The sequence below is a fragment of the Poecilia reticulata genome, chromosome 3 (assembly GCF_904066995.2).
Source record: "Poecilia reticulata chromosome 3, P_reticulata-male-v2, whole genome shotgun sequence".
NCBI lineage: Eukaryota > Metazoa > Chordata > Actinopteri > Cyprinodontiformes > Poeciliidae > Poecilia > Poecilia reticulata.
The window spans coordinates 21,267,528-21,411,706 of NC_088832.1; the positions used below are offsets into that span (position 1 = coordinate 21,267,528).

At 38.8% G+C, this 144,179-nt stretch overlaps 1 protein-coding gene across 1 annotated transcript; it reads right to left on the bottom strand.

Moving 5' to 3' along the window:
* Nucleotides 1-15,262: 15,262 nt before the first annotated feature.
* On the bottom strand, nucleotides 15,263-103,553 carry mafa (MAF bZIP transcription factor a). Its single transcript, XM_008405899.2, has 3 exons — nucleotides 102,059-103,553; nucleotides 94,375-94,439; nucleotides 15,263-23,533 (listed from the first exon to the last, which is right to left on the bottom strand). The coding sequence occupies exons 1-2, from the start codon at nucleotides 103,024-103,026 to the stop codon at nucleotides 94,412-94,414; spliced, it is 996 nt and encodes a 331-aa protein (XP_008404121.1). The 5' UTR covers nucleotides 103,027-103,553; the 3' UTR covers nucleotides 15,263-23,533; nucleotides 94,375-94,411.
* Between the last annotated feature and the right edge of the window lie 40,626 nt (nucleotides 103,554-144,179).

Consider the following 144,179-nt stretch of genomic DNA (forward strand, 5'->3'; position numbering starts at 1 on the left):
TACATCGCCTGTCCAGTATGTCTATGATAAACTCTTGCACATTGCCTACTGCAGATGGGCACTGGTCCACCTGTAACTCCTTCAGAATAACCTGGATGTAGAAAAGATAGTCGCTTTGTTTCAGGGGGTGACCATGACTTGTCTGAGCCAAACTATATGGGACAAAACCAAGGATTAGGAAAACAAATAATATGAAATGACAGAAGGACAGAGATTCCTTCTTTTAAATGTCTACAATCTGTTCCATGTTCATATAGATGTGTTTGATTCCCATGAACAGACGCCCTCTGCTCAGTTTATGTTTGTTGGCATGCGTTGAGCTATTTGCATTTGTCAGTGTTCACATTGTATTTTCTGCTGCTCCTTCTTTAAAATTTTATTTAGATTAAAATGTAGCTGTTTTACTCTTTATCTCGAAACTTGCAATTCTCAGCAAAAATAACCACTAACTATAAAGAGGTTTTTAGGGATTTTCTTTTTATAGGTGAACATCCATTTGTTGTTTATTACCAGAATAAAAGCATTGCATTTAGCTCTCTGGCATTATCTCTAAATGTGGTGGTCATAAACAGAAGAGGAAGGTCTGATATAATACCTAGTCACTGTTAATGATGAATTAGAAAACAGCATAGATTATCATGACATTATTAGAAAGGAGGTAAAGAAAAATATGGCAAAACTGATGGAGGACGGTGGTGAAAGCGACAACAAATGAGACAGAGTTGCACAGAAAGATCAAGTTAGAGACAGCGAAGGGTTAGAGGGATACAGGCAGTGTTCTAATGACTTCACACCCCATTAGCCACTTAGTCTGATGCGTCACACCTCATTATGCTGCCGGGGCAGCAGTGCATGAACGCGTGAAACCGTCCACTCAGCCAGACCTGTCCACCCGCTTCAAACGTTCACTCATTTACAGCAATTAGGGTGTGTGCATTTGTGTTCACTGGGTTGCTTACATGTGTGTGGGTGTGTGTATGCAGAGAAAGAAAGAAAAAAACTGCTCTGTTTTTGAAAAACAAATGGTTGAAATTAGTTGTTTCAAAGCCAATAAAGCCCCCTTCAACAGAGATTTCTCCTCAAGTTTGCCGTGGCTGACGCTGCAGCCCGAGTTTGAATTGCTGCAAGCAAGCTTCAGTCGAGCTTTCTTTGTCAATGCTCATGAGGGAGGAGGACTGAGTAACGTGCTCCAGTGGACTCTCCTTAATCACTTTCAGCAAGGGCACGGGCGCACACCCCTCGCATGGCAAAGAACGCGCACGCATTCACACACAAGGAAAGACGGTGGAGAAAAGAGAGGTCTCTACATGTCATTCCCCGCATGGGCAGCCCCAGTTGGCAGAGTGTGAAGTGTTTCTCTCCAGGACAAGGCCTGCTAACTCAAATCCCTGGCTGGCGGCCATGCTCCTCTCCATTACAAACACTGGGCCCATTTATCCCCATGCCCCCCACTTTCTCCCTCTCCAATCATACTGCCACCCCGGAGGAAATGCCACATAATGGCTGTGCACTGCTGTAATTGACATCTCTGTTCAAATAATGTTTGTTGTTTTGCGCTGCCTGATTTGTATCTCGAATAAAATTGTCGTGTCCTTAGAATGTATTAGCCAATTGATCATGACCACCATCATGAAGATGGAGTTTCTTTTGGAAGCTCAATCCCACATTATCAAAAATATATCTGTAACTCTTCCTCTGAGTATTTTTTTCATTGCTAATCATTGACTTCATGTTGCATTAAAAAGATGTGATACAGAGACCCATATCTCTGAGTCACTCTTCAAAGTTGGAATGAAAACAAAGAGAAAATGTTATTTAAGTAAAGCAAACATGTTTTGGTCTTCATAAGTCCCATTCATACTGAGTCAAACCTGTAAGATGGGGTTTCTTAGACAGCTTTTTTATCAGTTGGTATTAAATGTCCAGATGATTTTTTTAAACTCTAACCACTGTGTATTCAAACACACTAAACCTTTTGTTATGCTGCAAGCACATATGTCTATTTATTTTACTGATATTCTATGTGACATGCAAATACAGAAAAGAGTGTTTTGCATGTTTATGAAGTGGAAGTTACATGATTCATGGTGGTAAATCCATAGAAAGAATATGGCATCACAGCAATCTTACCAAGACAACAACTAAGCCAAGGAAAGCACCGATTGGAGAAGCAGGCGAGGGGCCCCTGGTAACTAAGGAGGAGCTGCAAAGATCCATAACCCAAATGCAAGAATCTGCTGAGAAAAATGTGTTCACTCCGCAAATCAAAGAACAATTTTATTGAACAACCACCAAACAAAATCCAGTTTCTCGATGCCAAGTAGGAAGCACAGCAAACGTGGAAGAGCATGATGTGGTCAAAAGACCCAAAGTAAACATTTTGGCCTACATCTAAAACTGAACACGGACCGTCACCCAGAACACATCACTGCTTCAGTGAAATACTGAAATTATTCAATAGGAAGAAAAGAAAATGAGTTGATGTGAAGGTGGGGGAAGCTGAATATTGGACATTCTAACAGGAATATCAGTAAAAGTCTGCAAAAGAATGACAGTTCTGGCTAAAGAAGAAGTTGTTTATTATTACAGCTCCCACTGCCGTCTCCGCCTTGATCCACTGATCACCTCAACAAATGATGAGATAAATAAATGAATTGAACTGAATAAGTCTGGGAACAGCTTCTCTCCTACACTTGTGTCTACAACAAGTTAAAAACTATTGGAGATTTCAGTAACGAGGTTCGACGAGAAGAAAAAGTTGATCTTTTCACCATGCCCAGTCAGTGTGATCAGGAAGGTTGAATCTACCGTCGGATCTTCTTGGGGTTTACAGGGTTTCCACAGCAACAATTGTACACATCTTTGCTACGGGTGTCAATAATGAATTTGCGTTATTTTAGTTTATTAAAGTTACCAGCACCCCCAAAGGCAAAATGATTGATAAATACGGTTAAAGTATTTGATTCAGCAAAAACAAAATCCTTTTCTGTGTTAAATAGTCTAAAAACAAATCAAACAAAAAAAAGTTTATTAAATATTTGCCCTTTAGGATGGCTTTCATTCGTCTGTCCTCTACAGTCACATCATGTGTTTGCTTTTCCTCAATATTGCAGGACTCTCTCCTGACCTTCAGCAACACACCAAGAGATAATGTAGTCATGGTCAGGGAGTCGCTGCTGTCAAACACGTCTTGTCTCTGTGATGAACGCATGCTGTGTGAGCATGTCAAACATCTCACGCCTCACACCTGTCTGTTCCTATCTGTGAGCCTGCATCCCCCTCACCATCCAAAAAGTGGGGTAAATAACAAAAAGAGCAAGAGGGAGGCCAAAACTGGCTTAGATGCTTTTGAAAATCTAATAAAAAAAAACCTCATGCGTATTGAGGAGTTAATTTATGTTGGTTGCAGGGTCATTTGCAATTTCCAGTTTCCAAATTTCTACATCAAAGGTATAAGTGCAAACGTTATTGTGTTGCTCAAGTAGTAGACTAAGGTGACATAATGTTAAAGTGATCAAACCTAGCTGACTGGCAGCTATGACAGTTGGCACAGCTTGCAGCGTGTTGGCTCCTGCAGAGTCTTGTTGGTGGGGTCACGGAAGCCTCGTTGGGACACTGCACACTGCAGACAGGAGGTCATCTTTAGTGCCAATCTTCTGTGACCTCTTTCTTCCATTTACCCTCTTTACCCCTCTGTGTGCTTTGCCGTGGGAGAGATTACTTGAAATCAAAAATTGTCTCCCATGCTGTGATAAAAGTTTAAAAAGGGTGATTTCTTTCTTCTTTTTTTTTTCTGAAGCTCCTGGGTCACTTTATTAGGTACAGTTTGCAATTACCAGACTGGAGCCTTGTCTTCAGAACTGGCCCCAACACTTTGCAGCACAAATCTTAGAAATATTCCATATTGACATTATAGCATTGTACAGTTGCTGCAGATCGGTCAGCTGGACAACCACGATGATGTGAAGCATGTTGGTCAGTTCAGACATGCACCACACCTCTAATCTGCTCTAATGAATGAATCATTGGAAACTGTGAAGTCACCTCATTTCCAGAGGTAAACCTGTCCAGCAAAAATAGACAGGCTGTGGCGTATAAACAATCTAATATACTAAGATGGCCAAAGTGTGCCATGCAAGTATTCCTCATACCATTACACTACCACCAACTGCCTAAATCATTGAAGGGTTTCACCTTTTGTTATCCAGCTCAATTTCTGACTCTACTATCTGAATGTTTCTGCTGAAACTGAGACTGACTCATGTAGCCAGGCAACATTTTCCAGTCAACATTATGTGTGTTTGAGATGGTATTCTGCATGGCATTAACAAGTGGTTGTCTGAGCTGCATTTGCTTTTCTATCATGTTGAATCAGTATGCCAGTCCTCCTCTGACCTCTGACACCAAAGAATTTTTGCCAACACAATTGCTGTTCCATAGTTATTTTGTAATTTTTGAGCCATTCTCTAAACGGTTGTGCTTAAAGGGGCAGCATTATGTAAAATCAACTTTTTTGAGCTTTGCATCTTGTAATAATGTTCTTCCCTCGTCAAAAACATACATTCATTCTGTTTGCAGAAATGTTTGATCTCACCAGGCGGTGCCTTTTCCACAAAGCTCCTCAGAGCTGCAGGTTACAAGTCGGGTTTTCACCTCACCCCTATCCTGCGACTCCCCCACTTAGCTCCTTCAGAATAGCGCCAGCTGTAAAGAAACAAAGGGCCTAATTTCAAGGTGCTACATTGCAAAGTCAAATTTCTTTTAAATCGTGTTTGATATATGCAGTATTTTAACATCAAAAGGTAATATACCTGCTTGCTTGTGATATGAAATGGCACTATGTCGCTGGAGAATGCACAATATCGCTTTTTTTAGTTGTTGGCATTGCTCAGATGTGCATTTCTGGGATCAACCGCTACACGCCATTCAAAGTCACTAATATCTCCTTTTTTGACCATTCTGATGTTGAGTTTGGATCAGCAAGTTGCCTTCATCATGCTTAACTGGACAAGTTTGCCTATAACGATGTAGCTGCACATCCATTGCAGTGCACATTTCTGCTTGTGTGGGCCTGTGTGTGTTGGAAATTTAAAAGAATAAGGGAGCAAAAAAGGTGTATCATCTTGTGTCATTTCTAGACATGTGTAACACCAGCAGGCTCTGCACATTTCGACTGCTGAACTTCACTCTCGCTGCTCGGTGGGAAGAGCGTCGGCAGACAGGTGATGAACATGCCCTTGCCCAGCGTAGATGTATACAGAATAAATATCACCCTTTATTTTTAAGGCACAGTCATGTGAGGGAGAAGAATAACATTATGTGGTCAAATAGTCTCATTATTCAGCTCAGTTCATTATTCCTTCCACAGCCTCCAATCTCTGACCCCAAGCCTGCTGTCTCCCTCTCCACCTCCAATTCACTGTTTTACCTTTACTTCTTGCACACTCACTCCTCTCTTTTGGACAGAGGTACGGGTGAGATCATAATTATGTTTTGACACATGGCGTTAGCCCCTAGAGCTCCAGGATTTTAACTCAAAGTGGGAGTTGTCAGCGCGACGTCCCGTACTACTCTTAATTGGAGGGGAGGGCCACGAGGCCCGCCCACAGACTCGGGTGGCAGTTTTAATGAGGTTATGCTTATACAGGAAGTCAGAGTTGTGACAGGAGGAAACTGTCATTGGCCCGTTAGAAAGACATCTCAAAGCTTGCCGGTGTTTGTCAGTGAGAGGGGAAAACCTCTCCTCTTCTCTCTCCACAGGTGGAAACAAGCAATTAAAATAGTGGCGAAGATGTGAAAAAAACAACCCGAGCATCTACCCGATGATTTGGGTGAATCACCAATAAAAACTAAACATAAGAGGAAAATTGGCTTAAGGGGAGAAAAAAAATACTTACAAAATAAAATCCTTATTAGACTTTCTGGAATCATACAAAACTTAAAGCATTACCTCAAATCTTTCAACGACATGGAAATCTACAGGACAGGAGTGTGTGTTTTTTCTTTGCCTTTATATGCGCCTCTTTGTTGTGTATCTTCTCACGTATCCGCTGATGTACAAGACTTTCCACTTGTCCGACTTCAGCTTTTCTTTGGGCTCATAAAAGTTGGGAGAAGGCGCGGAAAGCAACCCTCTGACATCTCTCACCAAAACACTGGCCTTAGTGTTCTCCAGGTGCAACCTCTTGCAAAAAAAACCCCACTGGTGCCAGAGCAATGTGGCTGTTGGTAGACCGCCCTAACAAACAGGCAGTGCACAACCTTTGATCTACGCCACCCTCAAAGCGAATTCCCAGTTCTATGAAAAGGCCATTTGCAAAACGTATTCATTTCTTTCTAACCAAATCCAAAATATTGGTCCAGCGTTTTATTTCAAACAGACATTTATTTGGAGTGGGTGCTGTGTTTGTTTTCCTGGATAGATTTTGAACAGGTTTGAGTTTCACCAGCGCTTTTAAGTGCACACATGATGTGTGGCAATGTCCAACGAAAATCATCACAGAGATCCTAGCCATTTCCTGTCTCCGAAGACCTGCGTGTTTCAGGGAAGCCGGTTTATTTTGAAGACCATGCTACTATTGCAGGTCAGGTTCTCTGTGAGACATGGAAAAAAAATACAAGAAAAAAGAAAGAGAGAAAAACATAGCAAAGCATTTTTGAGTTTGCAAAACGTTTTCTCTTCTAGGCACTCAGGCTCATGTTAATGTTATTATCAACATAGTTATGAGAAAGTGGCAATGTCTCAGAGCTTTGTTTATGTGAGGATAAGCCTCACAGTTTTTTGTAAAAAAAAATATGTTTGCGAAGTTGAACAGCATGTGTGTTCATAAAGCTAATAGCGAACAGCCTGGTTTTCAGATGTCAACGTCTTTAGTTTGCCTCTCCTGGACATTGTAGCATGCACTTAATAGACTCTCTTTGTCCACCGTGACAATATGTGGCTCAGACAATTAGAAAGGTCTCCTTCCTGCCATACTGTAGATAAGGATCAACTGTGGCAGTATAGATTGGAGCGGGCTCTTCAAGGTTGTCTGGAGGTCCTTCTATGTTCAGCTCCGCATTCACGCACACATACCTCAGAGCTGACTTCTCAGAGGACGTGCAAAGAAACGAGTGAAGATCCGACATGACCTTGTGTGCCATAAGCCACAAGGAGTCGGATGGAGATGAGGGAACGCATTTGGTTCAAAGCAGCAGAGGACAAGGTCATGGTGTTTCTCTGGTCTGGTCAGCCCTATTTGGTTACTTGAAAAAAACCTCTGCAAATGAGTTGTGGAGATTTGGACACAGAGGTAAGAAAGAGAAGAGGGGCATTTAAATTTGGGCTTAAGATAAGGGTGTGATAGATGTTTTTTTTTTTTTTTTTTTTTTCAAAATTGCATATCAACCAAGCCTTTTTGTGGTTACTTCATCTGAATGCAGGAAGTTTATCACCTTACAAGGCCAACAAGTGGATATGTGAGGATGTTAAAGTTGTGACTTCTGAAACAAAGTTCAGAGAGCAACAATTGATAGCTTGTGTGCGTGCGTGTGTGTGTGTGTGTGTGTGTTTGTATGTGGCTCACAGCTTAACTCACCCCACCTACAACATCTGCTGTGTCCTATGATCAGCTCTGACTGTATTCTCACTACAACTCAGGCTGCCTTCTCTTTGATTTCACCCCCGCAAGAAATTGTCATGAGTTTCAGTGGAGAATACTGTTGCCTAACCAGTTCTCGTTCTGAAAGCTACGAGATCGTGAGAACTCGCATGCTAATGTAGCTACACAGCACTTCCTCAGCGTGTTGAAGGTGGAAACAGAAAAACGTGCTTGAAAGAAGGCACCAATGATGTGGAAACTTCTGAGTACTAAATTATATTTCACAACAGGCGAAAATGAACATTCTCATCTTTTCCAGTGCATTTTGACGCTATTCAAATAAAAAAAGTGATCAAAAAGGTCATTGCGATCATCGAATTGGTATGAATGTCGCAACAATACGAAGGTGAATCATTGTGCATTCGCTTAGCAGGAAGGTTTCAGGAAACACTTCATTTACACGTTTATAGGAGCCTGTTGTGAGTCTCTGCAGTGATCACATCTGGTTAAACCAAGAATCTATAATGCTCCGAGGTCCACTTAGCTGGGCTTCTCTGACATTAATAATGCAGAACATTTTCCTAATGAAGGAACATATTTTTCCTTTTCCATTTTTCTTTCAACATGTTGAATAACTGTGTTAATCAAGGCTTTACTTTCAGATTTCCTCTCTAATGGCATATCCAGTGAAGAGAAAAGGTCACGGTGGTAATAGACTGATCTCTAGTCCTCGGGGAGATTCTACGTCTTTCTGCTCAGCTCCAGACAGACAGTCTTAGTCCCAGACATCCTCATCTGCCTCCTGCCGTGCTCAGCCCAGGATTTCAATCACGGGGCCAAATGAAATTATTAAGAGGTGTTAAACTTATTAATCATTAAATTAGCTAAATGATCCTCCGAGTACAGCCCAGATGAATGACATGTCATTTTCTAATGCAATTTGCCTCTCTACCAGGTGAAGGTCAAGAAGGGGCCTGCAGCACAAAATGTGATGGCTTCCCTTTTTATTCCTCTGTTGAATTCACACTCGATCTCTTTTTTTTTTTCTTTGTGTCCACGTTCAAGCATTGCTCTAAGCGGGAGGAAAAAAAATTGTATAACAACAAAATAAACATTCTTTAAGGTCAAAAAATAAATTATTAAAATGACTTGCTGTCATCACACCTCTTTTGGTTAGAAACACGTACAAGAGCTGCTTTCTGGTTTCAGTTTCCTTCTTATCTTGATTTGATTGGTGGGAAAGTAGGCAAGCTTTTATGTGAAACACACCTCCTACTTAACACTTTTGTTCCCTGTGTTAACATGCAGTGACATTCTATCAATATCATGTGAGAATGAGAACGCAGACACCTTGGCGTAGATGTCAGCGTTCTGTTCCTTTAAGAAATTGCAGTGATGTCGTTTTTAAGTGGGTTACATATTCAGCGAACAGGACCTGTATGAAATCCTTCTCGATCATCATGACGTGAAACCTTCTTTGATGTAGCCGACATCGAGATTCTCAAAATGTTCACAAAGACACGTTGTGCACTTTCTCTTCTTACCTCTGGCTTTCCTTCCCCAAACCATTCAGTCTGCTGGAACATTCTGGCACCATGTAGGCTGCCGTAGGATTTTCGTTTTTACAAAGCATGCCTGAGGTTCACGATTAATGTTCTAGTTAAGGTCAGAGATGTGAATAAACAGCCTGACTGATTACAGGCTTTGAGAAGGAATAGACAAGGTCAATCTTGACCGAATTTTACTTTATGCACTGAGGTGAAAATAATTTAAAAATACCGAAGAATTGTCAGGAAATGTTATGTTCTTTTTACGTTTTGAAATTCCTCCTTTGTGATTTTATTCTTGGTTTTATGTTCCATAAATAATTTGTCTCATAATTACTCTCTTTTCATATGCATTGTTGGCATCCGTAAATTGATGTATTCGTTTGTGTGTGTGTGTTTGTGCATGACACACACACCTGAGTTGACTAGATTACAGTCTAGAGGGATTTAAATATCGTTTTAATTAATCTGCTCACCTGAATTTAATGAGACATGTCCAAGGAACTGTATGCTTGCATGAATTTGTGCATATATGTGTCCATATATAAACATAGGGGAAACCGTGTGTGTGCATCTGTATGTTCAAGTGTGCATGCCTGTGACTAATGAAGTTCTTTGTGGGTCTTCAAATAGCCTCCTTCATTTGGCTTTTGAAACAAAAAATACATACATACGTTAGAGAGGAGTTTCTGTATTTACCTCGGAATGTGAGCTACTTTTACAAAAGGAAAGGTTATCTGGAAATCAATTCAGTCTCTTATTAATTCAGGTGTGATTATATAATTAGTCCATGATCAATTGGATATTGATTCCAAGGGATTGGACCCCCTTGTGTTCTCTATTCTGTTTGGCAGACATGATGTGGCCATGTTCGACAGACTGACCAGTTGGCCTACAGAACCTTGACCAGGCTTGGATCAATCCCTGATTGAACAGAACACAAAGGTTATGGGAAAATGTGGAGTTGGGATTTTACAAAAGCAAATGTATTTTTAACATTCTGTCAGTGCAAATTAAAATATTGGAATACGCATTTTTAATTTTTTTTGTATGAATGGTTGTTTTACTTTACCTTCTCTGAAAGCAAAACTCTGGCTGTGGCAAATTTTGAAAAATTACAGCAAAGTAGCCAAGAGACAGCCAAGTGTGGGGATGAGAGGAGGGAGTGATCAGAGCTGTGATCAGGATGAAAGAAGCCCTGTTGTCAACTTATCCACTTTGTCGCTATATTTATCGATGTTTCAGACTTTTCTAGAGATAAATCTAACGACCCATCTGTCCTGAGCGAGCAGCGAGTCCCGCCAACCATTAGCTTTTCCCACTTCCTCAGCACTGCAGGCGGTTTCACACAGTCATCCGTTCAACACCATGCCTTTGCTAATAGTCGGAACAGAAGAGACCTATTCTGCTCCTTGTTCACATTGCAAATAAATCACGTATTTGTAAAGCTGAGTAATGCTATCGATCAATGGTTGCCAGTCACCACGGCAATACTTGCTACTCCAACCCTTACAGGAAAGAGGTGGGGAGAGAGGGAGTGCTGTGCTTTTATGCTCAAAGTGACAAAGTTGTACCAGACTGTATCACCAATAGGAAAATTCAGCTGCCAAAGGACTGTTTGACCATGAGGCCAGTAGTCAAAATTTGCACAGAAACATAAAGAGAAAACCCTACAAATGACCTATTTAGACACTTTGTCAAGAAAGAAAAAGAGTTGATTTATGATTGAGTTTCACTTTAAGCAGTAAAACCTGTCTGCTTATGCAGTTACAACAGCTAATGTCAGAGCTGCAATGCAAAACAGTGCTTGTATCTGAAAGTGATTTTAGACTCTTTAGAGGTATTCTTGTTTGGAATCATTGGAAATTAGGTTTTCTAAAGTGACAATCATGAAAAACCTTCATGCCATTGTAAGTTAGTATAAAATCAAGACATGATGAAAAGCTAACACCTAATCAGATTTTTAAAACAGCTAAACAACACCAGTGGATTTCAAAGGGGACATCTGAATTTCTTGTAGTAAAGTTTTTGTTGAAATGACCAGCTATGTGCCTGCCTTAAATTAGATCTTTGTGTTTGTACAAAAGTGAAGAAATTCTATAGGTGGTGGAAAGCTCAGTATATAGTCAGTGTTCTCCATTTTACTGGATTTTAGCAATTCTAAACAACTCAAACTGAATACCCTTATGACACAAAGCTATACCAGCAAGCATTAAATGCTTATTATTTTCCCCAATAAGTGTTGTTAGGGTTATTGATTGCTGATCATAAATCTGATGGAATTTCCAAACAACTACAAGACCTTAAAAAAGCACTGATATCTACCATCTTTGAAAACATTTAACAAAAAACAGCCTTGTAGAAAATCAAAAATACTACTGGATTATTGGAAGGCTGAGGCCCATTAATACAACTGGAATCTTGAGCAGCATAACATTGTGTATAATGATGGATGCTCTGTTGTGAAAATAATATGCATAAAAATGGTATTTTGTGAAAGCTCCTGTGTTCCAAGGATAAAAAATCTTTTCAATTGTGGTTGTTTCGAATTGCCAAAATCAGCTAAAAGAGGGTGTTTCTGTATACTTGTTGGCCTTCCACCACTGAGGAATTATTTACTTTTCTACAAACTCGCTGCAATATGACATCTGTTTACAACAATTAGAGGAGCCCATCTTGCCTTTGTGCAGTTTTTTTTTCAGAACATGATTGTCACCATAAAGTTGACAACAAACACAAAGGTGTGTGCCAGACTTTGTACAATGGGGCTTTACAAAACCTTCCCTCTCTCTAACTCAATTGCCATTTTCTCTCTCTTCTGCTTTTGTTTTCTCCAGCCTCATTTGCGTTGGTATTTATCTCAGAAACAGATACACAAAATCCTTCGCTCTGTCTGAATGAAGAGTCATTTACAACAACAAAACCTGTATTTTACCATCACAATGCCCTCAGACAATGGAATATATCCGCCCGGCTCATTTGCACTCATTTCCGTTGTTCTGGTTAAAGATGTGCCATAGTAGAATAATTTTCTCCTCCACTTGGTGTATTAGATAATAAGATGATGCAGATAAGTTCCTCAATACATCCTTCTCCCCTACTGGCTAATCCACATCATTTGGCATTGTGAGGATCACAATGATAATTTATTATTGCTCATTCAGACCTCAACAATGACTTAAACATTTTCAGCAGACGAAGAAGGATGCGTTTCAGATCACTCATCCATTTATGCCTTTTTCTGTTTGGTGGCGGCTGTTTGCTGCTTTGGACCGTTTTAGTTATTGTTGGCGTCAAAGCTAAAACCATTAATACAGCTGAAAAGCTGCATGCACATTTAACCAAAAATACCAAAAGGAAATACACCAAAGCCACCTGGTGTGCAGTGGGTGTGCACTCATAGGCCACATGTAATTGGGCCACTTATACTCATGCCTATCTGTCTATATAAAATATAATCTAGATCAATTAGTTACATCAATTTAGAAATATTATGGAACCTCTAAAGGGACATTGAAGGAAAGTAAAAACAAATATATAACTTTTTCGTGCGCACTAGATAGTATCTGGTGTGCACCAGATAGCTTCTGGTAAGCACAAGATACTATCTGGTACACACAAGAAAGTATCTGTGGCGCACAATGTAGCATCTGGTGCACACCAGAAAATTCTGTTTTCATTTTCTGGTACGTTTGTAAATCAATGGCCACTTATCTTGGCACGCTGGTTTTCTTTTCTGATTAAATAATAATAAAAAAAAAAAACGATATATCTGATGGACACTGGAAGAGACTATTATTGTGTACACATTATGCAAAAAGGAGTTGGCCTATCACCAAATCTAATCAGACCTAAAATACCATCTGAATGCCAAACCTATTGCAGCAAACACGTATGTCCTCAACTCTAATATCAGCAAACGTGTTCCAAATTTTAATGATTTTTTTCAAAGAAGTTACATGAATGATTAGGACTTCCTGCCCCAATCTGAATGTTTGAGTAACCAGATTAAAGGAATAAATATTTGTTGTTAAGCTCATATGTCTATTTACTACATTATTTAGCAGGAAAAATGATTTTCAAATTGAAGATATTGCTGATATTGTCGTTATACGTTTTTTGCAATCAATTACAAACACTGCAAATAACTTGATTAAATTTTGTTATTGAATCCCACAACTAAAATATGGAGGGTGAAAAGTGACACAATTAAAAATTATTAAATCATTAATTAAATGTATCATGAAATAAATAAATGTTTAATTAAAGAGTCAGATGATGTATTTAATGACGTGAATTAGAGAAACACAGGGAATGTATTGAGAATGAAATTTACATTTTATGTATAACACAATGAACGTTCCCATTTCCCTGGGCTCTTGTGAAGAAAGGATATCTTTCTATTCCTCTAATCTCTCCCTCAGATGTCAGACACCTACACTATTGAATTTCACTGACGCCCAGGTCATTAATGAGAAGCAGAACGACACCTTCATATTATAGCTTGTGTCTTTGCACTCTCCATTTCTATTACTTGCTTTAATAAATTACTGTCCAATAAGAAGTTTTATGATCTTGGCATATGTTGCCTTTTATAGGTGAAAATAATTGCATTCCCACATCACCCTGCCCCTTCCGAACATGAGAATGAGACCAGTAGAGCCTACAAAATGAGATAGTTTCACAGTGTCTGCACAAGTCCTTCCCATTTGGGTCGTTACGCCACCCCCCCTATTTCTTTTTCTGTTTCGTGGCTTACCTTCACAAGCACCACCGCCCTCCCAGCCCCTCAACTCTCTCAACTCCACTCATGCCTAAAGACGCCTGCACTTGCATGCCAACAGGCACTCTTAAACCCACAGCGCTATACCACCCCATCCCCCCATTGGACTTCACACACTCAGTCCGTTTCCAAGGCACACACATGCACAGGGACTCTTGTTTTTGAGTTCCCACTGAAGTGTGACAGAAGCCACTTGACAGGTGACACACACACTTGATGTTATCGGGTCAGGGCCAGATATTCAGCCTCTTGAGTGATGAGAGACTGTCACTCGTATTGTTTATCTATGCTACAGAAGGGGAGAGGTAAGGGTGACAGAAAAATGCCAAATATCACTAAGGGACTTAGACGGACTTTACATGTGGAATTTGTGGTCACAACAGTAAAAAAAAAAACCCCAAAAACTGGAGACTCTGAGAGTTTGTGATGAAACAGATCATCGTGAGAGTGCGTGCTAAACTGTCAGACAAAGACTTGTGGGTGCCTGAACAGAAGTGGTCCTCAGTCATTTTGAAAAATGCGCTGGAGTCCGCTCACAAATTGATGTGGCTTTGTTATCGGCATTGTCGATTGATTTCACCCGAGGCAATAATGAAATAACTAATTGAATGTGTCCTCTTGTGAACAATTTGTGGGAATGAGCAAAACACAAACATACCACGCCGCGAATGGTTTAACTGATTAAAGTCTGTGTCTGATAACCTTCACTTAACCATAAAGGAAGCATAAAGCATGAAGGAAAAAAAAAATGCTGTTTAGATATCACACTGAAATATCAGCATCTGATCACGAGTAGAATGTCATTAAACACCTTTGTTCAATGATTTCTTCTATCTCATAATATTTTATATAAAATGACTTGAGTAAAAATTAAGCATGGTTTTCACACACAAAAAAAAAGACATCTAGAAGGGAATAACCAATCTGACTTGTATAAAAAAAGTCACTGAATTTGTCAAAAAAATAAAATCACTTCTCCTGAATAAGTGTATCGTGACTGTGGTGATTATATTTTGTTTAGATGAAATGTTTAAGCATGAGAGTGTTATGGTATACTTAATTCAGTACTGTCCAATCTAATATGCAACAATATGTTGAGATGATGTGAAATGCAATATTCCTCAATTTTTACATTTCATTATAGATATAATTAAAATCATGATTAAACTCAGGCAAAATTTGATTAAAAAAGAAAGAAATATATTAAAAAAATATATAAAATCAACTTTTTAAAAACTTGGGTTGATTATAGTTTCTACATTCATGTTCAATAACTTCTTTTTTCTTCTTTTCTGTTTACATGGAGATATTTAAAGGGTAAAGTGAGAGAAAACATCACACAGATCGACATGTTTTCTTGTTACAATACTTATTTATTAAATTTAAAATATCTTTAGCACAGGTTAGAAATTAGATACTTCCATCTACCATGGGTGCCTTGGGATTTAACATGGTTCTAAAATGGCTTACAATAAAGACTCTTAAAAACCACCCCACCACCCACCCCTTGGAAAAAAAAAATCCAGTTTTCTCCATTGCTCCTTACATGCAATGTCACAATAGAGCTTCTAGGGCAAAGAGAAATTTTGGATATACATCTTTTTTTCTTTTCTTTTTTTTAACTAAACATTGTTTTACAAAAGCAGAAACAAATTCCAAAATGAAAAAAAAAAATAATTTACTTGAGTACTCTTTCCATTTTAGTAATTATTGGAAAAATCGGAATCAGCAAAAATAATTGTTCTATTCATGTAAGTTGCATTTATTTCCAGAAGCATATCCTTTCAAAACTACACTTGATATAGCTGGTGATGTGCCTTCTTTTCTGCTGACACAACTCTAATGGCAGCTCAGTTTTGAAAAATTTTATTTGTTGTGTTTCATACTCAGCTATTAATAGGAGTATGCATGTCAGCATGCAGTGGCAATCAAGAATTAAACACCAAAAAGCCAGAACACCAGCCTCGTCCTCATTTTGATTGCTACTTACACTATTCCACAGACTGGTAATTTATTATCATATTTTGCCCTTACCTCACCTCTTGGAAAATAAAAAAACATATCAAGTAACATGAGCACAGCACTGGAGTAAATGGCAGGCCAATGCAATACTTATCAGTAAGAAAACATTACCAGCTAAGACATATTTTTCCCTTTTTGACATCATTACAAACCATATTGTTGTTCACAATTTATTATGCTGTTTCCACTTTTGCTTTTTGTCATTATTACATGCCATATGAGCAGTCTGGATTACAAAAGTACCTGAACAAATTGCGTGTATATTAGCATGCATAGCTGTTTGTTATTTACATTTTATTTACAAGATTGACCTAAGAAAAGAAGGACCTAGAGTACATTTTGTTTCATGTGTTTCATTTACATTTCCAAGATGGAGAACAGAAACCAGCCTCGTATGGATTTGCAGAGTACACAGGACATGCACATAAAGTATGCTTGACTGAACAACGTATATTGTTTTATCCCCTATCACTGAAAAAAAGGAAGAACTGAACACTGTAACAGGCTATGTCTCTGACCAGCACCGTCCGCATTGCATAACAAAGATCTATTTTTTCCTTTGTATTGTGCACCAGCCTGTAAGCACAGGGGGCTTGGAAAGGTTAATTTACGATGTTAACCGTGCCGTGAAGGGAAAAGCAAATAGGAAAGAGCATGCACAGCACCAGAGAAGGACATTAAGCTGTGGTTACATCTTTCTCTTTGCAACTCCCTGTATCTGTCCGGTGACAACAGTAGGTCCCCCCTGTTGTGTACAAAGACACAGGGCTATCACCATCCATCATTGTAGACATGCTGTGAGGATTTTACACAAGTGATCAGGCTGTAAGCAGGCACTCACAGCAGTTAACAATGTTTTTTTTTTCTTTCTTAAAATGCTATGCTTTTTAGTAGCCACAGTAAAATGCCTGTATTAAAATAAAGAGGAAAAATGGAAATAACAACAACAACAAAAAAAAAAACACCTAAAGGACATTTTGGCGTCAACATATCTTAATATAAAAAAGACAATGGTAAAATAAAATAATTTCTTTCAAACTTACAACAAAATACATTGGCTCCAAAGTGTCAGCATCAGGTTGTTTAAGCCTGTTTCATATTAGCTAATGAAAAAGTTTTGTTTTTTATCTAAAAGAATGAATGAAATAATTTTTTTGAACATACAAGTGTTTGTAAAAAAAAAAAAAAAACATTTTCCCATTTAGTGATTCTAATGACAGTATTTTTAGGGAAGACTAACCTGCTCATGGGACACTGAGGTCATTAAAATTATTGCTCATTTAGCAAGAACATCAGTGTCCCATCCTCAGTTTTCCCCACTGCTACGAGTCCTTTGTCCATCTCCAGCTCATTTACAGTCAACCTCTAATATGGGCAATCAGCAGCACTGTCCTCTCACTAGGGGTCCATAAACACTTGATTTCACAGGACTGCCTTTGATCAAGGAGTGAGGTGACTGCCAGAGTATGTTAATGTGCTTTCCCATAAAGCTTATCTCTGACTGGGGTCAGGAAAGGCCAAGTGGCAAGGGGCTGATTGCCATAGCAATAAGACCCCAGAATCTGTTACTGCAGCTTACAACCCCTTTGATAATATAACAGCTACCCATAAGGTCTACCTTTTGATAATCAAACCCCTCATTCAGGCACATGTGGGAAATAATGTGGACATTTACCACGGAACAATTGAAATGAGGGGTGAGCACAAATTAACCCCGAGCAACAGCAAAGGGGCTCGTAGTGGTGGGATATCATAAACTTTTAATTGTTCGCCAGCAGCAGTATTTTAAAAGCATGTAAAAACAAAGTGATGAGCTGACCCTTACAACTGATCAACATAAAGTAAAGTTACGTCCCTTTGCTATTTAAAGAAACCTCAATTTTTGAAAACATTGCGTTTTACTTTGCACACTGAGATGCGTGACGGTGGCTCTCTGTTTTTTTTTTTTTTGCCAGGTGTATGTGATGATATCATACAATTTAGCTAGCAAAAGATGGGAGCTTTGAAACACAGTTGGAAGACATATGGTTATCCCCTGCTGTCTACCACTCTCAACTCTGTAGGGGGGCCAGAAGGGACATATTTGTAACTTTCTGGACACCACAAACTTTTCACTTCTTTAAAAACTGAAGGATTACACCCTGATCACAGCAGGGAGAACAGCACGCCTCCATTAAAGAAGCAGTTGAGCCCCTTTAATCTGTATTTTACACCCTGAAGACAAGCTGAAACATCATTTCAATAGTCATGCCATCTGATCGGGTTCAGATAGCAGGAAAAGATTAAAATTAGATCTAGACTGTTACCTTTCTTGCAGGCCTTTTGTGTTTGATCCTCAAGAAAAGTAAACACAGACCAGAAACCTGTTCCTTGTTTTTCATGTGCATTAGCTACATCAATTGTTTCTCAAAGAAGGCAGATTGGAATCTAGTTGAGCTACTTTTTGTGCCAACAATTTGCTCTCTGCTTTCTGGCTCAGGTGCTAAAGACTAAATAAAGCTGTCAGAAGCCAGACTGCGAGTTAAACTGTGCTGACTGAAATGGTACCTTTTGACGGCTTCTGGCAATTTATTGCTCTCCTGTTCATTTGTTTCTCCAGTGGCGATAAGGGTATTTAGCCTGAGTCCCAAGTATTTCATAAACAGTTGCATATAAAACATACATACAGATTTGAGCAATTTCACCACAGTTAATTCTGGTTTCCATGATTGCCTAATCAGAAACTAAGGATTTAGTTTACAGCATTTGTCAGTGGCATTACACTAAGGTCAGCCCCAAGCATTTCCTACAATCGAGGCATTTTGGTTAATCCGATTCTCTCCACCCCCACCTTCACCCCCAGTCTTCTTGGGAGCCCATCTCATTTTTGCGAAGGGCTTGGTGGCTCACTGCCCACATAGGCTTATGTACGCGGCAGAATAAGGAGGGAGTAAAGGCTTTACAACGTCTATTATTCATTGCTGTTATTAGCTCTGCGATGTAAGGAGGCCTTCTCTGTCTTTGCTGTGGCTTGTCTAATAAAGCAGCTCTAACCCATAGTATCTCTGCATCACAATCTACCACTCATCAAGCTCTTTCTTTTTTTTTATTACCATAAACACCTAAATGAGTTATAGCTCACATAGTTGGGGGTGCCTGGGTTGTTTAGAGATTGTTTATGTGAATCATTTATCAGAAGTTTTACTTCAGCCTGTTGGTCAGGATTAAACAGAAGCAGTTGACATGGGTTGCTCCTCTGTGTAATCCTTTCACCTTTGACTCCACTCCCTCTACCTCGCTCAAACCAGTGGCCAAGCAGTATTAAGTGGTGGATGTTGTTCAAAATTATGTTATAAACGGATTATCCAAGATTAGTATTACACTGCTGTCACGTAAACGACTGCCACTGAACTGGTTAGGCCTGTGCATTGTTTTTCTACGGGACATAAGCTGTCCTAAGTTTGTCTTGGAAGTAGGAGTTACATTACACCTGAGTTGAACACATTCTATTTGCAAGTCAGAAAGCATTAGAATTTTTTTTGTTTTGTTTTGTTTTGGCGCTAACTCAAATTAGCATATGTGACAGATATTTTTTTTTATATATTTTTTTTCCTTTTGCATTTTTTATACACTACACCAACAGCCGTATGTTGTAATAGGCGTGCCACTGGTTTATTGAGATACAAAAATTCATTACTTACAAATTTTACTAAATCATATATTCTCCCCAACCACAACAGATTATATTCTGGGAGTTTATGTGCAAACTTTGACTTCACAGTTCAAGCTGCAACTTCAAGGAACATTTTTGTTTTATATCTGACCTGGACCTTGGACGTTCTGATTCCTCACTGACCAGGAAACATAAATAGCCTTGACTATATTTTTGATGTTCCTCTCTAGTATTCATGCCTACAGGTGTTCTCTATATGTTGGCCCAATGTGTCTGCCTCAAGGTGCACAGAAACATAAAGTGCACATGGGTTAGCCAGTGATGACACTCACAAACTGTTCAGAGATAATCACACAGTATGGCCTTATTTATCCAAATATATGAGGAAAATGGCAGTCAAGTAACGTGGAGATAAGTTAATCAGCACAGAGCTTAAAGAGTAGCTTACTGTAAAAGTAATTCCTAATCATCCAGCATGGAACAACAAAACATCTTTCTGCTTCTTGCTCTTGGTTATCTTTCAGACATGGGAGTAGCAAGTTAAAAAGGTCAATATCACTCAGGCTTCTGGTAGCTTAATCCGAAAAAAAACAAGATTGTAGGGGCTTCCTTATCCTGGTACCCCACTGACTAAAGAGAGGGATTGATGACTTTGCTGAAGCCGATTATATCTGTCCAGGAAAAGAGGGCGATGGAAATGAGATGAAGGGATAAAGGGTAGAGTTGATAAGTTCAGAAATGAGGTACTATAAAAAAAAAAATCAGTGGCTGAGAAAAAGGGGAGCCAAGTTTCTAAGAAACAGGGTGAAAGAATACAAAGAAAAAATGGGAGGCTGATTAAGTGAGGCTTTGAATAAGGCAGCAGACGAGAGAAGGCAGCGGATGGGGCTCAATAGGGGGTAAATCGGAATCAGTAAGGCTCAATATCGTAGTACCCTTGCACCCCTCCTCCCTCCTACAATATCCATCATGATAATATACATACAGCATGGCTCTCTGGGTAATATATGTTTGACCTGTGATTACGCTAACAGCCTATTGTTTGCACACTGAACAATCCCATTATGTAGGCGATCTGTTTACATATAGTCTTGCTGTTTTGATTAACATGGTTCGAACGTGTGTATATGGGATTGTGTAACCTAAAAACCAGGGAAATACTTACTGTGTCTTCATCCAAATCTATTAGAAAAAAAACCCATCTTATCCTGTCACATACTGACATATTTTAAAAGAAATGGGACTTTGTTTAATGTCTAAAAAAAGTAGAAGGCTTGAGTCTGAGAGACTCACTCAGTGTCTTGTTTCTTCTCACCTGTTTCCAGTTTGACTGGCATATTCATCCTTTTTGTGTTTTAAATCTTCTTTAACTAATCACTGCTAAGACATGAGCCCAAATTTGTTTACGAGTTGACTGTAAATACTTTGTGTAATTCAATGTGCAAAATTTGACTCAAACTGTGTACCTTCACGGTCTCAACAGCAGGACATAACGACACGTCTAACCACATTTTCTGCTCGAAAAACATGTGTTTGTTAGAGTGTGTTCTGAATTAATGCGCAGGAATTAAAGTCATACCTGTATCATTTTCTGTCTGAAAAGAAACACTTTTGATCTCAAGAGTCTTAAGAGTTTATATTCCCTTTAGTCATTTTTATTTTTACTTGGGGAAGTTCTGTCACTATTTCTAGATGTTTAAGCAAATGCAGCTGTCAGGTTTTTTTTTTTCTTTTTTAAATCACAGAGGGTAACAGGTATTTGACCACAAGGCTGAACATCTGGTTGAGCTAAGGGGTCTGCTCATTAACAGAAAGTTAACCTCAGACAGGACGTGAGGTCATAGCAGCCCAGAGAGCTACATTATGGTGTAACAGTTTGAGGTCAAGGGGTTGTTGAGCTCTCCAAGGAGGTCAGAAAAAAAAAGATCATGTAGTTGTTTGGACCGCTAAAATACTTCCAACGTTGTCTAAGTAAATTTAGTTCTGTTCCTCCCTATCCTTTCTCTAAAGTCCTGCCTTTCCTCTTACTCTCTGCTCTTGGACCTCTCTGTCAGTGTGTAGACTCATTGAAATGTGCAAATCCTTTTGACACAAGATGAATAGACAGTTGTTGGCAGGACGCCGCATGCCACTTTGTTTGCTGCCACTTAACTGGAGCACCCCAGTCTGCCTCCCCTTTCTATTCTCCTCCTCATGCTTGCCATGGCCAAGTTTCAGGCTGACATTAGAAGGGAGGGTGTGCTTCGCTTTAATGTGTTCAGATTTATCAGCTCTGCAGGTTAGTGGGGGGAGGGGGGAGAACGAAACATTTGTTTTTCGTACACTACTGTACATTTTCAGCAACAGAAAGAAAGGGGATAGAAAATTAAGAAAGAATGCAAATTGGTTCAGTCAGTCAACTGATTGACTATGTGCATGTACTCAACTATGAGTAGTTGTTATGTTCCATCTACAAGTTAACATGCAGATTACAGCATCTGAGACTACACAGACTCATCCTAGTGTACATATATACAGCGACAAGCAATGAGTGTATTAGGTTTTAAGTGAATATTTGATGTTTTCTCCATTGCTATACAGGAATCAGTGCTGAACTTCCTTCACGAGGCTCTCGTTTTTTTTTCATGCAGCAAAAAATGTGGACTGTGGGGATAACAGAGGGAGTCACTGGTAGGACATGAATTTCTTAAGAGGTAGAGAGGATGCGCAGTGGCGGAGAATTGCTGTCCAACATGTTACAATAGCTTTCCTCTGTTGTCCATGCAAATGTTATCTGCCTTCACCAGTGAGGGACTAATCATTTGAGGTCGTCTGTTCGTTGGCTAGGTGTTTCGTCTTTCAGTGCATTTGGTTATCATCAGAGTTCATGGAAGACGGAGGATAACTCCTCATGTCCACATTGCAGGAATTCCGTTTTGCTTCCCCATGTGTAGGCTCAGGTGTAGAGCACAGTTTGGAACCGTGCAAAGAAAAATGTGTCCCGATAAGACAGCAGCTTTGCTTACAGCAGTTATGGGCATTTAGAAGGAGGGCACAGTTATTGCATTGGAAATACACAAATTACATACAAGGAGAAAATGTCCAGTACTAACATTAAATCATATGTGAAATGCTGAACATTGTGGTTTTGTCAGGCCAGCAGATTGATGGCATTTCCCATTCACCTTGTCTTTCCCCATTACAAGACAGACAAACGTATTTCTGGTGTTAGAGACCTATAATTAATACTTTTATGCATCTACTCAAATACAATGAAAAGAAATTTCCATCATAAAATACTGACATACTGAGTGGTTTACCAGTTTGGGGAATGCACACTATAGTCTTGTCCATGCTGCTGCTTTCACTCATTTCTATTTACATATACTAATGTGGATATTAGATAGGAAGACTAGGCTGTTGCTCAAAAATAAAAACAAGAGCGATACTTTTACATATCAAATAATGATACCAAAGACAATAAAACTATACTTAAAATGAACATTTCATGGGCTTTTGGCTCATAAAATGTATTCAGGTTTTGTGAGGTAAATCAATTCATGAGCACTCACTCCACAGTAATAAGGTTTATGAATTTGGTGACAGCAACTGGGTATGCTGCCTGTTTCAGGAAAAAGGTTGTTTTCATGATTTATTTACAGTAGCATGCATCATTGATCTTCGCACTCAAAAGAAAATAGTCTTTCGAAAGTATTTATCTGGTGTTTTCAATCATCTCATGATTATGAGTCTCTTTTTTTTTTCTTTTGTCTTGTTTTGTACAAAAAGCTGCAGGTAAAATATCAAGGAGCGAATTCAGAGAAAATGCCACTTTCGAGATCTTCAATGTGGGGGTTTTGAGAGAATCTAGTCGGTCTTCTTTGTAGTTCTTCATTATTAACTTTGTGCTTTGTAGGTTTCTTGGTGCAACTGGTCAGCCACTTGGATGCCATCATAATCCTTGTGTTATCTATAACAGAAAGAGGAAAACACATTAAATTGAGATTCACACTGTAGAGTTGTGCTTTAATGCACGCACATAGAAACATTCACACTCAGAAGATCTACTGTGGCACAGCGAGTGAACGCCAAAATGTGAGGTTTTCAGGACAATTGCCTTGATTCGGTCTTGTCTTCAAGGGTTCATGCTCACACACATACAGTGAGTCACAAGCACTGTATTTTCAGAAAGACGTGGGCTCTGCTGTCACCAGTGCCAGTTTAAAAACAAAGACAGAGTGACCACCCTGTGAGTGTACACTGCGAGCCAGCTTGGCTGAGATTCAGGGTGACAGTGGTATCAGCATGGGGGGTGACTCCTTAATCAGCTTTAATTAAGGCCAAAGAAAGACGAGCAAATTCCTCAACAGCGTGTCTACTTTAGATCTACTGTATATCGTTCAATCCATTTGTGGTTTATCCAAATACAAAGCCAACGTACAGTTTTTTTAAAAATTTTTTTACTAGATTTGTGTTTGGAACCATACAAAGTTCAGTGTGATTGTTCAACAACACACAGTGTGTGAGGATGATTCATGTTGCCAGGAGTAGTGCCTGTGGGTGGGCTATTAGACACAGAGACTGCAGTGGAACTCAGCTACTGCCTACTGGAGATCCAATTACATGACCCTACTGTAAAGGTGCATCCTGCACCTATTATAAATCACCACAAACAAAGAAACTATTGACACTGCATTGCATACTGTTACACTTCCCCTCCTTCCTGTAAATCATGAATATATAAACATGTACAATGCTCTGATTAAGTATTTCTCCCCCGATACATATTTCTTCTTTTATTGCCTGTTTTGTCATGTGTTTTGGATCATCAAATAAATTTTAACATAAGTGGTAATACCGTTCATTAAAGGGAAAAGAACAATCCAAATCAACTTGGCCCCATGTGGAAATATATATTATCCCCCTTGTGAAATTAGGACTCAACTGAATCCAATTATTTGGTGAAATTTTATGAGCTGCATCCAGGCCTGATTGTTTCCAGGCCAGTAAAATGAAGAAATTAAACAATGTCTTTGACTACACATGGCAAACTAAAAGATGGTAAAGGCATTCTCTCTCCTCTATGAACTTTTTTCAATATTTTGAATAATGATGTACTTGTCTTGTCTTTAAGACTCCAGCAGACCACAGTGATAATAATCATTCTCAAATGGAGCAGCAGGAAACCATCACAAGAAATGTTGATCAACCACAATTACTTCAAGATCACATCAGTAACTCATTAAGGATTACACAAAATAATCCAGAACACCTTATGTTGCACTGCAAGTCTCACCTGGTTAAGGCGAGTTTAGTGTTCAGCATTCACCATTAAGAAAGAGACTAGATATGGTGGTGTAGAGGCGGAGTGTGGGGCTCATATATGACGGCTGATCATCTTTGAGCAGCAGTCTGGGATTTGATCCCAGACCTCGAGATCTTTGCTGTATGTCCCCCTGCTCACCTTCTCTCTCAGTCTGAGGGCTGATAAAAAAGGACAAGTACTGAGAATCCCCCAGTGTAAGTGTTTAATTTTATCCACATACACACTGTGGTAATAGTCAGTGCAGCTTTTGACACTGTCAACCACAACAGATTCTCTGGTACAGTCCATAACTGGTTTGAATCTTATCTAAACAGCAGTACCTTCTTTGGTTCAAGAGGTAACTTCTCATCAGAGTGGAGACATGTGGGGTACCTCAAGATTCAATCCTAGAACCCCACCTATTAATATCTACATGCACAAGTTGTAGCTCAGGTTATAACAAGTAATAAAATTTGGTGCCATAACTATATAGATGATCTTTAATTTTCACCAAACCATAATTACCATGTTTTGCTCTTCTTTATCTAAATCCGTTTATATCCTTTTCCTTGGTGTCATGGTTTGGTCAAGTAACACTGAGTGAAAAGAGTTCTCTTCACTAGATTGTTAAGATGTCATCTAAACCATCCGTTAAATCCCTGTACATCAGCCAGGTACAGCAGATGGCCTTTTCTCTTTTAAAAGATTTTCACCTCCTTTACAAGGAGTTTCAGCTTCTTCTCTGTGGTCGGAGGTTTTTAGTCCCTAAATGCAGGACAAGATGCTTTAAAAGCAGCTTTGTTCCTACTGCTGTTATTGAAATGAACAAACTGAAGTGACATTGATGCTCTCAGTGGCTCAACAGATTTAACCTGATAATATAATTCTTATGTCGACACGTTATTTATGTTAAAATTTTCAGGTTTTACTCTCCTCTCATTTGTCCTGCTTCGTTTTGGTTATGACATGTGGAGCCTCTATCACATGTCATAAAATGTGATGCGTTTTCACATTTTACAGTGTTTGTGCATAGACATGCATGCTTTGCACCACTGCAAAACAAATCTGCCTTTCGGTACGAATAAAGCAGCCTAACCTATAAGTTATCCAAATAGATTTTGTTGTTGTGTCAACACAGCCTTTGGGTTTTTATGGTTCCAACCAACAATTACTGTGTTTTTTCCAGCTTGGTTCTGTCATCTAACATCTTCTCAATTGACAAGACATTAGCTGTTCACATGGGGCATTCTCCAACCACTGACTGAGAACAACAACCGGCAAGTCCCGAGCCCTTCAAGACAGAATGCGCTCCCAGACTGTGTGATAGCAGTGTGATAGAAATGCAGGGCCATTTGGACCTCCAAAGCCAGGTGTTAGCACTTCAGCTCTCTGCTTCATCAATAATTGACAGAGGCAAACCAATCAGAACAATTTGCTCCCCACAGCGAAGTGCTAGAGCAGCCTAACACCAGTGAATCATTAATGAGGCAATTAGAGGAAATGGTTAGACGCTTAGCCCTCAGTAGCAAAACTCCCATGACTTCAGTGCGATTGTTCTGCTTAAACAGAAGCTGCATATGATGAAGTAATGTACAGGCCAAAACACACCAGGAGAGAGACATAATACAACCACACAGCTATGCCTAGATACAGAGCTCTGTTTTCTAAAGGCTGGTAAGCAACTTGGTGCAGTGATGCCAGCCCTCCATCTGTTGACCACAACTCAGAGGACCAATAATGGGAACAAACCCAATTGGCCATTACCATGGGAGATTGACCTTTATTGGTTGTTGTTACCACTGCACGGACTGACAGAAGCTGTCTCCCGGGTGACTCAAGTGTGGGAGAGCCTTTATGGACATGGATGAAATCGACCAGGGTGACATCACTCAAACATGGGGAAAGGAACAACAATAATGGAGAAAACGGGGTTTGCCTTTGAAGAGCAGAAATCCTGGATTGTTGTTTGAGAAGGAAATCAAAGCCCTGTGGGAGCTGCTCACAAAGCCTCATTGATTGGTTATATTGGAACCATTTCATAGTTTATCAATGCTCATCTGCCTGTTCTCCTAGGCCCAGGTCCAGTACGGGCTCAATTAAACCAGCCACCTTGATCTTAGGAACAAACCAAGCGGATACACGATACAGCATAGATTATTCCCAAACACACACTCCAGTATGTTGCAGGACTACAAAATTAAATAAAATAATTTGCAATGGGAAAGTCTTCAGTATTTAGTGTACACCAAAAGACAAAGTAATAACATCACTGTCAAACAAAAGATAAATAAATAGGATAGATTGACTGGACCGTGTCTTATTTTTGCTTTTTGAATTTTATAATTATCCAGTTTTAGCCTTTTTGTCAGCATTTAAAAACAACACAACAAACTGGTAAATTTTTCATAGAGAGTTTGAACATGGTAAAAGATCCCATCAAAGTTTAGAGGAACAGTTTCTGTGGAAGATGGATCTGGGTGCCCTTTTCCTGACCTCATGTCTGTACAAGCCCTGGATGTAGGAAAGATCAGGCCTCTCTGGCTTTCAGTCTGGATCTGTCCTGTTTTGTGGCCGAGCCACAGTGATGGGCAGACACATCAGAGTATGGAAGAGTATGGAAGTGTAGAAGATTAGTAGCAGTCTCTCTACTGTGGTTGTGTATGTGTGAGGACCATTTGAGCTTCCAAGGAAGACTGGATCCTAGGAACCGAAAATGATCCACAGTAGACACTGTGTTGTTGAGGCGGTGGCATGGAGGATGTTCACAGGATGTTGACCTTCCTGACCACACCAGTGGACAAGTCAATTCACTTCCTGTCTGTATGCAGATTATTATTGTCCTGGATCAGATCAGATCAGTGTCGGCTACAAACTGTGGGAGTTTCACAAACTGGTCTGGTGAGATCATTTGTATAAAGAGAGAAGAGGAGTGGGGAGAGAACACCCCCCCAGGGGTGCTGTTGGTTCTTGTGCAGGAGAAGATGGTGCGTCTCACTTGCTACCTTTAAATGCTTCAACAACAGGTGTTTAAATAATTTTCAATAAAGGTATTATCATCTCTAGTGGCCTTTATTTGAGAGTGGTCAGACAGGAAAGCGGATTGTGAAAGAGAGGGAACACGTTGAGCATAGGTCATTGAGCTGGGATTTGAACCTGAGACGGCCGTGTGGAGGACGAAGGCCTCCATACATGTGTCATGTTTTACCCTCCTCAAAGATCTGACAGCAGATATCAAGGTGGCTCAGCATTCAATCCTGAAGCTGAATATTTCTTGTGAACCAGGATGGTGGTAGAGCACTTGAAGCAGGATGTAATCTCACACAGTTCCAGAGACTTGTTGAAGATCTCAGTGGTGCCAATGCAGGGTTTCAGGTAAACTAAGTTTAAGTGTCCCTAAGCATGTGGATGAATTATCTCCTCTGTCAGGACCTTTAAAGGTCTAGTGATGAACCATTTACTTAGATAAGGGCTGGTGAACAGGGGAACACCTAAAACATGCCAGTCATAATTTTTTGAGAAATAGTTTTTGAAAAAAAAAAAAAAACTCCATTTAAGAAAATGTGTGTGTATTTTAAAGCCGTAGGGTATATTCTTATCCTTTTTTTAAAGTTTTAAAATCCACAATTAATTGAAAAACATGCATCCCAGTTCTTGTATCTCTTATCATTTCACATGAAAAAAACAACAGTAAAATTATCAATAAAACACCAAAATTGATAAAGCCATTAATTTGGTGATTTGATGAGTCCCTACAGATGACTACATGAACATTTATAAACAGGATGATACAGTACTGTAAGAAACAAAAGAAAGTAAATTCTACTTAGTCAGTATATTCTTAGAGTGCACTGATAAGTAACTGGTGATAATGCAACAAAGAGACATAAATAGCGCTGCAGTCTATCATATCTTTTAATCCTTATTTTAAGCTCTTGAACTCAATTTTCTGCAAAGTTTGATGAATTCCCTTTGGTATATTAGTTAGTCACACTTCACATAACATCAGTTTATGAATATTTTAGTACACTTAAGAAGGGTGTTGAGTAGAGTTAAAGAGAAACACTTCTTAGGTCCTTTTTTAAGGGGAAATCATTGTTGTTACTACTTTCTAAATTTTATTATAAGATGTCAAATATTATGTAAAAAAATGTTTACAGAAAAACATGTAATTTCAGTCTAGAACTATTTGTAAACTTCGGGAATTTTGACCAGCTTTTCTGTGTGATTGAAGAAGCCACTGTTTTTTCTTCCTGTTTAATATTTAATACAATTTTCCTTGTGGAAAAAGAAAGTAGAACATGAAGGAAAAACTATAAGCCCACCAGATATTTGATTAGGTTTACCTGTTCAGTTCCTCATTTAACACTATTAATGAATCAACCAACCACACGACCACAACTCCATGCATTTAGGTATCATGGTGGGGAAGATCACTTACTGAAGTCTAAGCCAAGTATCACAATAGGAAAAACGGGCGTTTGAGTGATTTTCGATCTAACGTAGTCGTTTCTTCCAGACGACCTGGCGTGAATATTTTAGAAACAGCTGAGCTCCTCGGATTTTCAGGCTGAACCGTCTCTTGAGTTTACAGTTCACAAGAGGAAAAAAGGAAATTATCCAGTAATATAAGGAAGGAAATGCTTTGCTGAAGACATAGGTAAGAGGAAAACAGATGATCTGGTGTGAGATATTAGAAAGATGCAATAGTTTAAATAGCCACTTGCTACAATGAAAGACATTCAGAATACATACAGTCTCTGAATGCATAACACATTGGACTTTTATCTAGAAAGACAGCTTAACAGCTTAAGAAGTCCAATCCAGACAACACTACTAACAGAAAACTGGAACTACAACTAGTCAAATCATATAGCATGAGGTGACGGGGTAAATGAGTGTCAGTTGTAACAGTGACATTATGATAGGAGTGTCAGAGTTTTACATAAAAACATGAAACCTTGTTTTGACAGTAGGGCTGTTGTAAACAAGTAATCAAGTGATTTATCGATTATTCTGACCATTAATGGAGTAATACAATAAAACATTGATAAAATAAAAATGTTGGTGATTACTGCAGTAACAGCAAAATTAATATTGTATACGAATATCGGCTCAGTTTTTTCATTATTGTGCATTAACAATGTACTTTTTTCTGTAGTTTTGAAAATTTGTAACAATAATCGCTCACTTTTTAAGTTAACCTGGACAAAAATATACAAAAATCAGAAATTATATTGAATTTCATAATAAAGCAGCAAGTTCAGAAATGCACTTATAAAAAATGTCTATACTTCAGTTTTTAGTTTGTGTATTCATAAACACATAAGCTTCGTATTCATAAATACATTCATCTTCAGTTACTTTATTAAATGAACTCTCACTTTTTCCAGCCGTTTATTGCCCTTGTGTACATGTGTGTTATTATGTGGCAGAGAAAAAAAAAAGTTGTCTTGAGCGAAGCTCAGAGAACTAAAGATTTACACTCACAGACGGTGTATTTCAATCCACCAAACTTTAAAAATAAAAAACAAATAATAACCACCTAGGTAAACCGAAAAGCTCTGCCATGCCTCAGATGTATTCAGGAATCCATGGACTAAAATTACACCTCAGATGAGACCCTCTTCCTTTTCAAACCACATTTTTTTTTATTTTTTATGTGGAGTCTACACTTCTTCCTTTGCTTACCGCAGCTTCCCCACAAATATCATTTTAACATTTCCATGTTTACAATAGCAACAACTACAAAGACTTTTTCACCCCAAAGCAGCCCACTGCTCACATCATCATACAGGAGGCACAGAACTGACCCAGTTCACAGTCCACCTAGACTTCCCACTCGTCCATCTTCTAGAGTGGGAAAAACAGTTGATGTTAAAAGCTTAATGGCTTTCCTGCTTATTGTTTAAAAATCACTCACAGTATAGATGGCTGAAGAATAGTCATCGTTGGCGGCCTCAATTATACATTAAAAATAAAGTTATGAGCTAGTAGCTGAATTATTAATACCGACAACAGGAGCAAGAGCACGTTGGCAACGTGTCGTGTATTTTATTTTATTTTTGCTGATGCTTCATCTTGTGCAGATAATTTTTCATCTAAAAAGCTTGTGGACTCTTGATCTGTGAAAGATGGAAAAACAGATCACAACAGTTGGAAATTTAACGCAATAAAACTGGAAAAAGGAAACAGATAATATAACATTGAGCAACGTGATGGAAAATAGCAAGAATAAAAAAAAAACAACAAAAAACAAAACTGCTGAGGCTTAAAGTTTCAAACTTAAAATAAAAAAAGTCACATTTTTCTTCTTCAACGGTTATTCAATTGTTATTGTACAGCATCAGTAAAGAAATAAGGTTAAAATGTTCCAAAGCTTGGGGTCTGGGGACTGTCCCTTTTTACTGACACATTTCCTGAGATGCAAATGCATGTTCATCCGTCGGTAGCCTTTAGCATGTTTTTTTTCTTTCTTTTTTTTTGTCACTGATACAGTTAAATTTTCTAATACTCACACAAAGGAGTGGATAAGAGAAAGATAACATATTGTTTTTAACTGATAAAGAGTTTTAAGAGTTGCTTTGCCTTGGGTGTTTATGTTTCAAAATGGATAAAATAAGCAACACATTTTTGGCCAAAAAGGTGTCTACCTAAACAAAACATGTTTTCATTTCTATCAACACATATGCAGCTGTTCCTGTTATAAAAGGAATACACCATGCACCACCTGTTCACATTTTGGTGTCAAATAGTACATTTCTTAACAGAGATGTAAATTCTAACTATACAATCTAATCAAACATAAATAATGAACCAGAAGAGATTATAAGTGCTTGTCATAATGAACTGTTCATGGAAATTCCCCATTTAATATTAGACATAACTTAAGCGACAATCAGGTCTGATCTTGGAGGATGTTTTGAGCATTATTCTAGCGAGTGATCCGTAGGTCATCAGGGTAAGTCGGTGCTAAAGATAGACAAGTGGAAAGAAAGAATTAACCAATCACATCCTGTGTTTTTAGAATAGGGTAAAATGTGACCGACACCAGTGTTTCACAATCTGGGGCTGCACTGCAACTACTGAAGAGTTAAGTTGAAAAATTACTATCGTTCATGTTCTTCTTTTTAGTTGATGTGTTTTATACATATTTGTGTCTACACACATGCATGTAAACTATTCGTATGCATTGAACCCCTTCAAGTCTTGTCAGATTGCAACCAAAAAAGTAAATGTGAAATTTTAATTAGCTTGTGTAGTGGAAGTGAAATGACACACGGTGCTCATGATTTTCTAATAGTTTGTATGTTCATGCAGTTGAAACCAGAGGTTTTTAAAACCACATATTTTACCTCTTGGCCGTTTTCTGCTACCTCGTGTTGGCCAAAAATAATAAGTATAAACACAACAATAACATTCTTTTTTTGATCAAGAGTGTAGACTATGACATATATGCCAAATGTTAGACTTTTTAAAAAAAAACAAAAAAAAACCTAATGTCGTAGGAAAGCATGAATGTGATTTTCTTTGAAGTAACATTAACTTTCTGGTTAGAAACCAAATCCTTTTCTTGGCAGCTTTTGAACTACAGGCATCTGAAAAGGCTGAATGAATCACCAGTCTCTATTCTAACAAAGTGTGGGAGGTAAGTTGATGCGGAGTTCAAAAGATTCGAGAATTTTGGAGTGAAACTTGGCTATAAAGCAGGCATCTGTCATTTCTGTCACAAAGTAGCATGACCAGACTGAACCTCTAGCCCAGTTTGGGGCATTCAAATTCAAACATAGCTTCTCATGATTCACCAAGCAGCGACAGGAAAGAGATGTAGTGGAAATTTGCGTCAAAGCACCGCGGGTCACATCCGGACATCAGTTATACATGCCTGTCTCTTTCCGCCCGACTCACGAGCACCTTTGGATGTGCAGCATAGATGTTAAAACGCCTGCTGGTGGATATTTTTTTTTCAACTTTGTCGGTTTCAGCTGATGTGACTCAGCTTCTTTTAAGCCACTGTCTTTCATCTCCTTGGCTGCTGAGAATATTTTATTTTTTATTTCCGATAAATGACAGATTTTTCGTTGAACTGGCTGTAAGAGGCCACCGTTAAGCTTTCCACACCTACGCAGTGAAGAGATTTTTCACCTGTTTCGTGAGGGGTCAGGCTCCTTCTTTGCAATGTACAGTAAGGTTCATTTGCAAAGGGACCAAGAGGAAATCAATATCCATCACACTGCTAAAATAAATTCATGTATCACCTATCAATAATTTGTATGCCATGTTATTATTGAAGGTAAAGAGTTTTTTTTTACAGTACTTATATTGCACAATCGACCTTAAAATCGTCATGAGAAAGAGCCTGCTAACCCTTACTTTATTCTTGCAAAGTCCCGAGTGAGAAAGTGACAGGCTTACGGATTTCTGCCACCTCAAAGAGAACAATACTTGTCACCGTTTCTGATTTTTTTCCCCTGAGGATCACACAGACTTTTAAGGTTTTAAAATCCCCACGTGAGGAAAGCGTTCCCCACGCCCTTCCTGTGCCGCAGATAAAGAACAGGCGTTTGAGTAATTACGGTGCATTATCACCAAGGAACGTTCATTGCTACATTTTAAGCTGCGTAGTGAGCTGTGACAAACGAACGACCAGTTTAATTTCTGTCAGGAGGAAAAACACATGGCTGGAGCCAATGAAGTCAGCTTTCTCATTCTGCGACTGACTGAGACCATCTGGACCAAATAAAGTTTTTCCCTTTGAATCAACAGCTGCTGGAAATTACACAGGGAATGCTCCCTGTCTTTATATCAATATTCTTTTTATCTCTTTCATTGCGCTCTCTTTAAAAAACCAACAATGTTTGTTTTATGGTTTAAGTTTAGTGCCAGATTTGATCTGTGATCACAGAAGGAAGCAAAAAAACATAAAACGTCACCATCTCAACGCACTTGTGTTTCCTTTTCTTACTCGGTTCATCTCTTTCACTGCACCAAGTTTTTCCTCCGACCCAGCCTGCTTTGTGCTGGTAATCGACGGTTTGACAGTGTCAGTCAATCTGTCAGCAGCTGACAGTTTTACAGCACATGCACTACACTGATGGGTACCATCACTCATGTAACGATCGGCCTCCACGCTAAAATCAAAAGAAGAGAGAGCGAGTGGGTAGTAGAGGATTGCATACGCGAAAGTAAAGGCAGTTGAGTGAAAATAACAGCGCGCATGCCGAAGACAAATATTGTGAGAGGAAACTGGTATTTAATTTCAGTATCATCTATGAAACTTTGTAGTGTATATTTGAAAAAAAACCAATTAAAAAAATCTCACGTTGAAACATCGGTTTGAGATCAGAGGTAGATTTTCCTCTCTCTGCCACACAGAGGAAAATCTACTTTCCACTTACAGAAGAAAAAAATGTTCCACCCTATAGGCAGATATTACTACTTAAAACACTTCATTGTGTCCTGGAACATGATTATAAGGCCAAGATTTGTGTATGTTTAATTTCATCCTCTCTGTCCCTTAGGCCATGTGATATGCAACCTAAACCAATAGCGAGACAAACCCTATTTTTTCTTAAAGTGTAACATTAAATAAAGGTAAACTTTTCCTGTATTTTGCCTCTGAGGATCACCAAAATTGTTTAGTTTGTTAAATATCAAGACATTGATTGACTTTTAGACACTTATTTTATTTCTTTTCTTTTTTATTTTATTTTCTTTGTATTTGGGAGAAGTGCATTTGACTAGAATAACTTGTGTTAAATCTTATGGATATTTCTTTTTGCAAGCTTCTCACAACAAATTGTGCAAAACACAGTTCATGCAGATATATCTGAATACAGTCCTAAATGTCACAAACAGTGTTCTGTGATCAAATAAGTGTTTAAAGGGAGGTATTATGTCTTTTCATTTTATATCTCAATGAAGTAACTGTTACCTTCTGCTGTTATAAAAATGCTGCACATATCAACCATAACTTAAAAGAATTTTGACTTCTCGATTTGCATCTTGACATCCGTCTCTTTAAGAAGCTCTGCTCTTTCCGACGCTGCCTTCAACACAACAACGCCTTTCCATTTTGCCGTTTACAACCGTTTGAACTGAGAGGTGCTTGCACACCTGCAGAACAAGCAGATAGGTGTGCATGATAGGTGTTTGCTAATTGTCGCCGGTGCTAGTCTAGAAGAGCTGTGTGGGCGAGGGGCAGAGCAGGGCAGAAGCTTGGCTGGAAATTGCAGCTCCAAGGAGAAGCTTTGTGGAAAATGGCGGTGCTTTGTCAGAGCAAATGTTTGAGCGAACCTGAATGGCTGCATAGGCGATTCAGTGATTCTTCAAGCATGCATGAAAGAATCAAAGCAGCAACCCACGTGTCTTTGATGAGAAAATAACATTCCAGCTGACTTAAAATGAAAGATTTAGTTTCCCCACTTCTCCCCACTTTTGAGAATGGGTTGAAGATTATGTCTTTTCTTATAGTCTAAGTAAATCCATCTATCCATTTTCTTGCACCCTTGTCCTTTAGTGGGGTCGGGAGGGGTGCTGGTGCCCATCTCCAGCTAACGTTTCGGGCGAGAGGCGGGGTACACCCTGGACAGGTCGCCAGTCTGTCGCAGGGCAACACAGAGACACACAACCATGCACACACACACTCACACCTAGGGGCAATTTGGAGAGGCCAATTAACCTGACAGTCATGTTTTTGGACTGTGGGAGGAAACTGGAGTACCCGGAGAAAACCCACGCATGCACAGGGAGAACATGCAAACTCCATGCAGAAAGACTGGGGCCGGAAATCGAACCAAGAACCTTTTTGCTGCAAGGCAACAGCTCTATCAACTGCGCCACTGTGCAGCCGTATATGTAAACCATCCAGTTTAAAGAGTTGCAAATTGAACTCTCCTCCAAAAGTGGACACCAAATGGTTCGCCAAATAGGTTTTCTATAATTCAAACATTACAGTTTGAACATTTCGAACAGTAAAAATATATAAATGGAAACATTTTAGTACAGCGTTTCCTGTCTAAACATGTTGGGATTAGCTTTCATTTGAGACTTGTTTTTTTGGCAGAGGTCTTGATTCATTAAGGTTGTGCTGTAATTTGAAACAAAGCACAAGCAGTTGTCTATGCAGAGGCCTGAGGGAGAAGAAAATCCTAAGTGTCCCTTAGAAAGCAGAATGTAAGAGTTGCCCAGAGGAGAAAAGGCAATTGAGCCAATCTGTTTGTCTGCTGATGGTAAAAAGGCAGAAGCTTCTTGCCACCCCTCGCTGTCATATGGGAGCCAGGTCCCACAAATACATGCTTAATGACTCGATTTATTCACTTTGTCACCATCTCTTTCTCGCTGTCTGTCTTTATAAATGATTTTGTCCATATGTTCTTCCAGTTTTCATTCTGCACTGATAGTATAGGGGAAAGGGTTAACATTTTATGTGCAATCTGTAGTGTGCAAAAGAGTAAACACTGCTAGAAATGGGAAAAGTGCAATTTTGGATTTGTAGCTGATAAATATTGTATTTATAGTGAAAATCTTCTTAGAGCATCGTTGGATATGTTTCTTGGTCTGATGCCTGTCATCTCTCTTGTCAAAAAGTAACATTTTTAGTGGAATACTCAAGTTTTAGAATCATATCATTGTATGTAATAAAAATGCATTTGCCACCACAGTACACAACAATAATTATACAACATAAGATTCCAATCAGAATTGAGTTGCATTCCCAGTTTTGATCTTGTTGAGCTTTCCTGGCATTGGGTCGTCCTCAGTGATTCAGTCACAAAAGTGTCAGTTGTGTTTTTTAGGAATGGTGTGATGCATGTCAGTGACATCTGGGCCAACACTGGCAGGACAGTGATCAGACTACAGCTCTGGAAGGTCTCTCAAAAGCTTTATTCTTAAATCTATGCTGACAGGCAATGACATGATGGAGATTGGGTTGGTGAATTGATTGTGTTCTCTCTAGCTCTTTCTTTCCACTCCCTCAACTCCCCTCTTTGTCCCATCGCTCTGTCTTCTACATCCTCCCCTTTTCCTCCGTTCTTCCCTGTGCCTCACTTGGATATGTCAAACGCAAGATGTCAGATTATTTCCCAACAGACACTGTGCTGTGTGACAGAGGACTCGAGCTGTATATCACGAGATGACACCTCCTTTGCCTCCCACCATCTCTTCACAAACAACATCAAATATCACCATCCCTTTTTGATCACTTTAAAGGCTGTATTAGTAAAGGAGCTAGAGCTTAAACAAAGACAAACAAACTGTTTCTTCTGTCATGTTCGTCAGTGGGGCCATCGGTGTGTTTTGAAAGTTTGCCTACTCAAAACAGGAAGTAATCCCATATTGCATAGTATAATTAGAAACTGGAAATATTGAAAAAGATAATTATTCTTTACTGAATTCTAGTGTACATTTGAGTTAAATTATCTCCTGGGGTACATATAATTAAATTATAACATTTCAATTATTTAGGGACTATTCTTTATTATTTTAAACTGTCATATGAAGCTATTCTTACATAATGTTAGGAGGGTGTGTAACTTTTAGAATAACGCTTTACATCCATTTGGCTGAAGAAAGAAAAGAGAAAAAAAAATCACAGTTTTGCAATGTTCAGTTCAAATAACCAAGACTTAAATCACGCTTCACATTAGATTAAAACATTTTACAAAAAAAAAAAATAAGAATAATAATTTTAGTTATAAACCTGCGGAGACTTGCTGCCTCTGAGCGCCCTCAGTCAATTCATAAATCTAAAGTGGAGACAGTGTTATCCTGCAGAGCTGTGACTTCACAAAAAATATAACCGACCAACAGGGACAGCAGGATGTGTAGAGCAACATCGACATCAGCATTGCCTTCCTATATAATTATTTTCAAAAGAGCAATGGTGGATGCACTCAGTGCGGCAATCTCGTTGTTGCCTGAGTGAATGTTTCATATAAAAATATCTCACCTTCTGTGTGCTGCTCCACAGACTTTAGTCCTTTTCCACATGCCACTAATGCCACTGTACTTGTTGGGGTGAAGACTGTGGATTGTTCATTTCAGCTGCATGGTGACAAAGCTTTGGAATTATTTCTAAAAATGGCCTTTGTAGCTCTAAAGTCTTTGATGGCCTTCCACAGGCCCACATATCATACCACTGCTGCAAAAGGCTGCTGTACAATACAGCAAGAATCCTAATTTACCTTGGTAATAAAGTGCTACAATCTCAAAATGCAGTTCTTAGGTAGAAACACATCCTCCATGAGGTGTAGAAGAGAGTATACAAAGTTCTTGATCCGTGTCAGAAAAGTATTTTAAGAACCCATAAAGACAAATATGTTGTTGTGCTGACAATGTAAAATCAGAACAAACTACAAATATCCACTTTGTTTCTTTGTCTTTCTTGACCCAGTTTCACTTTTCTTTTTTTTGAACCATAACACTGTCACATTGAAAATAAAAGAGAAAAAGAAACAATTCTCAGTTTCATTGTGGGATATTTATCTCCCCTTCTTTGTATATTAAATATAGAAACAAAACTTGTTTGAAACATACCGGTCTGAAATGTATCGATTGTCAAGTGAATAAATAGTGTATATAGCCACATTTTACCCAGTTCTCCCAACTCTCCTGGAACTTTGCTGTAAACTTATGTAATAAAAATACAATTTTTAGTTGTTTTTTTTTTTTTTTACTAAAACTTGGCTTTAATCCATACTTTGTAATCTGGAAAGCACTGAACGCTTTGGCACAGAGTGGGGTTAACCCAGTATCGAACTATTCAGCATATTGTTTCTGTGACACCTGTCACCCTCAGATTAATAACTTCAAGGTCTGTGTTAGTGAAGCATGCGAGGATACCAGAAATTACAATACTAATTCAGCTCTGGGGATTTACACAGCAGCCTCTCGCAGGATTTATGATGAAATTGAGCTGGCCGGAGACGGTAAGGAAGAGAGCTTAATAAGGGTGTGTGGGGGGGAAGGAACTGATTAGTTCAATAGGAGAAGCTGTGTGTTTGTAGTCCTGTGATTATTATTGTGTTTCTCATCGCATAATGAGTCTGAACAATGCAGTTAATGGTATTATTGGCGGGCCACCAGAAACAGGTTGTATATAAGCTTGATGGCACTTTTTCACCGGTAAATCACTCCAGTGCACATGGCAATATTTAAATCTATGTTATTAAAATTGTTGGAACAACACTATCAGATTTATGTTGTGTTATTTTATTATGAATTGATTATCATCATCACGGGCATGTCTGATTTGCGTGGAGGCAGCTGGAGCGTGGTCGGTTTAATCCATTTTGATTGCTCTGCAGAGGAATTCAGTTGCCTTGCTTGAATGGACAGCAGCTTGCTGTGTACCTCCGATGATTAGCTGAGAGAGGGAGAAAAAAAAAAGGCTGCACTGTTTTTCCTTTTCTCCTTTGTTTTCTTGTATTAGGGGTATCAACCAGCTCAGTTACGGGTAGTCTGTAAGAAAAACATCTTTAATATTCCTGCCCTTATGTCTGGGAATCAAGTCAAAGAAAATTCACGGAGAATAGAAAAAAAAAACATGGTCGTTTTTTATTAATATTTCCCCTTTTACTGTACTCAGGTCATTTATCTTTGTAAGACTGGAGATGAGGCGACAGTTTAAGATCATTACCAGTTTGTTGAAAGTATTATGAATCACTTCAAATCAAAAGCCAATTGTATTGAGAGGATGAAGACAAATGAAAATGGGCCGCAGAGAAACTAGCTTGTAAAATAACTCTACATTTATCGAAAAAGAAAGGAGATATTCTGAAGAAAATCAGGGCAACCAAACACAAGGTACTAAGGAACAAATTAGTTTAAAAGTCAAAAAGTTAAGTGCATACAATATATAATCTTTGTGAGGAAAGAAGGCCATGCTGTGAATTACTAATTCTGACTTTACAAAAGTGATTCACTCTTCTCTTTCTTGCCACATTCTCTGTCTTCTTTCTCCCTCCCTTGTTCTCCTTTCCTCCTCGATTCTCTTTTTCCTCATTCACTCCTTCTCTGATAGCTCAATAACAGGTGCCACGCTAAGAGAGCTGTTACAGCCGTCCCTGAGTGGTTGTGTCAGCAGCAATGTTGGGGCTGTGCTTTCCAAGTTGCTCACCATGCAGGAAAATGAGAAAGTGAGGGAAAAAAAAAAAAAAAAGGATCTCCGGTCCCCAAATGATGTCCGTTGGGAGCCATCGTGCGCTAAATTTCGCCTGGTGGTTCTCCCTTGTTTTTTTGTCTCTGGCCCCTGGACTCCGATTTACAGGCTGAGCCATATTGGACCTTCCTGCATGGTAGGGTCCAAGCAGCTGTGTTCAGCAAGAAAAAAAAATGACAACGACAAAACATAAATAAATAAAAAAATAAATAAACTAACAAGTAGCTAATGTTTTTTTGTTTTTTTTCACTTGAATAAGGTTTTTTGTGTGCTGTCTGCAGAAAATGAAGTATAGTTTGGCCTGAAGTTAAATTAAAAAGATTTGATATCAAAACTAAATAAAAAAATAAAAAAAACTGCTGTGGAAAACGTGTCTGAAACTCCCTAAAGCACATCAAAATAAATTCATGAGGACTTTTGCGTCTTCGTCGGACTTTCAGAGTCAATTTACCCCTTGCATCCACCTGATAATTATATCATCTGCAACACAAGTTGTATTTATGATTATTCATCTTAACATGTCTAGATGAACACTTTCATTTTGACAAATGCAAATGAAGCAGCTTTTGTGAGAAGGTGCATCGGTGTGTGTGAAGCCTGAAGCGGGCAATAATCACAGCCAGATTGTGTGCAAACAAGTGACGCTAAGCACCTCAAACCCCAGCAAATGACAGAAACAATGATGAAAACACACCACACTCTGAAAACATACCACACTCAACAAAAGCTGGTACAAATTGAAATGTTTTAGATTCTGTGATACATATATTAAATCCTGCAAACTTACAACCGAGTAGAAAATACTGTTAAATTTCAGCGGCAAGCAGGTGCAGATGTATGTTCCCAGCATCTCAGCATATTTTATATATCTTCTTTTTTTTCAAGGGGAGGAGGTATAAAGATATGTTAGCATAAAGGTAGCCTAAATTTAGCTTTCATACCATCAAGGGAAGGGTTCAGTTTACATACACAAAAATAATAAATTCCAAAGGTGACCTGATGGGTTTCATTACAGCTGATTGATCAGCTTACGTGAGGGTGTCAAGAAAAGGAGAGAAAGGAAATGGTTTCAGCATCCAACACTGGACTCATGGGCCACCTATCGCTGGCACAGATATCAGCCAGGTGAGTGCAGCACATCTTCTAGATGACATTTGTTACATCTTTGAGATTTTTACATGTTCAGATTTAAAATCATCTGTTACAGGTAGAACTCAGCTTAACAATCCTAAATTATACACATAATGAAAAACAACACACTATTCAAATAAAAATTATGTCACTTAATTTGATTTTACTTTTCATGCAAATAGGTTTTCTAAAGTGTTTTGAGTCAGAAGGATTTGGATAAGTGGAATACTTTTTTTTTTTTTTTTACCTTATAAACTTTTTTCATAACATTTCATGTCATGGCAAATGGCAAATGTTTCATAGTGGTTATTTTTAAGAATGTCTCTGCATCCTACATGAGTTTTGGGGCCTGAAACAGCAATCTCTCCTGTGAACTAGTAAATAACCTGCGCAATTCATCATAACAACAACAAGTAAATGTCAAGGGCACAGGAGTCACTTTTTGTCAAGGTCATACACATAAATAAACAGTAGCATGCTTGCAAAAACAAAAACAAACAAAACACACACGCACACACACCCACACACATTCACAGTACGCTGCATTGTGACCACAATGTACCGCGTAGAAGTTGAGGCACTGACAAATCGCTGAGACCTAAAAGTGGGGCCGAGGTGGGACTAATTGAAATGAACTTTAGGAAAAAAGAAAAAAAAAAAAGGGGGAATGGGATGGGGATATCTAATTAGAAAAGAACTTTCTATTCTGTGTTTGTGTTGACATCATGGGGTCTAAATTTAAGCTCATCCTTGCTGAGCCAAACCTGGAGATGCACACAAACTTTGCATAAGTACGGCGAAGGAATAAGGTCACCGCTTTTCCTTAGTGGAAACATATTTTCCTTGTAGTCACATGCAACACTTTTCTGGAATTTGTGAGGGGCCCATTCATTATCCACCGCTTCTCCTGAGAGACGCAGCGGTGCATCTGGTATCTCGGGTTGTGTGAGTTTACGTCTTTGTGCCGACGACTGCGCAGAGCGTCGTGCTTATTGGTTTACACACTGTACAGAACATCTCTGTACACCTGCATTTGCAAAAAAGTGAGTGTGGCTGGAGGATATCTGAGGTGCATTTGTCAGTTGCTCTTTATTGGCTGCTCTATTTTAGTGTGACTTCATTGGGTACGTGGCCCAGTACAGAAGCCATTAAATTCCCAGTAAGAGGCTAATTCCTCTGTGACTGTTTAAAGTGTCTCCAGCAGTGCTAAATGTTCTCCTCTCTCTGTGCTTGATCAGAAAACAGGACCACTTTAGTCAGTTCAAGGTCTCCTAAGGAAGCTTTCATATCCTCTGTCTGTTCACACATCCCTTGTCTCTTCTCTTTTTACAGATAAGTAACTCATGCAACTGACATTTCAACTAACAAGTTAATAAAGTTGACAAGAAAATAAAAATGTGTAAATATGTTAAATTGTATATTTTACTTAAATTTTTTGTTTAACGTTATGTTCAGGATTAATATAGAAAAAAAGTTAAGAAGACAAAAAAGGATGAAGAAAGGCACACACTGAACTAACGGGATTTCTTTATCATAAACGCAGTGTGTCAATCACGTTTCAAGCGAAATTGTTCTGCTTCTTTTCACTGCTGCAAATGAAGCCTAAACAAAAATGTTTCCATGGACACATTGAACCAGACAGGACCTGATGTGTGTGGGTCATGTGTGTTTCATATGTTTAATCATATATAGTCTGTAAGTGTTTCAGCAATGGCCCTTTTAAGTTTTAATTACGTACCAGACAATTAATTGTGCAAGGTGTGTTTCAGCAAACACAATGCAAATAATGTAACTAAATGCAAATGTACAACTTTATTCACTCATCTAATACTGAAGCAATATTGCTATTTGATCCATGTACACCATTTATTTAAACACTGTTCTTTTATGAATTGGTGGATCGGACGGATTGTGTGGGCTGCACATTTTGGGGCACGATTCGACATATTTTTTAGAGGAACGCAGAGAAGGAATATATTTGCAAGGGAAATTCTTTGCAAAGAGAATTCCTCTCACAACACCAAGACGTATCCTCTGTGTTTTCAGAGGCCCGGCCTGTTCTGCTATCCTTGTGTAAAGGTGAAATTTCTTCACGAGAGCTGACAAGTGTGAAATTACGATAGGAAGTGCTTCATACCCTGCCATTTACCTTCATTCATTACCACGACATACACACCCACACGCACACCTACACATCTTCTACAGACCACAGCTGTATGGTTGATATGGCAGTCATTTCTCGAATCGGGAGTCTACGGAGGGAAAATACCATGCAAATTATGCATGACAGTTTTTCTTCCGAGTTCTCTCAAACCCTGTGGAGTCCTCAACGTCTCCAGCAAGTCCTTTTGAGAGCTTTTGAATGTAAACGTACAAAAGTATTGTAACGGCTAAAATAGAACTACATGGATTCATTCTGCAGAGTAAGAACTGATCCATACGACGGAACGAGAGAGAGTCCATCTGAGGGAGTTTGTTCTTTGAGTCGGCCTTCGCTTTTCAGAACATTTAATTTAGTTAGCAAGACAAACAACCGAGGAAAAGAATTAAGTCAAGGCCACGATCTATTATTCTTCACTTTTGATTTGAGACTTTAATTTAATTCAATCAAAATATTGCATCTGAGGATTAACTTTAAATTGGTTAAGATTAGTTGTAAAGATGTGGCATTAAAAGCTTAAAATGCTTAAAAAAATGTCTGCTCAAATCTCTCCCCGAGTACTTTAGTCTCCTTTCTCTGAAGGTTATCCTGCTGACTGTGGCCAGAGGAGCCGCGTAGCTGGACGGTCATAAGTCTTTGTCTTTGAGGAGTGCACGCTGTGTCGGTATCGCTGTGGCAGCATAAGTGATACAGGCTCACACTGCTGAGATTAACAGAGCCCTGTCGTGGCCTTACGCTCAGATCTCTCACGGCTGTAGGGCTCACAGCGCTGAGCTCTCACGGAATAACAGACATTCACACATAAGCATAACACCCAGCAGGCTTGAGCGAGATCACAGCTAAAGAAGCCAAAGCGTAGCTGGTTAGGCTAACGCTAATGGAGAAGCGCTTGCCTGGATAGCTGAATGGAAAAGTGAGCGGTTAAAGCTCATTTCACCACAGCAGCAGCTCAACCTCTGTACCTAAGAAAAGAAATAGCAGTCAGATTATAATGATTTATACCCAAGGAAGGAGATATGCACTTCTGGTTATGAATTTTCTTGGACATCCACAAATATGCTTTTAATGTAAAGTTAGATTTTTAGAGAAAATTAAAACTTGAGTGGTGGGGTATTTTCTCTTGACTAGCATTTGCAAAGCATCATGTGCTCTCTCAATGCTTTGTCATAGGAAATAAGCTCCCCCCCCTCCTACCCTTGGCTCTTTAGTATAAAAGATATTAAATCATGTCACCAACCCGTTGGGATAAGTTTGGGCCACACCTGAGTGGATATGTCCTGCCCAGCAGCAACGTAACATAGTAAAAAAAAAAATCTACTCAGGATCACTGGCAGGCAAGACGAGGTCTTATGCTTTTATCCCTTGACTTGACATTCTGTGACATTTAAGAAGTCGTTAAAGGTGTGAGCATGTGTAGAGGGAGAGCCTACCTCCTCAGGCAGAGAAACATTCAGTGCTGTCACAAAATAACACCCTGTTGGATTTGGTTATTATACTGGTTCAGAAATTACAGCATCACAGGGCACAGTCGTCAAACCATACATTCAGATTGTTGACAAATGACGTATACATGTGCTTGATACAGACGCCCGTAATGACACGGTATGTGAAGACAACAGGCAAAAGAAAGTATATCAGCTGCAGAGCAATCCGTCCATAGCCCTGATTGCTCTGGTTCTGTTTCTGTATGGTCAAACATAGCTGTGACAAAAACACACCGGGTCAAACGTCCTTTTTTATGAGCTTCTTGCTCACCACCAAGCAATGGTGTTTAAAGTACATCCCCATTTTTGGCTACTGCTGATACTCCTGACAGGTTATGTTATCCTATTTGTCCATCTCTGGAACCAGCTCCCATAAAGGCCAGTGCTGTAAAACATTGCTGTTGACCTAAATTGTTAGGGGCCAATCCTCTCTTTACAACAAGTAGTAAATGTTTTCTTTTTTTGTGTGTTTTTTTTCAAGGCAGCTCTCGGTTATGAAGTAGCAATTAGCCTCTGGTACAGAGAGGAGCCCCGAGGTTCTAAGCCCATTCTTCCAGTAAGAGGCTGTCAGCTCTAGCTGCCTTTAAAACATAAGACAGGGAAATGTAGAAGCAGAGACAGGACACTGATTACAGAGCCCTAGCTCTCACCAAAGGGGCATGTAGTGCTTCTCCAATGGAAATAAAAAAGCAAGACTTTAATTTAACCCCAAAAACTGACAACTGGTTGTGTTCAGACAGAGGGAATGCAAGAATTCCCTGACTAGAGGGAGCAGATTTACATATCTTAGGTGAAAACACATTCTTGTGCATGTAATGAGTGTGCTTCTGCTTTTTTTTTTAAATATCACAAATGTGACGCATATTCTCTGAGCAATACAGTGGAGCCCCCGTCAAAGAGATGTGACATCTCAGTACCTACCAAAAAGCCACGTTGAAAATAGGTTTGCGTTACAGCTCCTCATTGCTATATCTGAACATATGAATTAATGTGCATTCAGTGTGTAAAACATTGCACCAGATCTACGCTCGTGCAGAACTGAAGGCCTTGAATTAATACGAGTTAAAACGACATTTAATTTCCATTTGGAATCAATGAAAGTAGTTTTAAATTTTAATTGAAGTTCCACTGTCCTGCTTGCATGTATTTGGTGGACCTGGAACAAAGGTTTATGATCTTTGAGGTGCTACTTGTAAATATTTGTAAGGGTATAACTTAAGCAATAGTTTCCTCTCTGGTGTAATTTGGGCTCTGTTGGGACTGTCCCTCGTCCCTATTACTCATTACCTTAGAGCAACATTATCAGAACAAGAATCCAGAGAAACCCCCGCTAGCTTATAAATCACAGACTACTTATTCTTAAACATGGGGTTAAGAATAAATATTTTATGTTTTTTTTTTTCTTCTCCTCTTTCCTTTGGTTTGTTGTATTTCCTTCTAATTCATGTAAAACACGTTGAATTGCCTTGCTACTGAAAATGTGCTATGTAAATACCATTACCTTGCCAAACCCTACCTATTCCTTATTTTAGTAGTCATGGAGTCATGGACAGGATCTCAACATATAGTTATGGAGACAAGGTGTTTTTGTTTTTTTTGTGGAAGCCCCTGGGTCTCATCTTTGCTTTGTGCAAACAAAGTGGTTCTCTTGGCATCTCTACAAAATGACCATCCAGCGTGTGCTGAAGTACTTCACAGGGAGCCATGAAGTGACCGAGACGACAGTCAGTGCCTCAAACGCTGAGGCTACGGTTCTCAATTGGAAAAAGCTGGACTGCTGCTTCCAAGTTACATTTGTAAGCATCTTGGTATATTGTTCTCAAGTAGTGGTAAGATGGAGGTGGAGAGGGCAAGACATATTGGAGTCTCACCTGCAGCTGGCTGTGCATTGGTCTGTTATGGTACAGAAAAAACTGAGCAATATATATATATATATATATATATATATATATATATATATATATATATATATATATATATATATATATATATATATATTGAAATTAATCACGACCCAAAGAGCAAGATCCCAGACAAAAAATACAAAAATGAGCTCCCTCTGTAGGGTGGCGGAGCTCACCTTTAAAGATAGGACGAGGAACTCTGTCACATGGAAAGAGCTGTTGCTCCTCTGCACTGAAAAGATCTGCATCTGATCAGAACACCTCTTTTGGCCTTCTGTTTTAAAGGTCTTCAAGTTGTATCTCGTTCAAAAGGGACCTTAATGCAGACACAGAACTTAGCAGAGATACAATATATGTATTTTGGCCATGGAACATTTAAGAATCGAGAATGGACTTTTGTTTGTGAGAATGACATCCATGTTTTCCTCAAAGTCTTAATATTCTGAAAACCCTGAGATGTGATGATGGATGGACGGATGGAAGTTTTTTTTATGTTAGACAATGTCATGCTTTTACAGCAGTCATATCAGTCTCTGTCTTTTGCTACATCTCTAGAGACTCCCCTCTCCTGCATGAAGTGAGTAAATCAGTCCATGTGCTAGGAGTTAAAGTCATCCAGGTCACTGTTAGACCTCCGCACATCAATCTGATGTGAATGACATCCCTGAGCAATAGGCAGGAGATTCCCACAATGCGGACAGAGGTAATGGTAGTCCACAGATGCCTGAGGGGGCATCATTCACCAAAAAAAATGGTGACAGGGTAACAAAGGCGACAGATATGTGCCCTCAGTGGCAGGTACAAGCCTCAGGAGTCACACCAGCCTCTAATCATTCACTGTGTCCAGTACAGCTGTATCCTCAGCCACCTCTTATCACATGAATAGGTTTAAGTCTGAACAGCTTGTGATAATACTGTGCCTTCCAAAGCAAATCATATTTTCTGAAACTCTTTGCATTTTGTTACAAAGCCAGTTAACCAATATCCTTTTGGGCTTTTTTATAACACTAAAAATCTGCAAACTCCAACATGCAAGGTAGTGCATATTTGCTGAAGAGAAATGAAAATTAGATGTACTTAAAAAAAATCCTTGACAATTGGCATGCAGGTGGCTGAATAGACCTGCACACCAAGAACACATGGGATACTGTATGTCTCTATGAGTTTTGGCTATCAAGAAACAATGATTCTTTGCACAATCGCTCCAACTCAGTCAGATTGGATGGAACATATCTTTGAAAGTCTCCAGGGAGGGCATCCTCTGGTTTCTTTCCATAATTCAACAATCTTGCCATTCTTGCATAAAAAACCTGATTCACAGAGTGCAGAACTAATAGATTAAACCTCTGCTCTTTCAATTATCAGACAGAGGGTTGAACAGTGAGGTGTTCAGAACTAGGTTTTATAATCTAGCCCAGCTTTAAACTCCTCCACAACTGTGTCCCTGTGATTGCTGATGTGCTCCTTGGGTTTCATAATGTAGATTCACTAATATTCTCTGCAGAGATATACTTCACAATACGATAATTTAAACATTTTTTTTTTCATGTTTTATCCAAGAAATATTGTGTTACTGGTTACATTTCTGGTTTCCTGTTGAACTTTACAAGGTTCTCAAAATCTTTGCTCCTCCAAGATGTCACCTACTGGTCTATATTTCTCAGAGTGCATAAGGATGACCCTGACCTTTTGAAGAAAACAACTTATAACCAGGTAATATCACACTTCAAGTGAGGTGTAAATTATTTAATTGTTCCCCATGTCATCAATGTCTATCTATGTACTCCATGTTTAAGTTATGATTTTCATTATTTTAACTATCAACAGCTGGGAACACTGACTAAGAATAAAACGTTATGCAGATTTTTGTTTCACCCAATCTGTACCCATCCCGACTCTTTTGTGATTGGGAGAACTCTTGCAGCGGTCAGTCTGACCTGAACTTGTTTGGGCTAAAGCCAAAACTATACAGGCAGATATCTGGTCCCTGTAATCCTCTTACAAATCCCACCCCTACTCTACACACAAACCTCAATGGGGAGTCTGTGGTGTCCATGACATTGTGACATGGCAATTAACTGCAAGTTATGTTTATTGATTATCTAAAAGCAGCCTATGCTAACAAAGGTCATGCAAGGGATTTAAATTCTTAGCACCACATTACGTATAAAAAGAGAATAATTTACAAATGAACTTTAAGTGTCTCTATGTATGGTGCTTGAAAGCTAGCCTTTTGTATTTCTGCATGATCGTAACAGTAAACAATGGATAACCTATTAATCATTCCATACGACACAAACATTCTAGATTTAAACATTGTCAAGACAAGCACTATCAATAATTTCAGTCTCAAGACATTCACGAGGTAAGATAAGTGAATTGTTAGATCAGGAATATATAAAACTCACTTTTTTTGTTTTACATGTTGATAGTAGTGTATTATGGATCATAAACAAAATTGTCAAAAGCTAAAAAAAATAGCTTAAAAACACTGCACATGCTTAAAAACACTCCACAAAAACTTCAAACTCCACGAGGTAAGATCATCTGTCCCACAAGTCAATAGTGGGACAGATGGAATGTCAAATCTACTCAACCAGCGAGTGTAAATAGAGAACTTTCGCAGCATAATTTCCAGCCTTGAAATTACTGGGGTTATTTTGGGACTTAAAGTGAGAGGTAAACGAGACAAATTCAAAGGAAAAGTCTGGGCACATCTCTTCACAATACCAGAATCCAATAGATAAAGAGTGCCATACTTTGGATCAGGAGAAATGTGTTTCTTTTCTCCAAACTTACTTCTAGTTGAGATCAGCTCATATTTCCTTAATTTCTACAATCGACCGACAAATACATCAGAAATCAACCTTATTCACCAATCTTTGGTCTGAAAATCTGCCACTGTCCCCTTTTGCTCTGCCAAGAAAGAGAAGGCCAACTAACTGACCCTCCCACCAGGTCATGTCTTTTCTTGCACTGTGTGAAGAAGCCACCCCGCTGTTGTGAGGTTAGACACTCTGTCGACAAATTTAGTGACATTTCCAGAAAATTTTTTTTAAAAAATGTATTGACCAAAATGGAAATCAGCAGGTCAGACTTTATAAAGATTAGTAATCTCTAATCAATCAGAAATCTACAGTCAGTGCACCCTTAGTTTTATGACAAATCAGTGACTCAAAAAAATCCTATTTAATATATTCTTCAGGGAATGAAAGACAGGTAACCAGACTCATAAGACAGACATAAATTATAGTGCTGCATTAATTATCTTGTGTTTGTTGTTGTGTAATAATTGTAGCGAATTTATGACTTGATTGTGAAACACATTATGAAGAAGATGCCGGTTGTGATTTCTACAAAAACAAGGTCTGAATATTTGTTCTTCTTTTTGTGTGTGTGCGCGTGTGTGTGTGCGTGTGCGTGCGTGTGTGCGTGTGTGCGTGTGTGTGTGTGTGTGTGTGTGTGTGTGTGTGTGCGCGTGCGCGTGTGTGTAGGTGTGTGTGTGTGTGTGTGTGTGTGTGTGTGTGTGATAGCAACAACACAGCAACATAGAAAACTTTTGTTCTACTGGACTACAAGTACAAAAAAGTAGGATCCAGATGTTTCCACTGTGAAAGAAAAAAAAGCAGGAGCAACAGGAAAGCTTGAGTAAGGGCTTTGAGATAAGAAGAGGAAACTGCAGTGTCCCTGCCACAGTGCATGGCCCTCCTGTCATCACTCAACATAACATCGTCACCAAAGTTTGCATCTTGTTGTTTCTATTTATTATAAGTTTATTGTGTTAAATTTTAGAATCTCAAAATATAAAGTCCATATAATAGCCAAAATGTAATATTTTTTGTCTGTGTCTGGCAGAGTGCTTGACAGAAGCGATAAACCTCATTTTTTAAGAGAAACTGGGTGAAACAGTGGCAGCAGTCTTAAATGGCTTCCTGTTGTGCTGCTACGCAAGATTCAGCTGCTGCCTCAGAAACGAGGAAGAGAGGTGAAAGACAATTTATATCATAATCATGGACAGACATGACAAGGATTCACAGGTTAAATGAAAATAAGAGAAGCAAACGGTAGTGACTCTGTTGGGGAAATGCCTGTAAGTGAGAGGAGAGCAAAAGATGCAGGCATGTCTTTTTTTTTTTGTAGTCTCTCCATGTTCTCTCAGGGATGTAATACACTGTATGAGGAAGCTCAAGTCGATGACTGTCTCAGTATTGCATGTTTTTAATCCATCCTTTTTTCCTTTTTTTTTCTACATATTTCTGATGTTTATTGATACATTTTACTTTTTCTACTTTTTGTCATCCCACTTGCACTGGTTAGACCAAACTTTCTCAGCCATGGTTCAAAATAAAATAAATAAATAAATAACATACTTGAGCGGCCGCAATTTACATTTTTGTGTCACATTTTATTTTAAAAAACTGAAAAAAGTAGATGGATTCTTGAAGAAAAATGATAGATCTGAAAAAATGAAAGGCCTGTTTGTTTTATAAGAATAAAGCAAACGTCTCTTCTGTCTTCACACTAAGTAAACCAGAATGTGGAGAATTCATGTTGGGGAATAAAGTATATACATATTTAGTTTTTGATTCAATTGACTATGGAGTTGACGTAAAAGCAAGAAAAAGGTGACCAAAAGGCTGCATTGTAGATTTTTATTTGTCATTGAAATGGTTAAAAAAGGGTGCATTTGTTTTAACGACCTGGACCAAATTTTTATCATTCCTGAATTGGCGTGCATAAAATCATTCCAATGGTTTTGTGCAATGGCTGCTGGATCACACGTTGAACATCTGCATTGAGCATTGACAATAACCCTGTTCTGCATATATGTTGAAATGTTTTACATTAAGAAAACATCAAAGATCCGTGAAAACAGAGACTATAAAATTTGATACAGGAATACAGATTTTACTCGATTCTCATCATCTTGGTTACAAAATTTGCACTTGACTAAAAAAAAATCTATTCTCGAGTCAAACAAATGATTGTGTGAGTTGTGTTGAACAGTAATCAGAGCAACAAATACACACTGATGAAACTCAATTATATGCCGATGGATTTATTTAATCCCCTTACATGTTTTTTTGAATAAATAATGTTAAAGTGTTCAAACGATGTTTTCTTTTTTTTTTGCCACCCAGACGTCGGACTAATTAAAGCTGTGGGCCTAAAGTCGCCATTGTCACCCAACATGGAATAAACAGTGCAGGAAACCCAAAATATTTCTGTCTTGCATTTATTTTAAATGTTCATCACAATGTATTTGAGTAGTGCTTTGTTGTTTTTGCTTGGGTGCAGGATGGTTATTAATCTAACATTTATTTACATCAGGAAGTCTAGACCATATGCTGTGGCGTCCTGTGCTTAATTATACGTAGCTGCAGTTGGTGTGATATATTCTATCCCCATATCTCATTGCAGTCTGACAGCATCTCCTTGAATGCCTGCATAGCCTTGAACTAAAATCCTTAACAGGGCCTCACCCAGCTTTAATATGGGCCGTTCTTTATTACTGTTGAGCAAAAGATAGAACCGCGAGTGTTGTGTAGGTGACAAACCCCTCTGGGAAAACAGTAAAGATAGATGACACTTTGGCGTTTACTCAGGCCCTATTTTGATTTAGTAGCACTCTGTCACTGTCTTGACTTGCAGATATAAATATGGCGCTGCTGCGCAGACCCTTAATGCTAAAGAAACACTTATGACTAAGGAGGTAAGAGAGTGCTTATGCAGACACAGAAAGACGAAAAGAAAATGATAATGTAACTTTAATCACAACCAGACCCATAAATGTAACTCTGGCCGTAGTAATGTTAATCAGAAACAGAGTGGTCCCGTCAGGAGCCAATTCGCTTTCTGTTTTTCATTAGAATGCTGGCCACTTCTTCTCGTATCTCACTGTGCGTTTAAATAGTTAATGGACTGCCCATCCGCTTGGCTACTGTAAGTTGCAGGCTTTAAAGAGGCAGGGTAGGGTTCTTCAAAAGTTTCTCTTTCAGATCAGAAAGAGTGACTTTACAATCTTGCAAAATTCATGATGTGTTTAGGAACTCTATACTCTAGCTTGGCTTTGAAGTTAAAGCAATATCAGATCTCATCCGTTTCTCAGAAACCCTCTGCCCTTTTGACTGGTCAGTAATTGGGCACCAATGTAAATACTTTATTTTTTTTTCAGATTTTTTTTTAATCAAAAGTTCCAAGCAAGACTAAACCTTTACATGTTAATGTCTAGCCTTTTTTTCTGGGGAAAATGCTTGTCAGGAAATGAACCGTATTACACTCTGTCATTTTATTCTTGGTAGTTTAAAACTATTCAGTCATGCTGACTGAAGACCTGATCTTCTAAAGGTTTGCGCGTTATTCATGATTTTGCAGACTGTGTGACTATAGCTCTGACTAGTGCATATTAGAGCAACACACAATTTGAAAAATTACAAAAAACAAGAGCAATAAACACGTGTTCTGATCATACCAGCACATTAAAAAATTTTTACCAAGGGAAATCTACTTGTAAAAACCTGTAAATACATGCATATCATGTTTGAAAAAGTGACAAGTGTTGCTCCTGCGTGAACAAAAGCAGAGGAACAGAGAAACAAAGTGACCAAAATACAGCAGGATATGAGATAGTGTACATTCATCCGATTGGTGTCACTGTGTTCTGGATGCCTTTAACCCTACAGCCATCCACCCCTCTGTCTCCTTCCATCCATCTCCCCTGCTCCTCTATTCTAGGACTGCTCAAAGTTACTGATACACAGCATGCCAAGCCAGATGGCCAGCCGTACGGTCGAGGCATGTACAACTCGGCTTCAACAACCCTCTAACAAACCCTCCTCCCAACTCCAGATGGCATGCCATGCCTGGTTCTGGTGCCACAGGGGGGACTGCAACATACTGGTGTGACTCAGTGCCTCGGGGCACGCTCTGTGTCCGTGAACACGCGTGTACAGTACGGGCTTGTTTTAACTTGTGCACATAAGTGTGTGTGCTTGTCCCTAAAGTGCTCTTGTTTATTTGCGTGCTGTAGGGAATCCAATAATAAAAAGATTTTATCTCATGGGCTTCTGATATTTCCCCTTTGGCTAAATTTGTCTGCTGCGGTTCAATATAGATAATTACTGATAATTCTCCCTGCTGATCCACAGCGTTTAACAGCAAAGGTTACTTATTTTGCCCTTATTATGATTTTGTTTTCTGATTTCCATATGGTAAAGCACAAAATTTGCCGTACTACTAACTGCTCCGTCTTGACACATTAGTCACACGTACTATCAAGAGACTAGTGACACCCAGTCATGATTAAATAAACAGATTTCACAGGGGCACTGTCAGCCTGCAGCAGTGTTTCATTTGGCTGTAAGCCATACGCGCTACCTTTAGGAAAAAAGCACACGTGTCTTTGCATTTTATGACACAGGAGGAGATTCATTGTGGTGTTGGTGTGACTCACACCCTGCCTTAAATCGTAGCAAACAGGTGAAAAAAAAAAAAAAAAACTTGACAAGAAAACTTTGTCTATGATCTGGGAATATTTCTTCTGATCACCCTTCTAAATTAAAAAGCAGTTATGAATAATCCTCACTGGAGACTCTGCTTAAATTAATGCCTCAATTAGATTGGGAACATTAAAGGTAGTAATGATTCCACTCCTCTGTATTGTAATTTAAGGCCTGCTTGCTCTTCCCCAGGAAAGCAGCTCTTTGCAGTGAATATATTAGAGCAGATTAATGAGGGGAGGATATAGATGTGGCTCGCACTGAAAGCCAGGCCACTCCGCATCCTTTCTTTTTACACTACCTTAATGGCGTGGAAAGGGAAGGTTTATCAATCACGCAGTTTTTGTCAGTCAGAGACACAAACACTTCAATGTAACTTGACGTAAATGCCAACTCTAACAAAGAAATGGAATAAAGTATGCAGTAAAAAAAATTGAAAAAATACAAGAAACTGTAATCCATACAAGGGCATGGTCCAGTCAGGACCGTCACCTCTTCACTGTACTGTAAGTCACCACATGGCTCCACCTGAGCCATGGGGTGGGGTTGTAACGATTGCTGCTTGTAAGTGATCCATCCCTTATCGATCCAGACTGTCAGCATGGACTAGACATTCACCTCTGCCTGTTATCTCTTTCTGTAAGGAAGCCTGCTTCAGCCACGTCAGTGACCACAGCCTAACCTCACCAGTCAGATCCAGTCACAACCTGCCGCTGTGCAAATGAGTCACTGCTAACATCCAGACAGGTTCTGGTGGGTTTAAATCCAGGTCCTGTGTCAGATTCGAAGTTTGGTGAAATCTACACGTGGGGAAGGGGGGTAGGGGGGATTTTTCCGAGTTTGGGTTGCATTAAGAGTTTAAATCTTTAGCGACCTTATTTTGGGTGAGTTAGCATCATAATTAGAAGTCCTGCACAACACCGGAAGATTAACACGTTTATCCTTCAATAATCCCCATAAACATCAAGACACAATAAGCTACAAACTGATTAGCTTCCAGCAGGAGCAATCAATCTACAAGCGATAAATAGCCCTTTGGCTTTTCATGCACAAGAAATAGGGTAAACAGAAGATTTTTTTTGCTGCTTAACACTTTATGTGGTTTCACCAACTCAAATTATAACACGTGAAATACTGCTTGTTGACACATACAGTGGACGCAATAAATCTGCGTATTTCAGAAATAGTTTGAAGGATTGACATTTTAAATTAAAGTGGATTTTTAATGCAAAGTCATTCTGATAAACAGTCAATTCTCTCTATAACTTCTACTTCACAATTAAGGTGTAAACATTTATCACTTGCTCCAGGCCTCAGAGAAGGATGGCTCCTTTGGCAGACAGGAGGCCATTTTGCTATGCTGCAAATTTGCCCATTCAGACAGGGAATGGGCAGAACCCCTCAAGCAGAACACATTCAGGAGGTGCGTTTTGAGGACTTCATGTTTGCAAATGACTTGCAAGTACACATTTAAAGCTCCTCTACCCCCCACAACCACGTCGCTCGATAAAGAGACTTGTTGAAACCCAGACAAGCGGTGCTGCTCAGCGACTCTTACCAGATGTAAGCTGAAGGAGACAGGTTGTGTAGTGAGATGGAAGACGGAGGGGGGGAAGGCGGAGGGGGGCATGTGCTCTTTCCTTGTCCATGTGACGCAACGATAAGGAGACACTAGAGCTTGTTTACATGCAGCAATGGGAAAACAAATTGAAAATCCCCTGCCGGGATGCAGATGCATATCAAAACAGGATTATTTTAGGAATAATCGCCCATGCCACAAACTGTCACCAGCTAATCTCCACTTTGTTAGAATTCAAATTACTTTCCCATGTTTACATTGCCATTACTGCAAGGGCAGGAACCAGAGACTCTATGGGGGCCTATTTACACAAGAGTGGAAAAAAAAAAAACTTCCATATAAATATTGCAAACCCAAAAGAATGCCCAGGTCCTGTTGGTGCAAAATGAATATTGAGGTGTTTTTATTTATATATATATATATATATATATATATATATATATATATATATATATATATATATATATATATATAATAAGCTAGAGGCAGACATATTCTCAGTATTTTATTTATACCAGGTGTTCAATGTGAGCGTAAATCAGAAAGGGACTAAAAAAACTGGCACACAGAGGTTTTCTTCCACTGACCTCCATGTGGTCAGGATGTCTTGAACTCAGAATGAGTGAGCCTGGCAAATCTGGACTTGGCCAAGAAGAGGAGAAGTGCATTAAGTTTGAGCTCCGTCGGAGGCAGAGGCGTCTCTTGTCTCTGGATCGGGTTGCTAGTGTTTATCACTTCTAGCTGCGCTGGCACTGAGGACAGACACATGATCCCCTATCCAGTGCTGTCAGTCAGTGGCTTGAGCAATCTCAGTCATAGCAACCCTGAGCATCAGTCTGCTTCAGCGGTGAAGGGAGTCATGGAAAAACACACAAGGCTTATTGCCCCATATCCCAACCGATCAATGGGGCTTGTCCTTAAGTGAGAAAGGAAGTACAGAGCTGTGTGAAACAGTTCTCATGTGTCAGATGCACTGCCAAGCCATTACATTGTTAAATCTACATATGTAGATAAAAAGGTAAATACAACTTTACCACCTCAAACCTAATTGCTTCACATAAAAATACAAGAAGAAGTTCCTTCTTAAGTAATATTAAAAGCACAACTTGTCTTTTTTTTCCCCCCCCAACAGTCAAATTTTCTAAGCTGGCATATTTGTTGCTTTGGCATGCTGTTTTAGAAGATGGCCTTATGGTTCCCAGAAGGATAAGGGATGAGTCTTGCGGTGAAAACCACTCTTTGTGACAGACAGAGTGGAGACAGAAGGAACGCGGTTCTCATCCATGCTCTTTGCAGCAGTGGTCACATCAAAGACTATTAACTTGTTTTCCCTTTGGTGCTCCAAAAAGGCTCTAGCATTTTTCGTTGCTAATTTAATGTCGAGGCCAAAGTTGGGGGACCAAATGGATATTAGTGAGTTAAGCTGGAGTGTTAAGCTCACAACATTAACCTTCTTCTGCACAGTGAAGCCTGCAGTCTGAGAGGAGACACTGTGGTGGTGACTTGAATTCGTGACTCTGCTCTGACTTTGCTCTTATGTTCCCAGCCCTTGCCTGAGGCAGCAAACGGCTTTGCTCACTGAGGGAGGGAGGACAGGGAACATGGAGCCAAATGGGAGGGGGGGAAGCAGGCAGTGGTAGGTTTGATTAGGTTTGACAGGGTAATGCTTTGAAAAGGGGCCTCTTAGATGATTTATTCTCCAACACCTATCCATAATGGGCTGCTGCATGTTTCTATTAAGGCGGATAGTGACGGTGCCGCACTCACTTTCTTAGACACTCATTGGTCTGCAGTAGCGTGTGCGCCTGCTTTATATCTTCAGCCTCTTCATCTTTTTAAAACTGTCCCTTATACACTCCCACTGAGATGCTCTCATGAAGGTTCCTGCCACACCTCCTCCTGCTCCTTTCCGTCTCTTGAACAGAACTGCCTCATCAAAGATTCCCAATAGATAGTTTGTCAGGTAGTTCAGCGTGGGATCTGGAACAGGAGAACAGACATTCAACATCATAGCTAAGGAGAACGAGCTTTGCAGGAGCTCACTTCCTCCGTTTTCAGAGTCAGCATGAGGCTTAGCCTCTACCAGCTGTGTATGACTTGCCTTGTAATTAAGCCAATAGATATCTGAGTTTTGTCTTTTATATGCTTGTTGTTTCACCCTTCTGCTGGCTTAAATCCCACTATGTGGAGGAAAAAGGGTTTAGAATAAAAAAATAGTAGTGGAGAATGATAGGGACAATGCATTACAGTAAAGAGTGAATGAAAGAAGGAGTCAGTATCCGAGACTGACTTCAGAGGACATTGAAACTGTCAGCAGATAGGGGCTGCAAAATCTCAACTGCGCAACGTGCACTACAGGCATGCACACTTCTTTTTTTTTGCGAATGCACTTAACACTAGAATAATTTACTTTGCTGAATTCTCCGAAGCTGCAGGTTCAGAACATGACTTCCTGTGACTGGAGCACAGCAAGAAAAGAACAATGGTTTCAGTTAAGTGGGGTCAAAGTTGAGTGAGAACATCATATCAGCCTCTAAAAGAGAGAAGGCATGGCTTGGACAACCAAACAGGAAACGGTGTTTCACTCTGTGAGGCCTGACAAAGATATTGGCCCAGAGAGTTCAGCGATGCGGGCGTGTTAAGATATGCGTGCCGGCAATAGGCTGTGGCAGGAAGAAGAAGTGATAGATACCATTCGTAATGCTTGAAAGATGCACCTCATATCCTACAATCGCATAGCCTGAGTGAACGAAAACAACTATAAGACAAGAAATTAGACATCTGATGACTCATTTAAGAAAAAAATGGATTTAAACACATTTATTTGGGTGGTCATGGGATTTCTTTCATCTGCTTTAAGTGACAGATCAAGTGCTGAAACAAAGAATTAATTGTAGACAATTCCTTGTAATCAAAATGAAAACAACACAAGTGCAACTCTTTTGTTTTGATGATAAAAGCAATCACTCCTTTTTTTTCCTATGATATTTTAAGTTAATTTTAGCAGTCATTGAACCAGTATTAAATCTGTTTAATTCTTTTTTTTCCCCCTAACCTTTTATCATGCATTTCTTTCCTACTGTCACACTGTTTGCTGCCTTACTGCTTTTTGGTGTTCTGAAAAGTATATAAACGTGAGAACATGAATCGCAGTGTGCAAAACATCAAGGCCTTTCCTTTGTTTTAAAGAATGTCTATCCATTTTCATTCATCCTGGGTTTAGTTCTGCATATGCATTGGGATCAAGGGAATATATTGCTTAGTTGCACCAAGAAGGGGGAAATTCTGTAATGATCTCACTATCAGTTCAAAAATTCAGCATGTCAAAGGGATCCAATCCTCATTAGCACAGACGTGTCTGAACAGTGTTGCACGAGATTAAATAATTGTGTCACTGCTGCAACATATAAATAATTGTCTAAGAACGTCGGGATAGTCTGTTAACATGTCTGCTTCAGTGTCAAATGCATTGGAAGATGATGCTGGAATGTTATTTACCTATGATAGCATATGTTCCAATGACTGAAGCACAAAGTGTGTACAGATGGAGGTAAGAAAGAGGTACACATCTCTCTTTTCTGCTTGCATAAAGTAGATGCATTTATTTGACTTCACATAGCAACCAGATAAACATCCTTGCTAATATTTTGCAAACAAATATCACACCACCATCCTAATCCCATTCCTACTGCACTGTACAAACACGTTTACACGGAAAGAAAACAGTGTTTCAAATTCATTCCCTTTTCTTTTTTTTTTTTACTATCCATCCATTTATTTATTATTCCCTTATTTATTTATCTATCTTTGAAATGTCAGACATTATAAGCATGAATAAAACTCCTTCCCACAATATACGCAGCGGCATAACCGGATGCATTAGTGTTTTGTTCCTAACAGCAGAGAGCGTGGGTCACCACGTACCGTTGCAATAAATCCAGTTAATGCATTGTCAAGACAGTTTGCTGAAAACCTACATTCATTATGTAAGCCCGCTCAGCGGAACATGTCAGCGGGCATTTTAGATGTTCAGAGTCTGTTAGTGTTTTTCTTCTGCACAGCAGTGGCAGAAGCTGCAGCAGTCTCACATTCCGGTGACTTTTGAGGTGTTGAAAAATGAAACACTATATGCAACAGAAACTTGACTGCATGCCTCCCACTCTCTCTGTTTCTCTCTCCCTCTCTCTGTCTCTCCGTCTCTCTGTCTATCTCTCTTTGTCTCTCTCTGTCTGTCTATCGCTCCCTGCTTCCGCGGCCCCCCACGGATGTTGGTTTGCGCCTGTTGTTGCACCCAAGTTCAGATAAACAATACAGCACTCACACTCTCAGACACATATGTGAACCTCAGTGTGACCACCTTTACCACAAGTTTTTTATAGACCCCTCCTCCCCACCACCACGGCCCTTCCCCTTCCTCCTTTGAGCTTCAGATTTTAACAGTTAGAGAAACTAGGTTTTCACTTGTTATGAGTACCCCTGCGAATACTCAATATCGTTTACACTGTTTACTCGGCAGCTGCGTTTTACATAAAGGGCCTCTTGAAGGAAATGTTCGTAGAGACAAAAGGGTTCCTGTACAAAATTCAAATCGCATTTGATGTTGCAATACATCAAATCCGTAAGCATCGCTTCTTAAAGAATACAATGTAAACTCATGCAAGCCTAAACCAAGATCAAGACAGTGACAGAGAACTAGGGGAATGGCGGTAAGGAGGCGGTAAAATGTGAATGTTGCACACTTGTCTTACTCGGCTCACGCATTACTAGAAAACAAGACTGCAGCGGTCGCAACCCCCGTCTTGTATCCCTGAGGGAGGAGTGTGATGATGATGAAACAACTGATGATTCACACTTTACTGTCAGAGGATGTCAAGGGAACACTCACTCATACAAAGGGAAACCTTTGTCAACTGAGACATCGACGTTGACTCAAATATTCTCCACTTACTTCTCAGCGAGTTGCCTTAAGTCGCATCGACAGACATGCAACCTGACAGATTTGGATTAAAATATCCAGTTAAATATTAAGGGGAAAAATAAATAAATAAAAAAAAACACATCCTGCGAGACATGCACTGAACCTGACCACTTGCATCGAATGCAAGAAATCATTCAATGTGTGTTGTGCATATCTGCTGCTACTACTGCACACTGTCAATGCTGAAGTCTGTTTTCCATCAGTAGAAACAGATGCCAACGCTGGGCCGTGTGAATGTTTTCCTTGTGTCAATACTCCTAGGCATTTTACTGTCTCCAAGTTGCATTGAGTCTTTTTTTTTTTCATGAGGAGATTGGTTCAGTGCGGATTACTCTATAAAACATGGCGTTTGTGCGATTGCCAAGTATGCCACCTGCAGTTTCAATAAAAGCTTGGAAAAACAAAACAAAAAAATCCACAGCAAAAAATAAAAAGAAATCCTTTGTGTTTGCAACATCAGATTGTTCAACAGCATGAACTTACTAATTGTCATATTTTGCAGCTGTTCTGTTGTTTGATGAGAAGCATCCTGAAGGCCTGAGGGCTCGTTGGTGTCTGTCTAAACACTGATAGAGCTCTCCCAGAGTTTCCCACTGTCATCTAAAGACCTGCCTGCTAAAACAAACACTGACCCGAGCGTTGGGTAGTGACATGCCACAGGTATGTGAAGTCCAGGAAATGGTCTTTCTTTACACTCTGCTCATGCAGGCATTTGGTCATGTTTGCGTGGAGATGGCAGCTTCGTTTTCCTTTTACGTGGAAAATACTGTGCTTGTTTCTGACATTTAGAACTGCATCATCGTTTATACAAGTTAAAGAGTTAGTCTACTTTAGAAAAAAAGTCAATACATTTTAGTTGACATTTTCAGGAACATCTTACTCATGTAAGACTCAGTTTTACCAGACAGACATTCTGTCACTGTCCCTCATGCTTTTCTAACGCCGGCCCATCGAGCAGCAGCGGGTCTGACGCCCTGTGTCTTTATGGTCCCTCTGGACTCGTAAAGCTGCCAGGCCCAGGATGCAGCACACTCAACCAACCATGTCACTCTCAGGTCTCTCCATATCAGTGGAGTCTGCTCATGTCAAATGTGCCGCGGGGTGTTTAATGGTCGTCTCGTGTGCCGAGGGGTGTTAGGATAACAAAAGGAGGTAGTTTCTCACCCCCTCACTCTGCTGCATCCTCTTGGAAGCCATTTACTATCACTCATTGAATGACAGAAAGGCAGGAGGAGTAGGAAGGATGAGGAAGCGGAATAAACAGCATCATAAAAAGTTTAAAAGTAGGTGGATGGCACACAGATAATGTCTCTCTTAAATGTCTTTCAGAGCACCCCAGAGAGCACCCTCCCCCTTATGCCAACAGTTTCATGATTTGCTTTTTGCTTTCACAATTCCATAAGAGCCTTCAGGGCATTCAGAGAAGACTCATATTAGACCAGAAGATAAAAAGAATCTATATGTTTTTTGTCATGTTTTAAAAAAATAAACTAAAGAGGCTTAAATGTAGACATGTTTTAAACAAGACTGACAATTGTAAAAAAATAAAAATAATGACAATAGAGTCTGAAACTCTAAAGCTTTAACCCAGTTTCTTATTAACTAAACAATACCTTAGTACATACTATGTAAAGTATACATATTTAGGATGTTTTTTGTGTACTATTCAAATATTTATTATTTTAGCAATAACATAAGTGACATTTTTCTTAGAAAACAATTTTAAAAAATTGTGTTTCTTACCCACTTCAGACACATTCTGCTCATGTTGTGTTGTGAATAATTCGGTCATAGGTGCTTCTACTGCCAGAAAGTAATTATGGTTGTGGAATAAGATAATGCTCAACCACTGGAATTTATTTTTTAGAAACAAGTGCAACAAATTCTCTCTGAAGATTCTATGAATGTGTATTTCTGTCAGCGCCTACCCTATTCGGCGTACATGTTTACTGACACTTTAGATTAAAACGTGACAAGAATAAACAGGTTGACATATTTTTCCTGCACATTTACATTATTAAAACGACTAGCACTGAATTATCAATACATCAAATAAAAGGGACACTGGCTGTCTCAGTTGATGGAGCTCACACCATGTGCGGAGGCTGTGGTCCTCAACGCAGTTGTCCTGGGTTTGTTTCTTGGTCTCAGTCAATTTGCTACTTATCTTCCCTCTCTCTTTTCCTCCCTACTCCCTGTCCATTTACTGTTTAATAAAGGTCAGTAAAGCCTAAAAATGTTAAAATAACTAAAACATATAAACATATGTTTTGTGGATTTAAAAAAAAATCTAAGTCCAAGCTTAGACCACTTTCAGTCCAGATTTCCTTGGTCTTAAACTAGGTGACATATATTGATCTAAAGCAGTGATACGACATTCTTGTCTAAATGAGATCTTCATGTTGGTCATAGGATAGTCTGTCTGGAAACAACTGTGATGCAAGTTGTTTATTTAAATTTGTCAGTAGGCTGTTTACCACAGATCCACTTCAAATGTAGGAGTTCGCGTAAACAATTTAAGCAATGATTTACTTCAAGTTTAAAAGTCTACAGTTATACTTGTGACTTGTTTTGGCTGTTCTTGTGTCAGTAATGGGAGTAAGGGCTTACTTGATTGTACTTTGACGGAGGAGGCTTTGGAAAAATGTTGGGAATTGGGTTGTTTAGGAGACAGCTCAACAAGGCACGAATCGCTACTGATATTAAGACCTTTCTTTAGTGTTATGAAATCAGTACTGTTAAAAACCAGTGCTTAATCAAATTAAATGATTTACAAACATAAAGTGATGAAAACTCATAGGGGGGAAAAAATGCACAACCAAAGCTCAGAACAGACTCCTATGGACCAGTTTAAGTTATAGCACAGCTGGGGATTAGCACTTAAACAACACACAGACACACTCAAACACACACGAATGCAGTGATGAATTGTAAGAAAGCCTCAAGACCGCAGACCAAATACTTGGGTTTGGTTTTAATCAGTGTACCAGGTTCGAGTTTACTGTACCATTTTGTTTTGAGTGACCAACTGAGCAGATGGTTCTACTGATAGAGACCTGGGTCTAGTTGCATTTTAGTTTGTGTGAGGGAGAAAGTTTTGACTAATACCAGTGAACAGGAAGAGGAGTTAAATTTTACGTCAGAGGCACAGCTGCAAAGTTTTCTACGTCTAATTATCTGCGACACTGAGTTATTTTAGGATGACTTATTAGTTTTTGAGATAGCGCTGACTGAATCCAATTTTTCAATATCATTATGCGTGACTTAAATAACCACGACAGATCACGCTCTGAACGTTACATGAGCGTGAAATATATATATAGATATATATGCATATATATCTATATATATCCCTGTCTCTCACAGAGGGTTCCCTAGTTCACTGAATGTTAAGGACTTAATACAGAGGGAGTGATAACCAACAACTAAAGGTGAAAGTTTCTATGTATATAGCTGATATATGTACCACATTTTTTATGTATTCCGCCTTCTCCTCTTTCACCCCCATGTAACGTTCAGCGCAGGCAATTGTAATCAATTGCCTCTGACAGTTCACTAATTAGTAAGTGGTTTATCTTTATGTAATTCAATTTCAGTATACATGCATCTGATCTGTGATTTTACTTCCACTTCACAAGCACACACTACTTTGTATTCCTCCATCTCAAAACGTCCCACTAAAATATGTACAAGTCATGTTTTAGGAATAAAAAAACAAGTCTAGGAACAGATCTAAGAAAGAGAAAGAGAGAGAGAGAAAGAGAGAGAAAAAAGCTTAAAGCCCAGAGAGAGTACATTTCAAGAGAAGCCTTTATTCCAAGCTGCAGCTTGGCAGCTTGTGTGATCAATATAAATAGCAGCAAATGGGTTGTTTTAAAATTGTCAAGACTTGTAAATGATCCCTAAAGACAAAACTGGGACATAAAAGAACTCCAACTCCTACAAACACTGATGTACCGCCAAGCCAAACATATATTTTCCATCTGGATGTGTACTCTGCCGTCCTCTCAGCACCGTCTATCATCAAACACATGCGCATGCAGCTGATCCCTGACTGGCTGAGCAATCAGAAACAATATTTCTAACTTGTACGGGAAAAGGAGAGAAAAGTCAACAAAATATGCTTTTAACAGCAAATTACATTTGCACAAGCAGAAAGCACAAAAACACGTGAATATGTATTTTTGAGATTGCATGCACACACACATCCACACACACACATCTCTTATAAGAGCTGACCCAAGGCAATACATTTCCTTCAATAATGCAAACAAACATCTTTATTGCTTTGTTTGGTGGATGGCATGATTTATGAGAAAAACTTTGGTTCAGCAGTATTTCAGTTGCCGTATGCCAGGGGACAGTGAAAGGGCTGACTGCAAGGGGGAGGAAAAGGAGACAGCAGAGCTGAGAACTAAAACATGCTGTACATGATGAGGCTCACGCTCTGAACTATTATATTCAATTTTAAAAATCCATTAAAGATGCAACTGAATTTGTTTTGATCGTGATTCATTTTTATGTTTACACCTTTTTTTTGTTTTGTTTTCACCACTTCCTCTCGCTCCTGTTTACCTCTCACGGCCCATACATTCATTCCAGGTAAGTCAAGACAAAGAGATCCAATGATTTTATGAACTTATTGCATTATAACTCAGGGAAAAGATTAAAGCAAAAGAACAGGGCTGGAAGGATGAGGGAAGGCTAAAGTGCTGTGCTGGCACTTTATGCACACAAAGACTTTTCTTTTAATGCATATGCATCCTCCAATTCCTCTTCACAAATGGGTGCACCTTGAGCAAATATATTCAGGATATCTTTCCAACTTTTGAGGTAAAATATAAAAAAAAAGGAGAAAAAAGAGCAGCATTCCATCTGACAACAGAGCGCCCCTGTGCGTAACCAGTCAATGCATTCGCTTTGCCAGAACGCTCCTGGTGATGGTCGCTAACTGGAGCCACGATTCAGCGGATATCACACAGACTGACTAATGAGCATTAACATTATAGCTAAGAGACGCACAGGTAAAAACACAGAAGAGGAAGGAACCTCCTGAGGATATGTCTAACTTTTTTAAATCCCCCTCTTTTTCTCTCTGCCCCCCTTCCCCCTCGCGACCATTAACCAGCAGATGCCTCCCACCTCCCCGCTGGTTCCCCTCCTCCCTTTTTTCTTTCTTTCAGCACGGTGCAATTAGCAAACTCATTGAATATTGAAGGTATGAAGAAGAATGGGGCTTTTTAGCCAGTTCTCTTCCGCTAAGACCACGGCTCCACTGAGGGATGGCTGAAGGCTTCGACTAAATCAGGATGCTAAGCTACAGCAGCATTACTTAGAGCCAAACAATCACTGATCATTTATTTAGTCAGTCTTATTTATTCATCCCCATTTGCTTTTGCCCAGAGCTGTGATTATTTCACTTAGCATTATTCTCATGTGATTCTCATTTCTTTAAGCACATAAGTCATCAGAGAGGCTGAAAATAAGTAAAACTCATCCTGAAGCCGAGCAACGGAGGCTCAAATTTCTAAAAATCAAAAACTGGTCTGATTGTTCTGAGGAGGAGTCTAACATTAGCTTGAGGAAAGATTTATTTTTTCTTTCAATCTCATGTGCTTTCTCTTTTCTATCATCACAATCTTAGATTTCAAACGATGTTGCTTGCCAGATGCATCATATTTGTTTGCTGAAATTCTGAAAAAGAAATTACCCACAGTCTGAAGTTGTGTCCTGAGCTTTGCTTAGTAGGTTAGTGGTGTAGGGGCCACATTAGATCTGTCACTAAGATTTCTTCAAAATACAGTCAGTGGTTGCACTCTTTGAGGCAGAGCATACACCAGACACTCATTTTCTCACTCACAAATACTCAAGTTTTGCTAACATTGCATGTAATTTAACTAACCAGTTCTAAGTGCTTCCAAGCATCACTAGTTGATGAGTGTTAAGCAAAAGTCATAAAATAAGTGTTTTCTGAATGTGAGATCTTTCTTTTTTTTACATTGTTGGATATATTTTAACTGATATGCAATTCTACACTTGCAAAAGTAAGTACACTTGCAAAAGTAAGCATAACCCTACAACTTTTTCACATTTTTTCTGATCACAATGACAAAGTATTTAACAACATTTTATGGGATAGAGCAACACAGAGAATCCCATAATTTGTGATGTGGAATGAAAAAATGGAAATAGTTTACAAAATATTTTCCAGCAAAAATATAAAAAGTTTTGGAATTTTTCTCTACTTAGTTCCCTTGGGAAATCAACTCCATGTGTAATTTAGTCTCATTACGTACAGATGTTCTATGAAGGCCTAATTAATTAAAAGACTGAACCGTGCACATTCATAGGTTAGTCCGTACCTAAATGCACCTGAGATTCGCAGGGAAGACTTAAACAATATTACTTACAAATTCTCTCTATCCAGTCTGGTTAGGTTTGAGGTATTTTGTAGAAAATGGCCAAAAAGATGTACAAACTCTGAAGACTGTACCCAAATGACTGGATGTATTCGCAATAAAATGTGGTTTTTCAAGGAACTGATTCATGGGGGACTGAATACAAATGCTTGTCATTTTGTTTTATTTGCCAAAAAAAAAACAACAACCTCAACCTGTGTACTTTCCATTCACTTCTCAGTTCTTTGCAACTTTGTCTTGGTCTATGTTAAAAAATTTAATAAAATAAGAAAAAAAATTACATTTCAGTAACATGTCTGGCAGTACTATTGTGAAAGGATTCCAGGGGTGTGAATATTTTTACAAAGGATTTTGTATTGTAAACTTTCTGAATATAGTCAAAATACTAAATCGACACATCTGTAGAGCTTCTGCAAAAGAAATATGACAATACTGCTAAGAACATGCAGCACCGAAACACACAGTCACACACAGATAAAGGAAGGGAAATATCACCGTGTTATGTCTCCTACCACTTCCTTTCATATAGCTGTGCTCTGTGGTAAGTCATAATGCATAACATAAGTGCACAATGATGCAAATACAGGAATCAAATACATACACAGAGTCATTTCCAGGAAGTCATCTCTCACGGTTGTGCAAGTGACCACAGGCTGCCGCAGTAGCAGACACTTATCACTCTCATTTCTTGAGATTTGATGTGCCTCCTAAGACTGAGCAGCACTTGGTGCAGACAGCCTCATTTGACCACACTGAAATAACCACAGCAGCAGCAAATGTTATCAAATCAGAAAAAAGGAGGGAGAGAAGTCGAAAGGAGACGTGTTTCAGCCAGAGAAGAGACTTCCTATAGGCAAAGGCCAGACCACAGTAGAAGATAGGCTCCAGCCTTCTCTTACAGATCCATCAATGTTTAATGCAGTGGGGCAGAGAAAGGGCCGAGCTGGGCCAGCTACCCGCACAGAGGAGGTCATTTCTGGAGTTGACTGGCTAGAGGGCGAACACAGCGATTTTAAAGGCTTTGACAGGAGACAAGAGTCTGTCACACAAAGCGTCTTGCGGGAGACGCGCTACCTCGCAGGTCCGAGTCTTTTGTGCAGCTATGTTTCCACAGAGTTCAGACAAGTCTTCAGAAATATTTTTGTCTAATTTTTGACAGTCAAAACCAAAGATTGTTCACTGAATTTAAAAATGATCACAATACATTCCTTTTTATTCTAATCTTTTGCTAAGATCCAACGTGTGAAGTTCCGTTTTACAGTGTCTAAGAAACTGAAGTCTGCCCGATTCAATGTCCCCACAATATTCTTAATTCACCTAAGGAAACAAAAGAAAGCCACATTTTTCTTCAGAAATACACAGTGTTAAATATTTTCACTTGAGACATCACTGACATTGTTATGATTTGCTTTTGTGACCACAGAAATGTTTCAGGTGATAAAAGTTTGTGGGACAGAACATCAGTTTTTTACCAAACTTCACAGTCATGCAAATTCACTCCATTACAAGCCTCCTGTGTGAAGACAAAGTGTATGGAATGATTTTCCATTAGCTTTACTGCAAGGAAGTAATGCACACACATACAGTATCTATAGCGCAGACAGTAAAGAGGATGATGCTATATATATGAGTATGCACTGGCAAAGTTTGAGCCTGTTTTACAAGAGGACATCCTGAGGTGATAAACACACATAACATCAGGCAGTGGCCGTCCAGGGACCTACTCTGTGATCAGAGCGCGAAGAAGCCTGTGTGTGCTAGTTCACTCGAACTCAGTGGGTTTCACTTCATAGTCTTCTCATTTCACATTGTGACAGGCCGCACACACTCACAGCGGAAGCATCGGTGCGCATTTTAGTGGCCAGACACACACAAGCTGTGATTACCTGGACCAGAGTCTACCTCCTCTGTCATTGAGGCGATTCGAGAAAAAACAGAGTATTCTTAGGGGGGATGGGCAACATACGGAGAGAAGCACGGTGACCTTCAACTGCTTTGCCTATCGGTCTGTGGGTCCTCTGTACAAAGGACAGAAATAAACGATGATGGAAAAAAAATTGCAGGTGTAGAGTAGGTTAGCAACAAGAACGGTGGCACTGTCTTTAGAGTGGTACAGCAGACGTACTCGTGCCAATTTGAACTCGTCGAATGATGACATATTACAAGTTCTATATATATTTTATGGAATTTTATGCAGCAGACTAAAACTGATTAATTTGGAAATGAAAAGAATACGTTACTTTTTTTTTCTAATTTCTTTGTCACTGGTGGCTTTTATTTGAAAGTAGTCTGACAAGAAGGGGGCATAAAGGATGGGGGGAAGATGTGCAGCAAAGAAACCGAGGACAGAAATCAAGCTTGGGTCAGACGTGCCTGCTCTAAACAGGCGCCTGCTCGAAACATTGCTCCACACAACTTTTAAAAATTCAAATGAACATCTGAAAAGTGTAGCACTTATTTGTAGTCAGTCACCATGGTGACTACAAATAAATCAGTACTATGGAGAAACTTTGAATGTATGTCACAAGCAGTTTTATAAAACTGTAGCATTACATTTCTGCCCATTCATCTTTTAAAAATAAAGCTCAAAATCTGTAAATAACAAGACTTTATTTCTCTGTTTTGACTTTGTGATCCTCAGTGATGGATATCCTTTGATCTAAACAACTCCATTGTCACTCTGGCTGTTTGTTCAGGGTGGTGGAGGAACAGAGAACCACACAATGGCATTTTGTGCTTGAGGAAATTCAAAGAAGAGCAAATTGCGCTTCATTGTAGATGGACCAGTAAGAAGGCTCGTGAAGACATAAGTAAGGCTCACAAAATGAAGCTGGAAAAGCAAGTGGAGGTTCAACAGCGGCACATGCCACTTGGGAGAAATTGGCTTCGCAGTCTGACATCTTCAGGGAACATTAATGTTTAAGAATAACAATGTTGCCATAGGAGTTAAGTTCAGCCATGACATTTACTTAACCCCCAACTCAGAACAACAGAGTACCGAAAAGCACCAAACACTCATAACGGTAAATCTTTGCATCTTGGAGTTTGAGTGGAATCCCCAAGTGGTCAACCACATTGTTACCCTGCTCGAGGTAGAACCTCTCCAAATAGGATTACGCAGCCCTAACCCTACTTTAAAGTGTTATTCTTGACAGGTTGTATGCGTTCCTTGGTCTTTATGATGCTGTTTGCCCACTAATTTTCTACATTAAGGGGAGATAGTTTGATTTTACTCTCAATAAATTAGACAAGATGAGACTTTATTTGTTTATTACATAACTTCTAAAAAGGAACTGGTGCCACTGTATTTTATTTAAGAATATTGCAGTATAAAGAACTAAATATATGTGCCCATCACATCTTTTCTGTTTGTAAGAAATGAAAACCATTGATCACTTTTTTTTCACAGTGCAATTATGTGGAAGTTCGTGTTGATCTATGACTGAAAACTAAATAGAATTGAAATTCAAATTAAAAATAATTACTGATTTTATAGAGAAATTAGATATTGTTGTATCTCATATTAATAAAAAAAATCTTCAAAGAGTTGTTCTAGACAGCGGCAGCTGTTGGAGGGAAAGATCTCTAGTAGCGGTCTGTATCACAGCAAATTTGAAGAAGCCTCTGACTGAAGAATCTCTGTTTTCCTAACACAGCCTCATGAGGAGGATGGTCAATTTTTGATTTTATGAAGAATCCTTCTTTGCATAATCATCTCCAGAGGTTCCACAGTCGAGCAGAGGCCTGTCACAACCATAAGACTATGGTATGAGAAAAAAATAACAGTTCAAGGGGTATGACTATAGGAACAGATATAGTGCTATTTTGGTTCATTGTTTTTAAACATAAGTTTTTTTCACTTTGGAATGGCCAGTCCACTATCAGAAACATCTTGTTTGTCTGGCCACATGCAAACATTCAGCAATGCACATATTAGCTCATGCATGAGTCCTGAAGGAGCGTCAAACCTTCAGCATCCATAGTTGGCAGACACAAGGATGAAAAAGGGGGAAAGAAGAGAAAGGAGGACAGAAAGTGCTGAGTCTGACACTGTCTGTGTGTGCCACAAACACAGGAACCAATTAGCTAGAAGACGGCTTCCGTTGCCTAGACTATTACAGAGCCTCCTCTCTCCGAGTCTCTTGGGGCAGACTGCAGCTTCAGGGCCGTGGTAGTGCACAGGCTGTGTACAGCAGACAAGTTGTGCATCAGACGCAGACGGTCAGCAGACATGGCTAAGGCAAGGATGTCGTTTTGCCTTTCGGTCAGAAGGGGACAGACGAGACCAGAGAGTCAGTTCGGGTCAAGAGGTGGGATTTTAACACGCATAAAAACTGCATGTGGTCAGATTCAGATGATAAATGTTGTCACCCTTCTAATAGCACCCCAGAACGTTGCAATCCTCAACGTCTGCAACTCATTCTTGCTCACAAAGCATAGACACTTCTCAGTATCCACAAACCGAGTCTGCCTATATAAAAGTAACATTTCTTGCCATCTCACAGTAAACACAAAGATGTTCCGTCACACTCTGGTGCAATTAATTTTGCAAACCTCGAGACAGTAAAAAATATGGATGTTTACATACTTGCATGCACTTACGCATAAACCTTTCTAACCTACTCACACCCTCGGACTGTCCTGCTCAAAGAGGGCACTGGGTGACGCAGTCCTTTTATGACGATTATTGATCCTTTGGAGCGCAGTAAAAACTATCCCCAGACAGACAACAAAAATAACTGTAACCATATAACAGCTTCCTGCCTGGGGAACAGATCCCACAGAGCAGCCACGTGACAGGACTATTCCGGGATAGTACAGTAGACCCCTAACGGGCCCAGGGCACTAACCACGCATTCGCTGCTACATAAGATGAGGAGAGGAGAAGGTTATGGAAAAGTGTGTATTCAATTTGCTAGTTCTTGCAGCTGAAAAATGAGCATTTCATGTATTTCTGCTCATTGAGAGGCTTTCAGTTTGATTGTTTATGTGCAGCTTTTCATTTCGCCATATGGTGCGGTTCACTTTTAATTATGATAATATCGGAGTCTTTGTCGTGCATAGTCCATTTATATAATAACATTTTCTTGACGCAGCGCCCCTGACATATGACGCCCTTCGTACCCGACACACACGCCACATTTCCTTCACAAGAGACACGGCTTATCAAATATAGTCTCTTTGGAGACCTTAGGGGGGTTTTTAGATTATTACACTGTGAAGCACATGTGGGGAAGGCGCTCAGCATAAACTGTTTCAAGTGCGAGAATCTGCTTTTGTATTCAGTGCTCTGAGTTTGTCACACAGAGACAACATGGAAAATCAGTCAGCATTTGTCCCAAATAATAATTTAGTTGGCAGTAAAAGATGGAGTAGTCTTTGATTTTCCCACCTTGTCATTAATAGAATCAGAAAAAAAACAAAAAAAAAACTCAGTTCCTAGTGAAATAGAGACAAAATGGACAATGACAGAAGAGGTCATATGTTGGAAAAAGGTTTGATGTTAAACTAAACATTGCTCATAGGCAACTTATTTCCACAGATGATCTTAAATAATTGAACGTTTAATAGTGTTTCTGCGGATGCGAAACAGATGTGTGACTTGTCAGATTCATTTCACAGCCTGGATCACCGCAGTTAATATTCACGCTTAGGTAACGCATCGCAAAAGTACTAATGTCCCTTAAATCTATTTATAGGGAAACTGTTGTGCTCTTCACAGACCTGGCCTTTCATGAAAAAGTGGAAAGATTATTTCCCTGTTGAAAGAAACCCCTGTGGAGTCCAGGCTACAATTTTGTAGAGTCAACGAAGCAAAAACAAATGAGTGACAGGGGTCTGGTTAGATGTGGGCCACAAACCCCCCTTATACATGGTTGGAAAGTTGATCCCTGATCACAATAGTGTTTCCATGAAGAAAAGTGGTGGTAGTAGCATTTTGTTGTAGAGATGTTTTTCTTTAGCTAGACAATTCAGCTGGTCAGAATTCATGTAAATTTGGACGGAGTTAGAGGCAGGAAAAGTAAAAAAAAAAAAAAAGAGACAACAGAAAACTTGAGATTCTCTTGAATGCCAACATGTTACATGCCAACATGTTACATTTCTATTTTATTTGAAAATCAAATTGATCATGCATCATTTTTACTATTCACACTCATTTTGCTGGCCTAATGTAAAAACCCAATCATGTCCAAAGAAGTTTGTAGTTTTTACGTCACAAAATGTGAAAATGTTCAAAGGGTTTTAACTGTTTTATAAGGCAAAAAATGACAACTCTGATTCTCAAACGAAAGCAAATTAAATACATACATATACAGTACAAAGAAAATCACAAAGTTGACTAGTTAAAAAAAAAAAGCATTATAATTGTGATCTGAGCTTACATACAGCACTGTAACCTGGCTGTTGCACAAACAAAAATGAGTCTTGTCAAACTCCACCACAGTCCACATTGGAAACTGGCTGTAAGCCAATCCAGTGACAGAACCCTGACATTAGTGCCACGCTTCATCTGTCCTCAGAGGCCCATTGTCTGCTGGATCTGGAGGACTTCAAGCTCTGATCTGAGCACAAACCAATATGTAATACATTAACTGAAGTACTGGATTTTAACAGGTTTTACATTGAGGACTTTCCCTGAAAGAAGCTCCGGTACTGCAGAACGTGCAGCAAAAGAGAGAGAGAGAGAGACAGAAGACAGAGCAAAGTGACTTAACAAATCTCATTTCATCTTCCTAACAACTTATCGTCTGTCTGTGTTATCACCTCATTAGCGGTTGTGGTATCGGCTCCACTAAAAGAGAAATACAGTGAATGACGCTATGCAGCCCCCCAACCCCTCTAGAGGAGCTTTCAATTGGAGGATGGTCTGTTTGATCTCAACACTCATCTGCTTCATTTCTCTTCTCTTATGTGGTACTCAACAACCATCACTTTGATTTGTGGTCAGGCTTGAGTGAGGTGCATTAACCATGTAGAACACAGATGCAGGCATTTATCTGCACAAACATGTACATTAATAGGTACACCCTCAGAACAAAACGATAATTTTGCAAACCTCACAAGGAGGGAAATGAGCGCGCTAACTTGTCAGGAGTTTAATGACACTTCAGAAGGTGTTTGTTTGTTTAGGCTTCAGACATGTGCTGCTGAAGAAATTACCAACACGCTGTTCTGTTGTTACTGTGTTAAGTATTTCAACAAGGAGCCTTTTCTTCTGCTGCCAGAATGACTCAGTGACTCAGGGTTCTCTCTCAGACACACCAGCTAATTTGCTTTCTTCCCTCACAACCAAATGTCTTATCCTGTAATGATTATAAACTAGAGCAAATTGTCTTCTCAAAACTCTCTTCAACTTTTGAACAGTGGAATAAAGAAAAACAGGCTTTTGGAAATCAAACCCAATGCAGGTGTTGCTGTTTTAAGGCTTAAAAATGACAGTTTTAAAATATAGTGTAAGTATGTCGTGCATATCCTGCGACGCAAGCAAGAAGCTCTTTGCAGGTTTTACAAAAAAATAATCATTGGTAATTATCAGATGTACTCATACCACAGCGCCTTCAAGATAAAGTGGGTGTGAACGCATCTCTTGAACATTTCAGAACCAGTGTGCATTTGAGTAACGAACATTAAGCACTAATGATGACTCAATTCAGCCAGAATACTTTGACTTAGAAGGAAACTTTCTGTTCTTCAAGCTGTCTTGAAACAATTCAAATTGTTAACTAATGGGACTTATTTCTTAGTACGTGGAGTTTAAAAATAAATTTTCACAGTAGAGCAAAGGTTTGTCCTCTGACCTCATAGCAAGACAGTCCTGGGTTCAGTTACCAGCTGAAGTCCTAGTTAAGAGTGTTAGATATCACTTCACCTGCAGAGGAGTATATTAGTATCTTTTTTAACTTGAACATGGCAATCCTGTGCTCCCAACATGCCTGTGTTTCCAAATTACATGCTGGATGCTCAAAAACAGTGGAAATGTGATGAATGCTCCTCTTCCCTCTCGCCTTCAAGAGGAAGTTTGACAATAGAGATCAGAAACGAGACTAGATGATGAGGGATTGGCAACACCGATGTGGCGCCAGCATATAAATCTAACAAACTAAATGACTTCACCACATAATGCAGTACCGTGGGGTCGTGGTCAGTTCACTCATATCTATGAGATCATTCTTCACTTTTCTCACATTAGATGTATTGATTTAAAGTCTGAAGTATTGTGTGAGAATGCCCAACCGCACGTTTATACTCTTAATTCTCTAAAAGTTCCTATGCATTTCAATAGAAAGATATTTTCTTATCTTCAAACTGTTTCTTAATTGAAAAAAAAAAGAAAATCCGATTTGGTCTAAAGCAAGCAGACAGTGAGGAAACACATAGATAAATAGTTTTAGACAATGGGTAACCATGGTGTAATGAAAAAGACAAGAAGTGAAACTGAAAGCACGCTTATTTCTCTGCCGGCGCACTAACTCTGTGCAGCTACATGTGAAATAGATTACTATGCCATCCAGAGTCCTTCATGCTGCTTGGTTGCAATGTACCTAAATCTAAAAGAAGGTAAGTATCCATGTAGATTAGCTGGGAGCACCCTAAGAAACAATTGGCCTGTTTAAGGAGAGAAAAGTATTTTCTACAGGTCTAGACAAAGACAAAGAAAGAATGATTCTTTTTGTGTGTTTTTTTCTGCAGCAATTAAATGTGCCCATTTCTTTTGCCATTTCTTTAAGACAAAGATTATTGTTAAAGACAAGAAGCCATGGAGTGGAGTGTATGGGTTTTGATGATGCTCGGAGTTTGCAGGTTGTCTCTTTAAATAAAAACCTTGGAGAGCTGGTTGATGGGGTAAAACACACACACACGAAGAATAAAAACTTAAATAATCCCTGCAGAAACAATAAAGAGGACATGCCTAAGAAAGTAACTTCAGAGATTAGCACATAAGTGGTTATAAGTGGTTAAATACAACACTTATCTTTTATGAAGCATGTTTGCATTGTATTTGCACCATTTAGGGAAGTGTCTGCATAAAAAAAATACTTTATAGAAAGCTTCTGAACAAATAGAGAAAGAAACTGATTTTAGGACGTCTAAACTGACTTACTGTAATAAAACATAGCTATGCAAAACCAACAGGATGTCCCACAGACCACATACATGGCGCAGTTAAACAATAAAAAGCAGTAAGTGCTTCTGCTGCCTGTTCACTTTATGTGCGTGAGAAATTGTGAAATAAAAAGTTTTAACTCGCTCGTTATCATTGCGAGAGAAACAGCAAGAGGAAGAAAGAGAGATAACAAGAGAAAGAGGAGAACACACACACTGACAGATACACACAGAATGAAAGTGCTGCAGATAAGGCCCGGAGATTTCAGATACTGACTTTAGCAGTTCAGCCATGGTGACGGCTGAACGCAGCTGTCAGACCCAGATGGCGAGGTGTTAATAACATTCAGAGTTTTGCAGCGCACAGTTTATTTTCTAATAATAAAACTGTTAGCGCTTGCTAATAGCGCAGCCACAGTCTGCCAAGCTCGCATTCCAGTACACCGCTCCTCTGCCATTTATGTGCCATATTGCAAAGCTGAATGGCTAAATAGTTGGTGTTCATGGAGCGAGACACTGGCCAATGATGTGCTATGTGTAATCACACAAATGAGAATTGACATATAGATGTCGCAGGTATACCAACAAACACATTTGAATGTTAATTTTGAAAGTGGATAAATTGTACCATTTAACAGCAGCACCTGGATGATGCAGCCTAACACTGACAGAGCTAGCATTGCTTGGAACTTAGACGGAGCAGAGGCAGCCTAATCGGTGCACAATTATGTCTGAGATCAGGGGGCTTTATGCTTGAATCCTTTCAATTCCAGAAAAAAAGTGACTGATTTCTTCCAACCTGTAACATGCAGCTGAAAGATCTCAGAGCCCCCAGTTGCACCCAATCGCGATTTGCCTGGCTTAATCACACAAAAGAATACTTTTTGTATAATGTTGGATTTCATGGATATCAGATAAGCCATTACTTTCCAAAAGCATGTTAGCTAATCCAAGTACCAGAGTGTGAGGACATGTGATTCCTGCTAATAATTTCCCTTATAATTGGTAAAAATGCTTGACTCCCTGGCAGCTGATGGGGAGGCAACTGGGTCAAGAATTCCAACCATCAACATTTTTATTTGATTTCCTTTTAATAAGTTGTCCTTGTAAAGAGAAAATGGAAGACAAGTATTTAGCTCACATAGGTTACCTTTGATTACATTTTTTCTCTTTCAGTTTTTGTCAGTAGGTCATTAAAGGGTAATTGAATATCCAATTCTGGGTGACTGTTTTGTGTTGACGTAGTCACCAAAACTGATACTACAAGTTTAGTGATGAGAGGGTGAGACCAAGATATTTTTCTGTTTATATTGTGCAGCTCTACCACTAGATACCAACGAATCCTAAACACTGGATATGTAAAAGGCCACAAGTTTAGTGAAATGATTTTTCAAATCGGTTAAATTAATTCAAGTCATTCAAATAAGAACAAATCAGGTGCAAAACCTGTACAATATTAACAATAATGATGAAAAGACAGTTTCTGGTGTGAAAGATAATTTATGAATGACTTGTGACTGTGTAGTAGTTCTATGCAAAACATCCAGACTCCCAGGGACAAAAACAAAAGGCGCTATTCTGTTAAAGCGCTGACTCATCACAGAGTGCCCTACAATAGAGAGCTACTGTGGTGTGGCAAAATATGTCACTGGCCCTAAAAGACCACTGTTCTGTTTACAGAGTCTTCTGTTTTTAGTAAGATCAGTTGTAAAGATAAACTCCTTCTCCACCAAAATTTCTGTCACTCTGTGGTACAAAAATGTCCATGCTTGTCTCTCATTTTCTTTTAATTTTTTTTAGAAATTTGTCAGCTTTAATGGTGACGACCGCTAAGGAGAAGCATGGTCTTCAATGACTTGTGTTTTTTAGGCCTGAGCAGCCAGAACGACTAAATACGTCACTCACATTCATAAAATATATTAGACTGCAGAACACTAATGTAGACTGTATGATCAAACAATTATACTGGTGATGTAAAGAGAGACAGTGATGGGAACACGCCAACCGTCGACCTCAGTCGCTATGTGTGACGCAGACACAACACTGCACTGCCTCCCCTCATGCTTGAGGCATTGGAAGAATTCAGCTATTTCAACCATAGAAATTGTAATACAAATAATAAAATAATAAAAATAATATATATGGAGCAGAGAAGAACACAAATTGATTTCCTCTCTTCACTGTTTGGATCTATTTTACTTCTCGTACGTATCTTACTTGTCAGGATTACAGGCGACGCACTGCCTCACCTGCCTTCCCTGACCGCACACCACTCACCCTACCTGCAGTTTCCTAACATGTGTAAGATACCTGGCTTACACTTAATTCTGACACATAATTTCTGATCTTTTAAAGCGAAACTTTTGAGACTTATTACTGCACGTCACCCTGAAAGTGTCATCCAAGTAATAAAACATGGTCATGACAGCACTTGAGCGGTGAAGATGTTTTTCATCAGCAGGTAATTATTTTCAGCCTGGTAATTACAACCCAATTACTAAGATTAAAGCATGTGTGTTAGGGTGGCTCAGTCAAAGTCCAAACCTAAATTTAAATTAAGAATATGTGGCATGAATTGATCTTTGGGTGGTTCCATAGTGTGAATACCCAAACAAAGCCAGGTATATTAATAAGCTAAATGGCTTAGATTTACTCTATAAACAAGCAAAATTCAAGAACAAAATCTACCATTTTAAAACTTGTAAAACTGCTATTTTTTTTTTCTTTAAAGGTGGATTCTTTGTGACTTCAATTATATTTTAGCAAAAACACCAAAGTCCTTTCTTTTTTTTGGGGGGGGAAATTGATTATTTTTTGTTTTTTCCCTCTGTCTCTGCTTCAGCAACTTGCTCTTGGTTTTTTCAATAGCTACCTCCCACATAAACAACAGACATTTTAGATTTTTATAAAACATGTTGAAACTGTGCAATCCATTACTGCAAAATGTTAAAGGTTTGTGGCTGTTTTTAAAAGGTACAGAAAGAAGATCGACATTTGTCTGTGTCATGCAGTGCACAGTTGCCTCACCGTCCGCGTTATTTATAAACTATTACTGCAAGAGCCAATTTCTAAGTGTCATTACAGCCTTTCTGTGCACAGGTAAGCTTAGTAGGTGCCAAAATTAATTGGACTTCATTCCAAGGAGATAATTTTCGAATGTTAGGCAGGCTGTAAAGGCACATTGCTGCGAGCATAATTACATTGCGAAGACAGAGGCAGTCTGCAGAATTTATCTTTCGCCCTAAATAAGAGAAGTTCGTGCTCCCTCTTTTGAAGAGGCATTTATGTCTGTATGCTAACAGTCCCTAAATGAGCCAGCACTGTCATATCACTGCAGTACAGCTTAATTTAGTTTTAAACCCATTCACTTTTTGCTTCTATATTATGTACTCTGCCAAAGTATTTACACATTAGATGAACTATGAAGATGCTGTATTTAATTACACCAGTTTGGTGGACAGAAAAGAAAAAAAAAACTAAAGAAGCAAAACCAGCTACCCACATAAATGAACTCTAAATTAACTTGGTCTCCAGCTGCCTCATGCAGATGAGAGAAGAAACCTGTGTCTTGGGTAATTGAGCTCCTCCCTGCCAGTTATTATTATGCAGTGAAATTTGCCTCAGAAACAGGTAGATTCTTCTCTTCCCCGTACGGCAAGGTTGGAACTGAACAGCTCTAAAGACAAAATGGAAGATTTTTACCAAGGAAGTTTCTGGGAAGTTGAGAAAGAAATTGAATGGATTCATTGAAGTATAAAGCACAGATAAGTTGTTAACATGCAGAAATCTGGTCCGCTTGCACGCCTGTTTGTGTTTGGGAATTCACACACTTATTTATTTGTGTGTGCGTACCCACGCGTGCGTGCATGCGTGTGTGTGTGTGTGTGTGTGCGTGTGTGCGTCTGTGTGTGTGCGTGTGTGTGTGTGTGTGTGTGTGCGTGTGTGTGTGTGTGAGAGAGAGATATAGAGAGAGACAGAAGGTTCTGGGGCTGCTGTGTGCTGTACCGGCTGGCAGGGTGGCTGTCAGAATGGCCCTGTTTCCTGTGTCAGCTCTAAAATAGGTCCAAACACAGCAGAGATGCACGACACACTCTGGCTATTTACAGCACTCACACAGTGTGTGTGCAAGGATGCTGCCAAGTGTGTGGAACCAGACGTACTGTAGCTGCTCGCAGTTGGGGGGGAAAAAAAATGCATTTACCCTAAATAGCATACACAATGACAATGCAAAGGAATGTTGCAAGTGAAGCCATCTTCAAAATAAAAGATGGTGTATAGCCAGTATTCCTACGTGAATGCTTTACAGCGCAAAGTAAGACGTGTGTGGGAACAATGTTCGACCTTGACCTCTCCATATGTAGGTGTTGCGAGAGCATCGTGTATGGAAGGGGCACTGTGCCCTGCTTATGTCATTGTACCCACCTAGTGTTCCCAGGAATGTTGCCCTCTGTGTGTCTATGAAAAAAATAAAATACAAACAAATCTCCTATAAGATAAAAATGCACTTCCACCTTGCTCTAGGCATAAATCTCTCTCTCTCTGTGTACACACAAAGAAACAGATACACCTCAAACCATCACGATTGGTTATTATCTAACTTAGTCATCACATTCATTCTATGAGATCAAAATTAAAGTTTATTTATAAAGTAAAACTAGCCATGTGTACCTATGTAAACCTTGTATTTTATACACATAAAAATGACCATGTCTCTTTTCTTATTCTTTTTCATCTTCCGTGCTAGTTTTTTTCTACCTTTTCTAACATTTTACGTGAACCAGTTGTTCAGTAAGCAAGGTTGGCTCATATAAAAGTATATCCAACTGTAAAAACAATGCGAGTACGGTTTTACATGCTGTTGAGGTAGTCTAGTTTGTATTTTTAACTGATCTGGTTTCAAAGCAAGCCAACATGATCTCTAAAGTTTACAATTTTCTCACCGATTCTTTTTCTCCAGCCCGAAGAACTTGAGCATGTCTTTTTTATCAAACGTCTGCTGCCCACACAAGTATCGTGAGTTTTATCTTCTGCTATTTCGGGGTTTGCAAACTCTAAAAATACAAATAACGTTAGGGTTCAGTTTCATTTTGCAGGACGCCCACACTTTCTCTGTGTGTTCTTCTCTCTTTCATCTAGTGTGGCTTTTTAAAGCAACGTTTTTATGTACAGACTTTGGAAAACAAAAAGTGGATTTAAATCTTAGATTAAGAACAGAGACTGAAAGACATACAATAACACATTTCACAGCCTTCTCTTTGTGAGCGATGAAGATAAAATACAGACAATTGTCAGATAATCACCCTTGATATGTTACAGCTGTCTTGATGTTCAGCTTAAGATTTAGAGAGTCATTGACCTGTTTGTCAAACAGCTCCTTAATGTGTGAACATTGTTTTTTTTAAACAAAAAAAGTTGATTTTGTATTGAACTGTGAAGGAAGAGTCAGTCAGAGCAGTTATTGATGCAGTTTCTTAGCCAACTGAGCCTCTGATGTGGATTGAACTGAGGAAGGAGTAGGAGGAGAACAGAATAGTCTACTTTCTTGAACCTAAAAGATGGCTAAGACCTATTTTGATTAACACAAGTCATTTTTAATTTTAAGTGTATTTCATTTTCCCAAAAAATATTTCTTTGTGCTTTGAAGTAAAGTTGAATTTGTGTTTTGTGTTTATAGCAATGTTTTTACTGGTTGTAGGTTAATCTTTAAAGGTCCAGCATGGTTCGCCCAAAGTCAAATTGTTGACTCGTGGTTTCTGCATGTTCGTCTTCGCACAAACTTTTTACGGACTACGAGACCTGCTGAGCTCTCTGTCCCGCTTCAGCAGGGTCATGGAGTTTTTCTCTGTGTGATTTACAACAGCATAGTAAACACAACAATCATGGCCAAGAGGCATGACTATTATGAGTTCACAAGTTTGGAAGAGGAGGGAATTGTAATTGGCGTGATGGAAAATCCCATTTTAATTCCACGTAATCAAAAAAAACAAAAACACAACCAAAATAAATAAAACAGAAGGCTCCAGTGACATGCTCCCCTCCTGCACTGCACCAGAATTGTGCAGGGGCAGTTTAATATTTAAGTATGTATTTATGCGGCCTTGAATCTGCTCAAAATCTGCTCTCTGATTGTTCTAAGTCTTTGAAAAGTATAAGTCAAGAAATGGATGTAAAGAAATCTCCAAGACACTGAACATCATCACTGAACATAATTGAATCTATTATCAAGAAATGGGGAAAAAAGTTGGACTAATTTATAAGTCGACCTCGATCAAGGCCATCTTCACAAACCGATTGACCGTCCAAGAAGGAGACCAGTGTGAGAGGCCAGCAGGACACAGGGCTACACTAAAGGAGTTAAAAGCTTCAGCAGCTGAGAGTTGAGAGAATCTGCACCCAACATCCATTGAACGGGTTCTTCACCATTCAAAGCTTTGTGGAAGAGTGACAACAAGAAAGTCATTTTTGACGTAAACGCATGTCAAATTTGAGTTTGTGTGTAAACTGCTCTGTTTAAGTAAAATCTTTTTCCAGGACCTTTAGTAAAATGTTCGTTTTTCCATGTTTATTTTTTTAAATAAAAAATATTCATTAACATTTAAGGCAATCTTATCTCTATACTTATGAGTGCAGTTTGAAATATCTGGAAATGTTAGGAATTAATCTTCAGTAGAGTTATTTATCTTGTATTGCTAAACTATGAAACCAATTTGATTTTGATAAGCAGTGAGACTGATTGGTCGCTTAATTGTCGTTAAAGCAATTTAATGAAGTACGTAGTTCGCAACGGAGCGCATGATTTCAGTATCAAACGTGCAAAAACGAACTAAGCTGCGAACAATACGATACAACAAAAAATAAATTCTCTTCTATTTGATCTGTGTGTGCGTGTGTGTGTGTGTACTTGCACGTATTTAATGTGCTCCATCCGACCCAGCTTGGGTCAGATGTTTCTAGCGTTGTGCTATGAAAGCATCCAGGCTGCACTCATCTTCTGTCTAATCTTCCTGCTTTGGTGAGTGTAGAGAGGATGAGAAAAAAATCCATACTCTTTACATCCTCCTGTGACCGCTGCGCTCGTGAGACGGCAGCCGTGGGAATGGAGATGGATACAGGCGGCCCTGCCTCTGACCTCCCTCCACTTCAACAGAAGGGTGGAGATAAACAGGGCAACAAGGATCACTAACATCTTTCTTCCTCAAGCACACACAGATGTAACAGCACGCACGCATACACACACACACACACGCACACAAATACAGAAAACAGCAGAGATATCTCATTAAAGCAATAGTAGGTGAGTGTTGCAATAGCAGTGTGCCACTGGGAGAGAGGTCTATTAGGGATACTATCAAGAGACGAGGGAAGGAAATGAGAGTCGGTGTGCTGCTCCGGTGTGCATCTAATTCTGGTGTGACATACGTGTTTGACGTATGTCTGATTTTGACCCAGGGGACCCCGCCTGAGAGCCGGTAGTTATAATTATTGACTATGTCATTATGATAATGTCGAGAGTGGAGAATTTCTAAAAGAATTCATACACTAAATATCTATTAACCAAAGCATTTTGTGTCAGAAGGGGGGGGAAGAAAAAAAAGGCACTGACATGAGCTTCGGTGCAAAAAGTGAGAAAGACAAGAGAGGTAGATTTTCCTAGAGTGCATACTCGTGGCAGCTCATCCTAAATTAATCTTCCCTCCTCTCTCTTTTTTTTTCTGGGGATTTTGGCGTAACACTCCCCTCCTGCTCCCTCACTCCCTAGGCTGTCACAACCCGTCACCACAAGTATTTTACTTTAGCTGCAGGGACGGAGGAAGAGATTTGTCCCCTTCCATCATTCCCCTTTCACATTCCTGTCACTAATAGCAATTTTGGAATGCTGGGTTTCACTGTGTGTTACATTTTCTTCAATTTTATTCATATATATATATATATATATATATATATATATATATATATATATATATATATATATATATATATATATATATATATATATATATATATATATATATAAAACTAGCGATTATTTATTTCATGACAAAACTATGATGGCAGTAAGTCAAACTTGAGCTCAAACACTGTCATTCCTTTGGCTGTGGCTCGAATTCAATGCTATGCATCTGTGTTATTATGGTTCGTCAGGGGTCATTAATGTAATCCAAGTAGACAGAAGTTTATACCCAGAGATGTGCACCATAGTATTCTCCCTCTATTTGTGTCTCTCTCTCTTTTTTTTCTCTTTGCATCTATATGCAGCCACTTCCGATAATGTCATCCTATACTGTTCTCCGCTCCTCGCAACCAGACACTATCAGCTGTGAACTCATCATTCTCCTTTAAAGACCAGGTCAAAGAGAGGAAGAAGGAGGAAAAAATAACTGGGGAGCTTTGAAAGCATTGAAGCTGCTATACGTGCTCAATAAATGAGCTTGCACTGTCATGTGAGAAAGAAGATACAGTTTTCTGAAAACGGAGCCAACATGCCAAGGCTCTGGAAAAGTGACTGGGAGAGGTCTGATCCACTGCAACACTGGAAATTTGCATACAAACGCAGATACACACACATCTCGACTAAATTACACATTATCTTCCATGGGCATTAAATATTGGCACCATTTCAAGGCACTTTTTATAAATAATATTGTTGCACTGTGCCATCTGTTGAAAATGTACCCTAACATTGTTTTTTGATCTCTTTACTTTGTAGTTGCAGAGCATATGGTAAAAAAACAAAACAAAACAAAACATGATAGAACGTCTGATGCTGTGACCAGAGCTTCATTCTTCTCTTTAGCTCTTTCATTGTACACTGAGAAAAAAAGTTAGTTTTTTTTGTTATAAGCTTAACACCTTAGTCAGAATTGCAATCAGACTTTGAATGAGTTTGATTTCTATATCATACTGACAACCTTATTTGATTGATTGTACTTTATATCAATATAGTGGTGGTGAAATGAAATCAAATGAAATGAAATGGGACAAACTAAACAAAGTCAATAATGTCTCTTGAAATATAAAATCAAGAGATATTAAATCTAGTTTGTCAAATCTTTTTTGGTCACTGGAAGCTCAGTTAAAGGTCATGTTAGTGTGTTTATGGCCATTACAAAACCATGACTTCACGGTTTTGTAAGAAAACCTTTGGGCCGAGCCAGAGAGGTCTGTGTGGGCAAGAAAGCCCACGATCCCAATTCAGTTATACACCTTCTGTCTGAACTACGTGTGCGATGCTTATGAAAGAATATCCAAAACATTTTACCCAAATAAGGTTATTTAAAAGGAAATTCGATGAAATATGAGGGAAACAGTTATTGATTTACAATACATAAAAAATAAATAAATAAATACCATAGTAAGTGTGGCATGATTGGAAATTTCTGAAGTGAAATCAGTAAGGCAAAAGCCTGACCTTCTGGATGGTTGTAAGGTAACCTCAATTAGCCACATAGAAGATGAAGAAGATGGAGACAAACATGATTTATAGTCGTCGTTTCTGTCCGTGCTCAAGGCAGGAGGTGCGATATATGCGCATGAACAAAACATGCCACTTTGTCAAGTGGTGAAGTGCAGCGGTGTACCATTTCTGAAATCCTAACACTTCAAGACCCGCTCTCTACACCGTCTGCAGAAAACTCTGCTCTTCCAGGTCTCTGAGGCCATGTTCTCTCCGAGGGTGACACTACAGCACACTCTGTAATTATAAAACTCAAAGAGCATTCCTCAGTCTGGTTAACCAGAACTATGAGGGAGAGGAACAAATATTTACTTCCCCCAGCCCCCTCATTTTGTTCCTCCTACTTTAACTTGCCCCCACCTCAATAATTTAACAGTAAGAGCAAGTCAGCCTTGTAAACACAATAGTTATGTCTGCGCTTACAGAGCCATGAAGCAGACATGCAGGCTCCACTACCCTTACAGCTACAACTGCAGTAATACTGGCTCCCCTCTGTTCTCCTCTCCCTCTTTACCCTCACACTGCTACCCTAAGCTCAGTTTGGATTTTTTATTTTACTTTTTCCTTTAAGTTGGACATAAAACGTTAAGAAATCTAAAGCATAAGATGGGCATGTCTTTAAGATTTAACTTATTTCAGATTTTGATAGCCAATAAATTATCAAACCACAACAGATGCCCTGTGTAATGGTAAAACAGAGCATCTGTGCTGAAGTGAAATATACTGCTCTCGGGCTCCACATATTTAACTCATTAGATATAATTTGCACCAGCTCTACCCACACTAAATGTTCATTATTTCCACCTTACATGTAATTCTGGATAGTAACAGTGATTAATTTAAAATCCCCATTTTTTATGTACTATATTGCAAATCTGCAGTGTTTTTCTGTGACCATTTTTTTGACTATGTCATTTTCTGTGACCATTGTCCGATGGCTTATGAGCTGCACACTGTTTTGTGTATGGCATTTTTAGACAGAAATGGCCAACAATTCTACAAGCAGGAATTTAACTCTGCTCTGACTACTCTACATAATAATTTCATATTGAAACTGTTTGATGTGGATTTGTGATTTTCTGGAGAAAATATAATAATTGTATAATTTCTAACATACTTTCCAAGCTTGAAATGTTTTGGATCAGAGTCTGGTATTGTTTAAAAAGGGGATCTCTCACATCCTTTTCAACTCATCTGTATCCTTTCATTCATGTAAAACAACTCATACGGCTGGTAATTTTGTTTTACCAGAACAATCCACGCATGATGGAAATTTTCAAAAGAATATGGACTCAGTTCAGTCTGATCTTCTTCCACTGCAACACATGCCCTTCACAAAGGGACATTTACTGCTAGAGAAGCATTTTCACAGCTGGAAATGCATCTAAGCAAAACGCGCACAAGGCAGGACATCATCCAAACATCCCACTAATAGTAGTTCTTGTATGCAAATAATAATTTGTCAAATGTGAAAGTAAATCAAGATGCTGCTCTAAAGAATTATGTGCAAAGCAGTAACTCATGCTTTCTAGAAGATTTTTTATTTTTTGCTTCATTCCCACTTTGGCACAATCACAATAAATAATTAACAATATGATTTTGGTTTTCATTCAGATTCCTTATTTGTTGGTTTCCGTGAAGATAAGACAGTGAAATCTGCTGAACATCAAACTATGTTTTCACTGGAGTCCCTGTCATGCAACAACCCACAAATGGCTGCATTGCACATAAAATATGTGTACTGTTAATGATGTACCATTATACCTAAATTATTCGCACCCCTGGTAGATTTTGATTTGTCCTGATTAGAAAGTGGAAGAGAACTGAATTTGAGATGCCTTTCTCACTTCCTAAACAAACTTCTGGATTGACTGGAAACATTTCCAATCTAAATCTCTCAGTGGTGTGAATAATTTGGGCCTCACCATTTACTGTATACTGGATATACAGGCTGATAAAGGAAGCAAAATATTTTATATAACTTACAGATAAAACAGATTTTTTTTACAATGACGTCAATATCTCATTTGTTTTGCTATGCTGTTGGACATGCTTTGAAAGAATTACCAGCCCAGTAAAACTGAATATACTATCTATGATGCAGTATAAGATGCATAGGAAGAGAATGTTGGATATATATATTTTTTTATTCTTTAGTTTGTGTATAGTGTAATTAAACACTAATTACAGTGATAACACTTACTCTTGTTTGTTTTTGTTTGTTTGTTTTCTGTACATAAATGCTTAACATGCTAAGTATGATTCAACACCTTTAGCAGTTCAACTGCATACATACATGAAATGAAGAATAAATAGAAGCATTAGAAGGTTTTTTTTCCTGGCAGCAAGAGAATCAAATAATTGTATTGTTCTCAAAGGCTGTTTGTGTCTATTGTTAACAAGCCAGAACAATGCATTAGGCCTGCGATGTAAGTAATATGCACTTAGACTTGCTGTCCCATCCACACTACATGGACAGCATTGTTTAATGTGCAGCAATAACATTGTTAAGCTGCTATGCTTCTCTTATTTCCCATATTACTTCCCTTTGCCACTTTCTGTTTAAATTTCTTAAATAGCCCAGTACAGTGAACTATGAAGGATGCTGCTATCAACAGCAGCTTGCTGTGTACAATTTGGTTTCCCATTCAATTAGGGTATTTTTTTTTAAAGCAAGACACTAAAAATGTTCCAGAAGCACCTGATATTTTGCCATTTTTACTTTCAGTGTAGAAAATAGAAAAAAAAAAACATATTTGGATTCAAGAGTGATGCTGAACTCTATCAGTGTAAATGCAAACCTGGCCTGCAATGAGCACCCACAACTCGAGTAAAATGACTGTGAGGGCTGCAGTATGGCAGAATGAAGTGTGTTCATTTCCTTATTTATTGACTCACTTGCTTTTCTCAGAGTGTTTGAAATTAATAACAGCCAGCAGAAATCAGACAGAGGAATGAAAATCAGCACTTTCCCCGCAGTGAAGCCATTCATCAAGCTAACGAGGGGGAGAATAAAGCAGGGGAGGAAAGCAGGGGAAAAGTGACGTTTGGAGAGGGAAAGGAGAGAAGGAGGGAAGCAGGTGCAGTGCGAGGCGGAGGGAGGGTTTGAGAAAGTGACGCTGGTAGAAAAGAACAAGAACAGAAGGACTATAAGCATTCGGGGGATAGCTGGAAATCCTAAGGAGGAGGAGAAGCTGGGCGCTTGTCATCGTAGCCTGCATACAGAGCAATTTGAGTAAGATATGTTTCCTTCAAACCCACTGTGACTCAAAGACAAATATCTACAAATAGATGAATATCATTTTATTTACCATGAGTTATGAGTTGACGAAATCAGATTTTGCCGAGGGCCACGGGCCATCCCCTAACAATCAACCTATTAAAAATGCACGAATTAGTAAAATCCCAATGTCGTCACTTGTGATTATACAGAATGAGATAAAACCAAAACAAGTCTTGAATGCCATTTCTTTTACACAGCTTCCTCACGCTACAGGACAATAGATGGGCCTGCCCTAATCTACAGAAATTCACCTTGCCATGGTTCTGGCTCCATGCTGTTCTTCCCCACCTACCGTCCACCACAGACCCCGCAGCATCTCACAGACCAGAGTAGGGCTGACTAAGCACTGAGTCTTTCGTCACCAAGTGAGAAAGTAGCACCCTGCTGAGATCACTGCCACAGGAAAATAATTAACAAAGTGGAGCTCAGTCCAAACTAAGACTAAATCTAATTCCTCTCCTCTGTGACATTAAGCTGTAACTCTCTCTTTTTGCTTTCTGCTTTATTATTTTTTTTCCAGCCGCTATTGCATTCACTCTTAAATTTAGAATTCAAGTTTTATGTTTTGAAGTTCTGTACTCATGATCTCAGGAACTTAATCTTTTGAAAAACTCATAAAGGTTAGGACACTTTAGTGTGATGCCTAAAAAAAGCAATGCATTTAAAGTTTTGAAGTCGTAGAATTTGACTTGTATGAACCTGGGACTATGTTCTCTGTTGCCTCCAAATACAAAAACTGATTCATTTGACTGAACATGGATGTCTGTATTTTTAACTTTAAACTTAGACCACAGTGTCTTTGGTCACCAAGGCTAAATATAGTCATCTCCTCCTGAGCAGTCTCCAGTTTCTCACTCCTTTCCAAGAGGCAGGTGGAGCAAAGAAGAAGAAAGAGAGGGTAGGAGGTGTAACACCCAGTCTTGAATAAATCATCCCTTGACTTTTGACCCATATGGAGGCAAGAGGGTGGTTCTTATACTTCTGCGCTGCCCCCTTACCCTGTATGGTCTTTGCATTCCCCTCCTCTACCTCATTCATTTTCTCCTTCACATGACAGGTCAATCTGGATCGATTTCATCTGCCCTCAATGACTGAGACCAACATCCTGGCACCCAGAAATAGAGCATGCTGTAATAAAAGTGTCTTAGAGGAACCATAACTGTTAGCATGCAGCCATGTGGTAAGCATTTTTGGAGACATGCATAGGACTTGATTTACAACATGTATAGATTGACTACACTGACAGAAAATAAAAATAAAAAACTTCTAAAGAATTTTGGTTTCTCAAAATTCTCAATTTCAATCCAATTGTTATCGCAAGCACTGATTTTTCACAACTGAAGCGGTGCGTTCCTGGTATTGTATGCCAATGTGATCACATGCTTGTACATTTTCTAACCCCAAAAAATGTGTATGTATCTATATTTGTGTTCAGTTTTCTATTCCAAAGTCTCTTTCCTACAGTGCATCTGCACCTGGAGTTATATCTTTGTCAGCAAATTCTGGGCTTTTCAACTCCCTGCTGGGCTCTGAAGTCTCGAGTCCCTTTGCTTGGTGTGGCAACCCCCCTTGGTGAGCACTGCCTTTATACCGCAACCTAAACCAGTGGCAGGTGAAACAGGTTGGCAGCCTCAAACCATCATATACCTGTATATTTCTCCAGTCCTAACTTTTGTTCTTGAGCTGGAGGAGTGGAGCTATGGTGACACAGTGACACTGGTGGGGTCTCAGTTTCCCAGGATGGAGTCAGGATGCTCTTTCCCAAGGCAAGGACACCTGGATCTCAATGTAGATTTCTCACCCTGTCCTCCTGGAGCTATGTGGTCAGATTGTACATCAACCGTTTAGCCCACCTCCACCCAACCTTGCTTCTTATAAGCATTGATCTCGATAAAACAAAGAGACGGCTATTCCCCGATGCACCCGCTTTGGAGAAGGTCCCTGCCAACTGGACAGACGAAACCACACTGTTTTTGTTCTGTCTTGGCTCAGATGAAAGGTTGTCAAAGCGCCGCATCAGAGCAGCGCAGCAGCACGGCTGGGAAAGTGAGATTTATGGGGCAGACCAAGATAGACACACTCATGGTTTTCCACTTTCATTCGTTTAACATCCGTTCTCTTGGCATTGTTTATATTCAACACCCCTTAGCGGTGACCTGAGGGCACCTAATTCACATTGATGACTTCGAGGTGGGGGGGGGGAATCAAAGCACTTAAAACACTTAATCTAAAGAAGATTTGTCCTTGTCATCCTGGATGGCTTTTGTCCTGCACCCCCCCCGCCCCCCACCCTCTGAAGTAAAGTGAATCTGGAGTAAGGCCAGCCACTAATCCCACACCCCACTTGGACACAATCACGTAAATAATGCTCAGTACAAATACTTGCACATGGACACTCGTCTCCACACCGTCTCCCTTCCTGTCGTGACTCAAGCATTGTTAACTCATTACACAGATGAAAATATAAATCTCAATTGGGTAATTTTAGAGGTACACTTAGGAGCAGTACTCTATATTTACACTTAACTGATTGGAGAGCAATTTTGAACAAGGTGCGTTTTTTTCACATTGGGCATGGAGAGTTTACTCCTACTGTAAGTAAAAGTTGTACCCCTATAGATTTTGTGGAGCAATTTATAACTAAGATGACAAAAAATAGGCATGAAATCCAACACACTTATTTAAAGATCTAGCACCACTAAAGTCACCAAAGACTTTTTTTCTTTCATTTAAACCAACATGATGACAATTAAGGTTGAGAAGTGTGCCATTTTTTTATTGCTGTGAGGGTAATATTTTACATGTGTAGTTATTTTTATTACAAACATCAGTGTATGGAGTTGTACTTAATGGCAAATTCTATAAAATACAACATCGTTTAACCTTTTTCTGTTCTTTGTAAACCTTGAAATTGTGTTTCATAGATACATAGATTGCCCTTTTTCATATAAGTGACCAAAGTTCTTCACAAATACGCTGCTAAGTGACATCACATATTGTTAGTCATTCTTGCGTTTCAGTCAATCCCTTTCTAAAGAACTTTCCAACATGCAGATAGAATGAAACTCCAGCCAATGACCTCATACACCAAGCCCTACCGCTGCATATAATTAACATTTTTGGTGAAATTTTGTTTATTCACAAAAGCCTAATTTGTGCTCCCATATTTATCATACTACAATGAATTTATAACGTTACTAAAAAAGTATGCATAACAGTGAGAATGGCTTGAGAAGAAGAAACAATCTTGCAGAATGTAATTTTTAAATTCTTGCTGAAAGAGGAAAAATTACATTCATTTTTGAAGTTTGAATTCTGAAAACAAAAATGGTACAAAGGTAAGAGAAAATAAACATCATATTGAAGTTATGAGTAAATTAATATTACTGATTAGAAAAGTGTCATTTTAACTCCAGATCAAACCATTTGTGGGGGAGATTGTAGTGACTAATAATCAGCAGAAAGGGAAGTAAAAGGTTAAAGAAAATGCTCAAAATGGAGTGCACAATAATCTCTCACATCTGTCTACTAGCTTCGCTCCATCAGTCTCGATTTTTATTTCTGTTCATGCACTAAACTCGAGGTGATGTGCCAGTTTAAGCTTTTAGCTCCGAGATCAGCTGGTGGACCCAGTCCAAAGCACAATACAGAAATAGTTGCAGCAACTCGAAAGCAACGTCTCAGCTAAAACTCCTCTTGTGTCAACACAGATTCTAACTTTTCCTCAACAGTGGGGAAAAAAAAAACAATCTTATACCCAATGGCCTTTATTTCAGGTAACAATAAGGAAAAAAAGCAAGCGCTGTCAAAAGCTTTCTGTTCCCTCTGGCCTGTTAACCGCTTTTCTTAGCTGTACTCCACCTAAATTACATGAAGAATTTATATTCAATCCGTCTGAACACAGATGCAATTTATTGTTCTATTTTTTTTTAAATATCAGTTAGTAATAGTTATAGCTATCAGTGAGTGTGTAAAACGAGTTGTGATATGTTTCTGCATGATCACTTTATGGATTTAGTCTCTGAAGAAATTAGTACAAACACAAAAATGTTTGTACTGCCGTTTGATTTGAAACAAAGCATAACATCAATGGAGACACCATTCATTCATGTTGAAAGTTGCCGTAAAATCAAGTGTTACACTTGATTTGGTCAAGATTCAAACAAGAAAAGTGAGGTTTCTAAACTGGAACATGGCAGACATGTGTTTAAGTGGATGTGATAGCTTCAGAAATTAAATTAGTCACGCACATAACGCTGTTTAACCACCTACTTTGTTGATATGTTCCCACGTTATTTAAATCCATGCAAAAAAAAAATTATGATAAATGAATAATTACTGACTTGCATTGCTAATTATAGCAAATCAAGTCGTTGAGTACCACTCTTCCTGCTCGTTTTCTCACTGGTAACTGAAACAAAATCATATCTTAATTTCCACTTAAATGCAACGCATCAAGGTCTTTTATTTCTTTGTATAAATTTTAATATTTATTTATAATTGACATAACTGAAGTAGTAAATTATGACATTCATAATTCATCAGCAGTCTAAATGTAGCTGTATAAATTTTTATATGTCTGAAATAAGATCTGGTGGAAAGCGTGAAAGGAATGACAGTTGTTTACAAAGTTAAACAAAACAGACTAGAACCAACACACAAACAGTGTTCTTCACCAAAATGTAGCTCACAAACTGAGAACAGACACAAACCTTGAATTCAGAAGATGACTGCACTTTCAGGGAAAAGCCATGCCTAAGCTAACATCCTGTCATGCTTGTGTCTCATGGCTAAGTGAAATCATTAAAGGAACAATCGGGTTAGCTACACACAGTCTCTTTCTCACAGCATTGATTTCAGCCCCAGCAGCCCATTCTTCACTCTTCCCCGCTCTTGTTGTCCGAGACAAAAGAGGAAAAATCTTAATATTTAATTTACATTTGAATAGTGACTATAATCTGCTGGCTACACTCTTCATCAAGCATGGCGGAAATTTTACAACTGTGTTGTCTGTGAATGCGTTGGACATTTTTTTTTTTTTGTGAACTCAAAAGGAGGACTGGATACATGATTGTACAGTTTTATTTTCTGAACCGTGAAACACGTCTGAGAAGGATTTTGCCAAAATCCAAAAGGTTGAGAATTTACTCTAGGGCACCGTTCCATTTTAAAAGAAATGTGCTTGTTTTATTGAGTGAAGTAAAAAAAAGCATAGACAATTTACCTATGAAGTGATACATGAAAAATATCTAAGTGTTTTAAAAGTAGTTTTTAGATTTATGGTATTTCAAATAGCTCTAAAATGGGGTTAAAAAGGAAAATAAAAGAATGTAAAGGAGGGCGACTTACCTCAAAGAACCCAGGGCAAAGAAGAAGGGGCGTGAAATCACAGATGGAGGAATTTTCTTGACGACCTAAAGAAGCAGATAAGATTGAACACAACATATCAGCATGGACACATTAATTTAAATACAAACACACATTGTGTCACCTTCAGTGCCGATTCAGTCTCTTCCCTCTACCATCCTGCTCAGTGCACATGCCGACCCACACAAACAATCACAAAGGAACAAGTCGAGCCATTATGACTGAGATTCACTCTCTCCGTGTCTGTCTGCTGGAAAACAGTGCATGTATCATAGATGGCGTGGGGAAATGTAAAAATTTGCATGCAAATAGATTCTACAGGCATAGCTCATGCATCAAAACACTGAAAGCAAAAAAAGGCAAAAATACACGAGCAGTACTTCATCAGAGAAAAGGTAAAAAAAAGGTTCTTAATTCTGCTTATTCTGAGAAATTACATGTCATTGTTCTAAACATATATGCAGGGGATTTGATTCAATTTTTCTAATAACTTGTGACTGAAAGTTACATTCAAGCTCACCAGTAAATTACACAGATGTAAGCAGGCTGTGTAAAGTGGGATTAAAGACAGTTATTTATAACCTCTATAAATGTTGCTACAGATGTGAAAGCATGAGTGTAACTTTCTGATTGTGTGCACTTATGCCAAACAGGTTCCCTTTTAAAATGCGCTGAAAAAGTGACAGCTGTGGAAATACTTTGCCAATACACTGCAGAGAAGGAAATTTTAAGGAAATAAATGGCACATAATTCATTTCTACAACAGTAAATAGAAGCTGCAGAAAAGCAACAGGAACGCTCCACTGTGAGAGTGAAGCATGAGAATGTGATGTGAAATTCACAAAAAATAAATTAAAGAATTAAAAGTACATTTAAAAAAGGTTTACTCACTTTGCTTAACATTGCTTAGATGCAACTTCTAAATTCATTTGTGTATCTGTAGGGATATTTAAAAATGTCTCATTTGGAATGATGTGTATATTTTTTAGCAAAATCTGACATAGGTATATGTATTCATATTTCAGAAATTAGAATATGAACTGTGATGAGGTTCATTTGTCAGATTAAAAATAGGTAATAAACAGACTTTTAATCAATTATTGATTTTCTGAATTCTAATGTAAAATGCCATATTTATCTTACCAATAAGTTTCCAAAGTTATCAAAACTGAAAACATCAGTGTGTGTGTGTGTGTGTGTGTGTGCGTTATTATTCAATATAAAGTATTTATCTTAGTGGATTGAGTTACTAAAATGTTCAAATCTGTCAACTATATTGTAATAAATAATGTTATCTATCTATCTATCTATCTATCTATCTATCTATCTATCTATCTATCTATCTATCTATCTATCTATCTATCTATCTATCTATCTATCTATCTATCTATCTATCTATCTATCTATCTATCTATCTATCTATCTATCTATCTATCTATCTATCTATCTATCTATCTATCTATCTATCTATCTATCTATCTATCTATCTACAAAGTGAATATATGAATGTTATTTTAAAGTCAGTTTTTGTCTTTGCCTTATTTTGTCACCTACGGTATCGTTATGGTTGAAAGATAATCTTGCATTTGTTTAAGTCACAGGCTTCTAGTTTGTGTCTATTTACAGACATATGAAATTATCCCTTCGAGTGGCTATACCACCTCATTACCAACATAACCGGCAGCAAGTCTTTCAAGGACAATTCTCTAATGACACCACGCGTTTCCTCCTAATATCTATTTGAGGCGTGCTTTCTGCCACAAAGGAAGAAGGTGCACAAAGGGCAAAGTCAACTCTGATGATCGGTCACAGATGTTAACTGATGCCTGAAATTCATTGAATGACTGAAGGTCTTTAAATTAATTTTGTCTCTATGGCTGCTCAAACACAGACTAGGCCAGTGATCGGTGTGACTGTCGTCTTGTTGGATTGTCTGATGTTACTGGTAACCATGTGAACATCAAGTGGAATCTTTTTTGTGGTTTGTTGTTTCTCATGAACAAGACGAAAGCAAAAAGAAAACAGTTCTTTATTGTTATTACTGAGAGCATTACTATAAATTGCACAACTGCAATTGTTCCAATGTTTTTTTGGTGGCTTCATTACTGCACTTCATGGTTGCCTTGATTAAGTCCTATTAAACAAGACACACAAAAGTTCAAGTCACTAAGTGTTGGTTACTGCCAATTTGAAAGGAGGGGAAAATGAGTTTGCTTTCTTCTGTTTCACTCTGAAAAGACATAGCAGGGGTCTCATTTACAGAGGGCTGTGTAGGATCCATACTGAAAGTCTACATACACCCAAAAGGTGGAAATGGAATACATTATGATTTGAATAAGGTTATCCTCAATGTTCTTCCTGTACTTGACAGTGACACCGTTTCTGTTGAGAAAAAGCACGGAAGCGAGGATAGAACCACCCAACAAGACCCTTCTGCCTTTACCACACTGAGTAAAATTTGCATTTGAACACCCTTCATCTGTCTTAATGCCACCATCCTCATGGAGGAGATTATCCACGTAATACTAGTTTTACTCTCACAAATGAGCTGTTTAAAATGTAGTTTATACCTAGAAAATGCTTAAAAAGGTTGAATTTTTTTTTTTTACTGTCTGTGAAATGTATAGCAATTTGACAAGAATGTTTGAATTTTCTGTCTTCCATGTTAGATGTGCATGCATACTTCACTCAGTGGGGTCTGTGCAGAGGAAATGAGCATGAGGTCCCCAGGGTTAGGATTACTCTAATGACTTTGAGAGCAGCCTTGTGCACTGTAACTTCTGACCTCTGTTCATCCTTTTGTCCAAAAGAGAGACAGCTACACGCATGCAGAGACATCTGCACACACGTCCACGTTGTGCTTGTCCGCACGAGCACCAATCCGCATCTCACACAGGCCAGACTGACTTACGAAAGACGAGCAGCAATGCAGAGATTTGCTCCATTCCTTTCAGATATTTCACATCTAGAACCAGCTTTGAAGTTTCATTCTGTCAACTGACCTACGGTTACGTCAGTGAGCGTTGCGCTGCATCTTGCAGAGTCAGTCCTCAAAAGGCACCAAAGTTTCACATGGGCACAACTCTGGAGTATCGATCAGTTTATTACTCATGTAACCACAGTGCACAGGCACCAGAGTTAAAAAGGCAACTTGTTTTTGATGAGTAGTTTTGTCTTGACTCAGATATTGGGTAGCTTTCACATTGTGCCCTTTTTGCTTGACTGCATGTACTAAATCTATTTCAATCAGGAAAGGGTTAAAAATAGATTTTTAAAAATCTACAATGAAGAATTAACTTTAAAGCATTTTCTTTTCTTTTTACATACCACTCAAGGGATTTAAAAAGCCCTGCCACAAAAATGCATGGCATTCAGAGGAGTGAAGCCAAACATCTGGCCAATAAGGATTTTGTTTCTAAAATGTCAAACACAGATGTAAAATAGAAAAGGGTAAAAAAAACAAAAAAAAAACAAAACAAAAAACAAAGAGTTAATCTCCCCGAAGTGATTTAGTTCAGTGTTGTGGTTAATATGAAACATCAAAACATAGCAGCACTACTGCTTAGATCAAATAGATGTAATTAGATAAATTGAGGAAGAAGGAGAGCAGCTTGGTTGTAAATTGCATGGTGTGTGCATGCTAAGACCCAAAACGGGTACAGCTGCACGGAGCTGCACTCACGATTTATCATCTCTACATCGCAGGAGCCAGTGGCCCACACCACTATTAATCATCAGCAAAATCATTTAATTCAGCCCAAGACCGACTATTGTCTCAGCCTCTCCGCTCACTCGGGGCAAATCAGCCACCAGCAGCAGCAGCAGCACACACGTCTCAAATGGGATACAAGTGGTGGGTTAAAAATGCCTTTTTTCCTCCCCTCTCTGTTGTTTTGGGGAGGTGTGTAAGTGCATCATCATCTGCAGGTGGTGTAGTTTGGCTTTTATCTCTTTGTCTCTGTGCAATTTCAGTAATAAATGTGTACCTGCAAAATCTACAGTCTGAACAAAATTAGATAATTAAGAGCTTTATTAACACCGAGAGTGTTGTTCACTTTTTATGAGAGGTCTGCTTTGTGATTGTCCTTTACTCAGAGTCATGCAGAGCGGTTTCTAAAAAAATGTGTAAAGCTGACGAACCCAGACTGAGTCTGTCCTCTGAAGCCCTGAGTGTTTCTTCAAAATGTGTTTTGGCGCATCGGTTTTCCTGTTTCAAAAAACAGATTGTTCTGGAACGGTGAAACAAGATGCCCACGAGGTCTATACTCCTCGTACCAGAACTTGCAAAAGGCACTTTTCCTCTTGTGTTTCAGAAGACAAGCATTTTCAGTTAACACTACGGTGCAGTAAAACAGCTATGTTGAAAGAGGTCAACCAAAGATGTGTAAACAGTGGCAAAAAAAAAAAAGGCAAAAGACTTGGTTGAGAAGCGCAGAAGTTTTTCCTGCTCACCGCAGCGGTTGACTTATACTGATACCTTCTCGTGCGCCCCCTCACATGCCTGTCACAGCTGTGCCCTCATTGCACCCCGTCGACCTGAGCACGTCCGCATGAGGCCAACAATCAGACCCACTGACTAACAGAGTAAGGCTGAGCGAAACTGGGTAGGCCGAACGATGACACGCCGATGACAAATGCTCTGAAGCGAGGATACCACACAGAAGGCAAACAGGACAATGAGAAAGAACAAAAGCGAGGTGCAAATCTGAAACATGCAAAACCACTAGAAACTTGCATGTAGAGATGCAATTAAAACTCTCATTCAGGGAAATACGCCCACGTTTGAATCCATACCTATATAAACACATGCCTGGCACAAGCTTTACACACAGGGACACTCTCAAGAACACGCGTGCACAAGAACACTTAGAAAACCTGCAAACACACACTCGCACACACTCTTCACAGTTTTCAATAAAATGAATAGAAACCGTCGGCTACAAGAATCTTATAATCAGTTTTAGATAGAGATGGTGGGAAATGGTTTCATATAGAACATGTATAAAATCAGAATATGAAACTCAAATGGGAACAAAGCTGTGTTATGCAGTGGGAAGATTTATTTATTTTTTGTTTAGATTTGAAAGTAGACTTGTGGGAAATATGGTTTATGTAAGCTAAAAAAAAATACATTAAACTTGTCTTAGGGAGGGTGGGGGGTATAACTATAATGAACTGTGATAATCCAGATTACAGTATCTCACATGCATTAGAATGTATGGCCTCTATCAGTCTAAGATACTGTCCAAAATCTCATTTTATAAGTTTGAGCTCATAGCTTCTAAATGTTTTGGGATTTTTTTTTTCCCCCACTGTTTTGGCATGACCCGTCATGCAATCATTAGTGGGATAAAAATATATTAAATAGTAAAAAAAAAAAAAAAATCAATAAAAGTTGAAAGTAAATAGTCAATGTGGCACATCAGCTTGTTTGTAATCTCTCTAATGAATGCTTCAGTCACAAAGACAAAACGTCTCTCGACAAGTCAAAAGAAAAAAAATGATGAGAAACTTAATGAAGACAGTTACATACATTTATTGCATATCTTTTAATTGTATGAAATGGAAAAAAAACGAGCACATATGAACATCACATAAGGTTAGTGAGTGGTATAATTTTGCACAGCAAAATATATATATATATATATATATTTATATATATACTATGTATAAGAAACAAAGAATAATTAACATATTTCTAAGATTCATTAGCGAATGGTGCTTTCGTTTTTGTACATGCAGGGTAACAATCCCTGAAAATCCAACAATGTCCAGACATCATCGATTAGAATAATAATAATAATTATAATAATTAGTTATTGCTTTGCAAATATTGACTTTGTTTAACGACAAACATTCTCTTCCGACCTGATCATTACACATTAAAGCGTTACGATTAAGTCGTAACTGGGTGTCAATCTTGTCTTTATGAGAGCTGTCCAGATGAACTTTTTATTTCCCTGACTCCCACATAGCGATAGGCGAAATCTTTTTTTTTATTTATTTTTTAGTGCAGTTCAGTGCGTCAGTTTGAAAAAGACACATTTTTCGAAAGTATATTGCAGGTCACTTCGCCTTCAACAATGACAAAAAAAAAAATATGCACTTTTATTATTTTAAATATTACTTTAACATAAAAAAATAATAATAATTAAATGTGTGGGTGAAATCAGAGCGCACACCTCAGATTATTAATGCATACTGCAAAAGCACTGTTTCTGAACTGGACAATGCTGCTCACTTTATAAATTGGAGCTTAGCCAATTTTTTCTTAACGATTTTTTTTTTTTTGTCCTTCTTTTTCTTTTCTTCAAAACAACCTCTCCTTGCTTTGGCAATCTGTGTTTCAACCTGTTGTTTGCAAATTACATCACAAAAGTTTAGAATTAAATTATGTATTGAAAATGATTCAAATGTTGACATATGCACAATGATATATATATATATATATATATATATATATATATATATATATATATATATATATATATATATATATATATATATATATATATATATATACATTTAAATAACAAAGTCTTATAGCAACAGACTAGACTTCCAGAGGCTGGACTGGTGATTTTCATATAATTGTAAAGTCTTTTTTTTTTTTTTTTGCGTCCTCTCGCTGCAGGATCTCCGCCGACAAAAGTTCCATCAGGTAATGCTCTGCGCACTTTCTGCAGCCTACAACGACAGTCGATGGTGGAGCACTTCAACACAGCTGAAATGCACTTGTATACGTTTAAAGGGGAGGGCGGGGGAGTGCTGTCACTTTTTTGTGTTCGTCCCAAAAAAGTGAGGAGGCCAAGATGGAGTTATGAATGACATGCTGGAGTCATCCGAACAAATATAAAGAAAGGGGGGGAGAAAAAGGAACATTTTCAAGCACAAAAATAAAGAAAAGAAAACCATACATGTCCAGCATGCAGGGCAGTTCAATAGCAAATTTCTTTGAAACAATGAATAGTTTGTGATGAAAGTACAGTCATTTTTCGTTGCTCAACACAATGAGAAACAAACGCATGAGATGAGGTGGCGTCAAATGGCAGGCTTGCGATCCTCCAAGTTTGGTAAATAAAAAAAAAGAAAAAGAAAAAGCCCGTTTGCAGCTTTGACAGGGACCTGTACATTGAATTCAAAGTAAAATGTTGTAAAAGGGAACACTGACAAACTTCATAGGAGTATGCTTAATGCATGCATGCACACTTTATGAACAGCGGGACGTTGAGTCAACTTTCAAAAAAAAAAAAAAAGCACTGCAAACCTTATGAACAGCGGTGGAAAAGGAGCCTGACAGACACCGTGTGAGCTATATACAGCTAATAATAAAAAACTAAAACAAGCAAAAAACAATTGATGAAAGTTTCCTCAAAATGCCTGTCCAAAATAATAATAATAAAAAAAACTCCACATCTAAACAGTCACAGACTTGAGGGAATTGCTTCTTTAAAAACAAAAAAAAACAACAACAAAAAAACAAACAAAAAAACAAGAACAAAAAAGTATAAAATCATAAAAAAACTTGACAAATTAGTTCTTTGTCTATTTGGCATTGCGCAAAAAAAAAAAAGAGATAATAAAAAAAAGCTTCATAAACAAAACTTTTCGGAGGGGTGACTTTTTTTTCTTTTTTCATGTTTTTCGCGATAAGTTCGAGACTCACATGAAAAACTCCGGGGATGAAGGGTTGTTGTCACTGCTGGATCCATTTTCTCTGAAGCCGTTGCTGATGAGCTTCTCATACTTTTCCTTGTACGCGTCCCTCTCCCGGACCAGCCTGGAGATTTCTTGCTTTAGGTGCTCGACCTGCTGCATGAGTTGCGTTTTCTCCCCCTCCAGGACGTGCCGCTGCTGAACCCGCTTGAACCGGCATGACTGAGCGTAGCCTCTGTTCTTTAGGGTCCTCCTCTTCTGCTTCAGTCGGATCACCTCTTCCTTGCTGACCCCCCGCAGCTGCCGGTTGAGCTCCCGCACCGACATGGTCACCAGCTGCTCGTCTGAGAACCGATCCTCCAGGCGCATGTGAGGGTGATTCGTCCCCGAAGTGCCGTTGGACTGAACGCCGGGTGCCTGGTGGTGACTGCCGTTGTGGTGGTGATGATGGTGGTGGTGGTGTTGCGCCCCGTTCTGGGCAGCTGCCGCAGCGATCACAGCTGACACCACGGCTGCGGCGGAGCCCATCTCTTCCCCGGCCATGGAACCTCCTGTCCCGGCCGCGCCAGTAAACTGCTGGCCCCTGGCGTAGCCATCGAAGGACTGGAGCTGGTGACTGCTGTTGATGAGCGCCTCGACTGCGTCTTCGGGGCTGAAGCCCAGCGCCTCTGGATTCAACTGCTGTTGATAACCGGACATCCAGTAGAAATCCTCTATGTGTGTCTTCTGCTCGCTCCCCGAGCCCGGACTGGGCGCCGAGAAGCTTGGGGAAGGGGGCACCGAGCTGCAAGGCGTGCTCATCGGGGTGGAAGACAAGGATCCCCCGGCGATAAGGCGACTGCACTGGCTGATGTTGCGATCGGGCTCCACCGGCTCCTTTTTCACTTCAAACTTCATCAGATCGAAGTCATTAACATATTCCATGGCCAAGGGACTGGTGGGCAGGTCGGAGTTGCTCATTGCCAGCTCTGATGCCATCCTCTTGCTGCTGCTGCTGCTGCTGACAGTCCTCCAAGCGGGGTGAAGAGCAGCTGTCAAACTGGGCTGGTTGGGAAAGACGTGAGCCAGTTTGATGTTTTTTTTTTTTAAAGCGTTTGTCTTGAAACTAGAAAAAACGAGGTTTCGCAGCGTCCTTTCTGCGCAGCCACGGAGTTGCAGGCGTGCGAGAGGAGTTTTTCTTTGCAGAGTCTATTGCACAGACGCAGCAGTGCCGCGCGCACGAGTAGCGGAGTCCTCTTTCAGCATGTGAAACACGGTGGTTTTGTGTTTCAAACATTTAACACTTTACGCCTTCTTCAGGAGCACATTACGCGAGCGGAGAAGCGGTGCGAGGGGTGGGGGTGGGAAACAAGCCGAGAGTCGGTCTCGCACGTTTGATGCCGCCGAGTACCTAGTGGGACGATTTTTTACTGGGATCACACAGCAGATGAGTTTAAGAGCATTGTAGCCGCCCTGACGTAAGGCTGGAAACGGGAAATTGACTCGGACGAAGAGCCAATAGGGTCGCACACTCGCGGAGCTAATTAACATATCAGAAGCGCTCAGAAACAAACTTTTCTCAACTGACAAGAGGCCGCCAGCTGCCTGTCAGCCGCGACTGACTCTCTTTGGCTTCAGCGATTGAGCTTTGTTTAATAACTAAGTATTTTAGTCATTAAATGAAGTGATTTCCATGCATCATAACGATATGTGACATATACGGACCACTGTCCCATTTCAAACATAAAAAGTTTTACATGCTAACATTTAAAGAAAAAAGATAGATAGATAGATAGATAGATAGATAGATAGATAGATAGATAGATAGATAGATAGATAGATAGATAGATAGATAGATAGATAGATAGATAGATAGATAGATAGATAGATAGATAGATAGATAGATAGATAGATAGATAGATAGATAGATAGATAGATAGATAGATAGATAGATAGATAGATAGATAGATAGATAGATAGATAGATAGATAGATAGATAGATTGATTTTCTTTCCCTGCTTCGGATCTTTTCACTAAAATAAAAATGCACTTTTCTATTTTAGCGTATCTTTTCTGCATTTATATTTCGTCCTTTTTAAGAATTGTTTAATATCTGGTTTGTTTCTTTTTAATATATATTTTTTTCTCAATTACATCTATATGTTGTACCACACATTAACCGTCAACGGACCTCATATACAAGTTTTGGTCTGAGCGTTAATTCTGAGTTTGTCACGTAAATAATAAGAAGAATGAAGTCGGAGGTTTGTCCCGTCTCCGCTATGAACAAAATTGCAAAACTCAACACTGCCACCTTTTGGTCATGTAATCATTCCTCTCAGGCAGTTCTATGCACAAGTTGCAAGGAGGAAAGAAAGTGATTAGAAAGAACACGATGCTTGTGTTCTTAGAAATAATTAGAAGCACACACGTACACACACATATATAAAAGATGCATTTTTATATATTTTTATAAGATACAGCGACATTCTTTTGTGTCCTACTAGAAGGTTTTATGTCCAAGACGTCATGTCCGAAGAAATGAATGCTAGTGACCCCGGTGTTCGGTTCAAACTGTTATAATGTGTAACTGTAATAAAAAAAAATCACTTTATCTGAGTTCTAGCCCAGGCGTTGCTTTAGGTGTCATAAAAAGATCTCCAGCACACTGAACTTTATCTCAGTTCATAGGTCTCCAACTTCTAATTGACTTGTGTACAACAGGGTCATGAGACAGTATGGGATTTTTTTTCTGCAGAGCATATCTCTGTGTGCCCTATAGCTCTTCATCCTGTCATGCATGTAGATTCAGGGAGAAACACTTTAAAGAATTCCTTCATTTTTTTTTTATTTTTTATTTTTTTATGACTGAACAGAATTTGATCCATAGAGATAACACGGATTTAAAATTTACATTTTGGTTCCCATTTTATTCTGGTAAAATGCATTTACGATATAACCAAAAAGGATTTTACCGATTTGTTAGAAAAGTTGATTGTTAGAAAACCAGAGATGGAAACAATATTTGTGTTGCAGTGTGCCGCCATCGGGTCCTGACAAATGTTCCTTTGACAAAAAACTTAAAATCATATTTTGTCTCTTTTGTATGATCTCATCAGCTTGCTTTTTAGATTCCTATTTTCACACTATTTAATAATAGACTCAATCAGACATATGAATGGTGCCAGTTTCTTTGAAGAGGATTCTTCATCTATTCATGAACCATAAGCCCTATACCAGTCCTTTGTGGTTGAGTGCATTTAAACGTATTTCCTCTAGTTCTGTTGGCTTTAACGTTTCTGGAAAGTGGAAACCTTGTTCTTTCAATGTTTTTGTTGATTGAGTGAGTTTAAAACATATCTCAGGTACAATATGCAGGGCAAAAATATCCACAGCCCTTCAACTTCTCAAATACTTTTACTGAATAGAAGTAGAGAAATGTGACAAATCAATGAACACACATTAGAGAGGATTTGGGGGGGAAAGGGAAATAACCCTCATTGTTCTCATTTTTGACAGTTCCCTGTGTTATCTGTTTGGGGTTACCTGTTTGTGGAAAGGCACAGCAGTGGTCCGTTCCCCGGGGGCGCAGGGCTAAAGCAGAGTGAGACTAGCATACAAATTCAGAGAGAGATCATTGGTCACGACAGGAGAAAGTAGTAGACCTAACTTAGTTGTTTATGTGCGTCTGAAGTTATTGATGGTGCAATCAAAAGTGAGATCTATTTTGGAAAAGTCAAGTGCTGAAGGGAACATTTCTGAAGCCATGAGGGGAGGAGGTGATGATAAGAGAACCCATCTTACAGAAATATATAAAATTATCATTAGATTGCAAAAGTCAGTCTTTAGGCTTTAAAGTGAACCAGAACATATTACATATTTTAATCTATTATATGAAATTGTGTAAAAAGGTGTTTCTTTGTTAGATATTGTATGTGTGCCATATCTAAGTACTATGGATTGCTTTCAGGAACAGTTTGGTTTTCTTGTTTCAGCAAGTTTAGAAGTATGTCACATAAGCATTTGACAAGGAATAAAAACTTTTAAATTTGTGATTTTTTTGCACTGGTCATGTTTGTGGTGTTCATGGGCAAGACCACAAGATGTTGTCATGAAGAGCAGGACGTCTGGTTTTGGATGATGTTTTTTTTGTTGTTGGTATCTCCAAGTCGTGAACTTTAACATAAACTGCAGAAGCTTACAGTCAAGTGTGATGCAACTGGGATGAGAGTCAGCTCTGCTAGGTCTGAGGCCATGATCCTCAACTGGAACAAGAGGCTGACCGTTTACTCAGGGTTGGGAGACACTCAGGGTGGGGAACACACATTACAGCTGCAACTCTTCTATGTTGCCATGTATTTGAGATGGTTTGGGCAAAGGGTCAGAATGTTTTCCTTTGGAGGTTTACCAGACACATTTCACATGGTGGAGACTCCAGGGCAGTCCCCCAAAAAGAAAGCTGGTTGAAGCTTACGCGCCACAAAACTGGAACAAACGTCCGGAAAATTGTAAAGCAGCCAAAACACTGAGTTCCTTTAAATCTTGACTTAAACCCCCCCCACTTGTTTAGGTTTGCTTTTGCACCATAATGAACAAAACACTATCCATTTTTGATGTGTAACGATGGCACTTGCGAAAACCATCTGTTATTGATCAGCACTGCCTGCCTAGTTTGTCATGTTGTCTTCCAAACTGTTTTTGACGCTTGGAAATACTTTAAGCAGAGTGGGGACAGGGGGGGGTGACACTTTTTTTTTTTAAATACCCTGAGACATAAACAATTGGCAGCTCCTTTGTGATAAAAGAAACAAAGGTGATCAGCTTTCATTTGTTCTGAATTCTCTTTTTATGAATTGTGCAAGTGATTCTCCAGGTTTTTTTTAATTTTTTTATTTTAAATAGCACAAGGAGTAGCATTTATTACTTTATTAGTGCAACCTTACCTGGAATCCCTCTGCGTTGTTGACTGATAAAGGTTGAATCAAGTAGCGTGATCAGAGTTCACTCAGTTGTTTTCTGTTTTTTTCAGATGGTGTTTACGTGGATGCAGGCTGTGGGGGTTGCTCAGTTCTAGCTGGGACTTGATAAGGTAATTTTTTTTCCAAGTTCTTTTTTACATTCCTTACAGCTGATAGCTCCCTGCCAGCACATAGTTAGTAAAAGGAAGCCACAGCCTTATTCTTAGTATTATTCTTGATAATGAAATCAAAGTGCACGCATGCTTTACATCTCTACAGACAAGAAACTGTGGTATTGCTCAAGCCTAGTGCAATTCCATCAACAGTCCAGTGAGAACAGCAAAACTGGAATATCAATTTTCACCCTACCAACAGAATGTGGGCACAGCCATGCCATAATTACCTTAATCCATTAGTCGGGAGGAGGGTGAGGCTGAGGAGGGTGCAACAGAGGACAGACAAGACAAAACAAGGTCAGGAGGAGATCACATCTGTAGTCTGAGGTTGATTTTGGATGACCTTCTTGAGACTGATGGAAAATATTTAGTCACCTGCAGCTGATGGGAGTTAGTGAGAGACGAGTGCTGATGTTTAAATCAAGCCAGGATCAACTCAGAGGCTGAATGAGCAACAGTGAACCAGCGTTACAGTCCTGTGTAAAGCACGTTTCCCAGGCTATCTGTGTCACTCCACACTAGGGTGGCACAGAGTTTCAAGGTTTAATATCAATCCCCTTCGAAATGAATATTTGTTAAATTGAGTAGCAAATTTCAAATTGCTGTTGTGATGTTTGTAAATACTGTTCACCAATCGAAGAAGACTGGTCAATATTGCACAAAAGCTGGCAGAAAGGTTTGCATATTAGCCATAATTATATTCACATGAACATAATGTATTGGTTTACTGTCATGCGTAAGGTTAATATATATTGCAAGCAAATGATATGTTAACTGTTGGATAGCTTTCCAACTTATCTCTGTGACGGTTTCACACAAGTTAGACTTTCATCTTTAACTGTATGCATGCAATGGCCTAGAGTGACCCGTAAACTCATGTATCTTTGTGTTATGCGTTCACGCATACGTTTCTGGTTATTCAAATCTTAATGCGATTTTAGGTCAAAACATATCAGAGGTGTGAAATCGTCCAGGGAAAAAAAATAAACAAACAAGCTCACAGTTGTACTGACAAGAAAATTGCATTTTTAAATAGTGCAGTGTCATTGCTGAATGTGGCAGAAATGGTGCAGTAAATTCACATGTTTGACAATGGAGAATTTTCTGAAAGCAAATTTCAGTTTATATTATTGTTTTTTTTGTGTGTGTTTTTTTTTGATAATTCAGGATATTTTGTGCCCTTCACTTTTACAGTTATGTTTTCAGAACTAATCATACTCTGCTCAAGTTTCTGGTAAGTCTCTGGTGATGCCCTTGGGCTATTGTCACCTGGATCTTACAGTAACAATAAACCGTGGTATTCACAATTACAGAGTCAGCAAGCTAATTAGAGCAGAGCAAAAGAAGAAAGAGAAAGGCCAGAGGGAAAGACTCCTTGGCTTCTTTAGGTTAAAATATTATGAAACATTTTGGTTTCTGACCTTCTGTAGGACACAAGAAACCCTTTTTGGTCAGGTAATTAGCATTTATCTATGTGCACATATCAGATTTAGATGGTCTTTGCACATAAAGATCTAATGTTACTTTTACAAGAACAAACATGTTCTTGTAAGATTTCAATCTCTTTAGGTGAAAAAAATCAGAAATGTTCAGAATCAGACAACTTGCAATTGCCAAGAAGGAGGTATATACTACTTTAATGGGCTTCTCAGTGGGAGATCTAAGAGCTATTTTGTATGTATCTCAGAATTTTGGGGTTGTTTTTATTTATTTATTTTACCAATGTTTATATTTTGGCTTCATTTTTGTTTAATAAAAGATGCCATGGTAGAATTTGTGGTTTATGAATTCAAAGAGGGTAATTTCTTTTTGTCATGATCTTATGGGTGCATAGTTTGTTTGGTGATCAGACTACCAAATTATTTGATATAATAGTCAAATAATTATTATATTAACACAACAGTACTCGGACCTTTTCCTACATAACAGTTGAGAATATGAACCGCCATTTAAAACGGAAGTTTAACTATCAGAGTAAATTATTTACAGTAATTCCAGCAACACTTAGTTATTGCATCCATAAGTTTTAGGTTAAAGGGGTGGACCATTGAGGAAGTCGACTTTTTAACACACACTACTAATTCACAGAGATTAAAATTCAAGTGAATACATGTAAAATGTGTGTCCAACTCTAAAACTAACATTTAAAGCATCATACATTCCAGCAATAACTCATATTTAATCCTACTTCTGATATTTGTACTATTTATTATAAAAGAAACCTAAATACCATTAGACAAAAAAGGAAGAGACATTTTAATGTTTTCTAAGTGATTTTGTGAATTAAACACCTTTTTCCTCTTTTTCAAAGTCTGTCACTCTGTAAACAATACACCAACATAACATGTGAAATCAAAGAATCTGTAATAACATCTCAATCTTTTTTATAACTTAAACCTATCCATTGAAAACCTTGGTCACAACGACAACATTTTCTCAGATTTTTTTGTTCCTAAATTCAGACAAAATCTAACGTTAACTACACATAACCAGAGGTTCTGCCACATTTGCTCTTACTGCAAAAAGACGAAGCAACACATTATGGCTGCATTGTTATGTAATAATGTGAATCATCTGATCATCTCTCACTTACAAACTTGCATGACCTATGACACCGTGCTGTTAACAATATGGGCTGTTGTAAGTTTTAAAGCTGGAGTCTGAATCACCTTTTGATAATGAAGTCTTCTCAGTTGGTATGCAGCTAAGACGGTTAAAATGTCATCTGACTGTAATTGTGAGCCTTCAAACATTCCCAGTGGGTGTTGCGTTTAATGTTCATTTGAGCTCTGCAGTAAAATCCCAACTGAAGTCCAAATTAAAATGATTTAAATTAACTCATTTGAGGAACATTTAATTACCAATGGGGTGTAATTGAATGTTCTTCTGAAGTGCTGAGTGATTCCTAATGAAACGGGAAAGACGGTAGACACTGAGGAGGCATCACAATGTTGCTTTCTAGAGGGAGATGTTACTAAGGAGCCATAGATAACAGAGTGAATAATGAGGTTGTGTTTAAAAAAAGGCAGGTGTGCTGAGACTTAAAGGGTTTGAACATGTGCAGCTGAGCAAAGGTCACTATTGGCTCTACTGTTGCAGCTTCTACATTTTGTGGTCATTGCATGGAAATTCCCAAACCACAAAGTCCTCCCACCTGCACCATCTATCGCAGAGAGCATTGTCCTCAAGATGTATACATACTGCGGACAGAACGTTGCTCTGTAAATATATATTTTTAAGGGGGCTAGTGACATGAAACTCACCAAAGACCATGGGATTTATTACAGATGTAGTTCTAGCCTTCTGAATGTACCAGTGAGAACCATTGCGACTAACACATAGAAATGAAAAAAAATAAACAAACAAACATAATTTTATCATTTTAACCAGATCAGGTGCTCATTCAATTTTTGACTCTGACAGATGAGTGAGTAATGGGCCCTACAGGTGCTTTTACTTTCTATCCCTGATGTTTCCATTGTGGCCACATGGACCACAGTGGCTGTCTTCCGCTATTTATCAATGATCCCAAATGTCTGGTTGGTTGATCATTACGATTTTGTCTGGGAGTCCCACTGGATCTTTTCTCAGTCATCCTCCACCACTTTGGGAGGTAGACCTAGGGTCGTCCAGTTTATGTTTTGTTTCTTAACCAGCTAGTTAGTTGCGGCGTTCCATGTACCCATTGTTGTCATCACGTTGGCCCATTTGTTGACACAGTATACCTGGTTTCTTGACATTTGATGCAGGTGATGTCTAAGTCAGAATGGTCCTTTGTTTGTTGCCTTGTATTATGAATTATTATAATAATAGTCAGCTGACATTAATGATCTTGGTTAAGAACCACTGTACATCTCTGTGACATAAATGCCCCAAACGGGGTTGCCACTTTCATAATCTTACATACAGAGGGATGTGGCACGAAGCAGTGAAAACGAATTTGCTTTTCCTTTTTTTTTTCCAGACAAGCTATGACATGGTTATTGTATGTCCATAGCAGTCAGATTACTTGTTAAATGTCTCAGTGTTTTCTGAATGCACTTCCCATGGTCACACAGACACTAAATTGCCCAATAAAAGGCTATAAACTAAATTGGAGTTTGTGACCCCAGAGTCCCGACGTTGGAGCGCTCATGGACAATAACTCCCAGTAGTCCGAAACACATCTTCTAACTTGCCTGACATTCCAATCAACAATTACAGCACTGGGCCCACCAATCTAGACTGAAACACCTACTCGCAAACACAATGGCAATAGTGTTCACACACAAGGGCAACTCTCATTCCTCTGTCTCCTTTTCTCCTCTGCTCCCACTGCAATCTTGTTATTATTCTTAACTCATTCATTAAAGAGTTCCCAGTCATTTAATGATTGCACATTAATGGAACAACCGCAGCAGCAGCGCAGGTCTCAGTAAATTTTGCATAAATGCCCTCACCTATTTGTGATATGATTTTAAGATAAAATTTAATGATTTGCCCACAGCTCACAGTAAGAGGGGTTTGCAGGAGGTTTCTGGTTCATTTCATGACATAGGTTGTTGTTTGAGGAGTTCAGAGGGGGGGAGGGAAGAAAGCACTTTTTGGAAATTTTGAGGCAACATCTGAAGACAACATCTGTTTGTTGGGAACAAATGGGTCTTGAAATAACAAGACCTAGTTTTTTTATTTTCTGTTGAAAAATATCTGGAACTACTAAGCCTGCACATGTCTGTGCAGACCTCCAGGCTTGTTGCCCTCCTGCTTTTGTTATGCAAACAAACCAGTTACCTACGAACCTTGGCACATTTACATTTATTTGCAGAGACTGATAGCTCAAAGCCATGGCAGCCAAAACCGACGTGTTTGACATATGAACCTTCATAAAAGTCTGCCATCTTTTTACCAAGTACCCCACACACTGACTGACAATACATTTTAAAGACACACTTTCACAAAACATATGGAAACACACACGTTTGACTTATAAAAAAACAGAGGGAAAATTTGGTAAAAAGTTGCTAATAGAATGAAATGAAAATAATGAAAACTTCCTGACCCTTTAGTCTCCAATGGTACACAAGGTATAAGCTGAGTGGACGTCAGAGTCCAGAGCTGATAAAGTCTTTGTACACAAATTGGATATTTTCAGAAAGTTACCGGCAGAAAAAAAGCAACATTTTATTGTGGCCACCATAAAGCCCTGATCTCAGTCCAGTGGAAAAATTGTAGGCAGGTTTGAAATAGTTTGTCCAAACCAGATTCAGTTCACACTAGTTCTGTCAGTAGGAAGGTGAAAAATATTTGTAAAAAAATATTTTTCTGCCATTTAGTAAATAGAAATAAATTGGTTTATCTTTAAAAAAAAATCACTTTAAAGTAAAAACGGTTGACTTAATATCAGACCAGAAATGGTTCTCTATCTTTTTATAAAAGGTATGTAATTTTTTTTCTCACAGCTAAATGTTGAAAGAGAATGTGAGTCTACAATGTTGCTGTATGTAAGTAAATGACTTTCTTATCCAAAATCAAGTAAAATGTTCACTTCTCATTAAGCACTCAGATCCATTTAATCCTACCAAACATCTCCTTTTAGTTTCTCCATTTTCTCTAAGGGCATTAAACAAACTGAACGCTGCTGAAACGCCCACATGTAGCACACAAAGCATTATGTGCACCACATAATTATGTGCTAATAATCTGGACTGAAGTTTGTTTGTAAAAGTCTGTTTAACAAGTTGTAATATTCCTTTGCAAACAGTACACGTTGACTTGGCACCATTGTGCTGTTGTAAGTGATTCCTTAAAACAAAGATTTCATGTGGGTCTGATTTACTGCACATTTAGGCCTCGCATATAAAATTGCTGCTACAACAACTCCAGCTTCTTCAAAACGACTTAAGGACGATGATGTTGAAATATCGAGGCTGATTAGTTCCCATTTAAGTAGGCCATGCTTCAGCTTCTTTGATCAATTCTGATCAATGTGTAAAATGATTTGGCAAGTGCTTAGCTGCAAACAAAGTGAAAAATGCAATAAAGCAAACACAAATCCCGATCTTCCTGGTGCGTTGCGTCACAAATCAATTGAACAAGTAATGTTTGCCATGAGCACGTTTGCTGGTGGCTGCTTTTCAAAAGCGTTCGCAGCAAAGTGAGCTGGCTGCTGGGCTGTGCTCGAGCACAGCCTGGTGTAACTCACCCTGAAAAGAACATTTGTTCTCCATCTGTGAACACTACTCTCACTCCATGTAAAGCTGAAGTTGAGACACAGTGCTGCTCAAAATATGTTGCCTTTTTATTTATTTTTTTTCCAACATACTCGCCCCTACCAAAAGACTTTAAAAACTACAAGTCAACTCATTTTATGACTGTGACTTGGCAGGCTTCTCAGGAATCATGAAAGCTCATTCAATGCATATATTAAGCGTCTTTTTTTTTTTGTCATCTGAACCCCTGGCCACAGGAGCATGTCTTGATGACAGCTATGTGTTTCCTGTTGCACTCCATTCAGGCTGCATCTGGCTGGTAAAGACATTAGTCTAGGCTGGAAATATTGTTACTTTGCCAGTTAGACTCACATGTCTGCAGACTCACAGACAAACCTCAGATATATAGTAGCCACAGTAGAATATATCCATTAAAGACCATTGCTTTGAATTTAATACTTATTTAATGGAGTGTAGATTGAATCAAATGTAGTTACAGCTTGTGTTGTTTGCTGCAGGGAAATTCTAGGTTTTTACCATCGTGATGATTTATTGTGCTTTATCGCATGCAGTTCCAATTATATTGATTAGATAAAAGACACATTTAATCACTTTCTCCAACAATTATTCAAAAACAAGGGGAGTGTTTTCATTGTTTGCAGACACATGTGACAAAGAGAAGGAGATAATGCTGGCACGGCTCCCGTCTGTTTCTGCACAGTCACATTCATGCATGTCCAACATACAACGAGTCATTGTGCGATCTTTGGTGATTTCTCGGGTCTTTTCTTTTCCACCTCTTTTGTTTGGTTTAGCGCGGGCCAGAGGTTTGGCTTTGTCTGTCCAGATAGAATTTTCACAAATCCAGCTAGTTTAAACTCCCTAGTTATTACTGGCTAGGCACCAATCTGAAGCCTTGCATAACCTATGTTTTCATTTTCATCCACGACATCTACTTCCAGCACTTATCGGAACAAGGAAGAAGATTGGACATGTACATCTTGAAGTTATGTCTACTGGATTGTACGTGTTCATTAATAGTCATACTCAGAGATAATTGAAATAACATAGCAAATAACCAAAGTTCAGTCATCCTCAAACATATTGATTACTTGAATATGTGACTTAGGTATATGTACTTTGATTTAGGTGAGAAAAAAAAAGAACAAGCGATAGCTGCTCTACCTGAAGTGGTAAACATGTCTATGTTAGTGTGTCATGTTTCTCTTTAAAATGTTGATTTTCCAAAGAAATACCTTTATTTCTATTTAGTTTTTACCATCAGGATCTGTGGAGTACTCATTACTTTTACACATTTAGAGCACAATTAGAAAGTCCAGAGAATACTTATACTTGTTTAGCAACCCAGAACAGGGATTAGAACAAACTTAGAATCTAGGAAAACGACCTTAGCAACTACTTTTTAGACTCCTATTCTTCCAACCCAGAAGATGAATTAGACCAGAGGATAATTTACTTACACTTATCTAGCACCCTGAATAGGAGTATCTAGTTTATTTACTTTGGATCAACATTATTAGCTTTTTCTTGTTTTGCTCTTTCTTTTGGTTTATTTTGTTTGTATTCTCTTTTAAATCCTGTAAAGCACTTTGTATTGCCTTGTTGATGAAAATGTGCTATATAAATAAAAATACTTTTACCTTTGTTTCCCTTTCACTTAAAACATGACACTCAGATTTAATTTCACAATATCATTATCTTCATGAATACAAAATCAAAAGTCACCCGCTAGCAATTAATGGAAGTTAGAAAATATATTGATGAAAGGTATATCATCAATATATGTAATAACACATACATATATATGTATATTTATTTATTTATTTATTTATTTATTTATTTATTTATTTATTTATTTATTTATTTATTTATTTATTTATTTATTTATTTATTTATAACACTTTCCTCAGATATCACTATCACATCAATTTCAGCAATATAGTTTGCTGAAATTTTCCCCAGTTCCATCCATCCTGCAGCAATCCCACAATATGAACGCCATGCTTCATAGATGGGAAGTTCCCCCCTGCTTTATTGAAATGTTATAATTATGGTCACACACTTCAAAAGTAGTGCAATTTTATTTTTTTATTTTCTAATTTGTTGAATGGTGGTTTTCTCCTTGCTGAGTGGCTGAGCCAATCGTGGCGCAGGACTGGTTTCACAATAAATTCAGCCTGGAGAGACTCACATGGAAAAAAAGCTGCTATTAGAAAGTTTTATGTGACATAGTTAAAGCAGCGTTAAGAGTTTTGGTGCTCGGACCCCGGTGTTGTGAAATGCAATAGCTGGGATGAGTAGCTTAGGATGAGGGCTACAGACGTCTTTCCACCAGGGCCAGACACTGGTGGGGGAGGTTGAAGAGAGGATGGAAGCCTGGAGAACAAAGGTGGAGAAGGTGCTGAGATGGGTTGAAGCTCACCTGGTGAGCAGATGGATCCATGGATGGATCTCCTTATAAATAGAGGCTTGCTTGTGATTGGCTATGCTGAGGTACAGTCCAATGCTGATAGGCTGCTGTAGAAGTGCATGACGCAGCGATTGGATGATGTAGGTTAAGCTGCAAAATTGTGTTTTTATACAATAAAGACACAAATTTCAACTATTTTGGGGGGATTTTATTAAATGGGCCAACCGCCCAGTAAACCAATGCATACTTTATTAAGTTTTGTAAAGTACTGGTTTCAACAGCTTTATAGTCCAAAAAGACAAAATACATCATAGAATAGATGGTGATTGAAAATTGCCTTTAGTTGTGAGGTTATGTGTTCATGTTCAAGTACATGGATGGATGGATGGATGGATGGATGGATGGATGGATGGATGGATGGATGGATGGATGGATGGATGGATGGATGGATGGATGGATGGATGGATGGATGGATGGATGGATGGATGGATGGATGGAATTAAATATAAAAAGGAAGGTAACAGAGTTGAATTTCTTTCATCAAAATAGACCACACCATTGATTTTTTCCAAAAATAAAATACGGAGCAAACATAAACAAATATAAAATACATAAAAACTTCTGTCAAAAGCCACAGCGCTCAGTCTCCCTCAGGAACGCTAAATAACAGATTATTCCACAACAGGATTGTTTTCTTTTTCAGAGTTCAAATATTTTCTATTTTTAGAAAATTACCAAGTTGACTTCCTCATGGTCACAGTCTATCTGAATAGTTAAAGACTTTAGACATGCAGAACAACAACAAAAAGAATCTGCATGACTTCAGAAGATTAGATGTTATTTGGACTTTGCAGTTTGGGTCAAGAGTGGTTCTAGGAAACTTTTATGACCGTATTTAATTCTGTGGTTGCATGCTCACTGACCACAGAACCTAAACTTTAAGTTTAAAGTTTATAGAGGTTACATTGTGACTAAATATCAATCCATACATTGAGATCTGTACAGTTGGGTATCTGTGTAATACATTTCATAGATGCTTTATATGCAGAAAATTATTAACCACATCCAGAAATGTTAAGCTTTAAGATACAACATTAAGTACTACTTCAGACATTCAAAAGGTACTCTGTCGATTTAATCTTTGCTCAAGGGAGAAGTTACTTTCGAATTCAGAGACACCCTGAAATTTGGGCCGGTTGACCTAGGATCTGTGAATGAAAATCAAACATGGTTTAATTGGAGGTTAAAGGTCGTCATGGGTCAACGATCTTGCTCGGAATCTCCATGTTAAACTCCTCAGGGAAAAAGAAGGATGGCACTTTGTCTTACCAGATCAGCAGCGCTGGCCTAATTAGAAGACGCAAGACACTGTAGATTATCCTGCTTTTTTGAGGATGTAAGTGAAAATGTGAACCTGCTTGTGCTGCTGTTATTGTTTTAAATGAACCTAGGTTCTCCTCTTTTTTTCCCTCTCTTGTAGTTGGTAAAACACCATTCCCCACCAATAAGGATTTATTGTATGAGGAGTAATTTGGAGACGCTGCTTTCGGGAACAGCTTCCTCAGGGGAAAAGACAATTAGTCCTTCTACAAACAACACAAATCAGTTGCTTTAATTAAACCCCTCCCGTGATTGCCTTGTTTCTGTTTCCACCTATTCCCTCCCCTCTTTGTCATCTCTACTTGTCCTTCCATCTTTTTTTTTTTTCTTTTGCAAATAAGTGCGTATTTTAATCCAGAGTCAGATGACACCCCAATAATTTGTTGTGTTCTTAGTGTGTTCCTAATCAGTGGATTAGATGGACGTTGTTTGGCAGGGTAGTTTGTGGAGTTAGCACTAACAGGATTTACCATCTACTGAGTATATCAAAGGCAGACTCCTTTGCTAAGCACTAAGCACTTCACCAAATTAAAATGTGACCCACAGGTAGCCTCTCCACGGTGTTTGTGCCGACGGGCCCCGACGCTAATTGCTTTCTAACTCTGTTACCGTCACCATCAAATTACACCCATCAATTAGAGTGAGGAGGAGTTTGGGAAAGGTGTGAGACCTTATCCCTCTGATTAGCGATATGTCTTTCTTATGAGCATTGAGTTAGACAGAAACGCATCACACAGCTGACCTCTGTTTTTCTGGAGAAACGCTCCATTTTCTCAGAAGACGGAGGAGTTCCCCAGCTGAGAAAACATAAGAGCAAAGGAAAACGCATGAGAACAAAGGCAGACAAAAAGCCTAGAAAGTATCTGTGAACCCCAAAAGGGAGAGAAAACAAAACCGAAACACCACAGGAAACGACTGTAAGCATACGAGATGTTGGAGCACTACCTCAGCGCCTCTAAGTGTGCCTCTCCTTTAATGTGAAGTGTTGAAGAAGTGAGAGGAAGGCAGGATGTTCTGCTGCATGTTCATACATAACATCCTGTGATGTTGGGGATCCCCACTCTAGTCTGTGACTTTGAAAAAAATCTGTCCGTCTACCTCAAACTTTCCTGTATCCTTCAGTGTGAAACAATCATCTTTAAGTAAGAATCTTTAAGAAGAAAAAAAAGAAATATATATATATATATATATATATATATATATAGAGAGAGAGAGAGAGAGCAAGAATTAGGATGTGTTCCTTAGAAGCTGCTCAGCAATTCAAAAAACCATTGAGAAAAACTTAACAGACATTTTTTTTTCATTATTATAACACCATATAGGGTTTCTCTTGTGTAGAATCAATTTGTTTAGTTCAGCATGAATGCCTTGTTTTTTTTTTTTTTCATGCTTTTAGCTGACAATGATTTTGGGAAAGTTGTGTAGCTCAGTGAACCATAACTGTAACAGTTGATGTGTTGGGTCAAAGGATGGGGGAGGGACTTCTGTGCAAGGTGCTTTACTGGCATTGCAAGGCATACAGCTTTCCTGGAACAGTCCAAATAATGGGGGACAAGAACAAAGAGAAAAACTGTCTTCCTCAGACATCCATATCAGACACCACACCTGCAGTAAGAGATGAGTGTGTCAAGTGGCACGGTCAGGGTAGTAATTCCATCCATGCTCCTCACCCCTTCGGGCATTAAACTAACCCAACAGCCTTTGTTTGTGACATGTAGGAAGAGTAAGGTGTAGTTGTAAGTATTACTGATGAGCTTTGATATTTAACAAGCAGCAAGCAATAAAATGTCTGTTGCACCGAATAATATGATCTAACATCCTCTCACATTTCTCAGGTTCACCCCATCAAACAACAAATGTTTATTTTCTTTTGCTTTCAGATGTTGATGGTTTAGTACACTAACTGCATCAGGGGACTTTCACCTGCTCCACGTTACACACCATTTACGTTTGTAAAAAAATATAAAGGAAAACATAAAAGTAAAAAAAAACAAAACATTTATTTATAAACTTTTTGATTGTACATGTGATAATTCAGTGAGAGATTCGAAATTTTGATGATGACATATTTTTTTCAGTTTTGGGGGCATTTAATTTAATTTAATTACTCTAGTTCTGTAAACTAATGACTTACACTGACAGCACAACTGTTGCATTTTGATATTCCGGTGAAGGCAAGTAGCTCTGTGCATTTGATTTTGTTGAATGTGTTTTGTAGTGTGTTAGTGTGTCATAAAGCTGTGATGCTTCTTCCTGGTTCTCTACAGGCAGAGGCATGTCATCAGCTGGGACTTCTGCCAAGACAGGAAATCTTAGCGTTAACCCATTTTATTCAGGAAGCAATAGTTGGGGCAATATTTGACAGAGCGGTTCAATGATTGAGTGAAACACATTTTCTGCAGGAATGTATTTCCTTATGTAAGAAACTTTCTTTATGTAAGAAAGGATTTCTTACATAATCTAAAAGAACGACTGAACTAATGTTTCTTTTCTGCTGCAAAGAAACATTTCTTGCTGAATATTATTTGAATATTCAGCAAGTAATATGACTTCAGCAGTCATATTACTTGCTGAAGGGGATTTAATACAACTCCACACTAGATTACCGGGAGTAATCTTTACTATTTAGTTTTTAATTTTGAATAATATTGGTAAAATTGTTCATCGGTAAATGCTGATTCTTAGACTCATTGCTTTGCATGTTAATGACCAAACAAACATCATTCTGTAATGCAACACAAAGAAATGCAGAAATATAAAAATGTAAATGTGTGTTTCTTAAATCATCAGAAAGTAAAAAGACAAATACTAGTATAAAAATATGGCTTTATTTTTTTGCCACTTTTCTGGACTCTTCAAAAGTCATCACCACTGAGGTTCAGTCTTCCCAAGGCACAAATGTTCCAAGCAATGCATGTTGGAAAATGCTCATATCTGTAAAACTAAACTTGTTTTCTAAATTAAACAAGTTTTCTTGTTTTAGCAAGAGCAACATTTAGTATATTTTTGCCATTTTCAGTCTCTAAAAACTTTTGGTTATCTTCTCTACCATCTGTGTCCAGCATCCGCCCAACTCTGAAACTGTGTCACATATTTGTCTTTGATAGAGCTTACTGGGTAGGCCTCATATCTGCAAAAAAATACAGTCGCAGCATGGTGTAATCATTTTATTTGTACAGAGAGCTGTGCAGAGGGAAGGTGCAATTGCTGTAGCAGCTGGGCTGTGTTACATCCCCAATGTGGATATTTGTTTTGCAGTGAAGTAATACGTTGTGTTTTGTTGTAGGATCCACATCCGCCTCTAAGATTGAGAATCGTTAATCACCTGTGCCCTATTTAATGGCTCTGAAGCTGTTCTTCTGCGCCTCTTGGCCACTTGACTGCCATACACCCCTTTTTGTTAAAACAGGCTTAAATATCTGTTGTACTGCTTGGTCAGACTGCCTTTAGGGGAGAGCTGCCTTTTGTTCAGTCTCAGTTTTCTCTTGTTTATCTGCTTGTTATGTAAGTTGTTTTTGTAGGTTTGTCTAAACTAGTTATTTTATTTGGAGTTTTATTTTATTTCAGGGTTGTTTGTATATTATGTTAGTCTGAGCTCTTCCTGAAACTACTTATCAGTCTGTTCTGAAATTAGCTTAAAATATAATATGATAAATCTTGAATGCTATCTTGCCTCCTCATTCACTGTCCAGATTTATGTTCTTTATATCCCATATAGACCAAGCCAAGGGACATTACAGCAGCAAAGAGCATTGCAATAACCATCTTGGGGTGTTGAAATTGTTGGTCAGATGACATCCTAAGCTAACACTGTGATTATTTGACAACTCCTTCTTCATATTTTCAATGCCTAAATCCGATTATCCACACATGCTGAAAGGACCAAGATTACAAATGGGAGGAAAACCCTGGAATTGAAACTACAACTTTCAAGATTGGAAAAACATCACTCCAACCATTGAGCCACCGTTATGTTGTTTCCTTACATGACATAATGACAATGAACCATCAAAACCATATTTAAGACAGTCAGAACAGCCTCAGAACCTCGCCTTGTTCTACAAGACATCATCAAGACACTGTAATGAACTTTCAATTTGGACAGATTTTTGACGTTGCAGCGCCATGTAAGCTACACAGGTGTGTGTGTGTGTGTAGGTGTGTGTGTGCGTGGGTGTGTGCGTGTGTGTGTATGTGTGTGGAGGGGGTTATATATTTGTAATCCCTTTGGTGGGCAAAGGAAGGGATTTCCTAAAATATCAGCGTAGCCAGGAAGGGAAAAGCTTTAAAGAGAGGCAATGGATTTCAGTTTTTGGCCTTGGACATGACACGTATTTGGTTTATGAAGTGATGAATTTGCACCCAGCTGTGTTCCGCACTACAAAGGTGTATCTATCTCACTGCCATGTGTGCTGCTAGACAGAAATGAGAAACATGGAAACTCATTCTTTGTCTATTCAGAAAATTCTTGCAGAACTACTGTTACAGGTCACTTACAGTATGGCATTTGTCGTAATGATTGCAATTTGAATGCTACACAAAGATTAAAAAGGGTCATTTTAGCCACATTAGCCAAATGATCAAATGATGTTTGTAAATGAATTGCAACCTTAAGAGATATGACTGAATTAAGTTCACATAAAATGCAGTTTAATTCTAAGAGATACCACAAAGCTGTGTGCTAATTTTTTTTAATGTAAACTCTGCAGTTTTTTTTTTTTTTTTAATGAAATCTCCCCCATGCTTTGGCTGCACAGAGCAACTTGTGTCTAATTGAAGAAGACACAACATTTGCTCTCACGATTTGGTCAACTGCCAAGTTGAGTTGGGTTAAACATCAGGGGGTTACGCTCCTCCAGGCCATGGAAGCTCTAAGATTACCTCCCTCTGCTGGCTTACATCTTCACTGGGTGTTAGATTCCTCCTAACCCTTTTCTTTTCTGTCTCTCAACATTAGAGCAATTTGTTTTGGCACGCGTGTGTCTCTAAGTACAGATCTTGTTACACTAATTTAGACTTTGTTGGAAGACTTTGAATCCGGTCCAGACTTGACAAACGCAGCGGCATGCAGCTCCAAGGAGGGCTAAACAGAAAAGACATGATACGGGTTGTTTGATGAGATTTAATAAGGCAGTCATGTGGTATATACCAAGAACATAATCTGTCGGCTGTGATCTTAAAAACTTACACGTAAAGTGTAATCTGAAAGTGCGTTTTTTTTCACAGCTCTGTTCCAACTCGTAAGCCAAGAAACCAGAAACCGACAGATAATTGAGAACACATGAGAACAATACACAAAAGCGATCTGTCAAAACCAATATGTTTGTTTGAACGGCTGTCATTTCAACTGCTCTTCAGTTCAGCTCCCATCTTGATAGTTCAGCTGTCCTTTTCTTTCTCCACAGTCATGCTTGTCCCTTGACAAACAGAAAACAAGGATTAGCGAAGAGCATTCTCATTCTTTCCCAGATGAAATCCTGCTGTAATCTGTAACACGGATTGCAGTGGCCATAGGATATGTGCTCAGCAGGAAGAGAAGGTGCTGCAGGTGTTTTTATCCACCCTATTGTTGCTTTAGGAATTGGTTTGATGATGAGGTTGAGATGTTGAACAGGGATATCCAGCAGGGATAACCATCTCAAGGCTGTGTATTGCAAATCTGATGATGGTTATGGGGTCATCACAGTGGAGATAACACATCATTGGTTCAGTCTCGAACACAATGCCTGGATAAGCTGCACTTTTGTCTGGCACCAAACACATCCAGCACATTTTCTGGAGGCAAAATTCAAAGAACATTTATTTTCACTGTGATGTTTTCTAAAATGTTATTTGTTAAACTGCTAAGGCAATTTTTTTTATTTGATTTTCCTTACTTGGTGAACTCTCCACTACTTGTATTTACAGCTGTAGCTAAATCTCAATCTCATTTATTAAATTCCAGTAATATCAAAATAAAGCATTGAACATCAAACATCAGTCCTGTTGACTGAACAATGACTTATTCTCTGCATAATGTTTAAAAACCTCCTATCCCTTGTGTACTTTTTCTTATTTTGGTCACATGCTTTTTATGCTAGATCCTTACTAGGATCTAAAAAAGTAAAAAATTACTTAATTCTGCACAATTTGACCAGAAAAAAGTAATAAACCAGCACAATAAGATAAAAGGATTTAGATCTGAATATCATCAGTAGTGTGTGCAGGAACCAAGGTGTCTGTTTCCTACACAGCATTGGGAAGCAAAGCTGCAAACAGAGGGCAGAGAGATCCCTTCAGAAAGTAAACAAGCACAGAATTGAAGAAACAAGGAAGAAGAAGGCATTTGAAACATGTGGGCATTATGGGAATGCTTGTTTGAATGGACAAAGGCGAACTGTGATGGCTGGAAACTATGGACTTGTCCCTCCTTGTTTGGAATGACAAAATTATGACCGAAGTCATTTTCCCACAAGTCGTAGGTAAAAGCATTCTGGGCCAATTTTACTGACAGGCATTTCAGTGTTCAAGTAGAGAGTGGGAAGATATGTAGATAAACTGGTCATCCATTGTGAATTAATGTGTTGTTTAAACAGTGATCAGTTTATTGGCACTGGAGTTTTTCATTCAATCTCACAATCCCCTCAGACTGTATAAAGTTTAGAGACTGAGCAGACTGTTTTCAAACAGCCAAAGACTCCATCAGCTGTTTGAGTTCAAAGTTAAAGTGGCGTGAATGTTTTTTTGTGAAAATGTGACATATTGGCGTCATTAACAGCTTTTTCACGTTTTACTTTAGTTATAACGTCGTCAAACTGCCTGACACGCAGAGGGTTTAAAGAAAACATTTTTTTCTTTGACAGATTCTTCTTAAAACATCCAATTTTCCATTAGCATGAGACCAAGAGCAGCACGTGTCACAGAAGGACATAAATCTCCTCTTTCCCTTCCCCCCTGTCTGGCCCCGCACACAGTGTGGAGGAAGAGAACACAATTCAGCCAGAGCCGCTTTCTGCTCAACCATGTCTGGCAACTGGAAACAGAAAGCCTTGGCGCACTTTATGCTTTGCGTCTTTGCATTTATCTACATGCAAAGATGCAACATAAATCCAATGTCCATTTTACAAATCTTAAAAGTAGTCATTACCACCTCAAAACCAGTGATGGATTACTTCTCACTGTGGTCTCTAATGGCAAAGAAAAGCTTCAACCAAAGATACTTCTACTTAAGTTGGTGTAGGTATGATACACAGTTGGTGAAAAAAGGCAGTGAATACTGGAGAACAGTCAACCAGAGTCCAGAGATTGTGTTAATCTCTTTAGGAATATCAAACACCAAGAGAAATAGATTCCAGAACATCTCAGACTTTGAACAAATAAAAGGCAATCTTAAACAAAAGACCGCAGTTAAAAGTGATTGCTTTAAACACAGTTCTCTTTTACTTAAATGTAAAAAACGTAAACTTAATACTTGGACCTTTACAGCCCAAGTTGCACCTAATGTCTGTTGTTTTACACAGAAGTGCAACAGAAGCATGTGGTGAGAAGTTTTTGGGTAAAGCAGAGACGATCAGTGGAATGAGCTCACAGCTTAAAGCAATCTGAAAGGTTGTGCGTTTATAAACCAAAACATATCCAAATAGAAGATTGTAACATTGTGACCGCCACGTGAAAAACGTTCTGTGGCATAAAGTCTGTCTAATAATAATAAAAATAAATAAATTATCCAATTTTACCACTGATGTGATGAGAGGCAGGGGTCAACGTTTACGCACCTCTGAGACAACTTAGGTCGCTATAAAGCCTTAACACATGAACCAAAGTAATCCTTCACTATGAGTAGAAAGTAAAAACAGTAGTTTTATTCTCCTCTTCACCAAAACGTCTGACAATATTCTTTGTACAGAACGAGTTTCTACGTCCACATTTGGTGGTTGCAATTTTTTACCCACTTTTAATTAAATTAATTTATGCCATGCCAATCCTTCAAACCTCGCGCTATAACTGGTCTGATGCAAACATAAACAAAATCCTTTGCATTTATTTATGCTTTCATGAATAGGGAACAGTGTCGACTCACAGACTCAAATCTGACGGTTTCTACTGGGACAGATAGAATACAAACCGGAGGATAAAACAAGGCAGGGAAGCCAGAGCCAGTCAATTATATTGCCTTAGGAGTCTGGTAGTTCTGCTGAGAAGGTCGCCTTTGGACACATCTGCCTCCCATTGCAGATTTCATTCCTCCCACCAGTGCACATATCCCTCCCTCTCAGAGAATAGGCACTTCCACTTCCATAACCCTGTTTGAGACAATATATCAGAGAAACGCCCCGTTTCCAACCTAGATAAATCAGGAGTCATTTACAGGCTTTGAGATTCAAGCCATGTTGTAAAGCATGCTTTTGAACGATCACCAATAAAAGCACATATTAACTGCTAACGTTCAGGTTAATATTGTTGGTAACAGTTTACCTGAGCTTATACAGGTCAAACAAATAAAAGAAAGAAACGAGAATTCAGTTAATTTTGTTAAACTTACAATTTTCTTTCAGCAAGAGCTGTTTCAAGTGTTTCTGTATGACTGCAAAAAATTAAGAAAAAAATAGAAGAACAAACAGAAGGATTTATTTGTTAAAATAAGTGAATAAATAAATACATTAAAGGTAGGAGCTGGGGTCCAAAATCAGACGAGGTGTTGGTGGAATGGAAACAACACAGCAATGTACAGAAATGCAGGCAAAAGCTCAAAGTTAGACTGGAAAATGTGCAGCTGTCTGCAGCTTTTCCTAAATGACACCACACTCAATGGTATTCTCATATGTCTGGACAGGACATGGGCTTGAGGCCCGGCCAATACCCATCACCAGGCACTGCTGTCGGGCACCGAGCTGAATGATCCTCTGTACTCAAAGCCCTCACTTAAAACTTAAAGCAGACACATTTTAATGTCTGCCAAACCAGTCTCATTTAAGGCATTCCATGGAATGAATGAAGGTAACATCTGAAAACTTGAGAGTAAAAGAGTGCATAACGATGTATAAACATACTGAAAAGGATTTGTCAAATAAATAAACGCTGTTTACTGATTGTTAGGTGCTCCATCTGCTCTGTTACTGAATAAAAGAAAGAAAAAAAATCTTCTCCTATAGGTCTACCAGCCATCCTATACCTTAACCAGAATTAGGCTTTGGTAATTGAAAAGTAAATGAACAGAATAGTAAGAAACTGACACGGAGTCAGTGAGCGATGGGTTACTAGCTCCGCTTTGTCCCACTGAGAAACATCCAAGCCGCTGCTTCTCCAGAGGAAAATGTTTTCACCGTCCTCTAAGTGCCCATTAACTGTCTATTCCCATTCCAGCCACACTCTACACTGCGCTCCGGCACAGTGGGAGCTGTGGCCAGTGCAACCCACAGTATTCCAGAGAGGCCGAGGCAAGCTAAGAGCAGAGGAAGGCGGAGAAGTGTGGAGAACTGTGCATTCCCTTCTACTGCTTGAGGACATGTAGGTCGGTACTTTTACAAACAGTGTCTACAGAGACACTAAGAGATCCAGCATTTGAGTAGACGGTGGTGTAACTTTGCTGTCTATCTAGACTTTTCACCTTTTCTCCACTTACGTGCAATTTAAAGAAATTCGTCACACTTTGACACATGGCAACCACACGCTTAAGCATATTTTCTTGTTGTTGTTTTTTTATTTTATAAATCAAAACAAAGAAGTGCATCATTGTGAATTGGACAGGAAATTATCAATGCTTTTAATATGTTTTAATTGGAAGTATGAACTATGTAGCATGCTGTTTTCCTGGGCTGAAGTCAGAGGTGGTCTTAGCCCTTTTGGTGGCCTGGGGAAGTCACCTCCCCTCACCTCCCATCCCGTCTCCGTCATCAACTGCAGAGGGACTGTGGGGTGCAAAACATTCAGATCCCATGCGATATTGGAAGGGTGGCGGGGGGCTCCTCATGCCGCCCTGGGAGGTTTCCATGTCGCCCATATCAGGAAGTGCCACTGGCTGAAGTCATTTTCAATGGAGGGATGGAACAGCAGTTCTCTGGAAAGCTCTTAGTGACATACCCTCCGAAAGCCTTACAGCTGTACTGGCAACAAAATGTTATGTTATTTTGACAAGTATTAACTTTGGCACACAAAATACAAATAAATGTCACACTTCTTCACATTTTGGCTCTTCACAAAGTCAAAATGTGACGAAGTTCGAGGGGTATAAATACTTTGCAAGGAAGGATATTTGTTTTAATCTTCTGTCACTTATTGTATTGTTATTTTGTTAATTGGTTTGATACTACTGAAAGAATTATGTTGGGGACATTTTTATTTTTTAAGGGCAATCGGGCAGAACAATTTACAAGTATTATTAGCTTATTTACTATCTGCCATTCCCATCATAGATTTGAACCTCCTAGGGTGAGAGTGATTGCACCCCAATTAGGGTCTGATAACTAATCAATACTTGCATATTCTGCAAGCAGGAAGTAAACGATTAGGCTCCTGGGAAAGGCAGTTCAAATTACAGCGTTGTCAATGCTGTAAGACGGAGAGAGAAAGGCAAAGAAATGGAGCTCCGGGGTGAGAACCGCGCATTGATACATACAAGGAATTTCAGAGCAGGCTGTCTTTAGCTCCTTACTTTGGCTTTTTCAACTTAAAAAAAAAAAAAAAACATCTTGAATTTCTTTAGTGTACACCTACATAGTTCACAACTAAGAACTCCTGAAAATGAAGTCAATTTGGTGTAGTAGTGGAAGAAATGAGCTACATCTTGTCTCGGGTTTGCCGTGGGGGTGTGGGGGGATCTGTACCACCCAAGCTGAAGTTTGCGGTGCACAGAGCGTATGAGGGAGTCTGCTCCAATGATAGCCAGAGGCAAACCACGGACATGCAAACCACAAGTGGAAACAGGGAGAACCACCACAATCTCTTCAACCCTATGCCCTTATTTCTGTACTTACTGTACCATGCTGCAACCTCAAGTATGAGGGGAACTGTGAAAACCGATGCCACCGGAGATCTTCATTCGAGCTGTTATTGTCCTTTTTACAAATTAATCATAGCTGCAAAATTTGTAGTACTCAAGCTCACCAGGGGCTGGGTAGATCAATTACTGTAAAGATTAAAAGGTTAAAAGATTTTTATTAAACACAGTAAGAAGCCAATAAAGTTGATTTTGAACTTTTGTGAGACTAGATTATCATCTTATCATCTATCTGACTGATAAGCAACCGGACTTTGCAGATAAGATTGTAGAGGAATTCAACAAAGAAGCAAAAGAGTAACTTCAGTGTTTTCAATTTAACAACAATCAAATATTTGTGTGCAAAACTGATCTGCAGATACTGGCAGCAAGGCAAATTATGTTACAAGCAGAGGAGCTCAGGTTCTGGCGGTGTCATGGCGGATCTGATGTCTGACGGGGAGCAGGATGGGACATATTTAGGTGGATTCTGCGCAACGCATTGGATGCCTTTCCAAAGTACACAATTACAGACACCAGTGGTTGATGAGTATGAGATAATCTCACCAGATACAGTATGAGGAAGCGCAAGACATGTCATTTCTAGAGTTAATGCCTAAAATGTTATTCTAAAAAAATTACTTGTATATTTTGTTGTCTTTCTTGTGTGAAGTTCAAACCAGTATAAAAATTTTTAGTTGTATATTACATTGATTTTTAAATTATTTTCTGCGTTACTCTCCATGAAGGCCTACAGAGTCAAAATAAAAAAAAATCTTAATAAGTAATGATTATTAATTTGGGGGTCAGGAACATGTGGGGACTGCATTATAAGGAGCATAAAAGCAGAAGAATTAAACAGAAATATGTGGCCAATGGTGGCGAATTTTACCTTCTTAGAATGAATAATATACCTTACGTGGCTACAGATCCAGCCAGTCGCAGATTCTACTTGCACAGGGGTGGCGACGTGGAGTTGTGCGATTCAAATGCTAATTAAAACAGCTGTCATGTGAATTGCCCCCCTGCCACAATCCCCCGCACCTTTCCCCTCAGTGATTCATTTACAGCAGCTTCTGGCACAGTAAAAGTCAAATGCTGTAGCCTGTAAACAGCAAGTTCATGGGTGTTCATGGAACCATAAATCTCTTCTTTTTTTTTTTTTTCTTTTTTTTTACCTTTGGAATATTTTACATATTGATATTTACAATGATATCTTCGCTACTTTCAAAATGTAAAACTGCCATCTTTAGCTCACTTTCACCAATAGTTCACCACGTGACATAAACTTAAAAGTAAGTATGCAGAAGTTTTACTTTTGGTAGAACTAAGATGGAAAAAAAAAATCAATTGATTACAGTTCCCTTCCTTTGATGCAGCGTAATCCGCGCCTTATTGTTAGAATGTTAAGAGTACTGCATTTGCATATCAAGAAGTTTTGGACTCTAGGTGCTCCTTATTACTAATACTAATGTATTGCAATAATCCCTTTAGCTGTCGGAATAATGAAATAGGGGGATAGTATACGTATGTGCGCATCCCTTTAAACCTCAATCTTGTGGGGGTTTTGTGTGACGCCTGCAGAGGAACTCTGAAAAGAACCATTGTGCAGAGGGAGTTTTCTCCTGGTGGGTAAAGCTTGTAAGCTGCTCTCCTCCACATGGGGCCTGCAGTCGAGGCTGTGAGCTGTGGTCTGGATGGCACCAGAGATTGCTCCCTCTGAGTCAAGGCCAGTAATAGCCGTGCTAGTTGCCCAGAGAGAAAATGAGGCACACAGAAAATATGTGATACAAAACGATGGTTTCAAAAATTCTGCTATGGAGACAGAAAGGGAAAACGAGAATGTGTTAAAAAAAAAAGTACTACACTGAGGTGTTTATTTATTTGCACATGTGGACTTAACTTTACTTCTCCTGTCACATACGGAAATATACAGAAATATGAATACGTCAGTATCAGTTCCTGGTCTTTGTTTTGTTGGTTAATTGCATGATTATGAATTCAATGTAACCGTCACACTGCTTCCATATGTAAGGATTCATGTTCCACAGAGTCTGATGATCTATCACTATTGCATTGGGATTTCCAGGATCTGTTCCTGATCACACCCCATGGCTGAGGCCATGTGGTAACGACCTCTCTTAGCTCGACACCACAGGAAATCGATACCAGGCACTCAAGGTCAATGTACTGTTGGAAAACTACTTAAGTGCTGATGAATTGAGGGCCTGCCGATGAGACAAGCTCGTGATAGCTCCTTCTTGTAATTTCATAAATACACACGTTCAGAAACTTTAGCATTTCCTTTCACTTAATTAACTTAAAATGGCTTCACCAACTTACATGGCTAACCAACAGTAAGGCACACATATCAAACTGCCATTTCCAACCACTACCCAGAGCGCTAGATCTCTGCACCACCAACAGATGATGCAGAGATCTACTGAGTCACAGGGTTTGTTTCAAAAGGTGTCATTTCTTTGGTTAGTGGCTCCTTGCTCTTTCAGGGAAGTTTTTCCACTGTTTTCTCTCCATTGTCACTACAGGCATAATCAACTCAGTGCAATGCAATTCCATGACGTCAACTATACAACGCAAGTTATTGTCTACTCATTACATGCTGGTCTAGGAATAGTGAAAGCTGCATGTCAATGACTCGATGCGGTCTGTTTCTTTAGACAAAAACCTTGTAAGGCAATTGTGAATGATAAACTGCATTTAATGCGCTATTTTATAACTAGGAGTGCCTCGATATAAAGTGTTGTGAAGTGGAGATATCTAGAGAAAATACATCATAAAATGATGACGAACTACACTGTGTTAAAAAGACAATATTTTACTTACTAAAATCATTTGTGTCGATCTGAAACATACTCATTTATTTATTTATTTTCCCCTTTTTTTCGGTTAAAGCTAATTACATTGTGTTTCCTTTTCCTGTAAAAGAAATGCTGGTCTGGATGCGAATAATTCAACTCATGCATCAAACTGCCAGGACAAAAAAAAAGTCTCATGTATTTCTCATTCATGTTGCTCAAGGCCACATGGTACTTTCATTGAGGTTAGAAGTGCGTTGTAAATGAAGACATCAAAGACCAACATCCTGTACAGCAGTTACAACAGGCTTTCATTGTAAGACCTCAAGAAAAAGTCCGGGTTTATCAAGAAGCAACAAACTGGTGTCGAATCCTCACACAGGAAAGCCACAGCGAGGCTTTTCGAGTAAGAGATAAAGCGTTTTCAGTTCAGTAATTAACAGCCCTACTCGGTGTGTGTACTGGATGTGGGTAATGTAACTGCTGTTGCTTACAAGCTATCCACAGCTGCTTTTGGTATGTTTCATGATGATGACATTGCATATGTAAAACATGGAAACACCATAACCACATATGAGCATTTTCAGAAGATAGAACAGCATCATAAAAAGCCTGGATGCGTCTCTGAGAATAATGTGCTACTGAGAAGTGCTGCATTGCTAGCAAATTCGAAAGCAATTAATTCAATTTCAATGAGAGGAACATTTTTACATAATTTTCAGATAAGCACTAGTTTCGAATGTTACCGTAAGTCACTAGAAATGTGTGACAGTCGAGCTAATTTCTCCTCAAGTTGCAGAACGTACATTTATTGCTACTAGATTAGCAAATAGAATTTCTTGCTTAATATTGTTTAATTTTTTTCATCCTGATCTTACATGCTGCATTCAGAAAGTATTCACAGATGTTTCACATTTTATGTTTGAGCCACATCCCAAACTACATTCAATGAATCTCTTTCCTCAAAAACTACCATATTATGACAATGTAGAAAGAAATTCTAGAGACTTATTAAAAACCTAAAACCAAGAAACAACATTTATGTAAGCATTCATCGCATTTGCTTATTACTCTGGTGTTCTACCTTTGGCATCAATTTTTTTTTGGGTGGAAGACGTCTGTGTAGCCATTTTCAGATCTCTCCAGAGACGTTCAATGGTTTTCAAGTCTGGACTCTTTCTTGACCACTCCAGGACATTCCCAGATTGGTTCCAGTCTTTTGAGATCTTGGCCATGTGCTTTGGGCTGTTGTCCTGATGGAAAATGCACCGTTTTCCACAGTTTCATGTCAGGAACGCTCTGGAGCAGGTTTTTATCCAGCATGTCTCTGAACATTACTACATTAACCTGTCCCCCTATTATGACTAACCTGTCAGTTCTCACTGCTGCAAAACATGGCCATAGTATGATGCTGAGTCTCCTCCAAATGTAATCACTGGAATTCACACCAAAGAGTGTCTTTGTCTCATTAGAGCAGAGAATTTTGTTTCTCATGGACTGAGTTACCTTTTGACAAAATCCATATAGGCTGCCATGTGCCTTTTCTTATGGACTGACTTTCTTCTGGCCACTACAAGCCTGATTGGTGGTTTTCTGCAGAGATGATTGTCCTTCTGGAAGGTTGTCCTCTCTTCACAGAGGAGCACTGGAGCTCTGACAAAGTGACCATTGGGTTCTTGGTCACCTCTCTGACTAAGGCCCTTCCTCCTCTGTCATTTCATTTAGACAGCTCCAGGGAGAGGCCTAGTGGTTCCAAACTTCTTGTATTTTTGAACAATGAAAGCCACTTTGTGATCTATAAAGCAGCAGATTTTTTTTCTGTGTCTTTCCCCAGACTTGAGCCTCAAGACAACCATATATCAAAGACAATTTCTTTGATATCATTGTAGGTGTTTGCTCTCAGATATGCACTGTCAGCTGTGGGAACTTATATATCGACATGTGAGTGCATTTCCAAATAAACTCTAATCAAATGAATTTACAACAGATGGACTCCATTTAAACTGTATATCACCCCAAGGATGATAAATGGAAAAAGCTCAAACTGGAGCTTTATGGGAAAAGGTTGTGAATTCTTGGTTTTCAATTTTTTACTAAAGCTGCAACAATTTGAACACATTTTTCCACCTTGCCATTTATGTATAGCATTTTAAGGAGAGATATTTATTCAATACAATTAAAGAGGCAACTCTTTAATGTGAATTCAGTGCATATATATTGGGATTTCTTCCACAATAAATGCCAGATAAAAGTTGGTTATGCACAACAAATATGAACATAGGCGCTAGAGTTGTAAGGATCCCTTCGACCCAGTCTTGTTTTCGTCTGCATAATGGTTCATGTGGGCCACCAGACAGGTGATATATTTTTCTTACACCAGCTCATGAGAGCCTAATACGTTTTACACTTACAAATAATTTGTGAATTCATACATCACGACACATTTCAGTAAATACACTTGTCTCAATAAACCTACTTAAAACCATAGGTCATTTAGACAACAATCTGGATCAGCTGCTTCCTAACACCACACTGTACGCTCCTTTGCTTCAATGGTATTGTTAACCCATAGAGATTTTGTTTTTCTTGCTGCTGCAACCTGATTTACATGTACTCTGTTATCATGCCAACATCAACATCACCAGGCTGGACGGAAAGTGAAGAATTTAAGCACTGGCAAAAATCAGCTGCTTTCCAGGGAGCTGAAGTTGGAGGAAAATGTAAATAAACACTCTTCCCCCTGAATGCAATAAATGAGAATGAACATAACGGCACTGCATGAGTCAGTTTAAATGGACATGGGTGAGCAAAGCACAAGATGAGAGAGCAGGGAGGAAAATAATATGTGTACTGCAATATGCTACTTCTTTTTCTCTGAGTTCGAAACAGATGAATAGAATATTTGAAAGCTCAAAAATTGTATTTTGGAATGATAAAAAAATATTCCTCTAACATTTGTGGGATACAATAGAAGTTTTGGAAGACATGCAAGTATAGGTTTGATGTGTCATTGTGTACTGGGTTACAAATATAACATTTTCTTCTTTTTTTTGTAATGTGTCAAACATTTATTTTGGAAAACTCATTTTAACATCAGCTAATGGTTGCTATGAGGTTTCTGCTGTGAATTTCATGCAATAGATCAGAGACTCGGGTTACAATGTTTAATGACCCCTGGAGGGTACTTAGAAACCTTAAATAAGTCTGGGCCTGGGAGTCAGCAGCCTGTTTGTACATGAAAAATTAGCCAGGCCCTGAGACACTGGTCATTATGTGGTCGCCACTCGGCTTTTCCACCATAACTGGGCCAACTTGGACATAGCGCTGGGCCAAAGAGATCCATGACAGAATCTTCTTGGGGAAAAGTAATGGCTCTCTGAATTGTGGAATTATCCAAAGAAAACATCAGAGTGAGTGAAGCTTACAAGGATTGAGAGGATAAAAAACAAGGCATTGGAAATACCAAGGAAGAAAAGCGTGTAATTATATTGACTGGTGTGAAAGTCACTTTACACTTTCACCTGGGTCCACTGGGATGCATGCAGAGATACCATAAACACGCAAACCAAAATTTCCTTTCAGCTGCAGGTTTACATTTAAAGGGGTGGTATTATGTCTTTTCCAGGCACACAGAGCCATTTTGTTGCGCAATCAACAAAGTACGTCAAGATCGGTTGTTATAAAAATGCTGCATTTGTCAAACACGCCTTATAAGATGACTGACTTTGCAATTTGACACCTTGATATTGGCTTGTGCCTTTAAGAAACCCCTGCTCTTTCCAACACTGTCTTCAGCAGGTAATGACAACAACGCTTCTCTGCTATGACGTTTACAACCGTTCTTAGGAGCTTAGGACTGAGAAGAAGGGATGCTTCGTTTGGCAGAAGCTCAACTGGAAACTGCAGCTCCAAAGAGGAGCTTTGTGGAAATAGGTACTTTGTGAGAGCAAGCATTGAGGCATCTTTAAGCACTTCCAAATGGTTGCCACAAGAGATTCAAGAATTCCCATTGCGAGGTAATTTGTTTTAGTATCTAACAGTATGCACAGAGCTATATTTTGGAAGTCACTTACTTGAAGTTTAGTTAAATGTCTTCTTTTTTTTCTGTTTTGATGATCACACACCTATGGGCAAATCCCTGCAAAGATTGGATGTGTCTGGACATGACTACATGTTGGATCATTGGCTGCTGCACCTTTAAGCAGAGAAGTTTACTTGTGATAACGTTAGGTGTGTGTAAAATGCAGCCAAAGTGAAAAGGTTGTGATTCCTGTGATCGGTTGATCATTACCAACAATCCCAACCAAAATGTTGTTGAAGAATTAAAAGTTACAGTGAACACTAGTACCCTTACAGGTGGTCTCATTTCGTGTTGTGCACTTTATATAGGCTGTGGGAGTAAAATTATTATGCCACCACAATGTCAACTAAATGAAGGAAAGCAAAAGAGTATCCAGTTGAATACACTTAGGCAGCTGTGACTGTTACTAAGTTCATTCAACAAACTGCATCTTTAAATGAACTGAGTCTCAACTTAAGTGATGAACGGTTATGAAATGAATGCACTGGATATTTGCAACATTTAATCACAAGAGAGAGTGCATTTTACAAAAAAAAAAAAAATGTTAAAAGTTCAGCCCCAAGACACAGACGAAGCCATTTTAGCTTACTTTACAATATTTTTGTTCACTCTGATGGAATTGGTACTTGCTTACACAAGGTCTATCTTGGGGGAGCTGACCTGCTTTTCAAGAAAGAAATAAAGAAAGATGGATTTCTTTTTACAGCTTTTTAGAATTTAAACTTAGTGCAGGTGCAGAAGAATGTACAACTATTGTTTTTCCAACCAGAATATTCTGCAGCCGACTTGTCTTTGCTATTTAAAGTAAAGTTTTTATTTCCCCTCAGGTTCTCATTGCATTTATAAGACTCAAAATATTTGAAAATTTCAAGCACTCTCCGTTTTTAGAAGGTAAAAGTACTAATGGACAAATGAGACAAATTAAAGACACTAAGTGAGAGACTTTGAAAATGATTATCATTCTGACTTTCTTTGACTGGTGTTAGAAAAGCCAGCCTATGTCTGGAGTTGCATTGCTATGTTTTTGTTTTACTTCTGTGTTGCCATATTATTCATAAAATAAAAAAAGTCTGCATATTCACTGACAGACGTTATCGCACCTGTCGGTGTATGATCTGTGGTTGAGAAGGACCCAAGTTCAGGACAATGACAACCTTTACGATGATGATTAAAACAGAGGAATACTAGTGAATAAAGGCCATCAGTGCCAAGAAAACCTAAACAAAAATAGTGCAATAAAATTTGACAAAGCTATTTTTTGGGGGGTGGTGGGGTGCAGGCAATTATTAATCTTTTTTTTTAATCCACATATTAGTATTTGACGCAGTCCTGTTGAAGACGATTCTGCCTTTCACTCAAACGGCTCCCTGCTGATGGCCATTAAGGAGACCACAGAATATCTTTTCATGAAACGTGTCCAACCACACAGCTTCATACAACAGGAGGAATTTTATATGAACAAATGAAAGGGTTTAAAGGCGTCTTTAAACTCTTTCCTGACCACACTTCATGAAAGATCTCCTTTGTTTCTCTGTCTAATTGTTGCCTCTTTAAAGTTTTAATGGCAGCTGTAAAATATTGATAACTTATATCAGGTGGAGGCCAGGATTACAATTTGGCAAGCAGAAAAAGGCCTCCGTTCAGGTTGTGTGTTCCCTAGGCTGGCACATTTGCACAAGCTTGAGTAAGTGTCGATGCAAACAGGCTCCTAATGCTTAAGCATTATTTAATTGTTTTTTCTTTTTTTTGTTTTGTCACAGTGAGATAAATAGGAGCAAAGTTCACAGATCAGCAACCTAATGTTTAGTCTGAAGAATCTTACGCTTGACAACACAATCATTCTGAGCCTCACAGCCCTGTTGTAGTATCTACATCCATATGGTGTTATCTACATAAGCACGGTAGAGTATTTATTTTTATAAACAGGAAAAAAATAAATAAAAAATCTGGCCTAATTGCTGTTTTACAGCGGGTTCCTGTTCCACAGAACATAAAATAAACACACACAGATATCCAACATCACATCACATTAGACACACAGGTGTGCCAATTTACAAAATAAAATAGCAACATATACACTGATTTTCACAGAAGACACTTAAAACGCATCAGTTCAAATTACCTGGAAAAATGGTCAAAACTGTAATGAGATGTAAAATAGTCATAAATTGAACTTAGAAAATGAGTAATAAATACATTTAGACTGTAATTGCAAAGTAGAATGGCAACATATGTGTCAAATTTGCACGTCGCCAGACCAAATTATGCACAGAAACACAAAACCAACAAGAAGAGCAAATAAGTAACTCGGCGTACAAGAATTAAGTTGTTTGTGTCACCATTTCAAAATCAAGAAATCGGTACATTGTGAAGAGATAAAACGACTCTGTTTACTCTCTTTGTAGATTCTGGGGAGATTTCTCATTTATCTCTCTGCTTAAACATCGAGGTTCACCCTGCTGTTAAAAGCCCACCTCAGCAGTTTCTCTCCTTCTCCTTACCCTTTAATATTGATGATTCTCACAGGATAAAATAAGTTAAGTGGAGATATGGTAATCCCTCCTCTGCTTGCCGAACTCATTTGTTTACTCTGGGGTGACTCCAATGATGTAGCCATGACTTTCTTGCAGCATATAATTTCACGTTTAGCAAACACTCTCCCCTTTAATGTGCCGACTATCAAGGTCATGAACAGCTACTTTTTTTTTTTGCTTCTAGAATAAATTATACCCAGCAGATAAAACAGAAGAGGTTTCTTTCCCAAATGTTTTACAGCAGCCTCCCTTTGCAACTGTGGGTTATGAACAGTTTTTTTTGTAACTTGCTAACACATCTGTACATGTTTGAAAATAATTGTTTCACTGGTAAAAAGCTTCTAAAATCCTAAAAGTGGTCAGGATATTTTTTTTTATTAATCAGTGTTGGTGATAAATAAGTTTGTTTTTCTAAAAAGTAATTTTAGATAATATGTGTTAGGGAATGAGAAATGTGTATAAACTGGACTCTGCTTCAGCACACCAGGAAGGAGAAAGACTGCTTTGGTAGGACACAAAAATGAGAGAGCATTTAATGAAACTGGGACCTAAATTATGTTATTCTTAAGGCTATTTAAAAAGAATTTGTACCCGGTCATCAAGGTCTGGAAGTTTTATCTGTGCATGAAGTAAGGCAAGGCTAGATTCATAACCAAGGTTAAAGCGCTGGTAGACCAGGACTCCCTGTGGATTCTCTCCAAGTTCAAACATTGGAAATAGACTGTGAATACTACCAGATTAGGACCTTGCTTCGTTGAATAGCTTGTTTGATGAGCGATCAAGCTCTGTAAAACTACTGTTACTTCGTTTTGAACTCAATGTTTGAATTATCTTCTGCATTTTAAGACAGTTTGCAACTCATTTTCCTCACTTATTTTTGCATTTTTGTAAGAATGTATTCATTAAAAATAGTTTTTTTTTTCTGAATCTGTGCTCACAGTGATCATTTCAGTTCAAATAAGGGGTAAAAAAGAGTGATTATAATTTGGAGCTAAAGCAGTAGTAAGAACAATCCATTTCAGCTGCTGCTAACATTTGCAATTAGCTACCATGCTGACATATTCATAAGCTCTGCCTTGTCTTTGAATGAATCACCTGTGCACTTTAATTATTGAGCCTCTTTCCTCTGAGCCCACCCACAGACATCAGTCTATCTCTTTTAAGTTTTATTATCAAATCATGAAAATCACGCCCCTTATCCTGCCCTAGCAACTAACTGATGTGTGGATGCTTTATGCAAGAGTGGCGATGGGCGACACTAATCCGTATGGGATAAATATGTGTTTGGAAATTTAAGAATAACACCAGATGCAACCGACATAATGTGTCTTATTTGTATATCAGGTAAATCTGTGGAAGTTGAATAAGGTCAGTAAAATTTGACATTGTCAAAAATTTTAACTGGATAAACAGTTATTGGCTTTCAGGTTTATTCTCGGTTCTGGGTGGCAAAATATATATCCTCACCTGAAAAGGTTTACTTTTGAATTGCAGTCAAAATTAGTGACTTGTTTTTGTTTTCTGTGTCATCTAGGTTCATTCTTAACAAAAAAAAAGTTAATAACTGAAGAAAACACAATGCCTAAGCTCAGAGTCTGACAAACTGAGAATCACCTTGTGTAACAATAGAAAAAAAATGAGTTTCTTGAAAATGAATGCTATGCAGTCTGAGAGTAGGTTTTAACAAGAGACCATTGAATTCATTCTGAACTTTACACTTAACACTACACCAACATTGTGGGTTTTGCTCAAATAACACTTAATAGCAACTGGAAAAGTAGCATATTGGGGTTTTTTTGTACTTACTCAATGCGCAAATATTTGATCCTGTTACACAATTACACACCTTGAAAAAAAAATCCCATTAAATTCCCTTTTTAATAAGTGTCCCATTTGGTGAAACTCAATTCTTCGTGTGAATAAATGTGTAATAAAAGCCAGTGGCTCACCTCTTAGGAGAGCTTGAGAAGTTTAGCCATGTGGAGGATCAGTCACTGCAAATGTGCATCAAAAGTACCCAAAAGCTGGAATCATTTTTTTAAAGAATTATCATTTTTCAAAACTGCTGTTAATGACTCTGCCATTTGTAACCTGACTTTGAAGAATCCCATAAAACATTGGTAATCAGGCACATTTCTGAGCAGTAGCCTCGCAATAAACAGCAAGCTACCTGAGCTGTCGGTCTCACTTAGCAAAAACTGAACCTAATGGAAAAAGTGATGAAGGTTAGACTGGAGAACACAAGCTCACCATAAGAACACATTCTATTATTTGACACTTGCCGTCTTCCTCTCTCTTTTATTGGCGCTTGTGATGAGACTTTTTTGTGTTTCTGCTCTGTGGTTGAAGTCATAGGACTAAAGGCCAAATCTCTTGTGGGTAACCATAAGTCACGTATGGGTTTAGCACATTGCTGACGAGCCACAGCCTAATTCACCCAGTACCATGAGGAGACAGTCCGTCTACAGCCTAGAGGTATGACCAACAACTGAAGTTTGGGGTTAGAAAAATTATCCTGGACATAGTTTTTATAGAGGTGAGTGAATAAATGCACGGATGAATGAACGCTGCACACCACTCCACCTTTATTTTGGCACTTGTTTACTTAGTGTTCTTTCAGGTGTTGACTTATTTCCTCTCCTACATCTAAATCATGTTTATATGACTTACAGCTTTAGATTTACACTGAACACAAGTGCATATCTGTTGAGTGCCTCTTTAATAAACACACGTGTCAGAGTTCTCCTGCCAAATTGAAAACAAAACAAATATGTAAATGAACAAGTCACTCAAGGGCTGACTTGACAGTTTAAGGATGAATGGAAAGGAGATTTTAAGGGTTCAAACAGCACAACGATCTTCCCACACCTCTATCTCGACAAGGCATGCTTTCACTCTGCCACTCGCTGGAGATGTGTGGACATGATAACAGAGCAAACATTCAAAGACTGTGTTCGAGCATGCACACACACTTTGTTCAAATTATCCCCTTGTGCCACAGCAGCTACTTTAAGAATAATAGCCCCCATGTGTGTTTCGGGCTCTGAGGCTGTGTGAGGTAGGGGGACTGGGCTCCTTGCCCAGTCTGAAACCCTGTCAAGATCATTGTAAATTTTTTTTCCTTGTTTTTAGCAGTGGTAATTTAAGAGCCAGATGTGCAGGAGACTACAAATTGAGCAGGATAATCAGCTTGTTACATGATTCTTTACCATGTACTGAAAACGTATTTACAGGGACACATCTACATCACAGTAAGCATGCTCTGGTCAACCCCAGCTGTTTTTTCAGTGGTACTCAAAAAAATGAAACAACATGTTTCATTTTTTTCAAGTAGCTTAAGAATAAAGTATTAAATATAGTCATTTATTATCTTTAATGAATTAAACTTAGATATTAAGCTTAAATACTATATACCTTTATGCTGTCATCCCCACAATTCCTTTCCGTTGAGCAGTGTAAACCCATCCATAGGATGCTACTGCCAGTCTGGTGGAGCTGTGTGGGGAAGATGCTCTGTAAGGCACAAGCTTGGCTGAAGACTGTAACTCCAAGGAGGAGCTTTGTAGAAATAGGCAGCACTTTGTGAGAGCAAGTATTGAGGCGCCCATGAATAGCTTCTGCCAGAGATTCAAGGATCCCTCAAATATATGTGAAAGAATCAAATCAACACTCTAGGTATGATTCTGATGAGTGAATAACATTGTAATATGATACAAAACTCAAAAAGTAAATTTTGTACAATACCCCTCTTTAAATATCGTGCTTATCCATATATTTTATATCGCAGCATGTTATCAGTAGAAAACATTCCAAGCCAATAATATTAGTGCATGCGCGTTCAGCCAGTACTCTGTGTTTCCTACATACGATTTGTATGCCAATAGTAGACAAGACATTTGCTCACAAATCTGCCTCTTGTGCCGGTTTTTTGGGGTGTCGATGTGATAAGTTGGTTTGGTTGCTAAACAAAGAAATGTCTGTAGGGCCATTGTGAGTTAGCTTCCTAATTCAGTGGAAAATAGCAAACCTGTCACGTTGAAACTCATGTGGGGGAAAATCTTGGTATTGGTCATTTTCGGAAATGAAACCAGTCGTGGACCCCAGCAAAACGATGAGCGTAAGAATGAGTTCAGTTTTGTAAGGACTTAAATGAGGGGATTTTTTAAACATGCTGCTTCTCAAAATTGCTGATAATTGCTGCCGACGCTGTCATTAGGACTGACAAGCTTAGAATGCTGCTCTAAACACTTAGGTTACAGTGATAAACTTTAAGAATTATACATGCAATATGATTTGCAGTAGTAACATAATCCATTTGTTCACTGCTTGACTGCTTCGTAGGATTGTATAGTTGTAATCTCTACATAAACGTACGTGTGTGTGTGTGACTATGTGTTTGGATATGCATCCTCTGAAAAACGCAACGCAACATTGACCAGACAGTCTGTGGCCACACAGAGTGAAGCAGCAGGAGGTCAACACCTCCCTCTTTTACAACCTTCTGAACAGGTAACCTCATTTTCTCCTGTGGTTGTTTTTGACACTCTTACTTTTCTACTTTTGGCTCGAGCTCTAACGCTGGATCGGCCGTGGCTGCTGCTCAGTAGAAATTGTTTTATGCTTATTAAAATAATTGCTCCCAGTTTTACAACCTACAAAATTGCCATTGTTATTTGGTGGGAAATTTATCTTTTGAAAGCCCTCTCTTGCTAGACTTATGGCAACAGTTTTAATTGGTGGCATTGGATATCCAAAGAAATTAATCCAAGGTGCTGCACAGAGCTATAATTGCTGAGGTAATAGTCTTATTAATTCAGACGCTAAGGCAACAAACAACAGCTACACCTTCTAATGCAGACAGACAAACACTCACACACAGCTCAAAGTTGTTATTTGTAACCCAATAAAATTCATTTGAAATACATAGATAATTAGGGTTTTCTTTTTGTTGTTTTTTGGGGGTTTTTTTACACTCTTTGGCAAATAAGTAAAAAATAAATGACATTGGATGCCAGCGCAGACCTGCTGTGCTGCTTACAAAGGCAGAGACTCTGTTGGTCCAAATAAAGAATTCCACCTAGAATTTCTTTGTACCACAGGAATCCAAGCAGTAGACCGGTTGCTACTGAGTGCTTTCATAAGCATGGACCCTTCTGGTGTAATCCCATAATCCTGCAGCACAGGGGTCTCAGAACTGTGGTGGAAAGTGGGGAGGAGCAGAGTGCTTTAATTAAGAAACAAAAAAAAAAAAAAGGTTCAGTAATGTTGAGAGATAGAAGAAAGAAACTGATGTTATGTTCATAAATTCTTAATGATGTCCTTCTTTTGTTGAGGACCTTAACACTGAAATTAAATAATACAGTAGCAGAAAAGGAGACTTTTAAGATGCAAGTCACAAAAGGAAATGTTGCAGGTCAAATTTACTACATAATGCAAATCACCTTATTTACTACTTTGGTCTTTTCTTGTTTTGTCGTATTTTATTCTCCTTAGTTTGCATTAATGTCTCCTCCATTGAGCTATTGATTTTGGTGAATAGGGTTTATTCAACATAGCAACATTTTAGTGTTCTGTTTATTACAATCAGGACTGGCCAGTAGTGGTATGCGAACCCATATCAAATTAAATTTAAAAACTCAATTTCTATCAATAGAACAATCAGAATAACATTATAGTAATAGTCATAATATCTGGCGAATGGCTACCCCGCTTGGGGCTCAAAGACAGCAACAATCATTTTTATATGTTCCACATTATAATTAGTGTATTTTACTAAGGACATGATTTCAGAAATGTTTCTGTAGGAATTGAACTTAATTTTTTAACTTTTTTTGAATGTGCCTTAAAGTAACACAGCACCTGGCTGAACTTCCAAAGGGCCCCTGAGACAAGGCAGCAGGAAGCACCTGGGGTTTCCACAAAGCTGGCAGCAATGCTAGACCAACATTAATCCAATCACAAAGTGACAGCAGGGTGGCTTCAGCCAAGTCTTGTGCATATATTGCTCCTGTCAAGACTTGACCCCAGAACGACGGGCCCCATTTTTTATAACTCTGATTATAAACTTATTTTCAAATTTAATGAAATGTGAGCCTACAATGTTGGGGTTATTTGCGTCAAAGGCAAGTAGAACGCAAAGCAAATATACCAACATTTTAATGTATTAGCTGTTTTCAATTTGAATAGTACCCTTTTCATAGCCTTAGCCATACTTTAGTGCTGCAAAAGAGGTCAACTCGACATGCAGTCTCGGGAATTACTGGTAAAGTTGGATACAAGTTTCTTTTCTTTTTTTTTTTTTTTGAAAAGCCACAAGATATTGTGTGACTGATTCTCTCTGTAATCCTTGCAATAAGGCAACAGTTTTAATTGCTGTCTTTAACTCTTCAGTACAGTAAAGGGTTTACTTTAGAAAATACAGTCTTGTCAAAAGTAAAACACCATAAAACAGGTTAAACTTCAGGGCAAGAATGTGCCCTGAAGTTTTGTATAATAATTAGTGACTTTAGTGCCTGAATCCCCGTTGACCTCTCCTGTTTCAGCAGTGACATACAAACAAATGAAACTATTGTTAGTTCACTTTTAGCTCGTTATTTTAACATATTACATATTAGGCTATTTACCAATAACTGTG

What these genes read in the sequence shown, in the direction of transcription:
- mafa (XM_008405899.2), bottom strand. Translation starts at nt 103,026, where the DNA reads ATGGCATCAGAGCTGGCAATGAGCAACTCCGACCTGCCCACCAGTCCC. An exon ending in TCATCCCCGGAGTTTTTCAT is followed by an intron (nt 94,440 to 102,058) that starts GTGAGTCTCGAA and finishes CTGCTTCTTTAG; the next exon opens with GTCGTCAAGAAAATTCCTCC.